At 40.6% G+C, this 115,631-nt stretch overlaps 3 protein-coding genes across 6 annotated transcripts; 2 read left to right on the forward strand and 1 right to left on the reverse strand.

Moving 5' to 3' along the window:
* Positions 1-2,127: 2,127 nt before the first annotated feature.
* mtss1lb (MTSS I-BAR domain containing 2b) lies at positions 2,128-68,534 on the reverse strand. 4 transcript variants are annotated; one of them, XM_069532615.1, is made up of 15 exons: positions 67,975-68,208; positions 50,007-50,068; positions 49,460-49,533; positions 19,791-19,875; positions 18,689-18,780; positions 16,736-16,810; positions 13,908-14,065; positions 12,058-12,165; positions 11,859-11,956; positions 10,394-10,541; positions 10,125-10,199; positions 8,137-8,292; positions 7,479-7,661; positions 6,239-6,404; positions 4,452-5,460 (listed from the first exon to the last, which is right to left on the reverse strand). In XM_069532615.1, exons 1-15 carry the CDS (start codon positions 68,059-68,061, stop codon positions 4,592-4,594), a joined length of 2,436 nt encoding a protein of 811 aa, XP_069388716.1. In that variant the 5' UTR covers positions 68,062-68,208; the 3' UTR covers positions 4,452-4,591. The 4 variants fall into 4 exon arrangements, with proteins under 4 accessions (XP_069388783.1, XP_069388846.1, XP_069388716.1 ...); XM_020080262.2 differs by having other exon boundaries at positions 10,394-10,676; XM_069532682.1 differs by lacking the exon at positions 8,137-8,292 and having other exon boundaries at positions 2,128-5,460; positions 10,394-10,676; positions 67,975-68,534.
* A 19,409-nt stretch (positions 68,535-87,943) lies between these two features.
* dhcr7 (7-dehydrocholesterol reductase) lies at positions 87,944-95,002 on the forward strand. Its single transcript, XM_020079620.2, has 8 exons — positions 87,944-88,041; positions 88,765-88,873; positions 89,572-89,794; positions 89,923-90,013; positions 90,883-91,096; positions 91,255-91,459; positions 91,863-91,994; positions 93,101-95,002. The coding sequence occupies exons 2-8, from the start codon at positions 88,767-88,769 to the stop codon at positions 93,563-93,565; spliced, it is 1,437 nt and encodes a 478-aa protein (XP_019935179.2). The 5' UTR covers positions 87,944-88,041; positions 88,765-88,766; the 3' UTR covers positions 93,566-95,002.
* Positions 95,003-106,020: 11,018 nt separating this feature from the next.
* Positions 106,021-114,049, forward strand: LOC109624854 (putative gonadotropin-releasing hormone II receptor). The gene is made up of 4 exons (XM_069532882.1): positions 106,021-106,218; positions 107,813-108,388; positions 110,304-110,508; positions 110,975-114,049. The coding sequence occupies exons 2-4, from the start codon at positions 107,861-107,863 to the stop codon at positions 111,466-111,468; spliced, it is 1,227 nt and encodes a 408-aa protein (XP_069388983.1). The 5' UTR covers positions 106,021-106,218; positions 107,813-107,860; the 3' UTR covers positions 111,469-114,049.
* The last annotated feature ends 1,582 nt before the right edge of the window (positions 114,050-115,631 follow it).

Below are 115,631 nucleotides of genomic sequence, written 5' to 3' on the forward strand. Positions count from 1 at the left end.
AGCCAGTCATCCTGTGTGCAGTTACATCTTGAGCTCTCAGTCAATGTGAAAACCCTATGTTTTTCAGAAGCCTTGTCTTGTCCTGAGTTAGTGTCCATCGTCTGGAAATGAGTCTGTTCTGCAGGAGTTTATAAACCCTTTACTCAAGCAATTACTTACTGTAGACAAGTGGCAGTGAGTTCAATTGTGTCACTTTGCAATAGAATTGATATACGCACAGCACGCAAACACTCAGACTAGTGGAATCTGCTCTAGCAGCGTCCTTGGATAGTTTTCAAATGTCCAAATCATACATTTAGAGCCGTGCAGTATGGAATAGGTTGTAGATGGGGGATCACCAAGTACCCTCGAGTGGACAAAACAGTAGTACTTTCCTTTAACACGCCCACACTGGAACATCATGGTGAATGTACATACATGCACACTATTATTGTGTTGCTTCCCTGCCGTTCAGACAGGAAACTTCATTCAGTTGTACAAGAACAAAATTCTGACGTTGCAACATTTCGAGCAAGTCACACAGCTTGTAGTACATTCCGGAAATGTATGTATATCCGTGTACAATGTGTCGTCTGAAACAAACACTTCAGATGAACATTTTTTTACTTTTAACTTTTCTATTTTAGGGAGGGGGGGCGGTGAAGTCCGAGCCCTCTGCTCTCCCCTTCCACCCTCTCACCCAGTCTGATTCACCTGATACAACACGCAACATCCGCATGTGACAGGACACTTACAGTATTACCCCCCCAGACAAAAACAATAAAACATCCCCTCGCTGAAGCACTGTAGTAAATAAAAAGAAGGAAAAGTGCTTGCAGAGGGGGACAATGTTTGAAACTCGCAAACATCCTCCTCTCTGTCTCTTTATATTAAATCAACCTAATTTTCTCTTTAAAACAGCCACACACATGTCTAAAACAGTGCTCTATTCAGCAAAATATAATAAATAGGTGGACAAAAAGAGTGCTGATGTCACTGGCTATGTTCAAGTCACTGCTAAAAGCACGTACAGACATGTTGATGAAGAATTCACCTAGCCTACAGTTCAACAGCCAAACAAAGACACACTCGCTCTCGACCCACGCACCCCGCATCCATATGTTACACAGCTTAGTAGTTTGTGTTACAACTGGAGTATTTTTTTCTTCTTTTTACATTAATGAAAAGTAAGACTTAATATTCAAACAGTAGCCTACTGCAGGATGAAAAAATAATATAAACTAAATTGTCCATGTAATATTTCCTAACAAACCTATATACCAAATCTGTGCGCCTGATTCTCGGTTACAAGTATCAGCATATACAGTACACACTGTATGAACAGGCAGTGAAATGCTCGTTCCACACATCTTTTCCTCTCTCTGTCAGTTTCACGAGTCTAACTCAAACTATTCTGCTTCTTTGTCATCAGTAAACGCATCATCACCTTTCCTTAATGTCCACAAATGTTCATTCTGCCGTGCCCTGGGCCCAACTGGGTTATCTGCACTGAGCTGGACTGAAATGCACTGGGGTAGCCTGGTAGGTTTAATTTAGCTAAGACAGCAATGTTGAGCTCACACAACAATCAATAGGCTAAAAAAACTTGATCACTGGAACAACATTAATTTTCTGTGACTGAATAAATAGAAGGAATGTGGTTATGTTTAAATCCTTTCTGGTGATGAACCTGAACTATGAAAAATGTAATAAGTTACTAGTTAAACACCACATTGCCAGAACAGTAGTAAGTAACATTACTTGTTACTTTACTTTTAAAGACTGCCAAGAGTTAACATTAGCCCAGAGCTGGTGACCTCACAGAGCCAAAAGCAAAGCAACCTGTTGCTGACTGTCAGCTCAGAAATCACTATGTATGAATGCTGTCAGAAAACATTGGAGTTGGTGGGAGGTGTTTGTTTACCCTTGTTTGACAGGGGCAAACCGCCAACTGCCCTTCACTCAGCTATCGTGTCCAGCTGACGTCTGCTATCTTCCACACCTCCAACAGTTTGATGCCTAAACTGTTAATAAGTAACTGTAATGAAATATCTGGATATCTTATACCAGCCCAATCCCTTTATGCTTAGTGGAAAAACAAATGATGACCATGACATTTCACTATGTGTTCTTGCCCAACACTGTTAGCAACAAACTGCACATGTTCTTTCGTCAGTTTCTTTTTGTGCTGTATAATTTTGTATGAAACACACAATTGCTGTAGGTCGTTAAATACAAGGAGAAGGTTTTGACTAAAGTGAATCTGGGGCTAAAGGTTGTTGGTCAGCCATGTTCAAGGCTTAACTGTGCCTCCCCACTATGCAAGATGACATTATTTATAGGTACGACCATAATTGCAGATAAGCCAATGTGCTGATATGTATTTATACATAAATATGAGATTGCTTGGTTGTATGGGATTTGGACACATGTAAATTGCATCCTAAGTCTACTGTTGTAGGTTTAAAAGTCAGTGGAGCCCAATTACAAATAAACATATTCTCTAATATCCTGCTTTGTGATGGTTTGGGATCTATTCGCCCAGGTATGTGAGATTCCTGCCTCCACCCTAGTACAATAGAGGTTTATTGAATTTGTTGTGCTTGCAGTATCAAAAAAGCATTTTAAAAAAATCCACAGTGATGAGTCTGAGAAAGTATCCAAGTTACTGTAACATCTCCTGGTAGAATATATATAGATTTAGAAAAGAGAATCTGTCAATGAACCAGAGAAACAAGACTATTGTCTCTGGGCAGAGAAGGAGCTGTTTTCAACAGGATTGTTTTAATGTTATGAGCATCACAAATAAAATTGCCTTCACCCTGATTGTTGGGGAGGAGTCAGAAATGTTAACCTGGATAAAATTAAACCGAAACAATCTGCATGGCTAATGAGAACATGCCTGTTTGTCATGAGGGTGAACCAACCATCTAAAGCTTATTTCCAAAAGTAGCCTGACCTCTCTATGTAGAGTTGTTCTAGGGGATTGTGTGCTCAGTCTCGCAACCACATCATAAAAACCCTCAGCACTATTCAAGAGTCCACAGCTGGCGATGGCTTGTAGAGCCCTGAAGGGCCGTGACCTCCAGTCCATTTCTAAATAAATATTTAGATTTAACTTTCTTATCCCATCTCTCATTTGACCAATCAGTCCACTCCAATTACAAGTCTTCTTCACTTCCTCTTTCTTCCACAAATTAAATAATTTCCTCAGGACACAGTCTTATTGACAACCTTCTCTCTCACGTTCATGCTCCCTATTAGACTGTATGACTACAGCAACACCTAGTGGCTATTGTACATACTCTACACTACCACCTACTGCTTCAAAGTGCTTACAGTTTTCCTTTTTTTCTCAACATTTTTTTTTTTGTGATCAGCTTCCTCCCCTAAACAGAGACAGGGACAGAGAGAGAAAAAAAAAGGCCAAACCTGGCTTGGCATGAATTCACAGTCAATGTGTAATTTAGCATTCCTGATGATTGCCTGAATGTGACAAAGGAGAATCCACAAAACTCCCATCAATCCTCTTTTTTTTTTCGAAACAAGAAAATAAAACACATTTATTGCTCCATTTCTGATTTAACATTTCTCTCTGGTTCTAGAAAATATATATGAATATATCTATACGCCTGGATTACTTCTCCTAACGTCTCGTACAGTGGCAACAAGGTAAATGACGTCACAATATAAACAAGAAATTACACGTACGACACACAGGAGAAAAGCCCTGCCCTCATTGGGTAACCAGCTGTCCTGCAGCAGAGCTCTACCCACCCCCCTCGCGCACGCACACACACATTCATCCACATGCGCACGCAACCATCTTTCACATTTGCCCACATACATACACATGAATGCACACACACTAAACAGAGAGAGAGAGAGAGAGAGAGAGAGGGGAAGGGGCACTAGCACGGTTCAATGCCAACAGACTCATACTTTCGGATGAACCAGAGAAGCCGTCTGGCTTGTTAGCTCCCCGTGCTAATACCAAAGCTTCAGTTTACTGGGCTAATAAGTACAGTGTGTTGTTGCTGAGACAGCCAGTTCAAATCCAGCCAGTCACATGGAACTCTAATCCCCCCTCCCACTTCTCCCTTTCGTCCCCAGTGGCCCCTCGTTCAGTCATCAGTCTTTCATCTGGGATTAGATGGTTTGGGTTAGTTAGAGAAGAGGGTGGGGAAAAGTGAAGATTGGCAAACAGAACAGAACCCAGTCTTTCACACTTTCTTCGCCTCATTTTTTTACCTGTCTCTCCTACGAGTCTGTCCGTCCCTGGGTGAGGGTGTAGAGAAGACAAACATGCGTCCAACACACACTAGTTATAGTGGCCTGCTAGGAGCCTGTCAATATTCAGTATTTAACTTTTAATTGTCAGCATGAATTAACATTAACAATGTTATTGTCATTGTAATATTATATATAATTTACTCTAATGATGTTTTAAAACTTATTTTTTGTGTATGTTTTTATTCATCTTCTTTTATATTATAGCTTTCCCTACATGGTTAAGTTTTTCGTGAATGTACTAGGCGGTTGGGTTGCACCACACCAACACCTGACTTCCTATTGGCTGACGAGTATCATCTTCTTCCTGCTTCTCCTCCAATCACAAGATGCGCGGTGCAGAGCGGTCATTGGACACGGTCTTGCGAAGGCGAACTCCTCTCCTGATAGTGGTCAACATATCACCAGACCCCTCTGCTTCCTCTGTCCCTGTCTGAGCATCAGTGGAGCCGGTCAGTGGCAGGGCCGGGTCATCAGGAAGGGTGGGGAAAGGGAACTGCCCCTCTCCAAGGGCATGTGCACTGGCTACTAACTCGCCGATCTTCTCCACTAAGCTGTGCCGATTGGCTGCAATCATCTGATCCTCCTCTGATCCGGCCCCTGAGCCTGTCCCCATTACAAGACCCCCATGCTGTTGGGCATAGACCTCTAATGCTGCCCCTGATCCCCAGGCAGTATTAGGCAGGCTGAGGCGCTTGGGTGACGCCTTCACATAATCAAGCGCACCCTGTGCATCCTCCACTCCAGCAAAGAACACACACTCCTCACTGCCCACACGCACAGGTACACCACCTGCATGTCCTCCAGCTGCATACGCACCACCCCCTGCCCCAGGTGAATGTGAGTCTCCGGGAACAGTGGGGGTCTTGACAGGCACAATGGGTGGTCGGATCGGGATGGGACCCGCATTGGACAATGTGCGCCTAACACCCGGTTTAGTAGATGGGGTTCGTCGAATGGTGGCAGTGCCTGGAGTCCCTGCTCCGCCTCCACCAGGCTGTCCTGATATCCCATGAGCAAGAACACCAGTGGGGAGGCCGGCTGTACTGGCTGGCCTCTTGGTCTGGATCATGCGCCGGTAGTTCTGGGCGATATTAGAGTGACGAGGAATGGTGGAGGACTTGTCAAACTCTGTCTGTCCATCTGGGCCTTCAGCATCACCATTCACTGAGTAGCAGTCATAGTCTGAACCTAATGCACAGGAGGAAAGACAAGGTAGAAGAAGAGATGCTGAATTTTTGAAGAGTGAAACTAAATTGGATTCACAGGAGAAAAGAGGAAAAATGATTTAGTGAGTTCATAGTATTGGATTAATACAGTGAAAGTCACATTCTTTGGATAAGGCATTTAACTAAAAGAAGTCAACACTGTTAATATTATTTAATTTTAAATTCTTATTGTTATTTCCTGTCTGGCATCAAGGAAACTGTCAGACAACACCTGTCATATACTCTAGTTGCTGCTTGGATAATTAAAAACCTAATACCCTTGTTTTGGGTTTGAGTACACCATGCTCTCAAGACACTGAGCCTCATGAAGGAGCTGTTCGTACAAACAAACTGATTTGGAGGAACCCTCACCACTTTTCTCATATTCTGAGTTTGCTTTTCAGGTGAAAACTGAATATACGAGTTGTCCAGCCCTGTCTTAAAAGTCATGTAAAATTAGTCATGTTCGTACGAACTGACCATGCGAACAGATGTAGGAGAAATTTAGGTTAAGAGTACAAACATGATTTTACATGAGGCCTAATGATTCTATTGTAAATTATATATTCTGCAGAGCTTGTAAATACTGGCAAATACAGATCAATCTAAAAAAAAAAAAACAGATTTGCCCATCACAAGTTGACATTTCTGAGATTTTACACGGACAATAACATGATGGATTCAGGCAGGGAAATATAAAAAATGTGGGCTGAAATGGATGAATAACTCAGTGGAGCATATTTCAGAGTTCAGAGCTTCACCTTGTGAGGGGATGGTGTCCTCAGAGCAGGATGGGGTTGTGGTCTCTGTGCTGTATCCACTGGAGTACTGCAGCGAGTCTCTGCTGTTCTTCTGCTGCTCCACACTCAGCCCTCTGGTCAGCACCATGGCCAGGTCACTGGCTGCTGGGGAAACCTCCTCTCCATGCTGACCAAATGCAGAAAGGTGTTTAATTAGACAGCTCTTCATAGCTAAACTCAGACTTTTCTTAATGCAGACAATTCTCTCTGACACACAACACACAAAATAACACACAAAAAATGTAATAGCCTGATTAACTGACTTCATATAGACAGAGACAACTTGATTTGGCTGACAAAGATTTTTCTGATGTATGGATAGTCTCTATAGTAATCATCTTTTTATTATCATACTTTTTATTGCAATGGTGTGAGATTGTAAAAGTGTGAAAGTAAAATGTTGTGTATTGCTCCATAAATGAAACCACAGCTCCAATGACAAAATACATTTTCTCCACATTGATTGTCTATTGTCTCGTCTACAAAATAAAACAAAGTATTAAAAAAGGTGGACAAATGTCTGTGTGCACCTCTTCTCATCAAGGTAAAGTTTTTTGAGACACATTTTTGATCCAAATGTTTTCAGTAACCTTTTTTAGTTTACAAGTGCTTTAATATTGAGACAGATAACTCTATGTGCTGTAGGTCTCCATAGTGTATGTGGTTATTGTTAATTAGTATGTTAATGCTTACTTTGTCAAACCAACTCAATTACGTGCTTGGATGTGTGTGTTGGGTTCATCTCAATACAGCAAAGTGGAATACAACTTTTAACATTAAAAAAGATTAATTAAAAGAAATTAAAAATGTCTTTAGATGTACTGATACATGGTGGTGTGTTGATATAATGCATCATCCCATACTATATTCATTCTTGCTCTCCACTTAAGCCTGAGACTGGATTTTTTAGTCCATCTTCTACTTGTTCCCTGCTCTAAAACCACCAGTGAGTGAAGCAGACACTGCTCACGTTTGTGTTTTTTATCTGTATTGACTTGGTATTGTTTGGTAGATAAGAACAAATAAGTGTTGAGCTTATCAGCCTTCTTATACTGCCAAATAAAGATCACTGTCAGAGTCGATTCAAAGGTTTATTATACCCATTTTACATGGATTGCTGTATTGCAAATATCCCTCTACAAATTAGCCTAAAATGTTCTTCTATATCTTCAATCTGCTTGTCCGCGTCACCCGTCATTACCTTGGCAGCAATAGTAGCTGGGGTCATCCTGGCTCTCTGGCCATCATCGGGGTGTGATGGCCCAGCGTACCCCTGGGAGCCTGGTGACGCTTCGCTCTCCCTCAGTCTATCGAGGGGCTCCTTTCTCCTCTGAACTGCTGCTGCAGCCACGGGCTGTTCATACTGACCTGCTTTGGACCAATCCTGAGGAGGTGAGTGGAATTAATAAGCAGGAAGTGTAGGTAGGATTAGCATATAGAGACTTTGTCCACTATCCAGCAGTTTGAAACCCTTCATCTGTGTGCAGAGAGAGGGGGCCTTCTCAGGTGGGTGCTTGGAAGAGTGTATGTGCGTGCGTGTAGGTGGGTAAGTGTATGTGGGCAGGGGCCTTTTTTGAGCCTGTGCTGAATTTGATGAGTTTGATTGGTCAGCTCTCCACATCCTGCTAAGTTTTGGTCAATCTCCGGTCGGTTAGATTGCAAAACCAGTGAGTGAGACAGGGGAGGCCAAAAAAAAGCATGCACACACAGCAGATGGATGTGAAAACTAGTTAAGCAAAGCAATGTGGTTATGAATGAAAATGTAAAGAAAACACACCAAACATCTTAAACTCAATGTTGGACAGAAAACAGACAAAAAAAGGTGCAACTGAAGAAATGGAAGCGAATGGAGAACAAACCTTCCAGATAGGAACCTTTGATGTGGGAGAGGAGGAGCTGGATCCGGGGGGGCAGTTATAGGGTGGGGACGCAGGAACGGGAAGAATGACAGAGAGAGGCCTGGTGGAGCCAGAGTGAGAGAGAGCGGGGCGGAAGGTTGCGAAGGACGAGCCAAACTGCGGGACGAGAGACATAGTCGTATCATCAGAGAGAGAAAATAAAGACGTGGACGTGGACTAGGAGAGGGAGAGAGTGAGAGAGGCAGCCAGATGTGGTGGGAGACCACTGGGCTGAACACATGAAAATAAAAGATATCAACAATGATACACACACACACGCACACACAGTGCGAAAGAGAAGAGCAGGAAAAGATCAGCAGTAGGTTTGACAACAGAAAACATTAGCCACTGCTGTCCATGCATCGAAATGACTCTATGTACAAACTAAGTGTAATTTTTAGTCTTTAAGAACTACATCAGTGAGTTCTAGGTCAACTACATGCCACAGCTTGATTATGTGCATATTAAAAAGGTGATGGAATGTGTTAAAGCAGCCCCAAGCATGCATTCAAAACTCGAATGGTTTTGATTTGACCATTACCTCTTCAGAGCAGTAATTGTGCATCATTGTAGGACAGAAAACAGACTATAAATAGTTTATTTTTGATAACGTAGTAATGGGCTCTTCACTGCTCCCTGAGGCTAAAGCTGTAACTTCAATTGGCAGGAGCTGTGCTTTTAGTGAGTATTTATTTCCCCATAAGACACAGAAATCCATGTTCAAAAGCAAATGGACTGGCCACAAACAGAGGAGAATATTTTTCACTCTGTCTATAGCACTGCACTGTTAACCCGGTGTGGTTTGATGTGGATATAGAGAAATGACACACTTGTAACGTGGAGAGAAGTTTGGATTTCACAGGTAAATCCAGCAAGTTTGCATTATTGCAGTGTTTCATCAAGGTAACTGGTGACTGTGGAGCACATGATCCATCGTGACATTGATTATCACTTGAGCAAGAGTTGGATGCAGGGCTAACTGCCATCAGAAGGCTGTTGAGATAATCCACTGAGGGAAGGTACTCGTATGTGTAAGGTGCTGGGGATGAAAGATGCTGCTTGCAATGAAACATGAATATTTATTGCCTCATGAGCATCATTGTATTGTGTTTGTTTTCTGCAAACAGATGTGCATACTTCAGAGAATGCATATTCAAGCATTCCATGTAAAGTTTTGATGTTGACCTGATCTTAGTTGGTGAGAAGGACGTGGTGCAAATGGCTGTAAATCTTCTGAGCATGTGATGTGAACTCTCCACTGCACTTCTTCCACTACTGCAGTGAGCCACCAAAATACAAAACACGAGCAGGTAAAAACAATACTGTCTTCACGCGCAGGACAGATGCCATTTTTCATAATGTGTGCCTGCAAAACAAACAGCCCTCGATGTGTCTGATTCCTGCCATGAAATATACTCATTTTGGAATGCACAGAAAAACATGAATTCATCCAACACATCTCGCATAATTTGCATTTTTCAAAATGTTTCTCTTGTGGATGGTGTTTAATTTGTTGATGCCTTCTCTGCATATTCAGCCCCTAGAGAATAAATGCTACCTGGTCTACTGAAGGTTGCCACTAGAAAACAGCTTTTGTAAAACTTAAAATATAAAGAAGTAAGCTGTTACCTTCGCCAAGGAGATAATGTCCTCAGAACGGATATCCACAAAACTTACATGAGGAGAACCCCTAAAAAATGTTTAATCACTTTCAAGATGTGTTTTTTGACAGTAATACTTTATTTCACAGGGAATAAATCATGGATCTTGGTGAAACTATGGACTGTTGGGCCTTGGCAGAGGTTTGTGTTCAATGAGAGTCATCCTAGTTACATCTTCAAGCACATTTAAGGATCACTTGTTCCTGTTCCCTTCGACTCATGCCACATGCAGTAATTTTTACTTTTCTGGTGGACTACATTATATGCTGTATGAATACCAGTACTCACAGTGGTGGGGGAGCTGCATTCACTGACCGACTGGCAGGTTTCTGAGGCCTCAGATGATGCTGAGCTGGACGACTTCTACAGCAGGAAAAAAAAACATTTTGTCAACTGATTTAGGTGAACATATCAAGAATCTCTATGTAAACATTGTGTGTGCATAGGTGATATCCATCTTTTTTTTCTAATATAGATAATTCTGTAAATCAAACTAAAAGCCAACATTTAAAGCTCAAATGTGTGTGTAGAAATATGTGTGTGTAAGGCATTTGTACCTGGCTCGTGATGTCCGAGGGCATGGGTGACGGGGGCTTGGAGTAGATATTAGCATCCTGGGACACGAAGCCAGAGTCGTGGGAGGAGACGCTGCTGAGGCGGTGTGCTGCGATGCCCCCCGGCGGAGGAGGCTGGTGCGGCAGGCTGCTGCGGTACCGATAGGAGGAGGAGGAGGAGGTGGGTGAGTGCGGTTGGGAACCTCCACCACCACCTCCGCCAAAACCACAACTACCTCCTCCTCCTGACGAACGGGAGGCACTACTGTGGGCGCTGTTGACACTGCTGTGAGGGGTGAAGGTTGCAGAGGAGCAGGAGGAGGGTGGATTGTTGAAAGGGGGGTGAGGAGGGTGAGGAAGGGACGAGGGTGATGTCAATGTGGAGTAAGGACAGTGTTTAGGGAGAGAGAGCACGATTGCAGGAATGTGATTTAGGAAGAAGGAAATGTGTAAGATGTGAAGGGTGGGTGATGGTAAGTTGATGGTTGGAGGATGTTGTGGTTGGTTTCATGTGATGGATTGAAGTTTCAGGAACAGTCCACAGCAAGTTGTTAGTGACACACCAGTCACAGATAAAAAGCAGAGACCCCAGAAAAAGAGAGGGAAGCATGACAACCAAACACCCGGCAGGAGAGAAAGAGGGCAAATCACCAGTTCACACAAACAAGATACAAAAAAAACAGAGAGACGAGTACAGAGTGTGGTTGAGGTGAGGGGGGAAGGGGTGGGGTGGGGGAGAAAGGGGTGGGGGTGGACAGAGAGTGTGTGAGATCCAGGATCACTCACACAAATGCACACTACACAATACAGGATAAAGGCTGTGAACTTTCATGCAACTGCTTCAACATGCAAATACTGACAGAGACTGATTCACTCATACGCTGAATGAGTTTTTATTTCAGATAAACCACAGACATCTGTTTCTACTTTACTGTATTCTTCTTGTAGTGGTAAGTTATTTATCACAAGAACACTATTGTTGCAAAGCTATTTACAAATGGAACTGGAGAGTTGTGTAACTGTATCTGAGTCCACAGGCTATTGTAGATCTCAAATCATGAGTGATAAGACAGCCAGATTGTAACTGTCTGTAATAACAGCAGAATATTAAGGGCCCTATCTTACAGCTGCACAACTGTAGGGGGTGTGTTGATCTTAAGATTAGGTGTGGTCAGGTGCATTGTTGGTACACTGCGGTTTTGATGCAGTTAAACGTGATTGATCACATGATTAATCAATAAAAATGATCTGATATACGCACATGGACTGAATGATTCTACTACACTGAGGATGTCTGGACAAACATTAATGATGGACTGACACACACAGAGAGACTGACATAATAAAACATAAACATCAGGGAGGGCTCCTCTTTCTGATCCTCAGTTTATACTGATACACAGTTAAGAACACTGCAGCGTGGCTGTGTATGTGTGTACTGTGCATGCGTGTATTTGTGTGTGAGTACCTGCACATGCTGCTCTTGCGTGAGCCAGAGCTGCTGGGAGATGAGGGAGGGGTCTGATAGGACCAGCTGTAATCTGACCCCTTGAGATCCTTAATCACCTGAGAGAGACACAGACACAGTGAGTTAAAGAGTGTCTGCTCAGTTTGTTTCTTCTTTGTGTGTGTGTGTGTGTGTGTGTGTGTGTGTGTGTGTGTTTCACCTGTTCACTAGCAGGGGGCAATTTGTGAGGATCTGTTGTCAGCACAGTGAGGTCATCAATGATGGCCTGGAGGTGAGTGATCTCTCCCAGCATGGCGATCTCTCCGTTCTACAAAACAAGATAGAAACAATCAGTCTAATATCCTGCTGAGCTCCCCCCCCCCCCCGCTGTCTGTCTACCCTTCCTACCCTCTTTCAACCAAAAGTCCAAAATACAGCAATTTTTCAAGTCAGTAGCATTTCAAATACCCAGAGCACACATAAACATGGCACTAAGTGAATATGAAGTGCTGCACCAAAATGATTTGCTTGTGCAGCTCAAAGTATTTTCATATATCCACATATCAGAACCCTCCCTCATGTACCCCGCCTCTCACCAGCTCATCCTGTGACCCTCAAAAGGATGAGCAGAATGGATGGAGCATGCTATCACCAAACAGATCACAATGCAGGACACAGAGGCTGTGATGTTCCAACCAACAGACCAATCTTAAGATAATATATTGTAGAAAGTCAGACATCAGTGGCATTTCAATCAGCCACCACAGTAAAACTACCCATGGACATGTTGGTCTTAAATTTATACATTTTGGCACGTGAAACAGAAATAACACAAAAGCAAGTTGTGAAGTCCATGGTTCAGAATTTTACTGATATTACGAGAGCACAAACAAGCAAAAGTGGATTTGGGCACGTCTCAAATTTATCTGCACAATCAGATGTTTAAAACAGAGTCCATGGATTACACAAAGCCTCTAAAGGTGTTCCTTGGAATCAGACTCCAAGAAGTTAGGGTCAGATCCTTTCAGTCTCATAAAAAGCAATCAATGGATCAGACTTTCCAGCACATCCCAGCACACAGCTGTGGGAGACACCCTGACCTCAGGCTTCATTTTAACAATATAATCTGTTATAATCATGTTCTAAAGAAGATGGCTAAACTATATAGTTGGCATCCATTTTTGCTTGTTTAACAGTGAGAAGAAAGGTCATAGCACCATCTTATAAATTTGATAGTGTCACACATCTTGTCATATCTTGTCTTGTCTTACATTGCAGTAAGTGAAGAAAACACCTTGCATACTTGCTGTATTTCGGTTTCATACAACAGTCACAGAGTTATGTTACACTCCCCTGAGGAATATACATGTTTTTCTGATGCTGTTGTGTGTGTGCTGCTTCTAGACCTCAGTCAGCTCCAGATCCTCAGCTCCGCCTCTGCAGTGGGTGGTGCCTCTGCACACCTGGAGAGTATAAAGCTGAGGAGCCTCACCTCAGTCGCTCTCTGCCTCCTGCTCTGCTCGCTGTTCTCTGTTTGCTCTGCTGTCGGCGGCTGCCTTGCTAAATCCACTGTACTTGTTGAGCTCTACTCGTGAAACTTATGTTGTTCCTTAACTGCTATTTTTAGTTTTGGGATTCTTTGTTAGACTTGTGGCCAGGAAGCTGTAGGCAAGAGTAGCCATTTTGTTTCAACACAGTGCTGCCAGGGAGGTTCAGTTTCTGTACCTTTCTTTTTTTTTAGACAGAAGTATGTTTGGTTCTAGTTAGGGATGAGTTTTGTTATTTTGGTTAGGCTCTCTCTAAAGTTGTTTTGCTTCCATTGCTGGCAATAAACAACCTTAATTGAAGTACTTGACTCCTGACATCTTTTAATGTGGTATTGTGTTACTCCCCCTACACCTAGACCTTATTGGGGACGCAACCAGTTACTTTGGATACACCCACATCTCAAAGAGAGGAGCGGCTCTGCAACCACAGGAGACTATGACACTGCGCAGCAGATCAGACAGTATTCTTTCTTCCTTTCCTCCACTCTACCACCACCCCTCCTCCTCTGTCCATCCCCCTCACCACGACTGGCTGCAGGAAGCCAATGAAGGTGCAGAAGCGACCCCTCTCCTCCACCAGGGCGCGGCGCACTGCCTGCTTCTCTGTCTCCTCCATTAACAGGCACATGTCGGTAACATCCTGCATGGCACTGTCGAGCTGAGGCTGCAGGTCTCCTCGCCCTGGGAGAGGAGGAAAAAATGAGACGGAGGAGAGTGAAACAGGGAGGTCAGGGAGGAGATGATGTTAGACAGGTATGAAGGGAAGAAGTGGGGTTTTCATCGAAGAGGGTGGATGATGTAGGGAGGAAAGATAGGTGGCAGATTATGTAAGTGAAAGTGACTCTGGCTCTAAAAGGTTATAAACTTGAATTTGGTGAGATGGGATCTCTGTTTCCCATAATACACTGCTCCATCAAACCACTACCATACAAAATGAAAACTGATGTTTTGGTTGTATACTTGTTTTAACTTATTATGTGAGTGCCTCACATTTTGTCATTAATTACAATTGACAACAGCCATCTGCTTAATGTTCAGCATATTATATAAGGAGACATATCAGAAGTATTTATCACTGCTGTTTGGTTTTGTCCAATAGCTTAATAACCTAGGTCTATATTGTATTCATATATACATAATATTTATTCTGCAATATAAAATATCAGATTTTTATATCCTCTCTTCTCATAAACTGAACAGATGTCTAGCAGTTTGAAGGAAAGTTGAAATGTAGGAACCTCCCTGTGGCAAAGGCTCTAAACCTGTAATGTCTACTTTGACCACTTGGGTGCAGCACAATCAAGCTGCATTTGTTTTCTGTAAGAGCTGAAAAATTTTTACATTTATTACAGTTACCACTTTTTTGGAGAGATGCTCAATACAATCAAATAATATTTTGGACTAAATGTGTATTAATCACAGCACATGACACAGTACAGAGTCAAAAGAATAGATACATAGACATGGTGTAGAGAATCTCAATCTTATCTACTGTTAACTAAATCCAATGAATGTAAAGCAAGACATATAACTCTATGTATTCTTACAGCATGCAAAAAAAAGTCTGCAGATGTCTACAGTACCAGGGATGGAATGAAAGAGAGAAGAACAAGAGAAAATGACAGTTTGACAGTGGAATGAAAGATTGAAATCTGACTAATATTAGCAGTTATGCAGGAGTCAACACAGAAGAAATTATACCATGCATTGAACAAGTGAAACTTCAAATTATATAACTATACAAAACTGGAAAAGCTGAATTTTTACCATTCAAAGGACTAAAATTGATTTGAACTGAATAGATGAAGGAATCATCTCTTCTCTGAAGACTCAGTAAATGTTTTCAGGTAAAACTCATACACTAATAGACTTACAACAGCTGCATGGTTACCTGATCTTGAGGCTCTGTCTTGTTGTGGGGCTCTGACATCAAATCTAGCTTTGAATGTGTTATTAATTTAACGACATCCAGTAAATCTTTGTGCTTCATTCTTGTGACAGTTGTCTCAACAACCTATTACGCTGGTCATCTTCTATTTCTCATTTTTATGTACTATTTTGTGTTATATCTCATACTTGGAATTATTTTGAAGATGAGCAGTATAAAGTAGTATAAAAATGTATTAACTAAATATTTAACTACTGCGATGAATGCACACAGTGTGGGGCCTAAGACTGAGTTATGAGGCCCCTGGTGGGATAATACAGCCCTGACTACAAGGCTCTCTCTCTGTTGCTCTGAAGACAAGATTAACGTTTCTTCTATACTGTAGAACAATTCTCTAATATGCACAGAAATCTTTTCATGACCATTTGGAACAATTATATCACAGTATCAACCACGGAGTGATAATCTGAATAAAGTAAGCTCAGTTGGGACTTAACTACATACAGCATGTCCATACATGGTAATGGGGGGAGAATAATGTGAGTGAGAAAGGAGGTGATGCAACAGAGCTGTAGCGAGCAACAGGCTGATACTTACCCTGGATCTCTATTACCACAGGGAGGGAGACACAGCCAAGGGGGGGGGCAGCAAAAAGGAAGCAAAACAAGAGAGAGAAAGAGGGGACAGAGAGACGGGGAGAAGAGATAGCAAAACTCATTGTTAAGGTTAGTACAAGGAAGCCATCACAAGACAGCCATAGTGCCACAGGTTAGAGCAACTTAATACTGCTGCAACCAAAGACTCAATCCAGAAATCATAATAATACTAATAATAATAATAATAATAACAACACCAAGCATCAGCACTCACCGAGCTAACAACACACTCACAAGCATAACAGCACAGAACACTGTGTTCTCTCACTGTCAGGGTTTAGCTATTGTCTACTGCTACTAAATGTATGATATGGATAATACTTCATTTATCAGTATTTTACATAACATATACTCAGTTAAAGTCACAGAGTTGTATTTAACAAAAGACAGGAAGTCATTTTAAAGGAATTTATTTTTTATTTGAAATTAACTTTACAGACATTTTGAATTGATGCATTCATCTGCCTGGCAACTGAATGGAAGCTGAAGAGAGAAAGCACTATTTATTGGTTGTTGCATCGCTGACTGAAGTGTTTCAGGACGAATGAGAAAAAAGAGCTGCAATGCTGCTGAGTGCCACTAGATGACAACATTAACCTACAATTCTTTTGACCTCAACTGTTCTAAATCTATGTGGTTTGACCTTAGTGTATGACTCTTCTTTACTTACATTTAAAGTAATCACTGTATTTTTAGGTGAGATGTTTAACTGGGGCTGGAAAACTGACCTTTTAGTGTGACCTTCTGTCTATTCAATCAAACGTGACATGAGCCTGAGCTCGACTGTTAAAGACTGCTGACTGTTACCTTTACGAGCCTTCTTCTGTAGTTTCATGGTGTCAGATGACTTCTTCTTGATCTCGTGGCGTGACCTCTTGTACTCTTGAAACAGGATGAACAGAGATGTTTCAGTAATAGGAATGTAAAACACTCTGTGTAAACTCATATTATCTTTCATTTCCAATACTGATCAGAATAGAAATGCTTTCAGAAGCTGCGTGACCTCAAGCTCACTGATACCTTACACTGCTTGGAGGCACTGAACATCATCTTTGTTTTGTCCAAGCTGTTAGTGCAGCGGGTATGAAATCAATAACATGAATGTATGAGGAACTCTATTAAAATACATAGACATGATCCTCACAGTGTCTGATCATCAAACAGTTTGGTTTGGTTTATTCTCATGTTTCAATATTAGCTTGTACTACTTCTATAAACTACATACTAATGTCAAATCAATCAGCAAATCACAAACCTTGAGGAACTGATGTATATTGTTATGATATATTGATGCTCATGGTAACATGTATGCCTCAGGATGTGGCAGAAGATATTTTCATAATTTCTCCTGATCTGCATGAAACACTATTCTCCATGAGGCAGTTTATTACAAAATATTGTCCACACAGGGATCTGGTGAGAAGAGGTGTAACAGTTACCAACATCAGAAATGCCTCCGATAATGCCGAGTTGTGCATCGGCAAGTTCACAAATCTATGTACTGATCTGATAATACAACTTTATGGTATATTAGTTTCACCTAAATCAAACTATAATTTTTACTATGATTACTTCTTTGCCGCTCAAAAACAGCAGCTTCGCTGTACTGCCACTGGCTAGTGGTGAGGAAGAAGTGATTTCTGGTAGTGATTAGACTGATCACACTTTATTGTCAGAATTTCTTCTCAAATTTGTGTTGCATCGCAAATTCTGATTCAACAGTTTGACAGACTGAGGAACAAAAGAGTTCTTCAGTCTGTTCAGTCGAGCCTGCGGGACTCTGAATCCCCTGTTAAATAGCAGAAGCTGATATTCCTCCAATAAAACATGTGGGGTCAGATGTAATATTACCTGCCAGTGACAACATTATTTTAGTGTATACTGTTTGAAAGCTTGAACCAAGCGGTTGACCCACAATCTGTGAGCAAATACACAGCAGTCTTGCCAGTCGGGCTTAAAGTTGAACAGAAAGAAAATTGAACCGTGCACAAATTATTTACTGATGATAGACAAAATAATAACATAATGTGTTTGTTTGCCCTGAGTGACCTAAGTCTGTGGAAAATAGATGTGTTGTGTACATTGCTAAAAATGTAGTCCATATGTGCACTCCATTTAAAGGTCAACATAGATTCCCAAATGTTTTCAGGAAAAAGTAGTGTAGGGTTAGCCAGAGCTTCTTTTTTTGTTATAACTGTCAGACCAGATAACAAGTTCAATGATATTCATTCTCTTATGAATTTGTTTTTCAAATGGTTTAACCTGAGTCAGGCCATACAACAATGATGGCACTCACACCCTCCATACAAGGTTACTAACATACTGCTGTTAAAATATGATTTCTTCTTTATTTATTTTTTTAAATGCACTTTTATCGGATCAGAAGAGGTTTCAGGATTGGTACAGGGGAGGTGAAATGGTATGGAAACATCTCTACTTATAAGTCTTCAAACTCTTGTTGATTATTATTATAACTGGACCTGGATTGTACTGTGTAGTGTTGGCGTGTTCACAACAATCCTTTGTATACTTTAATATATGTGTTTTGAGATGTGCAACACTATCTCTTAAGAAAATGTTTCTATACTGATGTGCAACAGCAACAACATTTTGTATGGATCATAGCCATTAATTGATGTAGAGCTTCAATCATTCTACTAGATAATGTCTGTACATAAACCAAATTCCTAAAAAGACATTTTGCTGTTGCAGTTGTATATTCATGTCAGGAGACAGGGTGGACCTGTGATGTGTTTGTACCTTTCGCATGGTCCTTATCCAGCTGGTTGGCTGTTTTCTTCCAGTCCTCAATCTTGTCCTGGAGAGGAGTGATGAGACTCTCCATCAAAGCACTGTAGGAGAGACAGAGATTTAAGATGGTGATAAATGAATTAACATTTCAGTCCCAGGGTGAATATTTCCATGGTTTGCTGTCTTGACTATACAGGCATTGACTTATTGCATACATTTGAGACCCCCATATTCCCCCAATGGGCCCCACTGAAAATGAGAGGCTGTGGTATATTTATGGAGCAAGATCATTATATAAATTTCCTCCACGTGTCGTTCCACTTCATGATTTTAGTATCTGGAACACTGCCTCCCTCCCTATCCAAACATTCATACAGATGAACGCTCACACAGAAAATGTAAGACTAGTGGGGCAGACACACAACATCTTTTAGATGGGCTTCAAAAGAGACCCCTGCCATTATCATGGCCATAGATCATCATCATTGTCACCATCAATGTAATAGGTTCTGTGGTGGAAAATTAAATAGTGTCTATGAAGAATGAGGGAAACAACAACAACAGACTCTTGGTGAGGTTTCCAGAGCGATCTGTGCGACGTTCCATTGGCTGAATTAATTTACAGTGATTTAAATATGTAGACTGAGCAATGTTCCTGATGGAGTCCACACAGCTGACAAGAAAAAAACCTCACCAAACATTTGTCTCATCATAATAACCATAAAAAACAAGGTCAGCTTCAGATGGAAGCACACATCAGGTCGACCATTTTTACGACTACCGGAAAGCTGTGATTGGCGACATGACAGGAAGCAAAAGTAGGAAGGTGAGATGATGAAAACAGTGATGGAGGAAAGGAAAGAAGGAATCAGAATCAGAATTCCTTTACTGTCCCAAGATTGGGAAATGAACACTGTGCAACAGCAAAATAATCAACAAGCATGAAAAATGAAGAATCTAAAGTAAAGATAAGTTAAAACAAGATAAATTACTATATACAAATTGCACTTAGACTGCTGCATTGGTTGTACATGATGAGTTTGTGTGTGTGTGTGTGTGTGTGCGTGCGAAGGAAGGAAGGAAGGAAGAAGGGAAAGGACGTGTATCTTACTTGGTGAACTGGCGAAGTTTGGCCTCGATGCTGCGATGCCTCATGCACATCCTGGTCAGAGCTGAACCAATATCTCTAGTTGCCCCTGGAAACACAAAACAGCCACGTTAATATGACGAAACACACACACACACACTACCAGAGTGTCTTATTGCACATCTACCACAAAAAGGCCATTTTTGTTTGACAGAAACCACACAAAGCTGTGTTCAGTATTTACATTAGAGCTATTAGTGCTCTGTGTAAAGTAAATGCTGCTAAAAGCATTGTTTCCTTCAATAGATGAGCCACTACACAAAGCTTTTCGTATCCTTTTTACACCCGGCCAATATTTACACAAGACACCGATCTGACTCTCGTAGACACTACACACACTCACAGCTCTGTCCAAATAAAGAAGTATCTCATGAGTGTGTGTTTGTGGGGGAGCCGAGCGCTCGGGAACCGAGATTCGAGAGCTGCTAACCTGCAACTGTAAACACAGGTCTATTTTAAGGCCGAGTAGATCCATGTGGAAAAGCTGACCCTGGAGCTGGAGTCACTTTAAGTGATGGTAGACAGAGCCTACTTCCAAACAAGGTGCTCCAAGCTGCTGCTGCTGCTGCTATTCAGGTGGAAAGCAGCAATAAAATGATACTGTGGTTTCATCTTCATACTATGCACTTTCAAGTTTATGAGCAGGGATACGGCTTATGCAGTACAGGGTGCCTGGAGAATTCCTTAATCACTGCTGCCACTGAAATGTACACACTGGAAAATTCTGATTAAGCGGGAGCCAAATGGGATTTCCACGAGAGACACTGTTTATCATGAGGGCTTACACAGGCTTACATGCTAAAATGCAGGGAGTGCAGAGAGAGGAAGGGCATTATTCCAAAATATGTTATGCACCAGATTAATATTTTCAGCCACAACTGAAAACTCCTGTGTCAGACCAAAAACAGTGGGGGGTGGGAACTTCTCCAAAATGATTCAAACTACAAATTCAGAAACTGTCAGTGACATGTAACCATGTTGTTGAGGATAGGAGTCAACAACACTTATTAATTAATTAAAACATAATTTAAAATAAACTGTCAGTATTTAGACAAACTTCAAAGCTAGGGTTGGTAATTCTGGAATAGCTGCAAGAGCAGACTACACTTTGAAATCATAAAACGGATAGGTCTCACCCCCTCCCATCAGCACTCTGGTCAAAGGTACACCCCCAAAAACATGCATGTGCATTGACAACGACTTTCCGCCAGTTATAACTTCTCTGTCCTTTCTTCAGCAGTGTATGTCTCTCCGGCTGAAGACTCTGGTCATGTGCAGTAGGAGCATGGGTGCACACAGGCAGGTAGGTCTGTTTGTGACAGGTACATTTCATTTGTTCTGAAGACCCTGCCTTTTTTTTCTTTTTTTTAATATATTTTATACACTGCTCAAAAAAAATTAAGGGACCTAATTTCACCTGCTGTGGTGCAAATGAAGGTGACAAAAGGTGCAATGAAGAGGCAAAAGCAAGACAACCCTTAAAAGGGAACGTTTTTACATGTGCTGGCCACAGACAATTGCTCTCTCCTTACTCTTCCTGACGATTCTTCTCTAGTGTTGTGTTCTGCTTGTGTCCTTGTCACTACTGGTAGCATGAGGCGGGACCTGCAGCCCAATCAGGTTGCACAGGTAGTCCAGCTCCTCCAGGAAGGCACATGCATATGTGCGATCACAAGAAGGAGCACTGCCAAAGCCCTACAAAATGACGTCCAGCAGGCTGCTGACCTGATTGACAGTTCCATATTAAATCTGATTAACATGTCTTTGTTAACCGGCTACGTACCACAAGCTTTTAAGGTAGCTGTTATTAACCTCTGCTTAAAAAGCCTACACTTGATCCAGAGGTTTTAGCTAATTACAGACCCATATCAAACCTGCCCTTCATTTCAAAAATCCTAGAAAAAGCAATTGCTAACCAGCTGTGTGATTACTGAGATGGTAACGGTTTGCTGGAAAAATTCCAGTCAGGATTTAGAATCCATCACAGCACAGAAACAGCACTACTGAAAGTCACTAATGATCTTTTTATGGCATCAGCTGATGGACTTGTCTCTGTACTCCTCCTGTTGGATCTTAGTGCAATACAATGAGTGCTGAATATGGAAGATTAACTTCTAACCTATGTTCAAGCTGCTTTCAGACATGTGTATGATAGCAAATGTCCAAGTGATACACACTCCACCCGGACTCCTACTATAATGTCCATAGAAATCCAGGAGAAGCCGATGTGTGAACACAGCAGGAGATCCTCTGCTGGATTCACCACAAGCGAGTGGGGGGGTTGGTGGAGCTTCTAACACACTCCAGACGCAAAAACTAAAACTAAAACAAAAAGACAACAAATATCTCCTTGTGAAAATGAGGTTTCACACATAGAAGACACCGACGAAGATGTCAGGAGAGTTTGTGGTGATAAATGCTGACACCAGTATGTCTTTAATTTTTTTAATAAGTTTATATGGCAGCCATGTTGTATAGTAAGAAAAATCGCCATGGAAACTATTGATGTCCTTTAATGTGTTGATCCGGTGATGTAGTTAACTTTATAGTATTTCCTCTGATCCTGGGTTTAGGGGTTAGGTTAGGGTTAGATTGCAAGAGTGACGGCACAATTTCTAAAACCTTCAACTGAGGAGACAGCCGCTTTCATTTGTGAAGGAAACAAGTCTCATTTACATCAACAGTTTCCAAACCTTCTTCCTTTGCCAAAATGGACACTGTGGTAAGATTATTTAACCGATGCTCTTTGCCAATCTGCTTTTGACTGCTACTGATTCATGTTTTGTCTAAAGCTCAACTACACATAATGTTTGTTGAGTAAATACATCTATTATACATCAATGCATGCCTTAAATGCACCACCTGCAAATGTAAAGCTTTGCAGCCAATTCATGGTCTATTTGAGACAATTTAAAACCTTACGTTTGTTGATTTTAATTGAAGACTTTTTAAGGAGCTGCACGAACCCTGGTTAAGGTGGGAGTGGGGTTTTACTCAAGAATTCCATGTATGTTTCTTTTTTTCAGGCTTGTGGACCAATGCAGGTCCAGAAGGAAATTGATGACCTTACTAAAGCCATAGCTAAGGCTCAGGCCAAGCTGGCTACAAACGACCAGATGATCAAGAGCAGTGAGGCCAGATGTAAAACTCTGAAGGCAAATATGCACTACAAGACAGTTAAGGCTGATCAATGCTGGAGCAGGGCAGAGGCTCTGGAAAAGGCCAATATTGCTCTGAAGGAGGAGGTGGAAGTTTTAAAAAGAGAGAGGAGCTTGCTTCAAGACGAGCTCAAACGCAAGGATGAGCTCATAATATATGTGGTTGAGTCAAGGCAGGCTCGCATAAGATCCCAGGTTGAACTCATGGTCAAGGTAAAGAGCACTGAGGCCAGGTGTGCAGCTCTGGAGGCAAACCTGGTGCAGAAACCTGGAGGCTCTGGAAAAGGACAATTTGGCTCTGAAAGAGAAGGTTCACCTTTTGAAAAGTGCGCAGAGCCAGCTTGAGCTTGTGATAACAAAGATTGAGAAAAGGCAAGCTCACAGCAAACAGAGTAACCAAAGTGATTCCATGCCTGAGGTGACTTTAAACAAGGAGCTCCAGACCAGCGAGTATGAGCGTGAGGACACACCTGAAACATCAGAGGGAAATCAGGAGCTGGCTCAGATTGAGGAAGAGTGCAGCAGTGAGGTGGAGCTGCCTCAGGCCGAAGCAAAGTGCAGTGGTGAGGTGGAGCCGCCTCAGGCCGGAGAAGATTGCAACGCTGATGTGGAGCCGCCTCAGACCGGAGAAGAGTGCAGCGGTGAGGTGGAGCAACCTCAGGCTGTAGAAGATTGCAGCGGTGAGGTGGACCTGCATCAGGCCGCAGAAGATTGCAACGCTGAGGTGGAGCCACCTCAGGCCGGAGCACAGTGCAGCGGTGAGGTGGAGCCGCCTCAGGCAGGAAAGGAGTGCAGTGGTGAAGTGGAGCATCCTCAGGCCGGAGAAGACTGCAGCGGTGAGGTGGAGCCACCTAAGGCCAGAGCACAGTGCAGCGGTGAGGTGGAGCTGTCTCAGTCTGGAGAAGATTGCCGCGGTGAGGAAGAGCCACCTCAGGCTGGTGAAGATTGCAATGCTGATGTGGAGCCGCCTCAGACCGGAGCACAGTGCAGCGGTGAGGTGGAGCCGCCTCAGGCCAGAGAAGATTGCAGTGGGGAGGTGGAGCCGCCTCAGATTGAGCAAGAGTGCAGGCCTGAGGGAAGTTGCAGCGGTGAGGTGGAGCCGCCTCAGGCCGAACCAGAGTGCAGCCGTGAAGTGGAGCTGCCTCAGGCCGAAGCAGAGCACAGCCGTGAGGCGGAGCTGCCTCAGGCCGAAGAAGAGTGCAGCGGTGAGGTGGAGCTCCCTCAGGCTGGAGAAGAGTGCAGCGGTGAGATGGAGCTGCCTCAGAGCGAAGCAGAGTGACTAAATGAGATTGTTTGAATCAGTGATGGGGTGAAAATGAGGTATCACACACGTAGAAGACACCGACGAAGATGTCAGGAGAGCTTGTGGTGATAAGAGCTGACTCCAGTATCTATGTGTTTAATTTTATTTTTACGTGTAAATCACATGATCTCCACCACAGAGTTTATATGTCACTTCCTGCCTCTGTCTCCTGCACCCGGCTGCTCCAAATTTGGCCTGATTAATGCAGAGGATTTGTTGCCATAAATGTGTCTGTGCAGAGAACCTCCCGCTGTGTTGGCAAACTGCAGGTAAACTCTGGATCCAGTTCTTGGGCCTTTACCCACAGGTCATGTCTGAAAATGGCTTTAGATCTGACCAGTGATTTCAGTGATTAACAATCAACTAAACAATGTTTTTTTCTGTAGTGTCCTGCCTTAGCCAGTAGCATCATTTTTATTGTATGCTCCTCATCTAATAAATATTCATTCTACTAGTTGGTTGTTTGCTGATTATCTGTATTGTGTGTGTGTGTGTGTGAGATAATGCATGATGCTTGTAGCCGCTGCCCCTTGAGGATGTGTTCTGTTTAGGTCCAGAGCCTGAATTCATCTTTTGTATACAGTCTGTTTAATAATGTGATTACCTGCTTTGTGTCAAAATGGCTTCTTTGAAAAAGTCCATTGCTGACTTCTCAAAGTTTCAATACACTAGATGCAACTGCAGGTCATATCCAATCCGACGCTGCCAAGTACAGGAGTTCACTGATGCACTGTTATGAGTTAACATATAAAAATGCAGCCATCATGTTAGTGATGATAGTGTCAGATGGATCAATCTGGCATATAAGGTTGACATTTTTGTTTAGGAACAAAATATCTCAACAAAGTTTAGATTGAGTGTCTTGAAGACATTTCCACCATCAGTAGTGTTTTTGATAGAAACCAAAGTTTCTCAACATTTTTGGTGCCGACCCCAGACCAACTTGCTAAGCTGTGATTTAGCATTTAGCTGACAGCACTGCTTCACTTACGCCTCACAGAGATGCTTATGTGAACATTGTGAGAATGGACAGAAGAACCTGTGGTGGCATGACAACTGAATATTGAAATAACTATAGATTTACAGTAAATTATAGTAAATAGAATCATGTTTTAAGGCAATGTCACTATTGGACAACTCTGCAAAAAGAGCTGTTTACAACAAAACAAACTATGGCTAAAGTTGGGATATGATGAGGATCATAAACTCCAGTTTCCTGCATGATGTCTGACATTCAATACCGATTCACAAACACGACATCTGCCCCTTTATTTCACCCTCTTTCAACAAGAGCACATATTTTCCAGCCCCAACACTAAACACTGTAATTCAGGGACACATGGGAGAGTAAGTTGTGTGTCTATATATATGAGCAACAAATTAAGAAGACAAAAAGAGAAATAGAATGTAGAATTAGTTTTTATGATTATTTCACATGAGAAAAGAATTTTCTTTTTATCCCTCATTAAAAATGTACTAATATGAATCACTCTTTAATAACGTAGTAGTTTTAATAACGTAGTAGTTCTAGCAGACTGAGAGGTCATACATAAATGAGATGAATAGACTCTAGAGTGGGATTTCTTATGGAATAATAAATGAATGAATGGCCTCAGTGCTGGTCTGAACAACCCAGAATGCATTGCTCATGTTAATGTCATGAGCAATGCATTCTGGGTTGTTCAGATTAATACATATAGGGCATATATACTCACAACACCAACACACACGCACACAGACACACACACACACACACACACACATTTACACACTTACCACTGTGTGTTGTTCACATGCAGAGAAAAGTGTTCCATTCATAATTAACAAATTCCTCCCTCATGCCTCCTGTTCTACCCGGCAACCATTCATTAAAGTAGAACCACCCTCCCCCAAACACACACACACACATACATACTTCAAGTACACACCATGCATGCCGATCAGTTGTACAACTGACTCTATTTTCTACTGTGTTAAATGTGATCTAATCCAATATCGGAAACTGATGTTGAGAGAGTAAAGTTATTTTAAATGACGAAGCGAGAGAGAGAGTGTGTGTATGTGGGACATTTTGTATTGAAGAAAGAGGTAGATTGGTGAGGGAATGAGAGAAGAAGAGATGGAGGAGAGATCAGAGTGCATGAAGACTAGAGGGGTCGCCTCGCACATTTTAATGAGCTCACTGCCGCAGAGAGAACCATGAGACTGGAGTCACAGCCGTGTGTGTGTGTGTGTGTGTGTGTGTGTGTTTGTGTGTTTGATCTCTGCATTTATGATGGCCCTCTTCCTGTTTGTTATGAGCAAGAATCTCAGACTCCATAGGAGATCAACAAGATTAGGGGGTGGCACCAAACACACACTCACATCTGGAATACAGCTACTGTGTGTGTGTGTGTACGTGAATTGCTTCCAATGCAAATCTGCATGTTTAAGGGCATGATTTAAACTTGAGGGCCCAACAATCCCTTTAACAACACTTAGTCTGACTAGTTTCTTTTAAAAAACACAAAACCAGAACAAAGCAAACAAAACAGATACAGCTACATTTTTAATCTTATTTCTATTCAATTATGTGATTGTTTGTTGTTCACATGAAAATCATCAGTGACACAGAATTGATTTGGTGGGAACAATAAAATAATGAGTTTTCAATACATGTACACAATTGTGTTCTCATCTTTAAAATGGTAGAAATATCAAATTGAAGCATGTGATGGATCTTTTTGAGCCAAAAAACTTTAACACTATAGGATTGTTTTTACTGAAATATGAAAGAATCCTATAGTTGTATCAGAATGGATCAAATGACTTGATGTGATGTCAAAGGGGTTCACCTTGTGTCTTTCAGCTCATTGTTTTGAATTCCTGATTCTGAGCGTAGATTCCAGATGGAGCTTTTTCTTCTTGTGAAAAAGTGCAGATGAGGCCACTTTGCACTTCCTGTTCAGCACTATCAGATAGAGGTTAGCTGTGGAATCAGCACATAATTGGGGAGCTAGAGAGCCAGGGATTCCCCACAGCCCTGAACAGAACGCTTAAATGAGTGAATATTGGTCTTAGATTCATCAAGTGGCTGCAAACATGACACTGCATGAATGCTAATGTTGCTCTGCTGGATGTGTGAAAGGAAAAGTGTCTACTAGTTCATTAAATCAACCTCAGACTGGTGTCAGTGTTCAATTTACATAGTTTTTCCACTGCCCCCAGGTTCATGCAGGATTGCCCAAAAACAATATACAATATAGTCTTTGATAAAACAAGGCTATCCTCTAAATGGGACATTAACTGTGGCTATGGTACACAGGTAAACTGCTTTGAGCTAGTGTTTTATATTTCTCTGGGTTCTACATTGTATCTCAATAGAACAGCACTAAATGTCAGCGTGTGCAACTTTATATTTTACTTTTCAGTGATTTTAGTATACTTCAAAAAGCAAAGACAAAAGCAGCAAAATAGAGTCATAAATCCTTACATTTTAACCAGCTTCTTCTGATGGGATTTGAGTGTGTGAGTATTTGGAAGTACTGCCCTCCTAACCCCTCTCTATCTGTCTGAGGGACTCCCTCCTGGGATATACTCTATAAACTCTTCCTTCCTCTCACTCACTCTCCCTTCCCTTCTTTAAACTCACCCACACAGAGTACAGACAACTAGCCTTGCAGTAGATTTTAGTAGTTACATTTATGATTTAAAAATGAGAAAACCCAAGCATTGCAATGTAATGATATGTTATGATATATGCTTTGACATGATATGATATGTGAACACCTGTGTGTCTTCAGGGTAATATATACAGTATGCTCAATATCAATATCAGGCACATATCCCAAACAGATTAGAAGTTTAGTCTCTGACCAGGCAAAGCATAAGTCTGCCCTGTGAATGGCACAGTAACTATTCTTCCTCTATCGCGTAGCAACTGATTTAATTGACAGGTTTGTTGTTGTTTCCATGACAGTGCAGAGCTTTAGCTTGTTGCTAAGATGAGAATGTTTCTTGCTGATCAAATTGTGTGCTGCTACATGGAATCAAATGGAAGACTAATAGAGAGACACACAAATATAGTATGTGGTCACTTACACGCACACACACACACCATCTGGATATAAGTACAGTACATAATACTTTATACACATATACAGACAAAACATAGTGTGTATATTCTGTCATATATGCTGTCTCTTTAAACTGTCTACTCTCCAATGATAGCATCTCTCTCTGTCTCTCTCTCACACACACACACACACACACACACACACACACACACACACACACACACACACACACACACATACACACTGACTGTCTCTCTGGTTCCTCTCCACCAGTGCATCTCCATGGCAACTTTTATCTTTAATCTTGCAGAAGGATTCGTCATTGTAAGTGTCTTTACTTGCAGTTCCAAAAGTGAACTGCAGTGATGGACAGACGGCCATTTGACTTGAATACATGCACATAGTGTGCATGTTTCGTCTGTGTGTGCTACATACCTCATCATTTTATAGGTCACAACTCCAAAAGAAATACAATTTGGTTGGATAGGTTGCATTTGGTGGGAGATCCATGTTTAAACTCCCAGTTAGAGGGAGTTTTTCCTCTCCACAGTCGCCAAAGGGCTTGCTCATTGTGGGAACTGTTGGGTTTAATATGACAGCTTCTGACTCTGCCACCTATGAGAGTAGGTATTTAGTTAAGTTTAGTTAAAAAACAAATAAATAAATAAATAGAATAAAAGAGGCACAGAGGTAATGACATCTGATACACTGAGCACATGGCTTTCATAGCACTGCCATACAAGCCAGTAGCCAGTCAGATTTACTTTCAGCCTCTCTCAACATCATTGTGATTAATAGGCTGAATCACTTGATGACACCAACGTAAAATTGAAGTTATTATTTTCATTACCAGTCTCACAGAGCTCAAATGTGATGGTTAAACTGCTCCGTGGCCCAAAAAATGTAACTGAATTGAATACCTTTTTATTATAATTTATTCTTCTTCTAGCCATGGATTTTATTATTGTTCCTGTGAAACACTTTGTAACTTTGTTTAGATAAGTGCTGTACAAATACAGTTATTATTATTATTATTAAACTGATTGCACATTAAATATCTCATTAAGAAGTAAGACAGGTCTGTTTAGCACGTTTAATCCAGTTACGTGTTGCAGGTTATGTAAATTCCTACATATATTAAGAAATGTTAACTGATATTCAGTGTGAATAGAAATGAAAATGGCACTTACATACTATAGATCAAGAGGTCAGTTATAGTACACACAAATGATGAGAGGAGAAGAAGATTGAAAGGAGGAAGACAATATTAGAAAGAGGAAGAGGAGGGACATTATGTAATAAGTAATCTGAGTAGGAAGAGGATGATGAAGTGTTTTCTTTTCTCAAGTGGTATAACAAGGAGAGAGGGTTCATGCCGGAGCAGGTGAGGCTGCAGTCTCCAAGGTTACAGATGTTTGCAGCGACCACCCATCTGTTCCCCTGACACCAGTGTGTCTGCGGTGACACAGCAACAATGAGAGGATGGAGGGAAAGAGTCGGGCAAAAAAGAAAAGACAGTCAGGGAGAGACAAAGAGGGGCAGAGAGGGAGGTGATGAGGAGACAGATTTAAAGAGGGAAACACTGGCACTGAGACTGCAGCAGCACCAGAGCCACAATAAAAAAGCAGAATTATTCATGAGGCCTGGATTCTCCTCTTACTATAAAACCATGTCTGAGATTGAGCTTCCCAGACAACCAGGCAGCCAGTCACCCTCGACCCAAACAAGCCATCAGTCTCTGAGACAACAGCAGCTACAGTACACACACTGATTTGTGTTCAAGGGTAAATCCTGTGCAGCAAACCTCCAATACCACAAGCATGAGGAATGCATAACAGCATGATACATTATACTTAAGCAATAAGCCACAAGAGGCCAGGGTTTGGAAGCGTTCTGATTGAGGGGAGAAAATGAGTGGTAACAGTGTAAAGGCTCATTAAGTTTTCTGATCAATAATGTATCTTAACAATGTGGTGTTAAGTTATATTGTGAGTGTTCATATGATATGTGGTAATGAGCTAATAACGTGATGAAATATAAGCTCTCAATGTGTCTCAGCCAATCCAAACTCAGAAAAAAGGAGCATGTGATATCTCTTTTAAACCAAGACTAGTGGGTATATGCTGGTTCTTTAAAAGCGGGTGAATTTCACATCGAGAAGTTTGCCTTTCAGTTTTTCCCCCCAGTGAGTCATGTTCTACATCATGAATGTACCTGAAACTGTCTTGCCAGTATTGCATCTTGTACAATATGAAGGAGAAAAATTGCTGTTGCACATTGTTCCCAACAAAAAAAACAAACACTGCACAGAAAAGCTGCAGCATCATTGTCTAGATTGCCAAACGAAGAAGAGGAAAGAATTACACACATTCACCCTGGTTTCATGTTTCCGTCACTGCTGATCGGAGCCAGAGTCGATACAAACCTGTGTCTACTGAAGAGTCTTTTGACCCAGGAGTGAATTGTATCCATTACCATTGCAGACAAAATCCAGATGTTAGTGGGTGTTAGTGGATTTTTGACCAGTGGAAAAGGGTTTTATTAGTCGTATACATTTTACACATATAACCTGATCTCTGTTACAACATATCACAGCATCACAAGACTTTTACTGTTGACTTGTGTGTTATTACAGATTTTTAATGAGCTCATGGCGAGTGTGTTTACCTGTCGGCTTCTGCTTCGATCAGAGGCAGGACCAGTAAAGGTTTTTAATGATGTATTAAGGTCAGGGTCTGGAGACTAGTCTTTATGATCACAGGGGAAGAAATACTGATATTTTTTTAATATTTAGTCCAAAAAAAATATCATAAACTTATTTAACAAAAAGTATTTACTAAAGGATCTATGTGACCTCTGCTGAGCTCTAACTGCACAAATCAACAAAACTGTGCAACCAGCTAAAATGTTTTCAAGCAGGACAGGAGCTCAAAGTTGATCTGTCAAGTTCTTCCAGTTGTCAAAAATGTACACACACACACTCACACACCAGCTTTGACCTCTGACCCCTCCCTGGACCTGGATCGGTCAGAAGGTCACGGCAAGGTCACTTTCTCATCAAAACACATCTCTCCACCCCATCTGCTGTGCCATGGTGACAGGAGGGTGAGACTGGCTATGACAGATGAATTGACACGTGTGCTTAAGGCTAAATAAGTTAAAGCATATTAGTTGTTTCCCTCAACTGTCAACTTTATTTTTTATTCATTTCCTTCACACTTCTTAATATTCTCAGTGTTAAAAACAAGTGTTACTGTTTGCCCATCTTTTTCCCCTTTGCTACACTGACAAATATGGTTTAACTACTTTAACTATTTCGTTTTTCTTTTACATGTTAGCATTATTAAAAAAAGGAACAATTGATTTGTCTGCCCATCCATCATATTTTCCATGCAAATTTTTGGCAGTACGCCGTGCAGCTGATTAATGCCACTGCTGCCGCGAATCATCCAGTGTCCTCAGCGACGCGTCACGCTGGGGAGCGTGACCCAGATGAGTCTGTCCTGTGATGAACCTGAACAATTAATGTTCTGGTCCAGTCTCTAGTGCCTGGTCAGTTTTCATCCACAGTCCCTTCAAACAGTGTAGGAATCTGTGCATCTTACGTCAAATATCAAGCAGTTTATAACATTTTACTGATTTCACATGTTAACATAGAGACAGTCAGTTCACATTTTCCACATAACTAATTAAAATGACAGATATAGCACGCACACTGAACAGACCACAACTAAAGGTGTTCAACGGCATATCCAGTCACATGCTCGGTGCTTCGCAAAGGTAAATTATACTATGAAATGTCTTTAAACTCAAAAATATTTGTGTCATGTAAAAGATGTGGTTGACTATATAACTGCATGGTGAGACACCTGACACTGATTTGTCTAAGGTCTAACTGTTGACCTCATTCTGAGTGGAGCTGTGGTTAAGGAGGACAGGTAGTCATTGTGTGCACCAACTGTGTCATCATCACGACGCCTTTCCATTTCATACTTTTGCTTGAGGCATGAGTGGTGCTGTCTTCTCCTAAACTATAGTTATCACCACTGAAAGAAATACACCGTCTCGGCTGGAGAGAAAAAGAAGAAGAAGAAACGCAAACAGAACAGTTTTGACACCAAGACTTGTTGCACTTATTTTTCGTGACAAATCAGTCTTAGAGGTTTTTCCATAGTTTCCTGTAGAATTTCTTTACCAACTTCTGTAATCTCCCTCTAGAAGACATCTTTATGCTTATTGAGGGGTAACAGAAATGTCTGTAGAGATGATGCTGTTAGTAGACGCACGCGCTAAAAAGGAAGGGAGATGGTTGACCAGCTGAAACTATGCTGATGGCGTGCACCAGAAAAAATCTGTTATTTCTGCAAGGACAGGAAAAGTGAGCATAAACCAGGTTTAACCAGGTGTACTTGCATATGTTCACATGACTATTATCTTGATCAGGTTAAAAACAGAATATTGCTGTAAACATATAGCCATTGAGGAACCTGCTTTGACCAGAGGTTTTAAGAACGTCTGTTCGTGTATCTAGTTACAGCTGAGCCAAAATGCCGCTCCAATCTGTGTGACGCTGCAGCTTTACACTGAGCTCCAGCAAAACTATAAAGTGATTATAGCTTTTTCAGCCCTGATTAGCAACTCTTAATGCCACTGCGTACGCAAATTACACTAACTGGTAATTAACACCTCATCACTGCTCACATCATCAACCGATTCTGGCCTTTCACACTTGATGCCAGTGATGGTGCATGGTTTATTGATAATAACAGGATTAGATGCCAAGAGATAAAAGATACATCAAAACATGCACTCTGCAGTTCGTGACAACCAGTGGGAAAGGCCCGAGCTCATATCACAACTGATTCAGCCATGGTGGAATGTGTTGGCGCTGACAGTAGTTGACTTGTTGACTTTAATGCTCTGTCATAGTCTAAGGCCTGGACTTTTTCAAAAAACTAACCATGTCCTAAAAACTTAACTGCATGTTTATTTCTGTTACCATGATCCTATGGGTCGTAGCCAATCAATAAAGATGACTATGGGTGAGAGAGCTTCAACACCACAAAACCAGACTGGGAATTTACAGGGTATTTACAAAATGACACGGACAGCTGTGTAATCGTAGACAGTAGATAGTCCTACTGTTAACAGAACTTTTGCTTTTTACCTTTGTGTTATTTGTCATCATTGAATGGAAGGTTTTTACTTATTTGGTGATTTTTTTATTCTTAAAATACAGATTCCTATTTTATTTTGAAACAGATTTGGTTGAATGGATTTTGCCATAAAAAAATGTACCGTGAGAAGATTTTATCCACAAATTGACATCGCAAACTGATAAGAGCAAAATGATAACCCCTGTGTGGTTGTAACCTTTTCTATGTTAAGATAAAAATCGCCATGATCAGAGACGGTGGGACTGGAAACCAAGAGGTCAATGGTCAGAGTAAGAATCCTCAGCTCAAAAGTAATTGGATACTCCTGACTCTACGTATTCATGTGCATTTTTGTTCCAGAGATAAGAGCACGTTAAACGCTGCCAGCTCTACTTTTCTGTATTCAGCCCCGCTCCCTCCCTTCCTCTCTGTTTCTCTGTAATACTCACTAAATTCCTGAGATGTGTCGCTTTCCTGTCACATGGAAACAGCCATCCAAACAACATGGCAGCTCAAAGCACTGACTTGAAACTGTATAAAAGCCATAAAACAGGGGTTTTCTTTGTATTCTGGTTACACAGTAATTCTCCTCTTTCCCACATTGGTCATCCCATATTAAGTCCCATGACTGAACCCTGAGATCCTGAAAATCTAACATGAATATAGCACGACCTGCTCCAGGGTTACAATGACCAGCTGGCAAACAACCTGGACATCAAAGAGCTTGCTTTAGCATCATGGAGGAAGTCCACTGCTGGACAACTTCCTCACCCAGAAAACTCACACATACCTTCAAGCCCAAGCGCCTTGGACCCATTAAACTGCAGGACAGTGTGGAACAGCGAGTGTGCGGGTGTAATGGTTTAGAGTGGAGTCAGCTGGGCCTGGGAAAGCATGTTCATTATCTGGCTTTGATTACAGAAGCTTTAAATCTCTCTTACACACATACTCACTTACACACAGACACACTCGAACATACAGACTGAAAAACAGACACACGCATTCTCCCCATAGACCAAGGCAGAGCTGAGAACAGGCCTCCAGACAGGGTATATTTACTCAAAAAAGGGGGGTTGTTGGCAAAGGACAAATTCTGTTGCTAAAAATACCAACACATGAAATGGACCCAGCCAGGACAGCGTGTACTATCATTCCACAAAGAGTGGTGGAAAACTGTAAAAAGAAAAGAGGAAAACCTGCTTTTCCTGCCTGCCTCCTCTTGTGTTGAAGGACCAAAATGAGTTTTCTAAAGTAGTAAGGCAAGTTGTTTTATGTAGGAGTTCGATACATTCTGACCTGATTATAACTGTGTGGTCAAAAGATGGAAAGTTCATCTCCCTGAGCAAAATTTAATTTGAAGATGTGTGTTTTTGAGGTGATTGTTTCTCCACAACAGATTAAGCTAAATCCTATGGATCCTTAAAAGTAACACAATGGATTGTAAAGTAAGTAAGCTAGTTGAATTTGTTTGTGTTTGTTTGCATACTCTAATGCTTAACAGTCGCTATTACAAGAATTTAGATATACTGTATGTACTGTATGCAGTACAATGCATGATGCAAGATTAACAGCTGCTGCAAATCAGCCTTTTGAAGTGAGCCAATGTTTGCTGCAGTTTTTTTTTCTGGATGTGCACAAGTAGAGATTCGTACAACTAAGGATCACACAAAAAAGGTTTCAGGAACTTTACTGAACTTCTACAGGTAGGTACAGAAGACACAGCCGTTAAATCAGTGGATGTTGGATTGTGGGCTCTAGCTCGAGCATAAAACAGCAAGTTAGCACTGTTAATGCAGCACCATCGACCTCCTTAATGATAAACAAACTCATGGAATCTCATTTCTCGTGCATGACAGTGCTGTTCAATGAAAAATCAACTTGTTATGAGTAGAACACACAACTTATTTCTGAAGGTAGGAAGGGAGGATCAAATTTTCCCATTATGAACTTTCTTACAATATGTTACAGACATGAAGTAGTGTGGAGTTAGCTCCGGCTAAGAAGCAGGCAAAAAGGCGATGTAGGTACAGAAACTACTGCAACTCCCAGAACCACAGAACCACATAGTCACCATCAGCACTCTTATTAGGTTGTCCTTTCTCACAGAGAAGCAATATCACAGCATTAGCACACAGAAAATGACTATTCCTTTAATCCAGCAATCTGACACTGCACTGAAAATCAATTGAAAACACATTTATTAACTTTGGCAACTTGATCTGACATCTTTCCCCCTCATCAATATAAAGGTTGACGTTTCAATTTCATTGTGCACAGTACAGTCAGTGCATCCTTTTTGATATCATCTAAAATTCTTCATTCAAATATTACAATCTTGTCCATAATCTAATAGGAATCCTGAGCACTCTTGTTTAAAGAAAGCGCTTGTTTGATACCAGTGTAGGCGGGGGTGCTTCTCTCAGTGCCAGCTGTTGAGAGGCTGGTTTTCTGAGCTGCCTGCACTCCTTAACCTCTTGAGTCTTTATGACACATGATCTTAAAGAGCTCTCACTGCTCCAGCAAATACTTAAAAAGCCACTCTGTATTAGGTTCAAGTGAAAGCTGCAGCTCTGTTACAAAATTCTTGTCCCGGTGTTGATGGAAGTGTGTTCCCTGGTACAATGTGTTGTTATGGTCAGCTGAACAATACTGTGGCTGCTGGGCAATTTGTTATATAGTTCAAAAATGATCAAAGAACCGAATGGAAATACTGGAGGATACCACACAGACTTGAGAAAATATGAAATATTCTTATCAATATACTTTAAAATGATCTGCCAAATGAGTCATGCAAGCTCATCTGGAGTCTTTTTTTTTCTCCCTTAAAATAACAGAAAAACGTTTGCCAATAAGATGAGGTAATCTGGCTTGTTTTCTGAGCATATTCAACATAGAACATTTCCAAAAGTGGTCTTAAAAGAATAAAGCTCTCTTTTTATGGAGCTGAACTCTCTTTCTGTGGTAAATATTTTGGGGAAAAATTTAAGAACAGCATGACATTGTTGGAAATAAGGATGTGATTGGTGTGAATCATGTAAATATGTAGCTAGAAACTGCAACTGTGAAAATGTTGCTTCCATTTCTTTGGGAGGATCCCAAGCAAGATGGGATGTCCATCCATAGAGCAGCATCTATGACTTTCTTGTTGAACATTTTGACCTGTAATCACGTTTTACCACTGTCCACAAGGAGATAAGAGCCTGCGGGTGGTGGGGAATCAGTGTCTGACTCAGGATGATAGGAGCCAAACTGGTGGCTTTGATTAGACAACGGTAACAAAACATAATTTATAGTATTTATGTTTGTTTGATTGCTATGAAGGAATAATGAAGAATCAATAGTCAGGTCAACTTCACATACACTCTAAGAAATGAGCATCTAGGAATGCAACTGTCTCATTACAAGCAGCTATTGTAGGTGGCAGCTCACCAAAGCGCCGTGACACGTCGGTCAGCATGTGGAAGCTTGAAAACATAGCTAACATACAGGATCAGGTCCTGCGTGGAAAGGTGCATATCCCCCCCTGCATGCCTACTGAAACGTCGCTTCACATATGCTTGTGTGTGTACAAAATGAGTACACAGACATTCTCACACAATCTTAATATCACATGTTAACATGCACAACAGTAGCCATGTGTTCTACAGATGGTATCCAGTGTAACATGCAGCATGCCATCTGCATGAACGCATCATGTGAGCTGCTTGAGGGCAAGAGATGTGTCTGAGTGTGTCAGGAGCACATACCAAGGATACACACACGTACACTTGGAAATTAACCTGAACCTTAATGCCTGTTTGATATCAGACTGATGTGTATCTGACAAATATTTGGTATTATTATTATTGGATTATATAAGAGAAAGCAGCGGAATACTACTGATTGTAGCAATTATTATACAAAGTAATCTTTTTTTTATCAATCCAAACAGAGGATTGCATATGCAGAACATATTGAATATTGGGCAACATGGATAAATAAAATGGACATGGCTTAACATGCTTTCTAGCCATTATGACTCTGGTTATGGCCCAGTCTTTCTGAAAAACAGAATATAATAAATATGCATCTAGCTTTACATAGCCAGTCAGAGCTGTGCTGTCAGATCATAGTTAGGCTTTGCTGTGCTGAGTCACACACTGCAGAGGTCTAAATATAGCATTGTGGGTAATGTAGTCTGGGCATCAGCCTCTCTGCAAACCACTGACCCCCACAGAGCATTATGGAGAGTGAGGCCGGGAGAGAGTTAATGGAGAGACAAGAGACAGATAATAATGATGTACCACAACAGATAGTGTGTCACGTAGACATACACAAAGGTCAAGAATAAAGTTCCCTATGCTGAAATAATGCAGTTGTTGATTTAACATAAAAAGTGTCAGGATTCAGACAGAAAACCCCCAAAAATGTGTGTGTGTGTGTGTCTGTGGATGGCACTGTTGCCGTGGCAACGTACCCTTTTGGATCGCTGCAGAGAGAGAGATGAATCAAGGGTAGAGGGAAAAAATGAAGCAGACACACGACACCTGTACACAAATACACACTGTGTGCGTCATGAAAGGAAAATGGATGCAAGCAGCTCTATTGGGCACCTTGCACAAATGAGGAAGGAATATTATCTTGCAATTATGGCAAAATATGACTAAAGATGCAATTTCCACAGAGTCATGGCTTTTTATGAGAATCACAGAGGCACAGTTCAGACAAACAGATCCATTAAAGACTGAACACTGCATATCTGCTTAACTGCAATCCCTCCTAATGAATTAGAAAGGAAAGATTTAGCATGTGTTAAACCTTCACACTCATCATCCTCAAAGCAAAATACCTGGATTTTATCCCGCTGTCTCAGTGGTATCTGAGGTATTAGACTACTCACAATCAGACCTCTAGAGAGCGAGTGATTCTCAAAAGAGATTTTGAGTGGACAAATAAAGTTTAGAGAAAGGGCTGAAATGAATCATCAATCTGGTCATTACAGCCAGGGTTCACAGAATAATGTAGTCAGTAGAGGGTACAAGCGGCGTGTGTGTTTGTGTATAGCTGAGCCAGCAGTAGCAACACCAGTTAACACGCCTGGCTGATGGCTGTTAATGCTGCGGATTAACACGCAACTCTCACTATATCCAAGCACACACATGAGCGTGTGCACACATACACACACACATTGCCCAAAAGTGTAGCTTCAATATTTTGACAAATTCAGTCAGAGATATTACACAATGCCCCCAAAATCTTACTGAAAACACAGATTCTTCTTTTTTGTAACTCAATGATGCAGTGGCACATTAATAAAAAAATAACCAATATACACACACACACACATACATGGGTACAACTCCTCAGCCTCTTGTCTCATTAAACAGGACTTGGCCTTAGAGCAGCAAGACTCACTGAGCACAGCTTCCCATGCTTACTGACTGAGTGCACTGCGTGTGTGTGTGTGTGCATGTGCGTGTGCTCTGTGAGACAGAGCGTGTCTTGTGTTGTTGACCTCTGGGACAATACTGCACTGTGGCATCAGGAAATGTCTTTAGAGAGCTGCCAGAGAAAGAGAGAAGGATGGAGGGAAGGAGGAGAGCAAAGGCGGAATGGGAATGATGGGTGGCAGGATTTGAAGGGAGAAACATGTTGGGAAGCAAGAGGGAGCAGGGTGGGAAAAAAGAACGGGAGGAATCGACGCAGTGCATTTAAGGTGAGAGATGAGGGTAGCGGAAGCACTGAGGAGTAGGATAAGTGAGAGAAAAGCTCCATGGAAGAGGAGGGGAGAGATAAATGGGACTGGGGGCTACAGGGTGGGAAATAAACGGATACTGTGGCTGTGACTTAATCAAAGACAATAATGTTGTTTTTGTAGGCCTCCACAACAACAGGCCTCTCAGCCATGGCCTACTTACTAAGGGAAGGAAAGAAATAATGCAACCATCTTGTGCATGTGGAGCAATACTGCACAACAGTGATCAGGGGATAGACATGTGGTTGCAAGGTCCCATCGATACACACATTCGACCAATCGCGAGTCAGTCTCTGCTCCACTCATAATGTTTAACCCCATTTTCATAGCATTTTTAGAGCACTCAGTCCATGGTTTTAGCCAAACCTCTTTAGAGAATCAAAAGTCACATTGTGCTGACTGGCCTGGCTCCTGTGACTGTGTGCAGCAGTCCAGAAAACAAGCTCAAAACAAATAATGCCAAGTTGAAAAAACATTACAAGACAACCTGTTATTTAATTATTTAATTTCTAATAGTAATTCAAAGTACTATCTCCCAATTCAGGAGTCACCTGCTTCGGAGGACGCAGTCTACGAAGCATACTAAGACTGACTCCTTTGTGGGCTGCGTCTACAAGGGGCTAAATCGAAATGAGATGGTCTAGTCTACGGAGTGCTTTCCTGATCTGCACCCCCAGCCTGTCCCATCCTTATCACTGTCACCTAGCAACAAAGTTGTAGTTGGGCACGATGAAAACGTTTTAATGCCCCTTAGTTTTTTTAACACATGTACCACTGAGTTGAAGCCTGATCCGTATTCTTAGAAGGGGAATGAATCCTGGGATAGGTTGGCCCAAGAGGGAACCACCAGTTGGAGCCTTTACTGCTTGGGGATGAAAGAACGCATTTGTTGGATGTATTTCGAGGAGCCTTTCAAATGGGACGGCCTAGTCGCACCCCTATGATGCAATCGGTCTGCAAATGAAGCCTCTGAAAGGAGCAGCCCCTGAATTGTGACACAGCTTGTGTCAGTGTAGTGGTTCAGCCACTGACACATCACCACATAATTCTACACAGTACGCTACACCATAGTGTCAAAAGTTGCTCGGTTTTCTCTCCAAATAACATGTGCTTGTAGACAACATATCTTCATCTGACTATCACACTGGACACAAGAAAAAAATACTTGAGTAAAATATACACTTACATTTAAAGAATATGTATTTAGCACATTTGCGTTAATGTCAATGGGTGACTAGTCGTCATGCTAACCCAGTTATGTATGGTACAAAACCCCAGGTCAATTACTTTGGTTGCATGATAAACTGTATCAGATCAAAAGCATCTCCAGCTGACCGTGAATGGCATGCTATCTGTGAAATGCAATTAAGCCATCTTGCTCAGATTTCTCCTCCCCTCTTGGCAACAACATGGCTATTTTTTTCCTCTGCCACCACTTCCCTCTCTTTCTCTCTCTCACACATGCACGCACTCTCTCTCTCTCTCTCTCTCTCTCTCTCTCTCTCTTTCTCTGTCCTTGTTGCCTGGCAACCGTGCTCATAAATGTGATCCCACTTGTCTGCGATTGGTTGAAGGGACGACATATACATGTCACAGTCAGAGCGAGGAAAGGGGGATGACACGCATGAATCTCTCTCTCACACACACACACACACACACACAAAGAGAGAGAGAGGGAGAGAGTGAAACTTACAAATATCACTTAATTGAAATGCAATTAACCCTGGGCCTATACATTGTGTATGCCCTTCAAGGTGCTCTTCAAGGCAATGCCCACTGATCATTCCTCCCATGCCAGTTCTGGATGCTGTGGATGGATCATGCATGAGTGTATGTGGATTTGGTCAGAATTGCTTGGTATGCTCTGAACAGTTTACACATGTTTACACACACACATGCCTGTGAGCTACTAGGCATGTGTGTCAGGATTGCATGTGTAGGGGGACGTGTGTTTGTGTGTTCTGGGGTGGTCTGTGTTAGCGTGAGCTGTGCTATTAAGTAGCAGGTGGTCCTTGCAGCCTTGCAGTGGAGGGGAGTGCCATGCTGAGAGCTGAATAAGGGAAAACTCTTGCTGAGTTGCATGTGTGTGTGTGTGTGAAAGCATCAGCCAGCTTTGAGTGTCCGGCTGGGCAGCCAGTAACTTAATGAGGGAGCATTAAATACCTTTTTCTTTTATCAGACTAAATGAAACACAATTTTTGACGCACCGACCTGCTACAGGTCTACAGTATCTCCTGCCAATGACAATGACAGTTCAACTATTTAAACTAAAGGAACCTGGCATACGGCCATATGATCTTAAATTTAAGCTACACCACATTGCAAACACTCCTAAGCTGTATCTCAATTCCGGGGCTGCATCCTTCACAGGACACGGCATACCCAGCCCAAGAAGACTGCCTCATTTGTGGTCAATAGAGGATTTCCATGACCGGCATCTCCCAGCCTTTTTGCTGCCGCCTAGCAACAGAGCTGAAGTTTAAAAGAGTTTTAATGCCCCTGGTTTCTTTTTAACATCTGTACGTTAGCTGTTCTGTCGAGTTGAGGTAAGAGAGTCTAGCATCAGACGCTCTCCAGTGCCATTCCCTCTAAACCAAACAGTTCATCAATGAAGCGCAAAGAATCCTGGGATAGGTTGAGCCGGGAAGAACCTTCATTTCTTTGGGATGAGAGGATGCATGTGTCCCCCACATTTGAAGGAGCTTTTTTGAAATAGGACAAATTTGCTGCTAACGATCAATCAATCAAACAAACAAACCCAGATGAAAACATAACCTCCTTGGCAAAGTAAAAAATCCATTGTAACAATATTCCTTTTTTACAACTGAAACTGTTTAAAAGCAGTCACAAAGGGATTCTTGGCTTAATCCAACAGGACTGTGGGGATACATAAAAAAAAAAAGTTGAGAGCTACAGACTGATGCTCGTATCCACAGCGACAGCACAGACCTGCTGTTGAAGATGTCCTCACAATTCCTCACAACAGACCTCTGTCCATTCTCTGTCTTTATTGCTTGCTTCACTCAATGTTCTCTCGAGCATGAACCTCTCTGTCTTTTCATACAGTCATAGTTCCCATCCTCAGAGGTCTGGAACAATCCTCAACTGTTGCTCTGCATCCTTTCACCACCATTCTAACACATTAACTATCATTTCTCCACACAACGCCACTGTGCCACAAATCTGAGGTTCTCTGTTTCCAGCAAATCAGTGTGTGGCTCTTCTTTTCTTGTCAGCTTTTGCATCTGCTGCGTGAAGCAGTTTTAAACACCAATAAACTGCTCTCGAGATTAAAATGCCTACCTTGGTAAGATGACTGTGAACTCATGGGGCTACAGTCGGGATCACTGGCAGCCTACATGTCACAGCAGTGGTATTATTAGTGCTACTGCTTCTCAAAATCAAGACCACATTTCCCATTAAGTTCATTGCTTCCTGCCCCCTAGCTCCCTTCCTCTGGCTTCACCGAAGAAGATAAACATATTGGAAATGAGTTTTCCAGCTTCTTTTCTCTCCTTCTCACCATCTGCAGTTGAGATAAACCTAAGCTCCTATTTCTGCCCTCGTCCATTCAAATTCAAAAACATTCTTTTTATGCAACACATCAGTTTCCGTCATTGAAGGTTTAACCATAACAGTGTCTGTGGCATCATCAGCCAGAAAACTTTAAAGTGAGGGACTGTGACTTGCGTGTGGTCCAGTTTCCTTGTTTTATACCCACAAACAAATCTTTTCCAAAACAACCTTCAAAGTGTGTAAAACTGAAAATGTGAGCTTGGTGTTTCAGTGTGTGTGGTGTCACTGATTTACATTAGGGTTTATTCTAAATAGTGAGCCACAATCTAATCATTATTTTAAACACAGTGAGTCTCTGACTATGTCTGAGGGCAGGAATCAGGAAACAGGGCTTAAGCAACCAATAGTGACCGTCCACTTTTAGAATGGCTCTGGTTCTGGAAGATATTTTCCATCCATTTTGGCACTGACATTTTTGAAAATCCTTAAGTCAGGAGTTTTAAAGCTGGAATCTGATTGACAAGCTACAAGATGAATCGTGACCATCAACTTTTGATTTGAAACAAAAAATTACAAGATTAAGTTATAAATTATATTGGAAAATGTAAAAAAGGTATAGACTGTGTTTTTGTGATTTTCACCCATTTGTACTCTTTTCTTTATCTCTAAAACATGTCAGAATAGAAAATCATGGTTGCTCTGTGGCAAAAGTAATGTTATGCTGTAATGTAATGCAAAATCCCTCAATTTGTTTTTGTAGGACCCGTGTTTCACCTAAGCTGCTATTTTATGACGAGTCGAAGGAAGGGGGGGGGGGGGGGGGGGGGGGGGGGGGGGGGGGTCTATATGTATGAGTGCATTAGTGTGTGTGTGTGTGTTTGTGTGTGTTAATAGGATTTATGATGCTCATTATGAAACCTTGCATTGGGAAGCAGGCAGGCAACCTGGCAATAAAAACACCCCACTTTCAGCACCACAGATCATCAACACACACACACACACACACACACACACACACACACTTTATTGCTGTGCCTTGTGCACAGCCTGCACAGTGAGAGTCCTGGGATTGACCCAGGTTTTACTGCATCTACTGCAAAGAGAGTGTCGAGATGAAAGAGAGAGAGAGAGACAGAGAAAGTGTGAGTGACACATCATCATCATCATCATAGGAAGAAAGACAGGAGCTGATAGGTCAAACGATAAAAAAGATGTTTTGAAAACAAGCACTCCTCTAGGATTTAAAGGTCCAGTGTGTAAGATTTAGGTGAAAGGGATCTATTGGCAGAAATTTAATATAAAATAATCCTCATGATGTTTTCACTAGTTCATTTCATCTAAATTGTATGAATTGTAGTTTTCTTTACCCCAGAAAAGGCTCTTTATATTTAAATACTTTATATTTACATCGAGGGGGTCCTCTCTACGGAGGCCGCCATGTTTTTTACATTAGTCCAGACTGGACAAACTAAACACCTTTTGAGTTTTTATGACAATTAAAGGCTACCACTGGTTCTTTTTCATGTTTGGAAGGAGAGCGTGAGATGAGGGGTGTTCAGCTGCAACATGCAACTTCAACACTAGATATCACAAAATTCTACACACTGTACCTTTAACAGAAAAACCTCAGCACATTATGTGGGTTCCATTATTGATCAGGATTTTACATTATTCCCAAAACAGCATTTGACACACAGACGTGTCTGGTGCTAAACAATCTGTTTAAAGCTAAAATGTAGCAAATGTGTGTTACATGAGCATTTCTCTGCACTGTAGCTCGCTGCATTTCTTGCCAAGTGTTTAATGCTGCGTGATTACAACATATATCTTGTAATCGCAAACTTACATTGTTTGATATTATTCTCTATCATTTATTTCCTTGAGCCACTAATTATGGGCTATTTCTTTAATAATTTTCCTTAATTTAGATGACCGTGTTCTCTTTAAACAGAGAGACCAAATTCTCCATCAACAAGCCCAGTGAGGCAAATAAACCATGGCTGCTTAACTACGATTTTGAAAAGGCTGCAAGAAAATTTCTCAACAATCCTATGTGTTGTTTGTCCTCACTAATAATGAAACACACACAGCTCCCACTGACCAGATCAGAGCAACAGGCATGTTTGTTTATTTGCTTTCATTTCATTGGTATTCTATATTTCTTTATCTCGTTTCCCTACTCTCTCGCTCTGAAATGCACAAACACACACACAAACACTAAACCAGATTGCCCTAGGGTAACAAAGTTTGGGCTGTGAGAGGGGAGTGGAGATCACATCTGAAAGTGCACTCAAATTCACCCCTCACCAGGGAATCCACAAACACTTGGACATTTCTTCCTACTGGATTAACCCATTTGCTAAATATCTCTCTCTCACACACACACACACACACAGGACTGTTTTTCTCACCCACTAGGCTTCCACCTTCATCTTTATCAGTTTAAAAAATAAAACTGAATGTAACTGGCAACAAAACATTAGGGGCCCCACAGAAAACAAGGTCTGGCCAAGATCCAAGCAGGACAAACCCACTAGTTCCACAACCTCCCATTGGTTTCCTTGCATCATGTGTGATGCAGTGAACTGCTTTGTTCTTGTGAGCACACATTTTATTGTAAAGAATTTTTAATAATCCTACAGGGAAGATTTAATAATTTACAATCACATAAAATGACCAGGATTTAGGACCCCCTTTTCCCTACATCAGGAGGAACTCTCCACTGAAAGTTGCTGTTGATCCTCTTTCTTAAACTAATTCTTCTGGTCCATGTCCTCATCTGACCACCGGGAGAAAAGTTCAAAAGAAATTGTCTCTGTAATTGTTGCTCAGCATGTCTCTAAGTAGTCAACTGAGAGTCAACAGAAATGCTGGCAGATCACTGGAGCTGTACCTGGACACAGCGGTTCTGTGCGCCGAATTCTAACATCAGCAAGTTAGATGCTCTCAGTGGTGGATAAAACTTTACGATTTTCATCCTGAGGAAAAACACTGATGTGTGGAACAAGTTTCTATATTTCCATCTGGACAATGTGATGGAGTAAAACCTCAAGGGTTACTACCTTTCTAAATAATATGTAACAATGCAGATTTGTAATATTAGACCTGATTTAATATCATTATCATTAGTGCTTATGCAGAATCTGGGCACCTTCAAGTCCGGATATCTTCTATATCCTGAATAATTTAGATTTCCAAAAGCAAATAAAGATACATTTTACAAAATGTTGATTCACATGACATTTGAACAGCAGAAAGGAAACACTGCCAAGTAACATAAAGGTTCATAAATGAGATGTGGTAAAATGTTGGTACAAGAGCAGAGCAAAGGATCATCAGTACCCTTTGGTTTTGATTCTCACACACACACACACCCACATTGCATAATGAAGTGGCACACTGATGTAGCAAGAGACAGAGAGCATCATTATTAGTGCCGTCTCCTGCCACCATTCATTTAACAAATCTATTAGAGAACATCACACACTAGAGCAGTAATTGTACAGCGATCTGACAAATGGACTCCAACAGAAATGACTCAACAGTATAGGAAGCACAAAGAGCCTCTGATGCACAGTCTGCATCTAAGTACCAACATCATTTGTTATATTTTTCCTCTCTCTCATGTGTGTGTGTTTGTGTGTGTGGCAGCAGTAGCGGCATGTGTAATGAGCTGACAGAGCTTGGTTATTTCCTGTCTGGCCTATAAAAGCAACACGAGCTGCTTCCTCTATCCTCCTCTATAGAATCCCACCTGGGGCCACACACTCACACACACACACACACACACACACACACACAGTCTGGCAGCTTCACTAGAATGCTACTACAACCTCAGTTGACTTTCTAGTTTCCCTCAGTGGTGCCACAGTATTACGATGGCTTCCAGTGGGTGGTGAGTGTTTGTCTGACCTTCTCAGCTCCCGGCCCACATGCTATGAAAACTAGTGGCCAGCTTTAAGCCTACACACAGAATATCAAGCCTGTCAAGAGTGTCAAGCCAAAAAAACATGAGAAACACAATCCATTGACCATAATTCAGAGTTCAGTGAGCTCTCGTGGCTGAATGCAGCTTTGGGGGGAAAAACACCAAGTTGAGCTTTGTTGAAAACATCAAAACACAGCCTTTGCAAAAGATGGGTTTCCCATTCAGAAACAACCAAGGCTGTGTGTAAAGCAAGAGGTAAGGAAAGACACATTGCCACAGTGTAACAGCTTAATTACAGGCATTGCATGTAACAAGAAATGGTGAAACTTGCTGTGAACCAGCACGTTTATAGGTACAATATTGGTGAAATGTTTTGCACTGTTTTATCACATAGTTGTCTTTACCTGTGGCTGTGGAAACACCAGCTAACAGCCTTTAATAATGTTACTTGCTGTGTTGTGTTTTCTCTCTGCTCTCTCTCCCCAGTGTCTATTCGGGTGCCTCCCTATTCCCTGTAGCTGCAGTGTGAGTGTGCAAGGCTTGGCACAATAACCAATAAGGCCAAAGAGGCAGAGAGAAGCAGACACCCAGCCCCAGTGGGCCAAGTGACAGCATTTGAGCTGTGTACTGTTGTTGCTAGCGCGACCATTTAGTTTCTGTTATGTTGTGGTGAGTTTAATTGTTACTGCTGTTTGTCAGTGTCACTTTCCTTTCTAGAAAGTTGTTTTCAGTTTGTTATAAATAAATTACTCTTTTGTTCATTCATAAGTTGCCATGATTCTCTTTGCCTGGGTTATTTACATTGTTACTCCCCTCACGTCCTAGACTTAAATCCGGAAACGTAAAACAAAAGGTAACAAAGACTTTACACAAAGTTATAATACTGTTTTAAAATACTTGCTGTTTACCGGGTGCAGAGATTAATTGTGCAGTCATGTGCTGTCAAAATAATCAAAAAAAGGGGTTCCTGACTAGAAACATTTATGTAAATGCCATGTCAAGTTGGATCAACAACTCCACAACAAAGTCGGTAAAGGTTGTGGTACACAAGTTACATCACTTATAGAACAATAATAATTTTACAATAACCTCCAAACAGTAGCTCAAAATGAGAACTAGTAAAATATAACAGCATGTCCATCTCTCATGTACGTAACACCATGCGTTTCAGTATAGTGTTATAGACGTTTTTATGATCGTCGATGATGAAGTGTTCAAATGTTTTAAATTATGTCTGTCACACCAGATCCTTTTTCTTTGTATATAACTTGTTTACAGCGCATTCTGACTTCAAAGCACATAAGCACATTAAAGTCTGAACAACAACTTCACTACTGGACCTTCCCTGGAGCACGTGGATGCACAGTAAGGGTGGCGTCACACATACATGAATCTAACAGTGACAAACTCTCGCCTCCCATTCACTTCAATGCCGAGAATAACAAATTGGCTTCATGTGGCTAAGCAAATCCACACTGTGGTTTCACGTGGAGTTCAGCTTTGGTGAATTTCGACTGACGACTTTACAGCCTTAACCAACAGCAAAATCGTTTGTGTGGTTGACCCCACTTGGCTGTCACTGTCTTTAGTTTTCTTTATATATGGGAGACCGACATTGAACGTAAGTAACTGGAGGTGGTATCAATAACACATCCTGCACGTTCAGCAAGCGATGATACATAATTCACCTCAGCACGAGATTATCATTTGCCTGCATTCATGTACGTGTTACTAAGCACAAAGCTTTATTCCATTGTTTATTTGATGTTAATTTGTTACTCATTTGGATTTTTTGGTTTGTGTAGAATTTGTTGGATGTTGCTGATTCTCGTTTAGCGACGAAACCCTAAAATGTAATTGGTCCCAAGTTGCTCAAACCACTTTCTAAGCACATTAAGTATTCTTCTTGTAATCTAAGCATTGTTTAATAAACTATGCGTTTTAATTAAGGAACTTTGTCCAGGAACTTTTACTAGGAACAAATAATGTTTGTGTTTTTACCACAAGGAACAGTGTCCAAATTAAGCATCTCTCTCTGTCTTCAAGAAGCTATTGAAGACCGAACTCTTCAGAGAACATCTTCTCCCCTCGCTAGCACTTACCTAGCACCACTCTTCCTCTTTCTATCACTCATCTGCTTTCTAGCACTACTGGTCTCTCCTTTCCTTTCCCCTACCACCATCTCCTGCAAAATATTACTTAATCTCTGCCCTTAAACGTAGGATAGTATTTATTGTTACACTAAGATCCTTGTTGCTATGTAGCTTGAATGTTATGTCTCCCTTGTAAGTCACTTTGGATAAAAGCATCTGCCAAATGACTAAATAAATAAATAAATTTGAAAAAATTTCCTGGGACAAATATTTCCAGGTAGTATAGGTAAAAAAATATGGCTAATGTTTCACTGGTTTCAAGTTTCAGCAGCATTTTCATGCAGGTGAAATAAAAAGACCACAGGGTTTTTCGGCTTCATACGTTGTCAGACTGAAAGATAAGACAGACTATCAACAAACAGCAGCTTCAAACCAACAGCTTTGAAGATTCTGACAAAATTTACCTTTAAATGTTTCACCTCTGGAAACACTTTCATCAATCCAAGGAGAACTAAGCAGACTGCCCGATAATATCTCCACAACATAAGATCCCTAATAGCACTCTCATGTTGAGGGCACTTCAGAGGAGCATGACACAACACATACCAATGCATACAGCTTATAGATAACTGAGCTGCTACCTGGTTAGACACACACCATCCACAAATACACACACAGATGTTACCCTACCTCTGGTGTTGGTGGCCATGTCTGCCACCTTCTGAAAGGCGTCCAGGAAGGCCACAGCAGCCAGAACAGTGGTTCTACATGGACAGAAAATGATCATTAGTTTAGATAGATGGTATTATGATTAAACTTTATTTAACAAGCACCTGCTTCAGCCTACTCTGCATATTTAGTGTTTAGGTTTTGCCCGGGTAATGTAGTAATGGCATAATTTGTTTTTGAGAAAAAAACATCGCTGTTGATAGCCTCGGCCAAGGAGGTTATGTTTTGGTGACTCTTGTCAGCAGGATTTTTTAAAAACTACAGAATGGATTTCCACCAAATTTGGTGGAATGACACATGGGCCGGAAAGAACTTGTTAAAACTTGGCACAGATCCATACAAACATTTTCCGGAAAATATTTACCAATTTCACAGAGAATAATGAGAAGATCTGGATGAGGGACTCGTATCTACGAGTGTGTGCAATCTGGTGTTGCTTAATTTGATTGAGTTAAAGGGGACTGTTGAGCCTTGGTGGCAGTTTCATTTAGTCATCAGAGAAACTTACCGGAGCTGGGAGTGCAGCTTGGTGGCCTTGGCACTGAAGTCCTCCCACACAGGATAGGAACACTGGCAACACACAAACAACAAGACATGTCAAAATTAAATATTCATATACATCATACAGTATCTGGCACAAATAAACTGCACTCCACACTTCCTTCCTAGAAACAGGAAGTCTGTGCTATGATTTTTTTTTCAACCAACTAAAATGACACTGCTTTGAATTACATTTCTTCTTTAACGGTAAATGGTCTGTATTTATGTAACACTCTTCTAGTCCTGATGACCACTCAAAGTGCTTTACAGTACAGTTTTTACATTCACATATTCACGCACACAGTCATACATCTATCTGCAGCACTTTTTCAGTAGCTTGCCAGAGGACACTTCAGCATGCGGACTAGGGAAGACTGGGATGGAGCCGCCGACCTTCTGGTTGAACTGCCCACAAGTAATAGAAAGAGTCATTTGATTAGTTGATTAAAATAGTTACTGGTTCGCTGCTTTTGTCAGTTTAGTTATAATGTAAATTGAATACATTTGGGTTTTTGATAATTGTCTGTTTTATTTAAATGATGCTTAAAATGTAAGGATTCATAATTGTTAATAATGATAAAGCATAACAATCAACATTAAGACTATTCTGAGTAATGAGTAGTTTTACTTTTGACACTATACATTCATTTTGTTGACAGTTCTTTTTAAGTCAAACAGTGTGCCGAATAAGTAATTGTTATTAATTTAGGTGGCAAAACAGTTTAATACAGATCACTTCAGATCAGACACTTTGCTCCAAGAACCCTCGCCAAAAACAGCAACCACCCCTCCTCTTCTTCAACTCCATCTATCCACACACACACACACACACACACACACACACACACACACACACACACACACACACACACACACACACACACACACACACACTTGACAGCTACTGACACCAGGCAGCATCAAAGGAGTTAACTGGTGCAGCCTTGCTAACACAATTCAAACCTAAAGCTGAGTCTCTAATGGATGCTGCTCCCCCATCCTCCCACACCTCCTCCAGACTGCGCTCTATCACACAACCCCCAGCCTCAGCACATTATTACATTATACTTGATCCAGGTTAACCTATAACCCTGATAAATACTTGCAAATTGTGTGTGTGTGTGTGTGTGTGTGTGTGTGTGTGTGTGTGTGTGTGCGTGTGTGTGGGTGTGTGTGCGTGTGTGTCTGTGTGTACTTTCATTTTTTGGGTTTATATCATTATGTAAAAGCACAGGAAATACTGGAGAACAATTTCGGTGGGTTATGGCAGTGGGAAGGAAAAGGAGTGTGTGTCGAGGGGTGGGGCATCCTGTCGTGATGTCAGACTGGCACAGACAGTCGAGGCTGTATACTCTTTGATCTGGCCTGTTTGATGTGGCTTAATTTGGTCTGAAATCAGAGTCCTATTTCCCAATGGTACCAAAATGTAACCCCTTCACCATCCTCCATCCCACACACACTCACACAGATCCCTCCCCTAGCAGGCTGTTTGAAGTGCCCTACAGAGCTTAAGTAGTGTGGATGGGAGATAAAGTGAAGTGACGCCCTATTCCTTGCACAGACACACACACACACACTCATAAATAAACAGATGAGCAGGCTTCCACCTCATTAGCATAATTCCAGCATTTCAATCCAGCTACAGAGTCTGGTGGCAAGTGACCAAGAGATGATTGAGTGTGTATGTGTTGGGGGCTGAGGATTTTAAGACCCAAAATGTAGATGATCTACAAGGCAGTTATGTATGATGAATATAATCTAATGTAAATTAACAGGATTACAAGTATTCCAGGTGGCAGGCAGGTAAACAAAATCCAAACTCAAACAAATACTTCAAGTAACTCCAAAGAACTGAGCAGAGGCACAAAATGAGAATGGAGAGATAAGCCAACAAAGAGAGACCCTGGCCGAAGCAGAATCTGAACTCCAGAACCTCATTAGGAAACCTAATTCAATAATAAATTAAATATATTATTGCTTAAGAAATATTTCTATTTTTAACCATCATTAACAAAGATCATTTCCAACAAGCCTCCGGGTGTTATTATGCAGAAGGTGAAACTCATTTTCACCTTGGTTTATTAACATTTGTGCAGTCTGTGTTCATTCACCCCAAACAGCCAATGGATATACCCAGATAATAGGTTTAATATAGTTAACATATACACTCTCAGTGACAAGATAAACCACAAACCCTAAAGATCATATGTCCATTCAAAGCAAACTAACGTCATAGTAAGACTGCTGACAGATATCTCTCATTTTAGTTTCTCAATAAGAATTCACAATTGTCTTCATCAGAGCACTGAGACTGTATGAAACATGAAGTGTTGCAACTCAACAGAGGGCATATGCCTCCGTGAAGCCAAACTCTGTCCCATAATGTGTGTGTGTGTGTTGAATGTGAGAACTTAGAAACATTACTTCTTTCAGTTGTTTTCCACCAGTCCTACTTTTACCTCTCATCGTTGTGCATAATGAAGGATGCTCATGAAGGTGTAGAATGAATGTGAAAGGTACATGGAGGCATCTTTGCCTCATGTAACACTAACCAGTGTTATGATTTCATTTTGTATGTTCAATTACACTGTTTAGAATGATTGAATTCAAATGAAAATGTCTTATTTGATATTTTTTCAATGTTTAATGTTATAGCCTAAAAGCTGAATATGTTTCCTTCACCCTGACCAAGAAGAACATGTTAGTTTCAACTTTGTGTTAAAAACCTGATTAATGTAATGGGATTTTTTCTGTATTTCTGAATTCTATTTGTATTCATGATTTTGTTTTAAATTATGAATTGCCTCATATATGACAGGCCAGAGGTTCCCAGCCCCTTGATCTACACTGAGTTAAAGAGAGGCTGTCTCTACAAAGATCTGTGACATGCAATATAAGGAATCCTTTGAAATAGGCCTGAGCCTCCGAGCTGCATAAATGTGTCTGTGTCTGTTTGTCTCAACCAGGGAGCTCAAAGACAAGCAACCATAACCACTGCTCTCATATGACTGGCTGACTTGAAATATCACGGTGGCCGAGGGGCAAATACATCAGCATGTGAGAGACGCAGAGTGGGAGACAGTGAGTGTGTGAAAAAGCTTTTGGATTGTGCACTATTACATCACCACTTCCTGTGTCACAGCAAAACTCAGCAGTGCACGCATGATTACCTCTCATTCACACACATGCACGCACACACATAAATATACAGATGCTGACACTCTGATTTTTTCCAGTGTAAACAAAGCATAACTAAAAATTAATCGCAGCTTTCTTCCTTCGCTGTTTTCCAAATTACTTTCAGACTCTCAACACATCCGACTCTAATGTATTGAGGCACGGTTATGTAATCACAGTGTCATTTATTCCATTTATGGGAAAGAAAGAGAGGTATTTTCACTTTTATTCTTTAGACCTTGATACAGTATTTCTCATTTCCTTCTTCCTTTACAGCCTCCGTTCCTTCCTCTTTCCTCTCGCTGCCTCTGTCAGGATAAACACTGTATGCAGCAAACTGTACAGTCATTCATTTGCTATGAAGAACATAAAAATCTCTTGAAAGCAGCATACAATGCAGTTCATGTCAAACTGATGCTGAGACAGAAATCTTCAAATATAGTTTAATTCAAACTGCAACATGTGCTTCTGTGGCACCACAGAGGTGGGCAGCAAACAGCTTTTATACTGACATGGTAATGGACAATTGCTGCTTTATATTTGGCTGTAACTTCAGCCCAAAAATCATGTTTAACACAAAAACCACCATTAGACACACCTCCTGCTCCTCTGTAGTGTGCTATATCTGATGTAGTTCAAATAGAAAGAGGCTAAGGCCATTTGAAATTGTGTCAGTGGTTGCATGTCTACAGTAAATATCTGTAAATGAATGGATAGTTTAGATAGCCAGTGTTCCTTGGAAAGTACTATCTTCTTGTCAATGTTTTCATTGAGTGCTTGAAACCAAAATGTGTTTAGTTAGTGATGGTTTAGTCTGAATGACCAGATGTAGACTTTGGGTATAAGCCTGCCACTTATCAAATATTTCCTGTGGAATTCTGCTGCTGCTATCCACTATCTGATTGTTACCGTTTTTCTCGTGCCCTTCGCTAACAGGACACAACAACAACAACAATGTCCAAGCTGCAACCTACACTCTGAAAATGGCAATGGTTATAAAAACAATGTATTTTACTGGTTTTCGCAGCATTTTCACCCAACACTATTGGGCATCATGGGCAGCAACACTGCATCCTGGTCTTAGTGTCGCTCAAGATGATTATGATTCGATTCAAGAAGCACAAACAAGCCAGAGCCTTTTTGTTACTGCTGGGCAATGAGTAAATGTCATTGTACTCAATGCACAAGCCCCTAACACTGTTTCACTTAAATTTGGTGCAGATGTTGAAAACGTTCTTTAACATTGTGACATAAGGTGCAGGCAAGTGACAGTCACACTCACATGTCAGGTCAAACGTTTCATCAGGGTCTTGCAGATCCAAAAATCAAGACAGAGTGAATTTAAATGTGGTTTACAGGGGACTGTTGAGCTTTGGTGGAGTTATGCTCTCTATTGATTGCCCTTCCAGTTTGATATATCAGTTCCATGGACTTATCTGATTTTTTGGCTACAATCACATGCATGATAATTGTGTTTCCTAAAATAAATGAGTTACAACTCTTTTTTGTGTGTGTAAGAAACAGAACGAGTAGGTAAACAGCACTTTACCCTCAACCTGATCCCTGTTTTAAATCCAACAGTGTACAGGGACCCTGGTATATTCCTCTATCCTCCACTAATGATCCCTCATCCCTGATACAGAGCATTATATTGACTATTTTCTTTTCTCCGTTGCCTTTTAAATTCTTTACTCAGTAATCCTCCATTTCATCTGTTCGGGACTCTGGACTCTGGGGTTCAGTCAACAGTCCTCTGGCCTAGTTCTCACAGGAACACCAGTGCACCCAGTCTGCCCAGCAGTCCACTGACAGCTCCACTCCACCACTCACTACAGTGGATGAGAAGCTTACTGTCTCCGCTCGCTCTTTTGTTCCCTTTGTTTCCCCCCACAGCAAGACAGAAAAACAGAGGAAATCCAGCAGGAGAGACAGAGGGAGAGAGAGAGAGAGCGGTGGAGGCAGGCAGAGGGGGGATGTAAGGATTATCCAGATTTTTTTTGTTGTACAATCGAGCCAATTCACATGTTAAAAAAGCAATGCAGGCACCAAACAAAGGAGGCTAATTTCACAGTGTTTCGTGTGCATAATGAAAAAAAGAGGATCAAACTCATTTTTATCAAGGTTGGGGATGGATGCATAACCCAGAAAAATACTGTATAATATCAGACTCCAGACAGAATGGTGAGCTCTGTCTGCACCACTACAGTCATTTAGATTCACTGACACAGGTAGAGCTCTCTGTCCTGCTTTCAAACACGCAAACGGACTGAATATGGATCATTCTGATTATTTTAAATCTGAACTTGGTCTTATTCTAACCAATTAATACCAGACAGGGAATCATTCCTATTACTTTATAAAAAATGAAATTGAGTTCATTACATTTTTCTGAAACATAATTTTAGACATAGGGCTGGGCTAAAATCAATATCAACGATTATTACGATCTAACACTAGCAATACAATCTAAGTCCAATATGTAATGATATAATGCTTAAGCAGTGTGTAAGCACAGTGAGGAGGTATAACACATAATTGATCAACCTCAAATGTGTAAAATATTTTGCTTTTTGTCAAGTGTTTGTTCTTTTCTGCTCAAGAGAACTACAGCTAACGCTCGAGACATCTTAGAGTGTCCTCCATATCCTCTATTTGCTGAATTTAAGCTCCTTACCAAAGTCTACGTCTAACTGTTAAAATAATTATTTTATAACTTAGGTCATCAAACTTTGTGTGCCCATGTTTCCTGTGAGTTCGTTTTTTTCCTTTGCCTGGCTTTAAAACAAATTTCCCCTCTGGGACAAGTAAGTTGAAGTTGAAGCTCATAAGGGAGAGTTTGAAACCAAAGACTTTTCTCAGGAAATAAAATCAGTCTTTAAACTACTATAATATTGTGACATTTATTGTTACAATTAATAAAAATGGACTGATATTAACTTTTTTATCTAGATATAATTTGTGGTCATATTGCCCAGCCCTAATTCATTTATTAAGGTAAAACAATCAGTGGCCATCACACATCAAAGGCTTAATGAGTGAGGTGGCTGGTTAAACTCTAGTAACTACACTGGTAACAAAGGGTCTTGAATTAGTAAGGGATATATCTTACAATATTAACAGTTCCCGCAAAGAGCAAGCACTTGAGCACTGTAGCCAGAAAAACCTCTTTTTTAACAGGAAGAAACCTTCAATAGAACCAGACTCAGTGTGGGCAGCTATCTGCGTCAGGATTGGTCAGATTCATCTTGGCAGGTGACTGACATCATTGTGTGTGGCATTAGTTATTCAGAGCAGAATGCAAACGTAGCAGAAAATGATAGCAATATTAAAACCTGTTGTGCGGGAGGTTGGGTTGAGTGGTGGGCCGACAAAACAACAATGCAGAGTTGTGCAGGGAAACTGCAACTGTATGCATTGTCTCCCATGAGCATGAATGGCGACATTAATTATCGCCACATCTTGTTTTTAAGTTTCAATTTCAAATTGCATTACTTAGTTTCCTCCTCTGTAATAAAACACTGCTTGAAACTACAATCAACATCCTCTTTCCCTGACCTCAACTAACTACCATTATTCTCCTGTGTTGAAACAAACCATAACCATAAAAAAAGAATCATATGAATCATTTTTGTGATGGTCAAGTGCTAAAAGGTAAATGGACTACATTTATATATAGCATCTTTCTGCTCTTAACCACTCGAAGAGCTTTACAATACAAGTCACATTCACCCATTCACACACAGATTTATAGTGCACATCTTTTACACATATCAATTGTATATCTGGGGCAGTTTGGCCATGGACACTTCGACACTTCGACATACAGACTAGGGGAGCCTGGGATCGAACAACCTTTGATTTTCTATGTTACAATTGGTGGACGACCTGCTCGACCTTCTGAGCCACAGCTGTAGCTATTTTGTAGTTTCAGTTCGAGGACTTGCTGAACAGCAAAATAAACAAACGAGAAGAAATTTCTTACATGTATTTAATTGATATCTGTTTCTTAAATGTTCATTTTACATTTCTTGTTGACAAAAAGCATAATGCAGTATAGGAAGATAAGTGGAGTCATGATTTCCTCCACCATGCTGAGTAAATCACCTCTCCCAGCACACAGGCTGGCACTTTGTTTCAGAAGCAGAGGGATTAGCATGTAGATGAGGAGACAGAGACTGCCTTGCTGCATAATTGATGGAGTGCAGCCGCTAATTCCAATCTAAACACAGTGATGAGGGGAAAGAGGAAACCATCTGTGTGTTGTGTCTTTGTGATGGAAGCCCAGAGATCACAGGCTCTTTTCATACCTGACATTAATAAGCACCTTTTGTGATCCAATCACAAGTGAAAAGTACATGTGTGAATGCAGCCACTGAGAATCTATTTAGACCGGATCACATACACAACCTTCGTGGTCTTGGAGGCTAGGTGGTCTACGGCCACAGTCGTTTAGCTGTGTATACACAAATGTGTCCCAGGCCACATTGAAGGACCAACCACTCAACTGATATCTTCAAAATTCCATTATTGTGCCAAGATTGGGAATATGAAGAGTTCAGAAGTATTTTGGGCAATATGAAAGACAATTTCAAGTTTTTTGATTATAGATTATGACCCATCCAAACTGATTTGTCATAGTGGGAACCAATACAGCATTTCACCCCTATTAAATTGAGAAATTGCAGTAAAACACAAAACAAAAGACAAAAAAAAACTAAAGCCCTAAATCAAGTAACAAGCTCCAACAGCACTGGATTGTGAAATTCCCATGATGCTAAGTAAACTGATGTGGAATTCCCCTTTTAGCTCTATGTACTGTAGCTGTCAGGCCGAAGCAGTGATCAGGAATGAACCACAAAATGTAGAGAGGGAGATTTACACACAGGACAGACAGCAAAATGATGTAAGCCAAGACAGAGGCAGGGCCATCGATATTATCTCATTGGAAGGTATGTCCCTAACCAGCCATCAATCATCCAGGCTCTTAAAGCTATATGAAGATGCCACTTAGCTGTGTCTTCCCTCTCCTTCACTGGAAGTCACTGAGATGACCACTGCTCCAATCGTGTGAAAGGGCTGTTGATGCATGCTGGAGATGCATCAGACCACTTAGTGAAAGTGACAGCAATTGCTACTGTGACCTCCACACTTATGTGTGCAGAGATAAGGAGAGGAGTACCTTCAGTCTGATGACAACCAAACAGATGAGATTGTGTGGATGTGTCCTAAAAACTGAAGCCTGTGAACAGATTTGGTTCAAAGTCACTACAACATTATCTGAGCCTAAATTTGCAGTAGTTATGTCTTTGCTATAAAAATTTAATAATTTTTTCTCTCCACCAAGGAGGTAATATTTTCTCCCCTGTCCGTTCGTTTGTTTGTTTGTTATGAGTTTGTGCAATTTAGTTCGGGGTAGTAAAAAAAATCCAGATCTTGCAGGTTCATATGTGGTTTCATAGGACTGTAGGATTTTTTCAGTCGTTTTATGGTAATAAATAAGGCTACAAACCTGTAATTACCACCATTGTGTAGCTAAGATAATGTGGTCAAATGACGTTTTCCACTTTGAGAGTTGCTCATAGTAACAAACCCACATTAATGCTTTCCACCAACATTCATCTAGTTCTGGGCTGGGGCTAGCATCGGTTCAGAAATGGTTCAAGTCGCAAACCTTCTACAAAAGGTTTTCTTTACCACAGGATAAAGATGCCTGCCATAGCACAATAGAGCCACGCCATTAGGTCAGAGCTGTATAAATCTCGGCTTTCTCCAGCAATACTAGCACCAAGCACAACGGGTATGGCAGACTACATTTTTCCTTAACAGGTATCTTGTGTCAATTTCATATTTATATTGAAACTCCCCCCGAGCCTCTGACAAAAGTGGTATGCATGGTTCCCCATCATTTTAGCATCTTTCAGCCCATTGCTTTGGTTTTATGGCATTTAAAAAATGTATGTTTTAGATCAGTCAACAAGAGGTTAAATTAGTTGTTGGGTGGTGAGAATGTTTGCACATTTTGATGCTTGGTGGAGACCAAAACAGAGGTAAAACAGGTGGTCAATATTGTAATTACATACACCATATGGCTAGACACAGAATGCTAATGTTCCTCCAATTCTTCTGAAAGAGGAACTACAGAAGGAAACTATTTTCTAAAATATAGGTCAAAACAATTAAAGGAAACCAGTGTAATATGAACTTTCTATTGCAAAGTGGCATAATGTGTAAATGTTGTTACTTCTTGGGTTGTCCTCGCATTGTAAGATGTTCTAATGTAAAGCTATTTAAAGACATGACAGGGAGCAAGACGAGGCTCCGCAGTACTAGAGCATGTCGTTAGATGTAGTGCTGATTGACAGGAGGGGCGGGGTTCATTGTAAATTTTCATCTCTTCATTTCTATGCAGTTGCACCATTCAACTCAATTCTGCAGCTTTCAGCATTAAAGACGCAACAGGCATTGATTCACATATACTCATAAATTAACTTGTGCCCAGTCCACAGTCTGATACAACTGTGCAAGCAAACACAACACTGAGTTAAAATCGAACACAAGCACATCTTTCTAAAATGAAGACGTGATATATAGAGCATGAAGAGAACTTTTTACTTTCAATAGCTTCTTTTTGAAATGAACAAGAGAATATTGATTTGCCACATTCATTGTTATTCTCTGGCCGGTCTCTGGCCTGTTCATAATCATCAGTGTGTTTTACAGTGAACAGCTGAGTGTGATGAGAAGGCTTTGACAGGCCTGACAAAGGGTTCAGTGACAGAGGCGGTCTTGGCCGGCTCCCAGCATCCTCCACACCTCCCACGACCGGCCCACACCATTCAGCTCTGGCCCTAACGAGCCCCAGGGCCCTGACGGCCTCCGAGATTTTAACAAGCCCTAACGAGGGAGATGCTTCTTTACGTGTCCTGTGATTCTGCTGGCACCTTTTTACTCCTGAGCTGAAAACGTTTCAAGGTCAGAATCATCTGAATCAATGAAAAGCAAAGTCATACATGTCAATGAGGGTAATTTACCTTGAGCTACGAGAAGAAGAAAATCTGTCCTCAACTCACCCTCTCCTCTGTGGCTTTAAAAATCACCTTCTCTTGAAATCACATTGATTCTTAACTTAATCCTATAGTTAACCTTTAACATTAATTTGCGGGATGAATTTTTTAAGTTACAAGGATGTTTAAGGGATGTATCCCCAAAAACCTGGAACCACAACATTGATAGAAAAAAGATAAACTGAAACCAAATCATTTCAAAAGATGTAGCTGCAAAAATATCTTAAGGGGTGAAATTAATTCATGCAGAGTTTTAACCTAGTGTTCAATTTTCTAAAGCTACCTGAGAGAAAAAGCCATCATATAAGCTGCAACACACCACCCAGGTTTATATAACACCACTTTAGCAGAGTAACTGCAGCTGACTGTCCGGTTAGCTCGCCATGCAAGAAGTCATTCCATCACCAAGCTTCTGCTACCACTTTTTTGGGGAGATCAGGTAAAGGCTTCATGCACGTACAGCACTCAGGAGTATGAGCGCTGTCTCTGTCGTTCGCTCTTTATTGATAAGCATCCCGGCCTCTGTTTTTTAACTACAGCGCAGCGGTGGGATGTCCTCTGGACCACACAGACACAAACACACCGCAGACTGGACTAATGATACACTTCTACAGAGCATCTTCAGTTCTGCAGCATGGCCCAGAGTCACAGGGCATCATTGTCACTGGACTTTACAGGAGGGGACAACAATGGGCAGTCTCTGTGAGACCACTGACCACTTTACTTCCACTTCTCCTGGTTTGCTGATGTTGCTGTTTTTACAGTTTACCACATTAATGAGCCTCGTGCCACGGTGTCCAATGTCCTCAATTTGGTTCCCTAGCACTGATTCGATTTTCTTCCTTCTTGTAGAAACATGTACAATTTGACATTCGCAAGATCACTTAATGACTGAAGCCATTCAATGTAATATACAGTGTGTATTGAGTCACGTTAGCTAATTTTTCTATAAGGCTACAACCATACTACCACGTTTTCATTTGAAAAAAGTGTATTGAAACTCTGTCCACACAAGCTTCTTGGCTTGTGGTTTATTTCCGTTTTATCCCCGTCCATACTAACAGGCCTGAAAAAGCATATCACGGGACCACTCACATACACTGGTCATGCGAGTTTTGCTTGAGGAATTGCTTGAATAATAACTTGCCTCCTCTGCATGTGAGGAGTTGTAACTTTGTAAAATACAGAATTTAACAGTACAACAGCTGCTAGCAAAGACAACAGGGTCAGCATAGTTTCTCTGTTTTCTTACAGAAGGGGGTCATGTGAGTGGAGCCTGACAAATCAGGGAAAGCCACATCAAGACCGATCAGTTTCTGCCTGTCCAGATTTTTCTAATTAAAACAGGGCCAGCAGCGTTTCCAATCTTTTCTGTTTGGTGTATCCATAGCAGAGTTGATGCAGATGAAAACGCAGTGGTGTGGATGTAGCCTGAATGTTAACTCCAGGAATAATGTAAACCCAAAGAAAGCCATGTTGATAGTGAACGCTACTTGACACCTCACCTGGAATTAGTCAGATTGTACTTGAAGGTATGGGATCAGGAAAAAGACTTTCTCAAATCAGGCTTAATGTGACCTTTATTGTCTGAGGACAGTAGATCAAGAAAATCTGTGCCATTCATCACATGGATGTTTTCATCCCTGTGAGGCAGGGTGGTAGGTATTTTGCAGCAGCACGGTGAATTAAAGGTTGAGGGATCAGTCAAACTGTATCAATCAATTGGGTAAATAATTGTGAGAGTAATCAATAATCAAAGGCCACTGCTATGTCTGAGAGGGTTTGAGGAAGATTTGGTCGACCTGAAGTGTAGATTTATACTTTCACTGTGATGTAAATTCCATCATCTGCCAATTTCTGCAAAGAATGTGGACAGACCATAGGACTGACTGCACATGCTTTGTGTGTGTGATCATATAAGCGTATACAGATAACAGAAGTAGTATAAACAGAACCACCTGCAAATACACTGTTGAAGTCTACGTCTATTTTGGACTTTATCCAGCTCCAGAGAAAGCTTTCATGCAGGGTTTGTGATCTGAATCATATATTCTACATTTGAATACATAGAAATGCAAACTTTTTAATGACAAATGTTCTCACTGTCACAGGGGAACTCTCACACTCTGGCCCAGATGAGTGTTGCATGGTAGGCTACATGCGGTGTGAAGCAGAGAATAAAAGAAAAGCAGATGTGCTGTCCAGCTCAGCCACAGTCTCTTCCAGCTACCCACCATAACTGAGCTGAAGATGTTTCTCTGAAGAGGCAGCTCTGCACACATATTCCTCCACAGAAACAAGGGCTTGATTCATGTCTGTTGTTTGTTCCTGATATTATTACAATGCTTCTATTCCATAGTCTTATAGTGTGCTGTCAACCTCTCAGTGACAAGCATTTATAACAACCTAAAACTCTAACTCCAGAACAAACAAAAGACAAAACTATTTGGTTCTTTGTTTTTGCTGGAACTGTCTCTGTCTGTGTTTTGAAAATTGATTTTCAGAAAATCCAGACAGTTTTCTGAATATCTGAATTCAGTGTATAAAATGATCACCCAACACAAGTCTTTAGAAATACAACAACATAATAATTGATAGGAGAATACGTGCTGTATGTATGGAAGCTGATATTTTGGTCTGGCTGAACTTTCAATCTATCGCAAACATAAATTGTTATTATGACTTTTATACATCTATAGATCTAAAATAAAATTCTTTCATTCATGCAAAATTCATTTTATTTAGCACCAAATAACAATATATATTATCTCAAGGCACTTAACATAGTAAGGTGGAAACCTGACAATATTATAAAGAAACCCAACATTTCTAAAAGTATTTATTTGTACTATGCATCTGATCTCAAAATAGAAAACATGGATATTATCGGAATGAAAAATAAAATGATTGCATTTATTGTGAATGATAAGAAAAACAATCACAACTTCACAAAAAACAACAACTTAATGGTTTTAACAGATCAAGTAAGGATTGACACAAGAGAGAGGCGATAAAGAAACACGTCACGATCTCCATGTCAAACAAATGCACCAGTTTTCTTAATGATCTGAGTTTTGTTGCCCTAGTGTATCAAAGGAAAACAAAAATGTGAAAAATAAAAAATGATGAAATACTAGTTTATTTGAACACCTGAGACAAAACACAAAATATGTTGTGTTGATACAGTTTTGGTGGGGAAAAGATTTCAAATTTTATTTTATTTAAATTTATATTATATATAGCAGCCTTTTTTCAAAATAGCAAAGGATTTTTTACACAGCCATTTAGGTCTGAGACGAAAAATCACCCCTGCACCCAAAATCTCCCTGCCCTCATGGTATGAAGGGGGAAGAACTGTGACTAGTTAAAAACACACTAAAATGTCTTTAAAGGATTTCTCTGTTGTTTGTTCTGGGACCAGGAAATAATATTCTTCTTTACTCCATCCTCCGGCTTTTGTCGTCAACACACTACCAGCATTAATTGGTCCACAGGCAGCTGACCGGGAACATGACCCCGTGTCTCATTGTGTTACCCCTCTTTGACCTGTGTATGAGTGAGTGAGTGAGTGAGTCAGTGTGTGTTTGTGTGTGTTTGTGTGTGTGTGTGTTCGTGTGTGTTTGTGTGTGTGGCATTATGTAGTTGTCTCCTTGAGGCTGTGTATCATAACTTTCAGGTAAATTGCACACACACACAATTTTTGTTTAGTAATCTTAAATGGGTCGATTTGACCTGAACACCGTGGGGATTTTGGATTATTGGCCCTATACAAGACAAAACAGACCATAGGCAGCTTGTACATATCACAGATGACACACAGAGCAGACACACAGAGCAGACACACAGGGAGCGACTGGACGCCTCGGGCAGAAGATCTGCTTTGGAGAGAAAGAGGAAGGGAGGAGCTGAGGAGGAGCAGGATGAGGAAGAGGAAGATGGATAAGCGGAAGAAAAAGTGCTTTCTAAAGGGCGTGGAGTCAATCTGCTGCTGAACTGCAACATTTAGCTTGGCTCTTTGTGTGAACTCGTCAGCCTGCGTGACACATAAAGACACCAAGTACCAGGTCCACTAGCAAAGATCAATGTCTGTAATGAACTTCAGATGGTATATTGCTTATGAAGTCCAAAAAGATTGCTGAATTTTGCTTGAACTGATCCTACGTCACATGCATAGGATGGAAACCGTCCTGATTTCAGAGTGCATTGATAGTTCCTGCTGGATCTTGGAAAGTCAGTCTGTCAATCTGGAAGAAGAGTCCATCAATAGGTGTCTGAGGGCACTTTCACACCTACCTTGCATTATGAAAACACTTTTTTTGTATAGTTCAGACTGTCAGACCAATTGTAGGAAGTAGAGACAGCATCAAAAAACAGGAGAAAAAGAAGCAGAAGGATTGGTTGTAGTCTTCGATGATTTAATGTATGAATGAGGAGGATGTGTATATTTTGCTGGTTCATACATTTTCATTCAAACAGAAAGACTAGGGCTTTTTTTTCACTGTAATCAGAAAAGTGAGTGAAATCAAATATAGGTGCAGGCCACATAGGACATGTGTCATATTAATTATTGAAACCAATATTAATCAATCAATGAAAAAAAACATGACTCTTGGTTTGCACCATAGTCCAGATTTAAGGTGTGAAGATGCCCTGAAAGTTAAGTAATGCAAAAACTGCTGTGATGATCTGTTAGGCCATTGAATAAAAGACACCATGATATTAAAAGTTAAGACAAAGATAATTGTTCTAATGTATTTAGATGTTTGTAACTTTGTTTTTGAATTTGCATTGAGATGTGTGGATTTACAAACTCACTGTGACCAAGATGTGCCAGTGAACAACAAGAAAAAAATGATTAAAAGCAACTGTAGTGTCACTTAAAGGGATAGTTCACTGAAAAAATGTAATTCACTCATTATCCACTCACAACTGCGCTGATAGAGGGGTGGTGTCATCCAAGAGTCTGCAAGTCCCGACATTTATATTTAACACAAAACGGTGTCGTTTACGCCTAATTTATATCTTAAAACTCTTCCTACGAGGTGCCTTCACAGACCCTCGGACATACCATCGAGTGGCTACCCAAATCCATATAAAGTCACTTTCTGACATAAAGTAAAACAGAAGTAAAATAAGAGCTTCAATGTCATCTAGCTTTTTGGTTTGATAAGAATTGTACTATTCACGTCACAAACATGTTACTGATATCCAGCATTCAAACTGTCAACCTTGTTGAGCTGCAAACACTGAAGCCACATTTGAGCCACAGTGAGTTCCAGGGGCTGATGACTCGATGATTCTCATCCACTCACTAACATTCACTCATCGTCTCCTCTGGGATTCAGGGTTTCATCCACTCCAGACAGACATCACTTCCGACAATGGGTGTTTTGTTTTTTTCCTTTGGCCCAGGTTGTAGTGACCCATATTTTTTAGGAGTGAGCTGGATAACGCAAACATGAGGACCATTAAAAACCAAGTGAATAATGAATGAAGAAGTTGAAGAGGGCAAGCGGGGAAAAGTGGTATTCTCCGAACACTGAATACTCTGCACTGTTATTGTTTGAGCGTCAGAGCAGGAGAAACAGTGTGAAAAGTGTTCAAATCAATAGAAGTCTTTTAAGACAGCCTGATCATGTCAGCTGGTTCTGGGAGATGTTAAAGAGTCAGCTGAAACCACAGCTTCCTATAAACTACAACGTGACTTCATGTTGCTCTGTACTCCAGGGGGCAATTCAGCTACTGTACATCTGGTGCAAATCCAACCCGTGAAAAACACAAAAAAAACTTGTTTGAAGAAAAGCATCTGAGGGGGTGCCAAAAGAAAACTCTGACAAATACGTACTTTAAAAAAAAGAAGATATGATTCTGAAATCTAGTACCGCAGTACCTGCTATATATCCCTGCATCCAACTCTGTGAGGAAGCATCACAGATGCTGTGTCATAGGTGCTGATGTTGCTAGGCAACCAACCCGAATGGTTTTCAGACAGTGAGTCTGACAAGTCTGTTATTGTCCCTAAATGGTCACATTTGGCAGAATAAGGATTTTCCCATTAGCACAGAATCCTTGAAACGGCCTCTGGTTATGATCTGCGCGGTGGGGTGCATCCTGTTAGTCCTCCATGTTAACCAAACACAAATTAATCGAAGCTCTCTCTCATGCATTGTGGGAAATGTAGGATCCAGTGCTCTTGATGCATACTGGCCACTATAAGTCAGAGTATTTCTACCGCTGCCGCTTCATCTTTTACTTCTCTGATTTAAAACTCTGCCATAATCATCTGCCAGCGTTATAGAAGCAGCGTTTATTGTTTATTGTGTTGCATTTGCTTTATATACGAAATGCTGGATTAAGATGAACTGAAATTAAATCAATCAATATACTTCTATATTCTACAGGACATTTACAATTGGACATAGTTTTTGCTCTGTGTTTAATGTTCTGTACAAGTAACCTGGAACTGTCACATGTGTCACTGTAACAACAGAAAAGCAATCATCTCTCCTTGTTGTTTACAGGGAGTGCAGCTGACTGTGACCTCTACCACTGGGGTCACACAAAAATGTCTGTCAACATTTCATCACTCAGGGACAAAGCATTTACTGATATTGATGCTCATGCAGCAGTATCCCCGTCAATGATGTGGGGCTGCACAGGCCAGAATATCTGGAGAGACAAAGAGGGGGAAGATCTGGAATGACAGACAGACCTACAGAGCTGCAGGGGTGTCTGACGGCACAGACAGACTGTATCATGAACCATGTACCATGATGGAAGCTTTCATCCAAGGCATGTTGAGGCAGCACAAGTGCATGTATCTGACCTACTGTGCAGCCTGGTGGTGCCATGCTGGAGCCATGGAGCTGCAGAATGTTTGACAGACCGGTTCAGACAGACAGGCAGGCAGGCAGACAGACTGAGAGGCAAGGATATAGGGAGACCGGGCGTCTGACGGCTGCACCGCTTCTCACGCCTTCATGTTTTGCTGCCAGATCAGCCTGACAGAAAATCAATGACGCTGCACTCTCACAGAGACGCACAGAAACCACGGAGAAAAGGCGAGGGAGATACTGTAGCGAGGCTGAAAATGCAGGGGTCATGTCTGTGGGCTTCAGCTCGGGGAGTAACCAAGAAGAGGATGATGATGAAGATGATGAAGAAGCATCTCAAGCAATTACCCACCCAGGTCCACATGTATAGGTTGGCCTGTGTAACGGAATGTGCCGAGCTATTGTTGCTCCTGGCTTATTTAGGCACCAATCACTTACAGGGTTTTTATGGGCAGGCCGACCTCAGAGCTTCTCTAATAACCCAAACAATGTGCGCATCGTTGCAACCACAGTGAAAACATCAGACTGGATGATCTGCGACTGTGCACGTCCTGTTTTTTTACGGTGGCAGGGAGCTGAATGTCGTGTTGAGTGCGTCCGATTATGGGTACACTGACGTTTACATGCGCAACGCAGCCAACAACTTGGGGATGGAGGAGGTGGAGGGGCGGGTTTCGCCCCAACAACCCACTGGGCCGCCGCATCGCTGTCAGTAACACGGTGCCGTCACTGTATCTTCATGTCAAAGACAACCAAAGTCAATAGCAGCTCATTGTTGTGTGCGTATATTGGATAGATTGTTCTCAGGCACGTGTTTGACCGTGGAACCGGGAAACGATAGAAAGAACAGGTTTTTATTTACCTTCATGTCGTTGACAATCGCCTGGAACAGACCCCCGAGGGCCCCGCATTCCTTCTCCACGCTCTCCATGTTTGCCAAATCCACCATTCACCGGAATTTGCAGAGGCGCGCACCAACTGCGCGCTACCAACACCCAGCAGGGAAAAAAATAGAGCAAAAAAATGTATTTCCACAAAATCACGAGGGGGCTCTCCGGTTCCTCCTCTGGATGAAGAGGAGACGCAGCGAGGAAGATGAGGGGGAGGAGGAGGAGGAGAAGAGAAAGATGCCGAAGCGAACGGCTGGCGCTGCGGTCTCTAACAGGCGAGGGGAAGATGGGTTGTGAGGGAGGAAAGATGGTCTCTCTCTCTCTCTCTGTCTCTCTCTCTCTCTCTCTCTGGGTCAGTCAGTCAGGCGGTGAGCCGCTCACATCGGTTCCCACAGAACACGCTCACCTTGGCGCAGTGAGCGCTACGCGGAGTCGTTGGGGACACATGTGAACGCAGCAGAGAACCGGAGCGATGGATCATGACAGTGTGCGCGCGTGTGTGAGGGTCCGCGTCTGTGCGTCCGTGCATGCATGTGCGCGTAGGTAAGGGCAGGCTGTGATTGGTGCAGAGGCGGTGGGCTCAGCGGTGCAGGGAGAGCAGCCAGTAATACGATCCATGCTACTGCAAAGGGAGTGTAACAGCAAAAAGGAGGCTGGACCACTGAGGACGGACTGTCACATGGCCACACGCACGCACAGACACCACACGCTTACACGCACACCGCAGACCACCAGAAAAAATGAGCAGGGGGTAAATGCCAAATAGATTTAGCTTCCAGAGGAGTGTATGCCAGTGTGTAGGAATGTGTCCTGCTGACCCTGATGAGTCACTTTATAAATATCACTGTCATAACCCCGCAGTGACCTGGGAGCACCGTTACTATCAGATCCATTACAGATCAATGAATTCCTTTCTTATAAGACACACCCAGTTGGTGTATGTGGTAAATTATAGATTGATTCTTTCAGTTGGATAAATCTGAAATCAAACTCGTTTTCTTTCCCGATGACTTTCATCTGTGAACACCCAGCTCCTGACCTGGAGACAATAAAACAGATAGAGTCATAACCACAGGAAGAGTACCTCTCTGCAGACATCAAATTATTTGATATTATCTTTGTTCCTTGAAAGACAACGTGTTTTCTGAGTATTAAGTTTGATTTTGATGCAGATACGCATCTTGATTTGACACAGTGGGTGACAAAATGTTGCCTATTGGGCTCCAAGGCCTACTGCTCAGAGCCGTATGCACAACAATCTCATTTCATGGAGTTTGTTGCATTTGCAGCACACTTTTACATTTACAGGTCAAAATAAATATGTTTTATTCAAGGTGAGGGTTCAAGTAGTTATCCAAATTCTGTTTAACTGTATAAAGTAGGACTTTTTTCAGTGACCTATAGGTTTTTACCTACACAGTAAACTTTGCTTAGCAATTTCTTGTGAGAAAGCACTTCAGTTTCACTGTGTCCTGTATTAATATCTTATCTTAAAGCAAACAACCTATAGATTATGTAAAACAGCTCTAGTCTTGTGACAGGCTGGAAAGACAAACTTGAAACTTGGGATGTACTTGAATTGATATATCTGAACAAGTGGGATTTTAATTCTAAATATATATTTTAAAGTGTGTGTGGTGCATGTTTTATTAATGTTTTTGTTACAAAAAATCTCTTATAGCGTACAAGTTCACTGTCTATTGGATTAGACTTTGTGCACAACATTAGAGGTGTTGAAACACTACACACATAGTAATGCCACCAGTGTGAAAATGACTTCAGTAGAGATACTGTTAATCATTCACTGAGTGACCCTCAGAAAATGTATTGAGATATTCATAGATTTCACAACAAATACTGTTACTATCACAATGCCTGTATTGCAGACTGTTATATAAATGTGTGTAAAGCCACATAACTACAAAACTGTTGTGTGAGGCAGCTCCCACATGAAACCCCTTTCGGGGTTTTCTTATTTAATATGGATCTCAGTGTCTAGGTAAGTCTCAAAGAGGTAAATGTTATAGTTATAGGATAATATTTAGGATTTTTTATCGTATACATTTTTAGATAAAAGATTGAAACATAATAATAATAATAACTGTATTTGTACAGCACTTATCTAAACAAGTTACAAAGTGCTTCACAGGAACAATAATAAAATCCATGGCTAGAAGAAGAATACATTATAATAAAAAGGTATTCAATTCAGTTACATTTTTTGGGCCACGGAGCAGTTTAACCATCACATTTGAGCTCTGTGAGACTGGTAATGAAAATAATAACTTCAATTTTACGTTGGTGTCATCAAGTGATTCAGCCTATTAATCACAATGATGTTGAGAGAGGCTGAAAGTAAATCTGACTGGCTACTGGCTTGTATGGCAGTGCTATGAAAGCCATGTGGCCCACTCAGTATATCAGATGTTATTATCTCTGTGCCTTTTTTATTTATTTATGTATTTGTTTTTAAACTAAATTTAACTGAATACCTACTCTCATAGGTGGCAGAGTAAGAAGCTGTCATATTAAACCCAACAGTTATAGAAAGTATGCAATTGTGTATAAATACATAAAGCATCATAAATAGAATGCACTCTACTTACAAGTAACATGATACTGTCAGTAACTGGACTGATGTTTAAAAGGTCACAGGTCAGAGTGCTCAGGATATTCTTGTGACCACACGGATCATGTACGAGAGGAGTGCTTGGAAACCAGACAGCAACAGAGAGGAGGGGTCTTTCTCTTGTATCACTCTCAGGCACTGAGATGTTCTTGTCACATGATTGACTCAGAATGCTGTTTTGATGTTAGTTATTATTATATTACCATTACCACTACAGTATTTAATAAAAAATGTCATCAATTATCTTAAGATTTTTTTTTTACCAAGATCTCTGAGGCAGTATTTAAAAAAAACACACAAATCAGAAATAAAAAATTTTTAACATGTCCTTCAGGATGGTCACCTCCATGTGTGTGATAAGATCAGAGTCCGGGTGAAGAAAACACATACATAAGCTTCTTGTTTTTCGCTGACAAGTATCCTGGTGACTGTGAAGAAAAGTGAATGTTGCACACACAATGATTTTTTTGTCGAAGTAAAATACACATCACTGTGCAATTATGGGGAGACAAAAACAGGCAATCTCAGGTTTATTACAGCTGAGTTAAAAGGGTCACAAGACAAATTCATTTAGAAAAAGTCTCTTTGGTGAAGTTTGACGCCCAAAAAGTAGCTTTTACCAAATGTATGCAGGGACAATGTTACACAGGTGAGTTTTGTAGTGTACCAGATAATAGGTAAAAGCTGAAACCTCAGAGATATAATTTGTGGGGGAGCCTTGTTGTTGCTGCAGAGCTGCAAGAACCAAAGTCAATTTTAAAAAGTCAGTTTGGCACAAGACATTGGAAAGGAAGGAAAAGGAAAGATAATGAAAAAAAAACAGGAGATCTAGTACTCAGATTAACTCTCTTGTCAGCAATAATACAACAGCAAATATGAACCAATTCCTCATTTTTGTGAGTGGAATCAATGCCAAGTGTGATACAAGGGAGGAATTGCAGTCTTTACAAGCAATTCATGGTACTACAACAGACTGTATGCAAAGATGGATGACGTGTCTCCACTTCCTCCTACTATTCAGAAAAGAAGTAAAAATAACCAGAATATATGAATGTCATCATCTTGCAGATTTGGAGTTTCACCCTATTTTTATAGCATCAAAACTTCGCTTAAAAATGAAAACATACATCAGTGTAATAAGATTCACCTTAAATGACAGAAACCAGCTTTGAGAAAAATGAACTTTGGGTTCTCTTTTGGGCAGTCATGTGTATCTGTATATACAGTCTGTAGTCACAGTTTTATGTTGTTCCACGTTACAAAAAAGCCACTTAATGTGTCCAACAGAAATACTTTTGCCTTGTTGTAAAAAACCCAATGTCAACACACTTCAAGGAGGCAGGTCAAACTTGAAAGAGTTTATTTTCCTGTTCCAGCAAATAGGTTACAGACACACCTTATCTCGGTCCTTTACCGAATTGGTGATGCATATAGTTCCGTTACATGTCCTCAGTTACTGACATCAGATGCCTCGGTGAAGAGAAGCAGTTCCAACCATCACATTAGAGATGTTAATGTGACATAAGGGTTCAACCGTTGGCTGTGGCCCTTGAGGGACGATACAAAAATTGAAGTAGCCCTTGATAAGAAAAGCAGAGTCCAGGACATCAGTGAACAGTCATGTGACACTGTGTTGTGTACTATACATAGGGACAAACGCACACAAATACACGCTTACGTCTAAGCTTATGCCACATCACATATGGATATAGGAGAGGACACACCCATGTGAGCGCCCCTGCTGTGTATGTGTTTAAATACCATATGTCCACATGGTCATGTTTGTCCATTCATGCAGCTACCATGGTCCTCCATGTTAAATAGAAGGGTGTAATAGATATGACATCATCAGTGTATTCTTGTAAAAGCTCAAACATTACTATGTTTTTATGTTTGTCCTAAATTCATGCATTGTCTTGGGTTTCCAGCCCTCTGTTCTGTCATTCTCTGGATACCCAGTCAAATGTTTTCTGCTTTAAATGGACGTGGTAGAAAAGAGAGGAGCACGAGTTCAGGGGCTGTAAATTCCTCCTTCGGTTCTCATTATCTCCCACATGGCCATTCTTGTAACTGATCAGATCAGTGTAGAAAGTAAACATACTTTAAACAGTCGTGAAAACAGAGCGGGTATATTAACAGCTGTGCACGGTAAAGTGACATTCTCCGGCCAGGCTAAATCAATTCGACGAGGTCTCACTGCATTCCTCACCGCGGAGCTGGCTTGTATTTAAAGGTGTTGCAACAAAGCCACTGGAGGGTCCGACAGTTTGTGTCTTTGCCTAATTACACATGAAAACCCTGTTAAATTGTCTCAGCTGTATGAAACCCAACATTCTTTTTGTTTTTTGCTCCTTTTTTATTCATTTTGGAGGTAACATGTCAGGACTTGTGTTTTGTCCTCAATTATGGACATGTTTACTGTGTCTACCTGTGTTTTCTTTAGGTTTGGATTAGTGTTCTGAGTTTTTAGTTTAATGTTATAGTTTTGCTCCTGGTGTTTTCCTTGTTCCACTCTGTTTCTTTCTGTGTCCCTCTCTGTTTCTTTCTGTGTCCCTCTCTGTTTCTTTCTGTGTCCCTCTCTGTTTCTATCTGTGTCCCTCTCTGTTTCTTTCTGTGTCCCTCTCTGTTTCTTTCTGTGTCCCTCTCTGTTTCTTTCTGTGTTCCTCTCTGTTTCTTTCTGTGTTCCTCTCTGTTTCCTGTTTTATTTTGTAGTTTCTGCTCCTGCTCCTGTGTTTTCCACCTGGACTTCCTGCCTTTGTTAGTTTCACCTGTTTGTCCTGTGCCACCTGTCTCTAGTTTGTCATCAGTTCAGTGTGTATTTAAGTCTCTGTGCTTGCCTTGGTCTTTGTTGGTTTGTTGTCGTCTTATGTGTTGTCCTATGTGGTTGTCTCACCACCCCGTTGTTGTTTCTTCTCTAGTGTCTCCTTGTGTAAACCCTGTTTTTGCTGTGAGCATTTTTGAGTTGACTGCTATTTGGATTTTGTGTAAAGAGACCTTCCTGATATTAAAGGACACTTTTTGTTGAAACCTTTTTTGTTCTGGATTTTTGGGTCCACCCGCCCCCCTATTCAAATGAAATGCCATAACATAAATTGATATTACCTTCAGTTGGGCAATTCCATAAACCTTATGCACATTGCTTTTGATTCACATATTGACATGGAATAAAGCAAAAAAACGAAAAAATAAACATCAATAAAATGATACACATACCCAAAATAAGAACATCTGTGTGCTTTCCTTTTTTTCCATTTTTCTTCCTCCTTCTCCTTTCCCTTTTCCTTCTCTTTTGAATTATTATTACAGGTCATACAGAAATTGACCTATACTTTTCCAACTCAACATAATCATAGCATCTCTTGTGTCTTTCATAATATTTCATCAAACTACAGATAACTCATACATGAAATAAATTAACATATCATTTAATAAGAACATTTTATAAAAGACATTCTATGAAAAACAATCTACCGCTAATTTTCCATTTTGTTGTAGTACCTGTCATGTTTAAGTGTCCATCGTTGCTTCTTTTCAGACCTCATTCAGTTGCTTGAATGAGCCCATGGTTGTTTAGTGTCACCACAAGGTTGGAAGAGTAAGAGAAATGTCATCAGCTGCCAATTCCTAATGACAATCCTTGACCTGCCTGATAAGTCAATTCAAAGGTAATGAAGTTCTGAGATTTTAAATGTGCCCAAACTTGTTCATATGCCACAATTACTAATTAAGAAAAACGTAATTCCTGTTATTTAACTTATTGAAATAAACAGTAATATTGCATCACTGACATTTGGAGCTAATTTTGAAATCTTTTTTTGCAGGGGTTGTATTTACTTCACTTCAAAAATCAACACAATACACACACACACACACACACACACACACACACACACAAGAGTCTAAGGTCTTATGTCCCGATGGGTGGGGTCAGGGATCAGATGTCAGATGACCATAAAACAAGATGACGAGGTGTTTTTTTCCTTCTTCTTGAGGAAACAGCAGAACTTGTCCACTGAAAGCAGATGTGAACAGTTCTCTGACCATCACTGTGTTCTGCAATACATGAAATTAAAACTCGCTCGTGTCTTGTGTCTCTGTTGAGCTGTTCTCCTGAGAAACTGATTGATCATCAGCTGAGTGTTCTTTCAAAAAGAGTGAACGAGAACTTTCACTTCAGTTGTATTTGTATAACGCCAAATCAAGCATGCAGTACATGATCTTGAGGCACTTCACACAGCTAGGTTGTAACCCAACAGTTTCCCAATGAGCAAACACTTGTGTTTCGTTTGAGCAAAAGAGGAACTAAAATCAGCAGTGACCCTTGATACTGCTGGACAGATTTAAGAGAGGAGAAGATAGAACCACATTTAATCCACCGCTATTATAGATTGTATATATTTGTAAATTGCAGATACCAGAGGTAGAAATAATAACAGAAACTCAATGCAGTCTCAAAATGTCCTGTATTTTCCCAGAGAAACATTGATATAACTCTTCTGGGCAAGTGAGAAGAAGCAGCTGTTTGAGTTCACATTTTAGTATCCTTGAAATTTAATCCATATTCTATTTACCCCATGATTTAGGTCCAGTGCCAGAGCAGGAAGGCCACTTTATGTAGCAAAGCAGAGAGTCAAGATGTGGAGGCTGGGGTGGTGAATGAATGTGACGTAAATCATGCATGGAGCAGTGGAGCTAGGATTCTTCTGAATCAGAGGCCATAAAAGGTCCACAATTTACACAAGGGGGCCAATAATATGTCCAACATCCATGTGGGTGCAAATTTAGGTCAATCCTTGTTTATTGTTAGCTCTGTAGCTTATTGGAGCCAAATATCATTTTATATATTTTGAAAATTGATGCTTGCTCAGACACATTGTTTTTCAAAAAAGCTTAGAAAACAACCATACTTAAGAAATGGTCATATTTATATTGTTAGTGACTCGTTTTTTTTAAGAATACTGACAGGACAGGGGTACTTCAGGGGCCAATTAGATATCAGATGGGGCCAGTGCCCCCCTAGATCCGTCTGTTTTCCTGTGATAGGTGATGTAGGTTTGGAGGAGACACATATCAGACTGTACCTACACAAACCGACTAATGAAGTGAGATACTGTTCCTGCAAAAAATACTGAAAAAATAACACTGGAATCATGGGTGTCAATTGTAAAGTGGTGCATGCTGAAAAGAACTTTTCACCATAAATAGATCCAAAACGTCTTAAATCAATGTTGTATCCAACTATCGAGCTCAAATCTAAACGTTACATTTTAAATGTAAATGTTGAATCTAAATGTTAAATGTTAACCCTGAATATTAAACCTAAAATTAAATCTAAATATTAAATCTAAATCTATTTGTAAGTTGACAGTGGATATGATGCTGATAAAAATGATTATCTAATTATTAAAATGTATTTCAAAGCAGTGTGCACCCATCTCTGTCTGTGTCACGTGGTCATGAACCCTGCACTTGGAGAAATGCTGCACGTCTCTCTCCTCCTCTTCTTTTTTTATTTGGTCACGATTTTTCTCATTCCACAGTGACTTCCTCTGTGTGCTGAGCAAGTCTCTGTGTCTGTCAAGTGTCACAGCAGACAGGATGAAGAGCTGAGGAGAGGGCGGAGGAGAGAGAGAGAGAGTGGAGCCAACAAAGACTGGACAGCACAAGAGAAAGGAGTGTGGGAGGATGCCATAGAAAAGAGGGGGATAAGGAGGGAGGTGAGAACAGGAGAGACCCCAATTCTCATTACCCTCCTGCACCCCTCCTCCTCCTCTGTATGGCAGAGCAGAATGTAGGTCTGTGCTTGCCTACAGCCATCAGTAACAATCAGTTCTGCCCCAGTTACTGACGCATCTCACAGACTAAACACACACACGCTTACGTCACAACAGGCAGAATTACACAGATGCACATAGAAACAGACACACAATATGCTTGTAAATAAGGAAGAACGTTCATGTTTAACTAATACTTATATGCTTAATCTGTGATGCACAAACATACACACGTGTTTAATATGATCAAGTTTTAATCTTGTTAATTTATGTGTTTGTCTGTTCATAACTTTTACTGTGAAACTGTGATGCTGCTGTTCTTGGCCAGGTCTCCCTTGTTAAAGACAACAGGCTAATGAAATAAAAACTTAATGAAGAGACCAAACATATTGAAATATTCTGTTTAGTTTAAAAAGGCTCAAACCCTTAAACACAGCTGACAGAGCATCCAGATACAGACAAGTCAACTCAGCTTTTTTAGATGATGTGATATGTGGTTGTTCATATGTGGTAAATAAACTCATGTTTGAAAATACTTTTTTGTTGTGCAACAAAAAGCATGTACACTGATTTTTTTGACTGTGTCAGTTACTTTGGAGCTGACTGTGAACGGTCATAACTTCGACCTGGCTTCTGTGTCAGGTCGGACAAGATCAAAGTTGTGGAAATATACATTTTATAAACATCAAGTGTTTTCACAGGTAGTCAGTCACTTACACCACTAAAGTAATAATATTTAATCCTGGAGAGTTGATGTAAATCTCTTTTTCTCATGAACATGACCGACCAATGATGTTCAATTGGATGAGGGCATAAAAGGGAGTGGACTAAGTGGACGACTAATCAGACTGAAGGTCACTGGTTCAAGATTGACAAGTAGGATGGCCCAAAAAATGTACCTGGACCATAAGATGGACCGGACCTGGATCTGCTGGAGTCCAGGAGGACACGGATGGACTCTCCCTATCCCACTGTCTAGGTGCCCTTAACTCCCACCTTACATCTGCTCCATGGGCCCGCTGCCCACTGCTCCGTGTGGTCACTGCTCACACAGGATGGGCGAAAGGCAGAGACTAAATTTACCCCCATGTAGTTGTGTGCTGTGTGTTGCATGATTTGTGGGATAATAAAGGAATCTTAAAAGCATGTGAATGGGTGAGTTGGTTCAGTTATAGACTCAAGAACGAGCTGTTCATAGAATCGAGACATTGAAGGCAACATGGATAACAAAGGTTTGTTTCTCCTGGGACAGTACACTGTAAATGAACCTTATTGTGTCATTTAAGACAAATTTCTCGAATGGTCCACATAGACAACAAAAGACATGGACAAATGATTCATGATGTATCCTCAGCCGTTAAATATGCAACACAAATTAAATCTAACATTGAAATAGATCATCAGTGCTGATGTTACATGCGTCTTTTTAAAAAACACTGTGAGCACTATTTCAAGCTCCTCTGTGTTTTTTATTTCTGTGAATAAATCACAGTGCTGTAGCTCATCATGATGCCCATATGGACAGCTCTCTGCAGGCCCCATGAGGTGTTCTGTTTTTCTTCCATTTCACATCCTGTCAGATGCTCTCACACACATTAACTGCAGCTCCTACCATGTATATATCCTGAAAAATAGGCACATTTTCATCCTTGCAGTACAAATACTTGTTGGAGTGGTATTTGAGTAAATGTCTCCAGATTATTAACTTTTGGAGCTGATCAGAGGTCGTATGGTCACCAAAAATATGGTCGGAGAAAAATATATCAATCCTAACAATAGGGCTAGAGAGGTGATAACAGCTTATAATGAGAGTCAGAAAATGATTCCCCATTGTATGATAACATATGATAGGTGACGCCATGAAGAAGTCAAATAATGACAACATTTTTAAGGTATCTCTGCATCTTATGGGACTAAAGACACAAGCTAAAGCATATAGGTTGTATAGGTATTTTCTCTGTCTGCTCCGGCTTCTTCTTATATCCCCCAAAAATAAAGATTTTGGTTAGGTTGATTGGAGACTTGAAGTTGACCTTGGATGTGAATGGTGGTTTGTCTCTGTATATCAGCCTTGTTTTGGACTCGCGACCTATTAAGGTGTACCCACCTCTCTCGCCCCAATGTCAGTTGGGACTGGCTCCAGCCCCACAACCCTTAAAGGATAAGTGGAAAATAATAGAGGGATGGATGGATGGAATTACCTCATCCTTACATCACTATGAAGTCAGAGAATATACAGGAACTGTAGAATATTTATATTAACCAATCATATAGTAAGCATTATGATGACATCATTATGAGATTAATATATCAATGACAATTGATGGCATGTGCAGGGTCTGGTTGTTTTCTATTCAGTCATCGTCACACTGTGTACAACATGTATTAAACAATATAGACAGTGTAAACAAAGTCTAAACAATCTTTACATTATATATTGACTGAAAAGACCAAGGCAGAGGCAAATGCTTATACATGCCTGCTTAAATTCTTGTCAAATTAAGCTACTCTCCAGAAATACACAAAAACAAAAAACTTCATTCACATTTCTAATCCTCAAAAATAGTTTTTGTGAATCATTCTTTTGGGATTATTCCACAATTTCATCCCAAAAATAAACACACTTTCTTTTAATCCCCCTTTTAGCATCATGTGCAGTGAATTTTTTGGGGGGATAATTATATGTTGTCCTAGTCAGCTTCAAATGTACATGCAGTATACAATGACACAGTATAATGATGAACCTAACAGACAGTATTCTAAGAAAGCCTAAGATGTCGGCAAAAAGCTGACAACCTGAGAAGTATAACCTCAAACACATAAAAATGTATCAGCTGAAATCTTGATATATATTTGATTTATCCACACATCAAACTCTCACATTCCTCCTCTAACACTGGAGCCTCAACACCAAGAAGGTGAGAACACAGAACAGCATCACATCTTTTAAAAATGTGAGGAAACAGGCAGAGAAATGCAAATAATTTTCTGTAAGTAGACAATGAAAAGTGTACAGATTCTAAAATCTTAATGCTGATGACAAAGCTAACAAAGTGGTGAGTGGAGAAGGAGAAAGACATTCACATCAGGACAGAAGAAGGGGGGGGGGGGGGCAGAAGAGAGGATCGGCTCCCTCATAAATTTTTCACTTTCATTTATCGTAAATTATTTAAGAGCCAACTTGTGCTGCGTGTCTGATACAGCACAGACCCTCGTATTCGTAGGACACTTAAACACCGACAAAGGGGCAAATACACACAGTCACACACCAACCACGCACACTCCTAATCACACATGCACACTGACAATATTCATGGATTCAGAAAAATCGCACATACATGCACACACTGTTATGCACACAGACAGAGCTACACCGTCCCAGGGGAGCTGATTAGGGTAAGATTTGTCAGGCAACCTGCTCCCCCACCCACATATGTGCTGTGCATTCGCACAACCACTGCCAGCTCCCTTTATATTGATCATACAAATACACACACACAGAGCACAGACCTACCTGCACATGGTAATAATGCCATATTCTTCCATATTAACCTGTTCGGTTTGTTGAAGAGCTCATGAAGTGCATATTTGTCACAATGTCAGGCTTTGTATTCTTTATTTATTATTGTATTTATTTTACCATAATCTGTATATAACTCATGTAATCATGAGTGAGGACCTTTGTGCGGCTGGCTGCTCTCTCTGTAAAACATGTTCTCATCCTATAATCACACAGTTAAACATTCTCCTTAACTTTCCAGCCCCACATATACTTTATACTGTGCTACAGGAAAACAAACCTAACAAACAAAAGTCCTGCATCCGCCTCTTGCACAGATCTGCACCAAATTGTAATTGGTTATTTCCTGGCCCATGTCCCATCCTTTCACCAAGTTCTGTGGAAATTCACTCATCAGTCTTTGCAGTATGACAAACAAACCAAAAAGAAGTAGTAAAGCGTTAGCTTAGCATAGATGCTCGGCAATTCTGCCGCTGTAAACGCGTTCCCAACATAAACATAAACAGTATAACCTACTAGTTATGAGCACCTAATTTGTCTGACAAGAATACTTACCAACAATGCGTAGCCTGCAAGAAGAACAAAACACAGCTAATACGTAGAGCTGACGTCTGTAAATAACACAAATAAAAACAAACCATTAACTATTCCGGGGGGATTTACACCTAGAGTCCAGTGACACAAGAAGCCAAATATATTACCTGAATATGGTCATGTATGGGAACTGCCACAAGGTGGTGCTGTCACATAGTTAAACAGAAAACATATATGAGCAGCAGAACACTCCCCGTCTGAGATCTTTAAAGACCCAAAATCATTAGACAAGAGTCAGTCTTTGGAGTCAGAAGCAGAACCACTTTTGTAACAGGATGAGTAAAGGTCCTTTTAGTTCCTTCCTTGAGGACCTCTGAGTCAACTCTCCAAACTAATCCATCCCTGTCTGGGAAAGTCTTTGTGATGATGGCCATGAGCCATTCATTTCTCCGAGCCTGATTGTCTTTCAAGAGAACAATTTCCCCCTCTTGAGGGTTTGACCTTTTAGACGGCCACTTGTGACAAAACTGCAGGATCTTGAGGTATTCAGGCGTTAATGATTGCTGCCACCTCAGCCATGAGTGTTACCAGGACTTCATGTGTCAGAAATGAAGGTCAGCATGTAGTCCAGAATGAGTTGGAATGTCCTGCTCTTGTGCGTCGTGAGACAACCTGCCATGTCCCGAAGATGTCAATACCTATATAGGTGAAGGGAGGCACCACCTGCAGTCGTTCAGTTGGTAGGTCCAACATCTGCTGATGCTCTGTCTTTCCCCTTACCTTCCTGCAAATGACGCATCTCAAAACAGACTGCTGAAAAAGTATTTTGCTCCTACCAGCCAGAATCCTGCAGCTTGAATATAAGGCCGGTCCTGTCAGCCATGATGCACTGTTTAGGAGAGCTTGTGGCACAGATCGAGATCCAGCATCCACTGGATTCAGGTCTGTATGGATGTATTTCCATTGGTCAGGACATGGTGACTGATGGATGCGTTGGATCTTATTGTGCACAAAGACATAACATTTCCTTGACTGATCGTGGATGTATCCTAGCAAGACCTTGCTATCTGTGTAGTATGTGATGTTGTCGAATGCCAAATCCATTTCAGCAACTATCAGCTGGTGATCTCCACTGTGAGTACAGCCACACACACTTCAAGTCTTGGGATTGGGTTTTTCAAAGACAAAGCTGAACTCAGTTTGTCCTGCATGGCTGGTCATCTTAATGCAATGTACTGCAGGAGCAAAAACAAAAGAAGTCTGCAAAGACACAGAGTTCTTTTGTTTTCCTGTAAATCTTGAGTGAATCTTGATTTGCACCTAATCCAGTCAATTTCCATGTCTTTAGGGAGTGGTGAGTCGCAGTCTTCCACTTGCATGGTTAGCCTTCTGAATACCACCCTTACATGCAAAGAAACCAGTGCAAGAATCCCAAGGAGTCATGAAGACTGTTTACCATGGACAATACTCCTCAGAGTAAACAGCTTCTGATCGCCTGCGATCTTAAACGTGAATGCATCTGTGTGCACTGAGTCTAGGTCTTTCACATCCCACCTGGAGCAATCCTCAGGTGGGAATGCCTCGATAACCCCAGGATGATTTGATGCAATCTTGTGCAACCTGAATTTAGAAGCTGCAAGCATTCTCTGTTCTCGCCCTTGTACACTGATGGCTTTTTCCTCAGTGTTGAAGGGCTTTAGAGCGTCATCAAGATAAAACTCAAGGTAAACAAAACTTCTTGCGTCACTGGCATAATCTGTCTCTGCTTCCTAAAGAGGTGACCTCGCATCCTGTAATCCATTATGTTGCAAGTGAGTTAACTGTTTCTGTACCACAGGAAGCAGAGAAAGTCGCTATGGTCCTCCTTCACTACAAAGCAGTGGAACATGTGTTCTATGTCAGCAGTGATTGCTACCTGTTTCTTCCTGAACCTCATAAGTAGACCTAGCAGGCTGTTATTAAGGTCAGGGCCTGTGAGCAAGACCTTGTTGAGTGACACTCAGTAGTATGGCTCACTCAAATCAAAAACCACACAGATCTTATCTGACTTCCCAGGATGATAAACGTCAAACAAGGGCAGGTACCAGAACTTTTGATTTTGTTTAAGAGGCGGGGCAACTTCCTTTTCTAACCATGTTTTCCATGAACTCTAGGAAATGGGCTTTCATCTGCGGCCGTTTGTGCTTCGTAATGAGATTATATATTGTTAGGCGGTCTCTTTCTTGGTGACCTGAATACCAGTCGTCCCACCCAGCTGTTCGAGTTGTCTTGATGGAATGCAGCTTCCATGATCTGGAGAAACTTCATGTCCTCCACTGATGGGGCAAGTTATGGTCGTTTGCAGTGAAGATGGTAACCCAAAGTGGAATCTTCTGTCTGCTGACTCTACGGTGAATCCACAGGCTCTCCTTCAGGTTGTCTCTGTTAGTCCAGCACATGTTTCCAACGTGCACAGGTAAGAGGACCCTGAGATCTTGAAGACTCCCAAGAACTAAGAGAGTGCCAAGGAGCGGTTGCTTCGCTCATCCAGCTGTGCATACATTTTTTGGCCTCTTCTCTGCGTCTGGCTGGATACACAATTACAAGGCAAGGCTGTGGATCTCTCGTCATAATCTTTGGGAAGTTATTATCTTGGTAAAGAGGGCCTGTTCAACAGCCTCTGGCATATATTTCCTCAAGTCTATCCCACGCCATTATCAGTCCAGCACCTGGATGTCTGATGTTGACTACTTTGATTATTGACTCTTTTCCCAGATACTTGGTTAGCAGGTCAAGTTCTTCTCCAGCAGACAGGTCTAAACCAGCAATAGAAGTCAGAAAAGATGTTTTCCAAGTTCAATTGTTCATTTGTTGTCATCAAATGTGGTGAGGCCTGAGGTCACTATGTGTGTGAGATATTTTGCTAGATCGTTAGTTGTTTGGGGCTGATAACACCTAGCTCTATTGGGTGTTCTTTGGTCAGGGACTGGGGACTGCTCAGTGATGTTCTGTTGCGTTGCTAATCCACCATGCTGAGGAGCCTGTGATGTGTGATGAGGCATAGTGAAGGCAGAAGCAGCAGCTTGTGTTTGGGGAAAGGTTTTGTGTGGGTAATACAATGTTGGCTTAACGTCATCTATTTTAATGTTTTATTGGCGTTTCACTAAGATGAGGGGTTGTGGGGCAACAATGTCACTTATTTTGTTAGGTAATTCACCTGTGCTTGGGCTGAGTTTCAATTCCACATAAGCAGCGATGAGCTGGTATTTGATATCCTGAGACACTGGACCAGAGCCTACCCTGGATGCTTTAAAGTCAAGCTCTAATAACCCATCTCTGTAGGCTGGCTGTCGTCATCTCCACAGCTGACTGTTATGCTGTCTTTTCACTGTGAAGGTCTCGCTAGCAGATGACTCTAGCTATCCAACCAGCTTGTACTCCATCGACCCAGCTAGCTGAGGACCAGAATCTATCATCTTATCGATAGCTTTCTTTTCTGCTGGAGAACAGATTATAATATCATCATCGGTGATGTAGCCCACCTAGACAACCCACCACGGCTCCACAGAGATCACTACCGGACTGGCTGGTAAGAGGTCCCGTGCCGATTTGCTGCAGAATAATTTTTGGGATGTGGTCATGTACCTGCATTAGCACAAGGTGGTGCTATCACATGGTTAAACAGAACAAATATATGAGGGGCAGAACAAAGATTTAATGCAAGTTAAGAAAGAGTTTTAAATGTTGTCTATGTGTTTCCTATTTGTTTATGGGGAAAAGTTATTAATTTCAGTTAAAGTTTCCACAGTGCTTTTCAATGCGACTGTCATTTTTAGGCAGTAGTGTCAGTGTCACCACACGAGAATCACATGCCTGAAGACAGCAGAAGATGCTGTGTAGCCATTGACTAAGTTATATTTTTGAATATTGCACAAAAAACATTAATTATTAAATACATAGCATTAGATTGAGCCTGTGTGACATCATTCTGTTCAGCACCACGGTTCCGGATCTGCACCAAAATGTAATGACCTCTTCACTGACCCATATCACATCCAAGTTCTGCGACAGTTATTTTTTGTGTTATCTATAATCTACAATATACCAACCAACCAATGGTGAGGGGGTTAAAGCATGACCTCCTTGGTGGAGCTCATAAAGTGTGGTGCAGATGTTTTGCTCTTTACCTCTGACAGCATTTACAACCTATTCAGAGTTTGACCTGTTATAGTAGGAAAATAACTGTTGTATTTAATGTCATAATTATTATTTAATATGTAAATATCATTTACTCAGTTCTGTGCCTGGTCTTATTCTCACAGATAAAGCTTACAGGGAGGATTATAATAAATAATAAATGTATTTATATTGCACTTTTCAGGTTTACAAGATGCTTCACAGACATGAATACATTAGTACATGCAGAACATCTGCAAATTTAAACAAGTTAATGCAGGAGACAATAAATACAATTAATCAATAAAACAAACATCTGTAAACTATGCATGTCATTATTTTTACCTGTATTTGTCCGGTTATGAAAGATCCAAACCTCTGCTCTGAAAGCACCTCTATGTGTGAATTTAAATGGATATGAGGTCAATTAATCATCCAAACCATGAAATAAAAATGTTATTGAATCATAAATCACTGTCTGCTACTTTCACTGTTTCATTAAACTCAGATATTACTTGAGTGAATAGATACTGTCTAATTTACACTTAAATTTCACACACTACATACACACATGCACAGTTTGTGAGAACTTGTTCCTCTTGTTGCAATGCCAGTGTTTTTAAATTCCCACGCTCATTTACTTTGTTAATGACCACTAGATTTACTATGTTCGTCTTATTGTGTCCGGACCGCAATGTGTTTTTGCTTAATCCCAATACATTCTTAATCATTTGCTGTTTTAATCCAGTTTATTGTTTTTGATTTTAAAGAAGTGGTGCATTTTAAACCTAAGCAGTGACAAAGAACTGAGACATCTGTGTGAGTTCCTCTTTGCAGACGTCGTGTTGTGATTCATATGGAGTAGGATAACAATCGGAAACATCTACTGGAATCCCAAAATCTCAACCAGATTAACAAAACTCATTAAAACAAGCAGATGTGTGCATTTTTCCACATCAAGATTCACAAGGTAACACAAGGTAGCAACAGCACAAAATCTCCTCTTTGTCTCTTACGCATTGTATATAGCAGTGCCGTCTGCTGCTTGGCCCAGATACATCACAGTGTCTGGATACAGCGCAGCAACAAGGCATCTGATCAAAGAGGGTAGGAGAGAGGAAGGGGAGAAGAGGAACAAAGTAGAGACTGTGGAGACAGACAGAAAAGTGGTGGAAAACAAAAACACAACGAATTGCAGAAGGAAATGGGAACGAGATTAAAACAGAAAAAGCAGAATTTTTAAAGAGCAATAAAAGACAAATAACAGAGAGAGATAGAGGCCATTTGATGATGTGGGGTGACACTTCAAGAGGCTGAAGAGGAGATCTCATTTAGGGAATCAGTCAATCTGGAGAAGAACGAAATCAGGACAAATTTCTTCCGTCTTATTTCATTTGACTGATTTAATCGATATATAAGTAGGTTATACTTAAACCTTTTCACCATCAGTCATTGGGACAGCTATGTTTCATTCCAGCAGAAGGAGTTTGGGGTTGATTTCATGAAGGGATAATTCAATGATGGAATGTCTAACTTGGCACAAAAAGCCACGAGTAATGAGACAGGAATTTATCCCCACTCCTGATATTAGAGGCAGTTTAGTGCAAAGAAAATACCCCAAATCAACTGTTCATATTTCAACACATTCCAAAGGTGGATGTAAAAATAAACAGAACTGCCCCTTTCCATATGTATACACACACACACACACACACACACACAGACACATGTATACATATTTCACATTTTTCAGTCCGAAGGATATTGAGAATTTACAGATTTAGATAATCAACAAAACAGGTGATCCAATAAGATTAACAGTGCAGGTGTTTCTTAAATGTTCAGAAATTCTGTAAATGGAAGGTTGAACAGCCGTTTAATTGTTATATTAAACAATTAAATTATATTCAAACACTGGTGGTGGTTTATTTTTATTTTCTCCCGATGGTGGTTTACTTCTGCACTTAGTCTTTTTTCTTAAGGTTTGCTGCAAGAATCCATCTCTTGAAAACACAATAACCGTGTTGTTTCATGTAGACTGGAATGTAATTCTTCCTGTTAGGCAGAATATTCATGAGATTATTTAAAGTGTACTTCAAATTAGGATCCCACTCATATCAACCTGCCCATTGACCTGCAAATAACATTTGTTTAAAATAATTTAGGAAGCAAGTCAGAAAACCTTATGCAAGACTTTGTTAAAACTCTTTTTTTTTTAAGAAATGCATGTTATGGAGAAACTGAATTTTTCAAATAAGAAAAAATGTCCTCTACTTAGGCATCATCTGGAAGCACTGACTCCCAGCCTCCTCCAGTAGAATGTACCCAGAGTTCAGATATTTCCGTAAACATACAATTGAACGAGGAGCAGATTCTGTGCACGCCCCTTCCATATGAAGAGGTAGTGCTGGTGTTGCACAGAATTTAACTTTTGTCACTTCACTTGTGCAGCGGTTGAAAAAAAATCCTCTTATGCAAGCACCTTTTTTCCGTCACCGTGCTGCCCTCTAGTGGTTACCTTGAGTACATGCAGCTGAAAACAGAACCAGTCACTGGATGTATTTATCTGAGTGGTGCAGAATAAAAAAGTAAAGTAAAAAAAGTGCTCATCCTAAATGACAGATATAACTTTCATTTCATTCAGTCTCCTGTGTGGACTGATCTAATCCTGCAGTACCACTGGGCCTCACACTGACCTTTTGGTGCTTTGTGTTAAAGGTATGTGCTCTGGGTCATGAATGAACTTGTGGATATTGTGTGTTTCTAGTTTGAGGTGGCCAGAAAATCCCTCTAAACATTTCTCAGATAAATAAGATACTACTCTTTTCTTCCTAAACACACACACACACACACACACACATATATATATATATATATATATGTGTGTGTGTGTGTGTGTGTGTGTGTGTTTCTGGATTACTTGCCATGGATGAAAATGGGATTCAGCAAAAGATGGCAGTTCATTTCTATGTGTCTTTGTGCATTTTTACTGACCTTAACATAACAATCTAAAATTATTATTATTATCAGTAGTAGTACATGGAGTAGTAGTAGTATTAGTATTATCAGTATTATTAAGGTCAGTGTTTGGACACCTAACGTAGATATTTAATTTAAAATGTAATCTAAAACGGATTTTTGTTTCTCTCCTCTGCAGGACAGTGACTTCATGTGTGTGATGACGGTGAGGACTTTCATAATGTCTCCACAGTCACTCAACCAACCCTGCAACCTTGTGAGGTGGCTCCAGTCAGGTGCAGCCAATCAGAGGCCAGACACGGCTCCCCGGGCCCGCCTTTGCCGGCACGCTATTGGTTGAAGTGTAATACGCAATCGCGTTATGGGCGGAGCGTGCAGGCTGCAGTTGTGTGATGAGGTAGAAGCTGCTGCACCCGAAGAGACGAGCAGCCCGAGCCAGAGTCTGCAGGTGAGTGTCCACACACAGGCTGCATCATACTGCACATTCAACATGTGCACTAGTACTAGGATTATGTGTGTGCACTAGTATTAGTATTATGTGTGTGTACTAGTATTAGTATTATGTGTGTGTACTAGTATTACATGTGGAGACATTGTGTTCCAGGAAACAGGACGTCGCTTGTTTTGTTCCCGGTGGTTAGTTCATTAATGAATCCAGCTGAGAGAAGGAGAATAGGTTTCTGCACGTGACAGACAATCCTGAGGGGATGTAGGAGTACATGTGTGCTCAGGCTGACGGATGGTTTCTTTGTTCACAGCAAATGTTCAACAGAACTTTAGAATGTTCACATATTCACGATATGCAGATGTGGAGACCCATTTGCATTATATACTATGAGTGTGTGTGCATGTATATGCGATTGCATGTGTTTCAGTTAATACATGTCAAATATCGTGGTATCAGTATGCCCAGATTCAGTTGTATGTGTGAGCCTCATCCAGCTGCTCTTTTTTGGACATAGACTGGTAGTATTTTTTCAAGGAGTACACTCACAGAACTTCACTGACTCTGTGAAAAAAGGTGTAGATAACATCCATTTTATCCTTCATTTTGCCAGAACCTGTTACCTGGTGAAGTATTGTTGGTGAAAGCTGCACTGGTTTAAGTGTACAAAGTGCAGTGTGCCATGCAAAACTGATAACTCACCCTGATAACTGTCTCCTTCACCAGAGATGAACGGTGGAGTGGCCATGGAGGCCACCAGGAGGCGAACTCAGCCTACTGCCAACGGGAAAACATCTGGAGACAAGGAACAGCCTGCACAGTGGGGGAGAGCATGGTGGGTTGATATGATACTGATAAAAATGCATCAGCCAAAGGGTTCACACAAAGTATTAAGCAACATGATATTGTAATAATTGAGCAAAAAGTACTGGTACCTACATGGAAGTAATTATAGGGATTGTTATATTGTTATGCTCACTCACTCACTCACTTTAAAACTGAACTACTTTTCTTATTCTCTCTTACTATTTACTAAATGTTTGTCTTTTCAGTTGAAATCGTAACGCCCACCCTGGTGTAAACCTTTCAAAAATATATATGAATGTCATGAAACAGAGACATTCCAAACTGTTGACTCTACTTAAGTGTCAAACAATCCAAGATGGTTTGAAACACTAGGTGGTGTTATGAACAAAATAAGCAATCCAAGTAGATTTTTTTTATAAAGGTGGTAATAAATATAAACCCAATATTAATAGTACTTCATCGAATAGTTTACAATGCAAAAAGCATTGAAGTTTGCTGTATCTCTGTTCATCACTGGTTAGCGTTTTTACTTAAAGCTGGCAACAGAGGTGTACTAACATTATTACGGTCAGAATTGTCCGGTGTAACAAGGTTCTGTTAATACACAGTGCCTCCCGAACACACATGTGTTTTTGTGCGATGGATTCAAACTGAAATGTTGTGCTAATTTGTTCAGTACGTTGTCTTTACACTGTATTTGTTTGTTGTTCTGTGACTCGTCCTCAGGGAGGTGGACTGGTTTTCCCTGAGTTCCGTGATCCTCCTCCTTTGCTTTGCCCCCTTCATCGTGTTTTACTTTGTGATGGCGTGTGATCAGTACCAGTGCTCCATCAGCCAGCCTCTGGTTGATCTGTACAGGGGAGAGGCCACCTTGCTCTCCATCTGGGCCCACTCACCTTCCTTCACCTGGACAGCTGCCAAGATATATGCCATCTGGGTGGCCTTCCAGGTAAGAGACAAGAGTGAGCTCAAAGTGGGAAAGAATAAATTGACAATGCATGGTGGTAAAAGACACAGAGTGGACCTTGCTGTAACCAAAATGCAAATGAGCTAAAACAAGCTCTGTTTGTCCGTCAGGTGTTCCTGTACATGTGTGTTCCCGATGTCGTCCATAAGTTTACTCCTGGCTATGTTGGTGGAGTGCAGGATGGAGCACGAACTCCTGCTGGTAATAAACACTCATGAACCATGCTGATCAGTCCAACATATGTTTTAACTAGAGGGAGGCTTGGAGAGTGTACGCGTCTGTCAAGGATAAAATCCTCACTTGCCCGTGACTGGGAAAAAATATCCTGTATTTGTCACGGTTATGAACAGACAGATTCTACAAATATAAACATCTGTGACCTCCGACCTTCTGAGCTCATAGTTTGTGGCAGACGTAGTTTGACAGATTGTCTGCAGTCTGGTTCATTTTCGCAGTAAAGACGTCAGGAGACGCGAAGCACTCGTTGTCACTCAGGAGCGTTCAGTGACTGCAGGTGGAACTGGATCAGACAAGCTCTGATAAACTGGCAGACTTACTATAGACAGGCTTGAAAATACTCGCTGACCGAGCAACATAAATAAGCTACATACAACCCACAGTACAACACTCAGTAATGAATGTCTGTGTCTTGGCACACGTGTCTATACTAAGTTATATTTGAGTCATTACAGTATCTGCTCTCTCTAGAGCAGCAGAGAGCTCTCATCAAAGTATCTCAGTATATTCAGTTTAAGCACTCGGACGGATGAGAAGTCTAATAGTCAGAGTTGTAGCAATGCTAAAACTAAAATGCCTGCATTCTACATTTATGTGTAGCCTCCTCATGCACGCATTATTGATTTGAATACTTTTTTTTGTTACAAGGTTATAAGTTCCTATGCTGAAGAGAAGTATGTTCCAAATATATATTTGAGTAACCTGTGGATTTTGGCTGATCAAATATTGTTGTAGTAAAACATTTGTTAATTCAAATTACATGATTGACATTATTATAAAAGCAGTGTTTAGCTAATAGCTCTAAGAATCCACCTCCCTGTGTTGTTTCCTAGGCCTGATCAACAAGTATGAGATCAATGGGCTGCAGTGCTGGCTGATCACTCATGCCCTGTGGATTGTCAATGCCCACTATCTCCATTGGTTTTCTCCCACCATCATCTTTGACAACTGGATCCCTCTGATGTGGTGTACCAACATACTGGGCTATGCTGTTGCTACCTTTGCTTTCATAAAGGCCCACTTCTTCCCCACCAACTCTCAGGACTGGTGAGTATTGATGCTGATAAGTCAGGGTGACTTAAGCACTCACAACAATCAAATAAGAATCTGTCTCCTCAATACTTGATCAAATCTTTAAACTACTTTGAATTGGCACATCACTTGATCCACTTGTCTTCCTCCCTGTTTACTTTGTACTTTGACAGCAAGTTCACAGGGAACATATTCTACAACTACATGATGGGCATCGAGTTCAACCCACGCATCGGCCAGTGGTTTGACTTCAAGCTGTTCTTCAACGGCCGGCCCGGCATCATAGCCTGGACCCTCATCAACCTGTCCTACATGGCCAAGCAGCAAGAGCTGTACGGCCAAGTCACCAACTCTATGATTCTGGTCAACGTACTGCAGGTAAAGAACAAATTAAAAACAAACTTACCGGAAAAAATAAACACTTTGACTATTTAGTTTGGTCCATGTCCCATCCAACAACAAGTAGCAGATGTTTTGGCTTCACTTTTAGCGAGCTGTTGTAACGTCCATCTTTACATACACTCTATGAGCTCAACTTTATCTGAACTTCTCATCTTGGCTTTGAGACTTTGACCTTAATCATGTGTAACCAACCAGTTGTTCATAATGTTATGTGTATCGCACCTACATGTGGAGTGTTTGCTTATCCTCCCCAGCTCATTTTACATTTCCCACCAAATGTTAAATGTTGAAGATCGAGATGGAGGACACTGCTCAGGTAGTCAGTAGACTTGTCAGTTCATAATAACTGTATTATTTTGCTGTCTGTGTTTTCTCATAGGCCATTTATGTGTTGGATTTCTTCTGGAACGAGGCGTGGTACCTGAAAACCATTGACATCTGCCATGACCACTTTGGATGGTATCTGGGCTGGGGAGACTGTGTATGGCTGCCATACCTCTACACACTGCAGGTAACAAGCATACCCCACGCTTGTTAATACAGACACAGTAATAACACTGATGTCACATGAGTCTGTGTTCTTACTTTCCGCTCAGACACTCTCTCACCCTCTCTCTCTCTCTCTCTGTCTCTATTATAATCAATACTTTAATTAATGAGTTAAATCTAGATTCAGAGCAGTGCATTCATCGGCCACTCGCTTATTTCCTCTGTCTCTCTCTCTCTCTCTCTCTCTCTCACACACACACACACACACACACGTATAAACCAAGTCGAGCTAAAGACAACAGAATTAATATACTTGGTAAATGTATGTAGAGCTGGAAGAGAAGCGGCTCGCCCGGTTTGACGCAGTTGGAGCAGCGCACAGCGCAATTGATAGAGACACGAGAGGAGCAGTCAGTTACTGACGCTAAAAACTGTAAAAGAAAAAAAAGGCTGTCCATGGTCTCTGAGTCCGTAGCCAGGCACTGTTTGTGTTCAATGTGTATTGTCATTGTAATATTCAACAACGTTATTGAATATCGTTTTCCTAATATCATGTCACATATTTAGTTCTCAGCTGCATCTTGTGTAAATACCTGGCTGATACCAGGGAAACTGGTTATTCAGTGTGTAAGATTTAGTTGAACGGGAACTACAGAAATTTAATGTAGAATAATCCTTATGATATTTCACTAGTTCATTTCATCTAAATTATATGAATTGTAGTTTTCTTTACCCCAGAAAAGGTCCTTTATATTTAAATACTTTATATTTACACTGAGGGGTCCCTCTCTACGGAGGCCGCTATGTTTTTTACATTAGTCCAGACTGGACAAACTAAACACCTTTTGAGTTTTATGACAACTGAAGCTACCACAGGTTCTTTTTCATGTTTGGAAGGAGAGGGTGGGGTGAGGGGTGTTCAGCTGCAACATGCAACTTCAACACTAGATATCACAAAATTCTACACACTGTACCTTTAAGAGTTAGATGATATCACAGTGCAAAACACAAGTGTTGATTTGTATTGAAGTTGAATCTTGTGTGTCTACTCGTGCATGTAGTTAACATCACACAAAAGATGAATTAAGCACTAATGAGTGTAAATACATCTCTCTCTAATCTCTCCAGGGTCTGTACCTGGTGTACCACCCAGTCCAGCTTTCTAACACCCATGCCCTGGCTGTTCTGCTGCTGGGCCTTGTCGGGTATTACATCTTCCGCTCCACCAACCATCAAAAGGACCTGTTCCGCCGCACAGAGGGAACTAGCTCCATCTGGGGCAGCAAGCCGACGTACATCGAGTGCTCGTACCACTCCGCAGACGGTGGCGTCCACCACAGCAAGCTCCTGACCTCTGGCTTCTGGGGCGTGGCCCGGCACTTAAACTACACCGGCGACCTGATGGGCTCTCTGGCCTACTGTGCTGCCTGTGGCTTTGGCCACATTCTGCCCTACTTCTACATCGTTTACATGACCATCCTGCTAGTGCACCGCTGTGTGCGCGACGAGCACCGCTGCAGCAGCAAGTACGGCAAGGACTGGAAACGTTACACAGATGCTGTGCCTTATCGGCTGATTCCTGGAGTGTTTTAGAGAGGAGGAGCGCGAGAGGGAGGGATTAGGGAACAACATATACACTAAGTGAAATGGGGTGGCAGGAAAAACAGGTATGTGTGTGTGTTTTTTATTCATATCAAGAACTCACACTCTTATACTTAACATACATTCTGTCATTTGGATGCATTTCTCATCACTGCTGTACGTACATACAGGAGAGTTATTTTCTCTGCCTTGGTAAAGGCAGTTTGATGAACCACTCTGCTTTCTACTGTGGCTGAGAAGTCTTACACCAACACATTCATGGGTAACACACGTAAAAGCCTAAACACAACTACAGAAGCCACACAACCCACTTCTGTTGTGGTTGTGTTTTTGTTAACAGATGTTGACAATGAAATGAACAGAGTTACTCTCTGCAGTCAAGTGAGCCGTCGTTTGTTAAAACCCAGACAAGTTATTTGCAGCTTAAAATGCAATGCTTGTCTATTTGAGATGTTCTGGTACAGGTGCATGAAGCACCCTGAAGGAATCAAGTAAAAACCTTTGTGTTCTTTATTTTGGGTGCTCCAAGCATCTGTACCTGTGTTTTCCATTGATGTGCTTGTGTGAGATGTCTCAGCCACTGTACTTTTCTTCATGCAGTGACAACTTGCACAGTTAGGTTAATTTTTAAAAGCTCTACAATATTTTTTTTTTTTTTTTTGAGACAAAGCGCAATTGAACCAGTTTAAGCCAAAATCATCCCTAGAAACAGAACCACTTCTGTACTAGACTGCACAACACTGTGACATTCCCATAATATAGCTTGATATATTGTAACTTGATTCATTAATTTGTCAAGTTAATAAGAAAAATAATAATAAAAATGTTTATTTCAGTTTGAAAGTCATTCATCAAGACATGCCAGCTTCTAAAACGAGAATTACAAGTTCTTTTTGTTTTTATATCATTGTAAATGTAATACCTGGCTTCCTTTTGACTGTTGCTCAAAGAAACAAGTGTCTCTTTGCACTCAGGTATTCTATGATACAGGTATTTCATTACTTTGGCTAATTTTAAATGAAATGACTGATCCCAATAAAAGCTGACGTAATAAAAGCTATGCTCTACTGACCTAAAGGACTGTTGGCTCCACTGACGAGACCTGCCTCATAAAAAAGTTTTGTAATATTTGTGTAATGGTTTTCTGAGACCTTGAACTTATTCTCTGTTCTCTGTCTGTCTAGTTGAGTTTCTCTCAGTTGAAAGAACATGTTCACATGATTCAGGTTTGTTATCGACAGGATTTATTGGCAATGATCAGCACTTTCACTTCTGTCTGATGAGCCAATCCAAATACTGTGTTGATTTAATAAGAACTTTCTGTATTTTATGTCTAACCAACACATCTGTTTTCTTTGGTTTTACTGCCTTATATATTTCTGTGAGTGATGAAATAACAAATAAAAATAAAATTTTTGTTATGACTAACAAGTTTCTGTACTTCTAGAAATTTGAACTCAACCTAGCAATTCTAGCATTGTTTGATATTCTACGTTTTAATGAAACAGTGGTGGTCATTAGAATTTGACATTTTTTGTTTTGGTGGAAAAGTATTATTGAATTAATATTTCTCTATGATTCACTATATGTTTATGAATGTGAAAGTGTTAATGACTCACTCAGTGACAACATTACATGTATAATAGCGTTGAAAGGTAACAGCACCTTATACAACTGTATTTGCCAGTGTGCTTCTTATGTTTAACACAAGGGGGCAGCAGAGCCAATGCCAGTGATCAGTCAGCCATCAGAGATGCATTTGTAACATTGGGTAAATTGCAAAAGGAAACTTAAGGGATAGTTCACCTAAAACTGAAAATTCAGTCATCATCTAGTCACCACTATGCTGATGGAGTGGTCGGTGAAGTGCGTGAGTTCACAAAACACTTTTGGAGTCTCGGGGGTAAACAGCTTTGCAGCCAAATACAGCACAGTTGAAGTAAATGGTGAGTACTTTCATGGGTCCATACGTGTGGTGTCATGAAATGTCTGTAAGCCCCGGCATTCAAATTTGACTGGAAACAAGGTCATTTCCACAGTGTCCTCTGATCCATGCAGATATCCATCCAGAGGAGGGTATCAGAGGACATTAACATTAATGTTTTATAGTCAGAAAAATGCACAGGTTCGACTTTATCATGGAACTCGAAACACAAATCTCCCAGGTCGCACACTAAGAAAGCTCAATCTCACTGGAACATAGCTTCCTCAAAATATCTTCTTTTTTTAGACTGGATTTCTCTTTGCCAATTTCACATAGAGCTACTGCTGTCCGTTTCCCGGTGTGTGTATCCAGAGCCTCTCCTGTCATGCTCCTTCGGAGATGTTGAAGGTCTCTTGGTGCTGTCGCTGGCTGACATCCTTGGTGCCTGTTTCCTCAGGGTCTGAGGACGGGGCTGCTCCAGGCAGATTTACAGCTATGTCACGCTCTTTCAATTTCTTGATGATTGGTCCAGCTGGACATCAAGTGAGCTTGGGAATGTTCTTGAATCCATCATCTGACCTGTGCTTTTCAATCACAGATGAGTTTGGTTCTTTTATACAACAATCGGCTGAAACACCCTGAAAACTTGAGCAAGTATTTTGTATTTAGATAACTAACTTAGTGTTCAATTTAAAATGAAAGGAATTCAATATTTAATTCTATTTTGAGTCAACAACACCAGACACCATAGTCACTAGGACATTTTACAAAGAAAGGATGAAAACATCCAATGTGGGTAAAAATGTCCTGCAAAGGCAGCTCACAGTGGAAGTAACTCAGTGACAGCACATGTACAGAGCTGCATCCCTTTGCAACATCAAGAGCAGCCTCAGGTCCAAAAGTTTAACGACTTCAATTCACACTCTCACACAGCAGTAAGCTTATGTATTCAGACAGAAATGAACCAAATACAATTTGAAAACAACTTGTGTTGAATGCTCACAGGTGTGTCTGCCTCTCTGCTCACTGCAGGGTCTAGTCTTTCCAGTGTAGGTGCAACCATAGTGCAACATGCAGAAGCTGACCTGTCAGGCCCTGGACACACTTACTCAAATAAACACCAGTACTATACAGTATGACGTGTGTCTCCTCCTCAAGAAATGTTTTTTTTTTTTTTAAATGAATGGATTCAGACAGAAACGCTGGAGTGTTTTTATTTTGAAAACAGTATTGCAAACATTTATATTCGACTTTTGATATTTAAATCATTGTTGTGTAAATTGTGTAACTCTATCTCAAACCATGTGCGCAGATTTATGAATGTGTAAAAAAAAAAATCTGTCGATGTGTCATGAGATGTGTTCATGTGTAGACAGATCTATAAAAACCCATTCACACACATTCACATGACATATCCTAATGACTTTGGTGGTACCCTGACTTCCTCCTAAAATTGACATTGTTTAGTGAAATATTCCAACATCTAATGAATGAAGAGATCACTGAACATGCCACACATTTCTATATATTTCCCATCGCTTTGCTATTAACCTGACCAAGACGAGTCATTTCTTAGAAAGGAGAAAAGCTCTTTCGCATGCCAACCTGCTGTGAACGTATTAGCTCACTTCTCTTGTGATGGGACTGGAACACTATGGTTTCAGACAGGTGAAAATGAGACAGGTATGACTCAGAGAGGCTCAGGGGCTCAAATTAAGTGTACCTGAGGCTTTAACTGACATCACAGTAATAAAAAGTGACTGTAGTCCACAGAGAATCCAGACACACCCACATCATTATTATTTTAGACCTTCATCCCCCCCTTCATCTGGCTGATGAATGAATCTGTCATTCTATAAAGCTGCAACATTTCTCTGTCAGGTCAACGCCAACTTGAACTTATGTGTTCCATGACTGTGACAAAGTGGTGCGGTGGTCCAGCCCATAGACCTCTTCTAAAAAGGTCCAGTCGCAGTGACTCATCTTCGCACATGAAGTACAAGCTCATCTTTTAGTTTTTTTTGTCTGTGTGAGCCTGAGATGACTCTGTTTTACCTTCACATATTCCCTGAGAGAGAGAAGACAGCTGCAGACAAGCTTTGGCACTCTGAGGGAAGCCATGCAGGGCTAAAAATATTCCATGTGGGTTTTCTAATTCATAAACCTTCATCTCACCTCAACACTGAAATGGTGGAGGCTTGATTTGTTCAGTTGTGTGATAAAACTCTTTGCATGTATGTACTCTATTGATCAATGTTTCATAATTCTTTAGATAAAGCTCTGTCTGCTCATTTCTGTTCCTATCCTACAGCTGTTTTAAATGGGGCCTGCTGACATGTACATTTTTAAAGCCAATAAAACATGTTCACTGTATTCAGCCTGGTTCCAAACATTGGACTGCCACCCACATGTACAAGTAGAAGTGAAAGAGATGCCAGTTCAATTTGATTATACAGGGTCTTATGTTTCTTTCATTAAACTGTAGCTGCCTTGTTTAGTGTAGATTGCAGCCCAGACTTTGTGTCCTGGGTTTATTGGGCCACCTCATACAAACTGCAGCTAATTTGACAACAAATTCAATTGTGGAGTATTATTTTCATATGTATTGGAGGATAGCTGCACAGTTGTCCCAACCCCCCCTGCTTCTCTAAAAATGCTTATCTGTTTAAAATATATATATATATTTAGCATTTTAGTTGTTCTCATGGGACCTTTTGTATCAGAACTACAGAATTGTTTTGATATGCGGTTTTTATGTTCTCCGCCATTTTAATGCATTTCACCGAGCCAGTAATCAAGGTCCATAAATTAACCCTAAATTAACATTAGATTGTGTGAAATATTGCTTCTTTACTGCTGTTATCTGCATTTTTTTGGGTTGCCTAATTCAAGAAAAAAACAAGAAAACTATTTGCATGCACAACAAACATCAGTAGACCAAGGTTGCTGCCTTGTTGAACTCCAGCGGAAAACGTACAGGACAAGGGAAGAGCGAACAATACATGATGAGTGATAAGTGAGAGATCTTCCTTGTCTGTGTGCCCAACATTCACTCCTGATCAAAAAATATTATATCAAAACACTAAAGTACCTATAGCATACCTCTACCAGCCCAATTGAAATATCATTTCACAATAATGAGCCAGAAGTTTTTTTTATCGAGATCCATGAATCACTCCCTGGACATCAATTTAAATGTCCAAAAAACATCCCATCCTGCAAAGTGAAAGGGATTCCTGGATCTGCCCCATGATCTAGATCCACACCAACATTTAATGGGTTCTTCCCTGACCCATGCCACATCCTTCCACTAAGTTTTGTGGAAATATGTTCAGTAATGTTTGTGTAATCTTACAAACAAACATACAATCCAACTAACAAGTGTACAGGAGATCACACAAGGTTGTGGCTGATCAAGTACTGTGATCCTTCAATTCTTCCAAAAATCTTATCCTCTGCGCAAGTGCTCCACCCGACCAGTAGTAGTCACTGATGCTTTGTCACAAGTGTGACCCCTCACCTGGTTTCCCACAGGACAGATACTGCGTCTGTGGACCCACCACAACCAGGACTGGGTCCCTACATTGGGATTTCAGTGTTTTTTGCGGCTGCTATCTCATGATGAAAATGACCTAATGTTTGTGTATAACACTTTGTTGACGTAAGAAATGCTGACTGCCAAGACGAGGTGGAACATAACACCCCCGATAGCTCTGAAAAACTGTATACTGTCATTTTATAGATTCAATTTCATTATGGATTTTTTTTACATTTTTACTACTGTGCTTTGCATCTTTGGCATCTGATTGATAACCCTCCACCACAAAACATCCCATGAGTACTTGTACCGCCTTATACATACTGTTGTCATCTACAGCAAAAAGCAAAGGAAATGTGGCTTATACATATGGCTGAGGATGTTTGTGTCTGTTTTCTCCATGCACAGATGAGTCTGGCTGTGAGTCATGTGGAAGAGTGTGTGTTAATTATCTTGGCATTGTGAATGAGTTTGGGAATAAGAACGGAGGGTCATTATTTTTCGTCTTTGCTTAGAGATACCAGAACCAGGTTACAGATGCAGACCTGTGTAGGTTGGTCTATTATATAAAATTGCAAGTGGTTAGTGAATCTTCACTGCACATGTGAGGCTCATAATTGTGAGAATACAAATTTCAATAATTGCACTGGGCAAATAAATTTGGTTTGCAAAACTGACTCAAGTACATTTACACATAATCCAAGACACGCTTTGAAGCGAAGCAGAAAACAAATCAGAAAACAGATTTAAGATTTAAGTCATGTGAATCACACCATGAGGGAATATAAAATGTATGGATTACATAAGATTGTCTGAGTGAATCACTGAGCAAAACTCGTGTTATTTGTCTGCTCTGGATTAGATTGTCACACATATTTAAAACCACTAGCACTGTCCTTTTAAGTATATATGCATACACTCTCTACGTGCAACAGGCAGCAAGACCCATTGGCCACTGGATTTTTCATAACTTCGCCAACAATTGCATATGAAAATTAGAAGGAACTTGGAGAGCGCATACCTCCGCCATGGCTGATCGACCACTTTATCATCGACTATAATGGAAGGGCCTGGTGGTGGGCTCTGGGATGTTGGTTGGGTACATGTTGCATGCAGGGGCGGACTGGGAATTTGACACCTTTCCAGTCCACCCTTTTTTTCCACGCAAAGCACCACACCTCAAATTTTCTTAGGCTATATATCTATTTGCTGATATAACGGTTACCAGATTAGTAAACAGGTAGGCGCCTCAGTAACTCAATGCAATCTTTTGGCACTTGATAAAGAAATCATCTTTTTTTTGTTTCCTCTCTTTCTATCGTCCTCACTCTCACTCACTGTATTAACAGCATCAGCAGTGTATCGGTGTATTTTCTTTATTAATGACATCACTGCTGTGGCCACCAAACAATCTGTCTGTCTTCACCTCCACCTCAGTAACAAGCTCCTCCATGTGTGTGTCAGAGAGCTGTGCTTCTTCTTTTCATCTCTTGATGCCATGATATAAACAGAGAAACCCATTGAAACCCATTTAATATTCATGGACTGCTCTGTATTGACCATGTTTCCAGGTAGAGTGATTTATAAAGTGAACATTGCCTTATAATTATATATGTTTATAGATTTATAAATCTGAATGTTTTTAGTATGAATCCCAGCACTGTTTTATAAATGAAGCCCCAGGACAGGACTTTATTTTTAATGGAAAATAAGTTTTTGCTCTACTTTCTTTTGAGTGGCCCTAATTCTAGTTCTTATTTTCACATTCTGTCATGTACATACATACACTAAACTGTCTTTATATCAGCGGGTGTGGTGAAAAAAATTAGACACACCCTTTAGCATATAACAAATAATTCAACAGCAACACTAACTATAGCTGTCAAAAAGTCTGCAGAGTTCTCTGAGAACAGTAAAGACAGGACTCACGTCAGAGCTGTAATGCAGTAGATTGCATTAGATTTATTCCGGCTGACAGGGTACAGCAGTAAGTGTTTCCAAAAAAATGTAAGTGCATCCATCAAACTGCCTTAAGTGCATAAACTAAAGAGAAGAGAAAATAGTCTAATCACTTCAAATTAAACAGTTCATTGCTCAGTGGTGAGACTGCACCTACTTGGATCCCAGAGGGTGGAGGGTAAGACGTATGATTCTATGAAGTATGAAAAGCACAAAATAAACTGGAAAAATAAAGATAAGAAACAATATAGACTGATCCTCAGGCACTTGGAGAAGTGTTCACATCCACAGAAAGAGTCCCTGTTATCAGTTAAGAATTTTTTTCTTGTCCAGGAAGGTCATCTCTTGTGATAACCCTGCAGGCTACAGCAAATCTGTTTATGCTGAGCGTGCTTTCAGTATTTTAGCACATGTCAAATCAACTTTTAGTCAAGGTTGACGGCTCCTGTATAACTGAATGTAACATTATCCACTGCCCTTGCACAAGGCAAATTCAGAACTCTAAAAACCTTGTATGATATCTTATATCTTATTTTCTGTGATCAAAATTGAAATGGGAAAACCAAGTTATGCTTGGTGTGGATGGCTACATTCTTTATATGTTCCCTGGATTAGCCAAGCAGCATGTTAAGATAAAACAAGGAACACATGCAAAACCCCCAGTGGGAGTAGTAGGCAAAATACGTTCAAGATGAATACCATTTACCATAAACATGTTTGGACTCAGTGCTAAAAGATGGAGTCTGGGTGGTGGAGGCAAGTTGCCAGCAGCAGAGCATGAGTAGCTGAGCAGGGATCAGTGAAGAGGAGGTTGTACTTAAAGGACTTTGTTGAGAGAATGGGCTGTGATCAGTGGGTGACTGAGGAGCAATCATAAAACTATTAGTAGCTGATGCTATTAGTAGCTGAAGCTTATGACAGCTGAGCACATGACTCTGTGTCCTGCATGAACTAGCAATGCTTCATTAAGAAAAAAGGTGTCCATCTCAAACAATGTAACTGTCACTGCACTCATGTGTCCCTTATGTTTGCATGGTTGTGGTGCAATTCATCCACTAGAGGGCAGGGCAGAGGCGAGTACTTCTAACAACAACTAGAATGTTGATGGTGGTGGAGGTTGAAATTTCATCGTGTCCCATGATAATCTCACTTGAACTAGTAGTTCCCCTGACCCCATAATTTTTGGTGGTACCGCCCAGTTTCAACTCTCTCATCCGTATTTGCAATCTTTCAGGAGATGTTCTCAAATATGGACAAAATGAAAGCAGGGTACAGACAGAGGAATACGACAGTTTCCATGTACATATCTAACGTTGAATATGAATGAACCTTAACATGTCTTTCAATGTGGTCCCTTCTGTCCGTAAGCATTTCTGCTCGCAGTCAAGGTGAACATGACCTATGACGTGTTAAAGGTCCAGTGTGTAAGATTAAGGTGAAAGGGAACTATTGGCAGAAATTTAATGTAGAATAATCCTCATGATGTTTTCATTAGTTCATTTCATCTAAATTGTATGAATTGTAGTTTTCTTTACCCCAGAAAAGGTCCTTTATATTCAAATACTTTATTTTTACATCGAGTGGACCCTCTCTATGGAGGCTGCCATGTTTTTTACATTAGTCCAGACTGGACAAACTAAACACCTCTTGAGTTTTTATGACAACTGAAGCTACCACAGGTTCTTTTTTATGTTTGGAAAAGAGCCTGTGGTTTTTGTGCTTTTCCAAGAGAAATGGACAGATAATTCTTTGTTGTTGTATTAAAAGAATATTTGTGATTCTAATTGCAGCGCTAAGGGCTTGTTGACGAAAAATGTTAATCTCAAGCTTCAGCTCAAAAGGAGCTTCACTGGATGAATTGTGGTAATTAAGTCATCTTTCAAGGGGAGTGGGGGTGTGGAACAAGTAACTCACAAAACCACATCAAGACAGGCCGTATAAGAGTGCCTCCTGAAATAGCATCCCCTAAGCGGCAGGCCATTGTCTTCATGGTGACAAAAGCACAATAATTAGTTAAGGTTAGGTTTAATAACTTGGTTACTTGTGGGGAAAGATCATGGTCTGGGGTAAAACAAATACTTCCTGAAGGTAAGACAACTTATGGTTGAGGAACAGTCACCAGAAAGGAAGACTTGTTTCCGGTGTTTTGTTAGAGCAAGGAGCCGGGTCCACCCAGGACAAGTTCCCAGTCTATCACAGGGCTGACATGCAGAAAAGCATGCAAACTCCACACAAAAGGATCCCCAGAACCTTCTTCCCATGAACGACTGCATCACTGTGCTACGTTTATTTAGCCAGTATAGTCCTAAATCACATTGACTGGACCCCTCGTTTGTAGGGGAGAACTGGCAGAATAACACATTGCAGATAAAATCAGGCAACAGAAAATGGGTAAATAATAGGTGACAACGACTAAAATAAGCTCTGAACACTGACATTTAACGAGAAGACTTTCTTTCCCATTTCTGCTGTTATTTCCATTTGAGACAGAGCTCGTAAGATAAATTCAGTGAAGTATCGTTGAAGATGACAACAATGACAGAAATGTCCACTCTGGATCACAAAGGAAAATAATGAATGCACTGTTCTGCACCACTTTGCTGATACATTCCTGTATGACAGATCACCATATTTTAAGAAATGGGAACAAGGTGGCACCAATCAACATTCTCCTGAATGGTGTTAAGACAGAGGGGTTGGTTGTGGAAGGATTCAGGCTGGATTAGGGTGAAGCAATGAATGATAATATGACTTAACGTTAATACAAGCAGCTCAATTACTGTGGATTAACGTGAAAACACATCTGTGTTTTGGTGCGTGTGGCGCTGGGAAGGTCATAGGCAGTTTGGACTGTATCCAAGAGTCGAACATCTGCATAAACCAACAGCTGCTCCATCGCTGTCCACAGCTGATAATCCTCCGCTGCTGAGGGGAGACAGGAGAGTATGTGGCTGAGGGCAGCAACACATCAACACTCTGCATTATTGTTTCCACACATGAAAGATGTTTTAATTAAATCTCTTGAAGTGACTGGCAGCGTTAAGCATCTTATTTCTTTATCATCTTTGAAAACAAGAAAAATATAAATATTATTATTATGCCGATCGTGGTACAGTAGAGATCATGCTTCCATAAATGAGTTAGAGGTGTGAGATGTGACATTTTTATGTAAGTGTATCACTAAAATACTTTTACCAAATTTATAACTACAGTTTTATGTTACGAGGCACAGTAGAGCCTGAATGACCTGGTGCAGGTCATTATTGATTCAAACTAAAGTGGCTCTTACAAGCGTCACCGCTTCTCTATTGCATGTGTTCTACTGTCTGTGGTCAGAGGGGAGTGAACACATGCTTTTTCCTAATTATCCTGTAACAGAGGAGGAGCAGCTCAGCACAAGCTGGCCTGGCCATTTAGGTTTGATCCAGATCATAACCTGTACCATTATGTCATTCTATCTCAACATCATTAGAGTAACTTTTTTCAAACTCCCTATTGTCTAATACAACAGTTCTCAAACCTTTGCATATGAAGGACCACTTAACTGACTTTTTTACAAAAAATGATTATAGAAGTTTTATGGCAGGAAGTGTATGAAATTCAGGACCATTACAGGCAAACATTCAGTCAGAGTGTTGGATGGATGAAATTAGGTTTTCTAATAGTACAAGAAATAGAACAAGAATTCCCTCTCTGTCTGTATCTCTGTGGCTCGTATAGCTCAAGAAACCCTCATCTTATCAGCTTCACATTTGGTATGTGTATTGTTAAATGTTCAATGTCAATAAACTTTGAGTAAAAGTGACCAGTGCTCTGTACCAGCTCATCAATGTAAGTGTTGTTGTCGATCACGACAACAGATGTGTTCACAATAAAGAGCAACGACAACTAATTCTCCAGTTCTGAGTCAAGTTTCACAGAACGTTAAGCAAACAAGTGAACAGCTCTTTGTGTAGCCGTGGTGGTGCGGCTTCAGGGTTCTGTGGAATGAGTCCAGCTGCAAGTCTTAACTTTCTGAGGCTCAACTACTGCAGGTCACTTTTCATTTCAGAAAGAACACTGCAACCAGAATCACCACAGGCCAAACAAACAGCCCATTCCATGCAAAGGTCCCTGGACCACACTTTGAGATCCCCCGGTCTAAAAGCAGAATTCATTCAGTGGTTTTCACTTCATCATTACAGTTATTTTCCTTTTTGGCAAATAGAAAAACAACCATGTTTGTGGTTCAGTTTGAGGTTTGAAAGTGTTTGAAAAAGCTATAAATTTCATATCAACACAACATTATTACATCAGCACTTGTTTAGTTAACTCACGTTCAACTGTTTATTGCTAACTGGCTGTTGGCAGCAGCCTCTTATTTGACAGACATTTTAATTCTAAACAGTCACTTTTTTATATTTTTCTTTTATATTTACGTACATAATTTTACATTCTACGGTATGTACGTACATACAATATGTTTTCTACTTATGAATTAGTATATACATGACATATGTGTCAAATATATAACTTTATAATTAGGGTATATGGGCTTCACATATGTCAATGTTTATTACATACCTGCCAAATACTTCTAGGTCTATTTCATTTATTGAAGTTCACTATAAGACCTACATTAAATGTGCATAGGAAAGGAAAACAAGAACACTATGTAGTCTATTACATTGTAAGATACTAATGACATGTACCATATTGAATTAATAATATATGAGTGGACCAAATAAGAAACATGTAGCTATATAATGCACATGCACGCTCTCGTGCAACAACACCACAAATTGTGCACTCACATGTGAATTCAACCGCAGTCTGATTCAGTTCAGGAGACGTCCACACTGTTTAGTGCAGATGCTGTCATTGTAATGCAGACATGAGCAGCAGGCTTCCTCTGGTCCTTCCTCTGGTCCGTCCTCTGGTCCTGCTGAAGATGATGCTGATAGGAGCAGCGATGTCTCGTGCTCGTTCACTGGGATGAGCGGATCCTCTGAGATGCTCGTGGCCGCGCCCACGGAGCGACTGTGACGCGCATTGAAGACCTCCCGCGTGGACAGTGAAGTGAGAGTGAGTGAAGACTGGAGACTGTCCGGATCCGACTCTGACAGACCTGAGACAGTCAGCATGAGGACAGCAGCAGGGGTGTGGAGCCACAGTGGACCCTGACACTTCTCTAGAGGATCTCACTTTGTCTTATCTGGGGTCTGCACCACCACACACACACATGTAAGTCTGCACTGAGGAGTTATTGTATCGAACAATATTATGTGTACATGGAGCATAGACAGCAGATAGTAAAGTATAATGTGAAGCCTATGTGTTGAAAGGTGTGTTAGAGTTTTCTATTCTTTTTAATGGCTTTATTTGTGCGTATTTAAGTGTATTTTGAGTGTGTGTGTGTGTGTGTGTGTGTGTGTGTGTGTGTGTGTGTGTGTGTGTGTGTGTGTGTGTGTGTGTGTGTGTGTGTGTGTGATTGTTGTGGGGACCTAAATATGTTAACATCATATTACGGCCGGTTGTCTTCCTTATGGGGACAAAAATCTAGTCCCCATAAAGTAAATTACAATTAGTGTTAGAAAGCTTTATTGTCATTGCATACCATAATGCAACATTTTCAAGAAAATGAAACATACATACACATCTGTCCATATTCATGTTTAATAAATAAATAATGAGTTCGTCCTGAGATATTATGATGATGCAGAGGTGGTGGAGGTACTGGGGAGTGATAGGGTGATGGGAAAAAGCTGTTGTCAATAAATCATTGATTGTTAAAGGTCCAGTTTGCAAGATTTAGGTTAAAAGGATCTATTGGCAGAAACTGAATATAAAATAATCCGAATGATGTTTTCACTTGTGTGTGATCATCTCTATTGTATGAATTGATGTTCTTTACCGTAGAATGAGCCCTTTAGATATTCATCAGGAGCTTGTCCTCTCTACAGAGGACGCCATGTTTTGTACAGTAGCCCAGGCAGGATCAACTTAACATCTTTTGAGTTTTTTATGACATCTGAAGGTTATCACTGGTTCTCTTTCATGTTTGGAAGGGGAGGGTGAATTTGGTTGTTTTCAGCTGCATCATGCAACTTCACCATTAAATCCTACACACTGAACCTTTAAGGTGAAGATGTCAAAGATGTTTTAAAGTTAGGTTAACTTTAAGGTTAGGTTAAGATTAAATATAGTTTATAATTTATAGTTAGGCATGTAGTAACTAAACTGGTTAAGGTTAAAGTAATGGAAGTCAATGTAATGCCCTCTGACGTCATGGAGACAAGTGTGTGTGTGTGTGTGTGTGTATGTGTTGAATCTTGATTCGTGAATGTAATTGGTCTCATAGCTCATCCTCAAAACCAAATATAGTTAATTCACGAGAAGCTATCAAAGCTTGTATTTATTGCAACTTGAATTACTTGTGAACATTTTTTAATTGAATCATCAAACAGAAATATTCTAAATACCAGACCAAAGCTTCCAATAGAAAAGAAGGAAGCGAAGGAAGATAAGAAGATGTTATCATTGGGGTGTAATTAACTTGACTGGTTGCCAGGTGTTGGCATCTACACACACACAAACACACAAACACACACACAGACAATTATGTTTTCACAGAGGCGATGATAGCATCTGTCCACCTCAGTGAGCATCAAAGATGCACCCTACATGGCCCGCTGCTCTCTTTCTGTCTGCCACTATATTGCTCACTGACTTTTTATTTTGTTGTCTTGTGCAAATCTATGCAGTTGAATCTTTTACACCAACTTCATACATAAGGCTCATGTATTTATTTTGCTTTATCTCCCTTTGGCATCACCAGCCCCCCTGCAGCTCATCTTGATGCTGACTCCTTGGTGAGGGTCAGAAGATGAACGCCTCCTCCTGCTGTGATCATGAGATCACCATGTACAAGCAGAGCAACGGATTTGACCTCAATGCCACCAGTGACTGGACATCAGTGGACCCAGCGCAGCAGCTGCCTACCTTTTCTACAGCGGCCAAATTCAGAGTGATCATTACATTCATCCTGTGTGGCGTTTCCACTTTCTGCAATTCAGCTGTGCTGTGGGCAGCTAACGGCCACAAACGCAAATCCCACGTCAGGGTGCTGATAATCAACCTGACTGCAGCAGATCTCTTGGTTACCTTCATTGTGATGCCTGTGGACGCCGTGTGGAACATCACCGTGCAGTGGCTGGCTGGCGACCTGACCTGCAGATTCTTGATGTTCCTCAAGCTGCAGGCCATGTACTCCTGTGCCTTTGTCACAGTGGTGATTAGTCTGGACAGACAGTCCGCCATCCTTAAGCCTCTGTCCATTAGCACAGCCCGCAAAAGGAACAGAGTCATGTTGACGGTGGCATGGATTATGAGCATCTTATTTTCAATCCCTCAGGTATGAAACACTGGTTTGACATGACAGGCTATTACAGATGGTATGGTTCAGTTAATCAAAGACTTGCCACTATGAATAAAATGAGTCAGAGAGATGTGCTGGGTTGTAAGATGCTTTCCTCCATGCTCAGGTGTTATAGTGAGCAGGCTATAGTTCTTTAAGCAATAGAAGACTGGATCTACATATATTATATCATTCTCAGATAAATATATTAAACGATATGAAAACTCCACATACTTGAGGGAATAATGATCTGGTTTTACTTTAGCTTGAATTAGATTCTTATACATGTTTCATTATTATCTGTTTACATTTCATATGCATAAAATGTGGAAAATTCATGAAGCTTTGATGCAGGCAAACCTGCAGCATGATCTCGGAGCCCACAGAGTCTCAGTGTGAGGGATTAGTGACTCTATCACTGAGTAACACCAGGATGGGAATCCCTAATCCTGTCAGTACACTGTACATGCCTCTCTGGAACCATTAAGATATTTGGCTGCATAGCGAGAAACACTGTTGATCATGTTGAGAGGAAAAAGCAGAAATGTGGGAAAGCGGGCCTAACTGAAATTTGATGCAGAACTTTTAATGGAAGTTAAACAGTTTTAATATTCATTTTAATACTTTTTTCAAACTGCAATTCAAACAATGTCCATGCAGAGCAAATATATTCAGATAAGTGCTGAAATGAAAAGGTCAATCCAAAAATGTATGTGTATGCCACTGTAATATGGGGATTTATGATGGAGATTTTATAAATGCGTTGTCAACAAAATGATTTTATCAATTTAGTTGATTGAAAACTTATATGTAAGCACTAATTATAACTGACCAGAACTTGGGTAAGAGATGCAGAAAAATCAGCACTAACTGACTCCACTTGTTGATCTTATCATCCACATCACAGCACATACCCAGTTCACAGTTGATATTAGTGGCTACCAAATTAATCACTTGAAATTCTTGTTGATTTATGAAACACCAAACACTTAATTTCAGACGGTTATTGTCCTATAGCAAGTCTGACAGCTGCCACTGGCAGATTTTAGCAAATTGCTAACTAATCAATCTAACATAAGTTGGTTAAAAACACAACGAAACACATTAAAAATAAACAGCAGTATCCGGTGTGAAAGCCCTGTGTTTTAACAAACCACCCATATTCTAACAACCTGCTCCTAATGTTAATTCAGCTCTAAGCTCCAGTCACCTGAATTCATAATTGCTATAAATGCCACCAGAGGTCACCCAACAATACAACATAACTAAGGGTCATAATAAACTCCTTGCAATGGGGTCCTGTTTTTAATGAGGAGACTCTCTGCATAGCTAAAGCTGCATGTGCAAGACAAGAGACCTGCAAGAGACAGATTTCTTTTTACATAGCACAGGTCGCATGTCAGAAATAGATATATGTCCTTTTATTTCAGTTTTAATGTTAATTTAATTTTCTTTCAGTATGGGGACTAAGCATGTGTTTGGCAAGCACCATCTCTGGTAATGCATTTGGCTGTGTTTAATGACGTATAACCAAAATGCATTACAGAGCAGGATAGAACTGCTAACATTAGCCTCACTTCTGAGCATCCAGCGCCTGCTTCCTGACAGGATATACTACATTATAGTAAGGGATGTTTTAAAAGATTTGTTTAAATAAAACTGTATTCTTACAAAATTAAACAGTATGAGGTCACAAGCATCAAATCAAATGATTGAAATAACTGTCAACCACCTCCACTGCTTTCGTCTTTGATATGTTACATAATGGACACGTAATGGTCAAACCAAAGTGATAGGACATAGTATATGGATCTTTCTATCCCACCTCTGCCAAACTGAAAGGACAAAGACTGGGTGATGCCTACCGTCAGTAGAAACGTATTCTAATATCATTTCATTTCTAAATCCACAGATGTTCATTTTCCACAATGTCACCATCACATATCCAGCCAACTTTACTCAGTGCACCACGAGGGGCAGCTTCGTCACTCACTGGCAGGAAACTGCCTACAACATGTTCACCTTCTCCTGTCTTTTCCTGCTGCCGCTGGTCATAATGATCATCTGCTACACCAGGATCTTCATCCAGATCTCCAAGAGGATGATGACAAAGAGCTGTAAGTTCTCTGCTGGGGCTTCTGTCACCCAGAAAATAAGATTGGTTCTGGACTTTTTGCAGAGTTTATCACATGAAAATCACAGTGAGAGATCTGCCTAGTCAGACGTTTTCACAACAGGCCTGAGTCGAGCATGCAGGAGGCAGGAACATCATGGGTTGGGATATAGCATGTTTTTGTTTACAGCACATTGACGGACATTGGACCTAATCACCAAAGGCTCTCTGATCTTGTTTTCTTTCCAAGTTGACATCTTTGAAAGCACTCACTCACGTGAGCTTTCCAAGCATTTATGTGCGAAGGTTCTGGAAAATATCATGTCTGGAAGCAGAAATTGATCAGTTGATCAGAAATATATATATACAATTTATACACTCACTTAAAACAAAAGATACTGTTCAGTGGTTACATTGCATGCTCACATCTTAGTGTTCCACTAATGCCTGACTCTTTTTTTATACCTTAGTGTCCTCCAATGAGCCACATCTACGCTGTTCAAAGAACAACATCCCCAAAGCGCGAATGAGAACTCTGAAAATGAGCATCGTCATCGTGATCTGCTTCATCGCCTGCTGGACGCCGTACTACCTGCTGGGTCTGTGGTACTGGTTCTTCCCAGACAACCTGGAGGGGAAAGTGTCTCACTCTCTCACCCACATTCTGTTCATCTTTGGCCTTTTCAACGCCTGCCTGGACCCCATCATATACGGTCTGTTCACCATACGCTTCCGCAAGGGGCTGAGAGGCAGCCACCACAAAGCTTCAGCAATGTTAGACAAGGAAACTACCATGGTGATAACAGATGCTTTGAACTGTACTTTGCCGCGTAACAGAGGGATGATCACTGGTCAGGTCAGCCACTTTGACCAGGCTGAGGCAAATCCACTGACTCCAGCTGTCCGACTGTGTTCAGTCAAGGAGAGGGAGGACAATCGCACCACTTCAGCTCTGAGAGCATGATGTGATGAAGAGAAAAATCAGAACCCTGAACTATACACGGTGTAATGTACTGGCTTGTTTTTTCTGTGTTGTCACTTTACTGGATATATTCATTTCACTACAACACCTAACGTGCATGAGTAAGTCTGAAAATATTACGTAACCTTTTCTGTGTAGAGTAATGTCTTCACATGTCTCTTTGTTGGGAGGCACTTGAGGCTGCCCATCTTACTTAAAAATTATATAAGAGCTCTATGCACAAAGAAAAACATGTTTGGAGCTCTTAAATGGGTTGTGTGTTGTGTGACTCGTTGGCTATATACAATGTCGATTCACTGTTACACAACAGTGATTTTGTACACTGCATACTGGTCTTTTTGTTGGTCTCAAATGACTGTTGAGGTTTCTGAGGATGTGATTGTGCAGCTACAGCTGAAAATTGAAGATATATAACCCAGTCCATTTCCTTAAGTGGAGGAATGACGCACTATGTCTCAAATGTGTTACTTTAGCATGTAAGTCACAGGTCAGAATAAAACTATGACAAAAAGACAGTATAATGATGAAAATTCAGTTCAGAAACCTGAAAAGAAAAAATAGCCCTTGTTTTAAAGTCATTCAATATTTGAATACACATTATTTTTACTGACAGACCTGAGATGTGACACAGAGTATGTAACTACAATCAGGATTTGTTTTAGCTGACTATATAGAGGTAAGCTTGTAGAAATGTTAGGTGGGCAGAGGATAGCGAACAGGTGTAGTAGTCTATCTAGCTATTATTCTACGCTAACAGCATCTGAGATCTATTGAATTGTTGCAATACATCACAACAGAGTGACGGCAAGCCATGCACAGTACCAGGACATATTTATGCTCATTTATGTCATAGAAACATGATTCAAACCCTCAGCCCCCACCAAAATACACTTGTGCTTATTAAAAAGGTCATTGAACAACCAAAAATTAATTTTGATCATTTCAAATCTGAAGTTTATCTGAAAAGTTTATTCAATACCTATTTGGACATTTCATTTTTCATAACTAGATCACATTGGACCATGTCCTTTAAAGTACAAACATGGCCGGATCTCTCTGCATAAGAAGGATTCGATTCATCACATCATGCACCTGATTCTTCAGAGAACAAGAATTTACATTTTTGTTGCCGAGGAGGGGATAGATGTTCTGCTAAATGACATAATGTTCTTAATGTGCAAGAATACAAGAAAGAGAGACATGAGCAGTTTGGTGGAAGGGAGGAACTTATTAAATTCTGGGTTTTGACGACAGGGATGGATCCAGGGATATTTCTCATTTTCTTTTTGCTGTTTACCCAATTCAATTTGTTATTTATTTATTACATCCATCAATTACATCTTGATGAAAAAAACAGGTGCTCGACTGAAAGCTATTCAGGTTCGTATTTAATGCCAGAAAATGGGGTGAAAATTCATGATTGACAGTTTATGTTTCTTTTATTTTTTTATTGTGAATACTTAACATTTTGATCCACACTCCATACCGGTTGGTGGTGCAACCTCGTATTTGCACCTTGACACACCCATGCAAATATGAATAACAGAACAGCTATTTATTCTCATGGCAAAACTGATGTAAAAATGATAATCTGGGCTCCTAATTTATTCTTTGTAGAATTTATAGTTCACAATATCATCATCAGAACTTAATACTTGTGTAAAACCTATTGTGGAATGGACACAATCATTGTTTTCTCCACCTATTTGTTTATCTTTATTTTCAAGTAAATCTAGTTGTTTATTTCTGTGAGTAACTGATGATTGAATGTTGTCTCTGTATAAACTGAAAACATCTTTTCTCAGGAAGCGTAATTTTGTTTGGACAGGAAACTTTATTATAATTGTAAGTGTACAGCACAGATCATTGTACATTTTGTTAATATATAATATGGTAGAACTAAAGTTGTTTAAAAAAACAGCTTTGTGTAACTGGAGTCGCACAGTGGGTGTCCTTTCCTTACAGAGGTTGACTATTGACTAAGACATTGAAAAGTAATTCAATGGACAAGTTGTTAAATGAAGAAATGGGCACCTCTTTCATAATTTCTGAAATGGTATACAAAGACAAATGGTCCATTTCCCTAATCAATAAGTTTGAAGGGATTTTCACAAATTAAGATTCATAGATGAGATAAAGAAATGTATGTTTTTACTGGAACCTTATAGTGAATACAGTGAATAATTGTTAATTAGTAAAAAGTAGCATTTTATTTTGTATGTAATATATGATGAGTGTTCATTAAATGATCTGAGGTGCAATGTTGCACATGTGAATGGAACAAATGGTTCATGTTTTTCACCTTTCACCAAATTACTAGGAACACTCTTCATTTATGTGTATTGGATTCAGCTTGAAGTGTAATGTATATGTGTTGTGCAATTTTGTTAAAGTGATGTCAATTTTCAAATTCTTTTGCCTATAATTTACTTTTAAAGATCCAGAATGTCTTCTGCTTCTAGCGTCACAGTATTAACTGCTCCAACTATATATCGTGAAATTCTGTTAAATGAGCCAAGGATCAAATGCAGTACAATACAATGCTGTGACCGTGCAAGAGACTGGGCCATAAATAAAAGCATGTTTTGCACAAGATAATCCTCCAATGCCACAAAAGGCTTGACTCTGATTTTTGAATGAGTCTCGACCTTTACACTGAGTATGATAATGAAAGTTTGCATGTATGCACAGACAAGAAAAGAAAAGAGAACTGAGATGAGTTTAGTCTAAGTAATGTGTCTAAGCAGACTTTCACACCGACCTTGTTTGGTCTGGACTTTTCAGTTTAGAATGAACTAAAATAACAGGTGTGAAAGGTTCCTCAAAGAGACCCACAGAACAAAACTTACTCCCACTGAAAGATCAGAATATGTTTGGTTACTTAAGACTATTGGGCAAATTGCAAGAGGTAGAGCAAGCATTAAACAACAGAAGAAGAAAAAGAAGCAGAAGTGGCTCACAGGATTGCTTGTAGTCTTTTGTTTCCAATGATATATGTTTGAAAGCCGAGGGCATTTATTTAACTGGTAGTATAATGATAATACAGTTGCCACAAAAACATGAATTGAACTGGATCATTAGTTTTCTCCATTCAAATGGAAAGACACTTTTTAAAATTCTGTATATTAAAACAAACACAACAGTTAAATTGACAACATGTTGACATCACATGCACACCTGTCTACAAACCAATCAATGTCAAGCACAAGTAGATGCAACACACTGCAGAAGATGATGACAGGATGTACACACAAAATAATTTAGTATGTTCCCTAAAATAAAGGTCAAGATGGTAAATATCCCTTGTACGATTGAAGGTCTTCTGCACAATTTAAGTTACCAGCTACCAGTAGATGTTAGCAGGTGTGAGCGGCCACCAGCAGATGTTAGGAACATAACCTCAGTTGTGCACCCTAGTGTTGTCAAGTTTTTTGGCCTTGATACAGGCCGAACTTGAGGATACACTGAGGCTAATGCTAAATTGCAATGTGAAACCAAAACTAAGGAGATCAGATTTAAACAATGTATCAAAGACATGAACCTTGATTCTGACTTTTAGGCGTTGTTCTTTATATTTCTATCTTGTTAGTAAAACAGTTCACATTGTACCAGCCAGAGAAGGTGTGAGCAGCAGTCAGATGCATATTGTAATAGACCACATGGCCACACAGGAAGCTGAGTCAAAAGGCAAACTGTGTGATTTGATTGGACAATCTTTATTCTGGCCCCTTTTTTTCTTGTAGCCTGTAGCCATGAGTGCAGTGACTGAATCAAGAGTGACTGCAGATCATAACAATCAAAACAATGTGTCTCTGGAGATTTATGAGGAGCCTGCATATCCAAGAAAACTGAAACTGGTAGGTTCTGTCAGCCAGACAGTCAGGACCAGTGCACCTCCAAAGAGAGGCATCCAGGTGGCATTTGTCATCCGTCTGTGATGACGATCTGAGGAATACATAAGTCTCTGCCTCCCTCCTGGGAGATTATAGAGCATGCTGAGTAGGGTTAATGAATACAATATGTTACAATAGTATGGAACAATATATTCTAGCCATTGTCAGACATGAATTCTGGATATTTTCTAGAGTTTTCCTTTCACATATAAAAAGAAAGGCAGAAGGAGAGTCAGACACATTCAGGGAAAT

The sequence above is a fragment of the Paralichthys olivaceus genome, chromosome 1 (assembly GCF_024713975.1).
Source record: "Paralichthys olivaceus isolate ysfri-2021 chromosome 1, ASM2471397v2, whole genome shotgun sequence".
Taxonomy (NCBI): domain Eukaryota; kingdom Metazoa; phylum Chordata; class Actinopteri; order Pleuronectiformes; family Paralichthyidae; genus Paralichthys; species Paralichthys olivaceus.

Excerpts from the sequence above, each read along its gene's own strand:
- mtss1lb (XM_020080262.2), bottom strand. The coding sequence starts at position 68,061 with ATGGTGGATTTGGCAAACATGGAGAGCGTGGAGAAGGAATGCGGGGCC. Across the intron at positions 11,957-12,057 it reads TGCCCCCTGCTAGTGAACAG|GTGATTAAGGATCTCAAGGG; the intron begins GTGAAACACACA and ends TGTCTCTCTCAG. Across the intron at positions 10,200-10,393 it reads CCTCGGACATCACGAGCCAG|AAGTCGTCCAGCTCAGCATC; the intron begins GTACAAATGCCT and ends TTCCTGCTGTAG.
- LOC109624854 (XM_069532882.1), top strand. The coding sequence starts at position 107,861 with ATGAACGCCTCCTCCTGCTGTGATCATGAGATCACCATGTACAAGCAG. Across the intron at positions 108,389-110,303 it reads TCTTATTTTCAATCCCTCAG|ATGTTCATTTTCCACAATGT; the intron begins GTATGAAACACT and ends CTAAATCCACAG. Across the intron at positions 110,509-110,974 it reads GAGGATGATGACAAAGAGCT|TGTCCTCCAATGAGCCACAT; the intron begins GTAAGTTCTCTG and ends TTTATACCTTAG.
- dhcr7 (XM_020079620.2), top strand. The coding sequence starts at position 88,767 with ATGAACGGTGGAGTGGCCATGGAGGCCACCAGGAGGCGAACTCAGCCT. Across the intron at positions 89,795-89,922 it reads CCATCTGGGTGGCCTTCCAG|GTGTTCCTGTACATGTGTGT; the intron begins GTAAGAGACAAG and ends TTTGTCCGTCAG. Across the intron at positions 91,995-93,100 it reads CATACCTCTACACACTGCAG|GGTCTGTACCTGGTGTACCA; the intron begins GTAACAAGCATA and ends TAATCTCTCCAG.